The sequence below is a fragment of the Panicum hallii genome, chromosome 8 (genome assembly GCF_002211085.1).
Source record: "Panicum hallii strain FIL2 chromosome 8, PHallii_v3.1, whole genome shotgun sequence".
Taxonomy (NCBI): Eukaryota; Viridiplantae; Streptophyta; class Magnoliopsida; order Poales; family Poaceae; genus Panicum; species Panicum hallii.
Genome location: NC_038049.1, coordinates 30,239,651 through 30,383,829, shown reverse-complemented (window position 1 = coordinate 30,383,829; position 144,179 = coordinate 30,239,651). Strand labels below are relative to the sequence as shown.

Here is a 144,179-nt window from a genome sequence, read left to right as displayed (position 1 = left end):
AAGGGCAAGCGCTTCCAGATCTTATTGTAGAAAGGATCAATACTAACATAGCAGCACTCTCCGTGCGCGCATGTGCCATGTACTTTGACGGATCAGCACAATCTAGCAGAATATGAAGCAGTACGTAAGGGTATGGAGTTGCTTCTTGAGACCGGAGCTGAAGCAGTGGAAATTTTTAGGGATTCAAAGCTGGTGATCTCTCAGCTCACAGAAGAATATAGGTGCGAGAGTGTCACCTTTCCCTTTTTGGGTACAATGTCAGGAGCAGATGTCCCAATTTAGGTATATAAATTTCTATTGGATACAAAGGATACAAAATTCAGAGGCCAATGATCTTGCGCAGATGGCTTCGGGATACAAGGCTGTGGCAGATAGAGCCGATCTTTAGATACACCTGCTGGAACAAGGAGATTGGAGAGCTGATATCTTCAATTACTTGAAGGATCCGGCTCGGGGGGCACCTAAGAGGATACATTATAAGGCCATGAAGTACATCCTGATAGGGGACGACATGTTCTACAAGACTTTGGAAGGGTTGTTGCTCAAATGCTTGGAGCCGATTGAATCTAATCGGCTCTTACATGAGGTCCACGAAGGCACTTGTGGGACTCACCAATCGGCTCATGGCCTATTGTCAAACCATGGCCGTTCAGAGGCCGGGGCATGGACATGATCGGCAAAATTAATCCTCCATCCAGCAAAGGCCACCAGTTCATTTTGGCTATCACAGACTATTTTACCAAGTGGATGGAGGCCGTCCCTATGAAGTCAGTAGCATCTAAGGATGTCATTAATTTCATTAAAGAACATGTTATTCATAGGTTCGGGATTCCTCATACCATCACAACAAATGGAGGGTTAGTCTTCATATCAGAGGAATCCAGAAAGTTCGCTACTGACACGGGCATCAAGCTGATCAGGTTATCTCCATACTATGCTCAAGCAAATGGACAAGCTGAGGCGTCCAATCAGAGCATTATCAAGGTGATCAAAAGAAAGATCGATGAGCATCCTAGGCATTGGCATGAAGTCTTATCAGAGGCATTGTGGGCATACCGTGTTTCGTGCCACGGGGCAACAAAAACTTCACCCTATCACCTAGTGTATGGGCAGGAGGCCATGTTACCGTGCGAGATTACGGCCGGCTCGAGACGTATAGAGTTCCAAAATGACCTAACAGCTGAAGAGTATGCCGCTCTGATGAACGACAACACTGAAGACCTTACGAGCTCAGACTTTGGTCACTTGAGAAGATCAAAGAAAACAAGGCCAAGGTAGCCCGCGTGTACAACAAGAAAGTCAAGCCGAAAGAATTCCAAGTTGGAGATCTGGTTTGGGAAGCGGTGTTACCATTGGGGACTAAGGATGCAACGTATGGCAAGTGGTCTCCAATTTGGCATGGGCCTTATAAAGTTGACCAAGTTCTACCTGGGAACGCATACATGCTTGAGGAGTTAGATGGCATCAAGTTTCCGGTGGCTGTCAATGGTCAACATCTCAAGAAATACTTCCCAAGTATGTGGGATGATGGGCAATAAAGCCGATGCTACGCATCAGGCTTTAAGCCGATACGTACAGATTGGTCCGTACAAGTGAAAGCCGATGCTACGCATCAGACTGTGAGCCGATACGTTCAGTTGGCCTGTACAAGTGAAAGCCGATGCTATGCATCAGGCTGTGAGCCGATACGTTCAGTTAGCCCGTACGAGTGAAAACCGATGTTACGCATCAGGCTGTACACAAGAAAAGAAGCTGACATGCTCAGTCGGCTTGTAAAAAAAAAAGAAGAGAATTCGTACCCAACACACTGAGTTAGTCAAACAGCCGATGTATCACCATCGACTTTAGAATGGTAATTTGAGTACATGCAGCTTTTTGAATGGCAATGGACCACAAGAAGTGATTACAACGTAGTCTACTGAAGGAACTCATCGATGGCTGCGATAGCCTCAAGACAGACGCGGTCAGCTTCAGCAATCACTACTTCATCATCCTTGTCCTCACCTGACACTATCTGCCAACTTAAAGCGCTCAGCTCTGTGAGTTCGGTCTTCAGCTAGACAGTCAGGTCCTTTGCTTCTTGTTTGGAGTGGGCTATGAGGTTCTTCTCTTCTTGGATGCGCTGCTCGGTTGCCCGGACCTTCGCCTTGAGGTCTTCTAACTCCTTCTCCAGAAGTTGAAGCCTTTGAGAATGTGCAGAAGTGTCAGTTTTGGCGTCCAGAACTACCTTCTTCTCGTTGAGCAGTCGGAACCTCTCGGCAATTTTGGCTTTTAAGGGGGCTTGTGAGCGACGAGCTTCAATCCTTTGCCAAGCCTGTTCTACCTTTGCCCGAAAGAAAGGAAGGTGTCCGGTTGGCCAGAGCTTGATCTGAAGGACTTCCGGGAGTTGGGGCTTGATCTCCTCAATAATTTGCCTCACTGCGTCGGAGTCCCGGACCAAAGCATCAATTGAAGCTGACAGCAGGCCCTTTATACGGAGAAGTTGGCTGGTGACACCAGTCGGCTGTGGCTGATGATCATCCACTTCGAGTATGGCCGAGCCGACAGATGCAGGGTCAAATGAGAGCAATTCCGAGAGGTTTAGACCTTGAGAGAAGAAAGAAAATTAGTAAGATGCAGGGAAAGGAAGATGCAAACAGCTCAGAGATATAACGCACCTTTTCTGGAGAAGGATTGATAGCCGATGAGGTGACAATCGGCTCTTGCAGACGTACCCTTTCTGGAGATAGATTGATAGCTGATGAGGTGACAGTCGGCTCCTGCATCTCCTGAAGGTTGACCAGAGTATCGATTGTTGTTGCAAGGTTCTCTGGAGTCTTCAGGATCGGTTCCTGGAGGTTGACCAAGAGGTTGACTGCTGTCACAGGGTTCTCTGGAGCCTCTAGGGTTGGGTCTTCTTGGCGCGCTTGCTCTTCCCCGCTGGAAATATCCACGATATCAGCCTGCAAGCAAGGAAGGAGCAATTGAGTCGAAATATACCTGTTCAGAGGACCAATTCTAAAGGGACCATCCAAACCTGGTTGACGTTCGGAGCTTCTTGTTCCATAGAAGATGCTCCGGCCTCCTTCCGAATCTTCCTAACAGTCATCTTCTTCGCCTTCATCTGGGCTCAGGGGGCAGCAACGTCGAAGACTCGCTTTCACTTGGAAGCCGATTTTACAGAACCAGGCTGGATCCGCATTATGACCTTTCACGGGGAGGTGCGTTCTTGCCATAGAGGACCACGGGGGCAACCGGTAAGAACTTGAAAGTGGAGCCATCATCGTTCTTGGGCTCCGGACCATCCTCCTGCTGCAGAGAAAACAAAGGGATTGAAGAAGAGGATAAGCAGAATCATGAGGAAGTACTAAACTGATGGTAATACCTCTTCCTCAGGGGCTTCATACTCATCGTTAATCTGCTGCAACATTGGCCCCAAGGCTTTCCGAAAGACATGAATCCTCGAAGCCGATGGCCGAAGAAGTGAATGATAAGTCGACGCGGATTGGGAGGTGAAGATCATTGAACAGGCTATAACATTTCTGGCTGGTGAGAATATCGGGCAGATCAGCTCTACTTTTTGTCAGATGGTGAAGGAAGAAGTGGGGAGGAACTTGCCCAAGGCCAAATTGCCAGGCTGCTATGATCGGCTGGTAGAATTCATAACTTGGCTTGATGATTCTGTTAGAGGTGCTCATGCCGACTGGAAGGAAGCAAGGATGAATCATGATAGAGTATAAATACCGAGTGCTATCATCATCGGCAAAATCAGCCAATCTGAAGTTGATTGGGTTCTCGAAGATTTCGGAATCTGTGTAAGGAAGGAAGATGGGGTTGTCCGGACCTCTATAGAATATCCTAAACCAGCTTGAGGCATTTGTGGGGTTCAATGTCACACCCGATTTATAGGAACATAAACCGAGCAATCATATATACGCCAGGATCAAGTCACGCATATATACAACAGAATCATCAAGATATCACAGCACGTATCTCAAAATAAAAGCGTATAAATCATAAATGAATATCTTTACTACAACTGAATCAAGAATCAGTTCAAGGAATGCGGAAGCGTAAAATAAACACATGAAGAACAGGGCGCCACAGGGACGTTGGCTGGGAGACAATGCCTAGAAATCGTCAAGTCCGCTGATGTCGTCCTCCACGTTGCCTGGTACTGAGCAGCAGTCAAAGATATCCCAAAGAGAACAGAAGAGTAGAGAAGGCAAGTGTGAGTGCACAACTTGTACTCAACAAGTATAACACGAATTATGAGGCTCTAAGGTTAGCTGACTCAACTGCATTAGCTTTTAATCTTGGCAAATTTTATTAAAGCTATTTACTACAAGTGGATGAACTACCATAACCCAAGTTGCATAATAATTAATCAAGATTGATCATGAGTCTACTGAAAACCAAGCCGAAACCACCAAAGGTAAACCCCACTAATCAGACGGAGGATCTGGGCCGCTCATGACCATGAGCACGGCTAGTATACCAGTTTTACACTCTCGAGAGGTTGCACAACTTTACCCACAAGTCGTGAGCTACGCTAGTTGTTCATCACACTTCCTTAGGTGAGATGACTAGCAAGCACACTACGAGACCGTTACAAAGGACCACGTTAGTAAGGTGTAACCGCTAAGGTTTTTGGATCATCAACGATAGGGCCCACCTCACAGGGGTACAAGCACAAAGCACAGACCAAGCCGGAGGAGCAGGGACCATTGAAGCTTACCACCCCTCTTGCCCCGCCGGTAAGTTACTCCCAAAGCAAAATAACCTAATTAGTAAGTCAAGACCGTCCCATTCCAGTCTTGTGGTTGCGCGGTTGTCCCAGGTTGTCACTCTATGAACCGGTCCTTATGGAGAGTGGCCAACCAAGCACTAAGCACTGTGCTGGCCCCCTGAACCATGTTTCTAATAAAACATATTTTAACGAGACATGAGCCGCTCAAGCACACAGAACAGAGGGCCACTCTCAAAATCAAGTTGCATATACCATTAATCAAATTTAATTAAAAAGGACCGTAAGGTGTGAGAGCACAGCACCTAGCACAACTAACCAAAATGCAACCCAAGGTATTAATATACAGGATAAAAGTGGCTAGGAAATCCTTATAGGCATACAGTATTAAAATACGGTATGAAATTATATTTAAAAGTGATAGGATGTCCATGTTATACTTGCCTTCCTCAAAGTTCACTGCTGCTGCTCAAAGGGCTCTGAAGAAGGTAGCTCCTGGTACTCTTCCGGTGGCCCAACGTCTACTCACGAACGAAACGTCCAAGCATGGTCCACACAGGCACATACATGCAAACAAGGGCAAAAGATAAGAAACAGTACAACAATACAGTAAAACAGCACACAAAACTAAACTAAAACTATTCTATGTGTTACAACGATCGCGTGAGTGCAAAAACCACCTAAAACGAAGTTAGGATGCAAAATCTAGAGTTAAAACAAGGTTCAGGGACTTAACTATAAGAAAACAGGAGGTTCTAAGGGGTTCTGCGCTAAAACCGAGGGCTTAAACCTATTTAAACCCTAGACGCTGGGGCTATCACGCAAAACTACCAGATCCGGACTGCGGGTTCTATTTCTAAAGAATTCAGGGGTCTAAACGCTAAAAACTGGGCTGATCTGAAATTACTTTCGAACTGCGCTGGACCGCGGGTTGTTTTCAAATAAACGCAGGGAGTCTTTAACAGAAACGCCATGGCTGAAAGGGTACCTTATAATCTGGGCCACTGGATCTAAATCCAACGGCTCGGACCCAACCTAATCGCGCGAACCGGTATCTAGGAGTGTCAGCTGTCGGATCGTGATCGGACGATCCGGACCCCATCTAAACTGGATCTAATCCTGGGCGTTTTCTATAGATCGGGTGGCTAGGGTTGAAAGGGAGTGCGGGCGGCGGCGGAAGAACGCCAGCGACCATCTTCCGCGGCGGCGCGGCTCGGGGTTCGCCGGACCTCGCCGTAAATGGTGCTCCGGGGGTCCAATTGACTAGATTCTGGGTCTGGCGTGACCAGCGCGTCATGCGGGATCCACCTGGGGCTAAGGCGGGGCTCGGGGAGGGCTCAGGCGGCGCGCACGACGATGGGGACAGGTCGGCACGGCGGCGCATCGCCGGCGCGCGCGTTCCGGCCACAAGAGCGAGCTTTGGTCTACGACATCTAGCGCAAGACGACCAGGGGGACGATGTGGTGCTCACCAAGGGCCTGAACGGGCCGGAGGAGCGGCGCAAGCTGGCCGGCGATGAGGGCCGAGTGGCGGGGATGGGCGGCCCTCATGGAGGAAGACGATGCAGGGCACCTCCGGGCGTCGGGGAGTTGCCTGGCGTCGGGGGAAAGCTGCCGTGGGGCTTGGCCGGAGCTGGGTGCGGCGGAGCGGCCAGTCCATGGCGAGGCCACGGGCTCTGCGCGTCGGGGTGAGCGGTCGGTGGTGCTAGGGTTCGGTGGCAGCCGTAGCTCCTAGGGTTAGGGTCCCAGGGGGTTGGGGATTCTATTTGTAGGGCGGCGAGGCATCCTTGGCGTGCGGGCCTGGCGGGGTGAGCTCGCCGGAGATCTCGGGAGCTCAGGTGCGGCCGGTGATGCGAGGGGAGAAGAAGGAAGAGGGGGAAGGGGCACTGCCAGGTGGGGTCGTCCGGTCAGAGAGAGGGAGAGGGAAACGAGCGCTGAAGGACTGGGCCGAGCGAGCTGGGCCGAGCTGGCTGTGCGCGAGGGAGAGGAAAAGGAGAGAGTGGGCCGCAGGGAGAGGGGGCCGGGTGAGCGGGGAAAGAAAGAGAGAGGGAGATAGTGGGCCTGCGCGGGAGGAAGCGCCGGCCCAAGGGGGAAGGGGAGGTAGGTTGGGCTGCCTTCCCTAATTTTCTTTCCCTTTTCCTTTTCTAATCCCTTTTGAAACCCAAATCCATTTGAATTCAAATGAACTTTTGAATTCAAACCCTGTGCACTCATTCCAATAAAACATATGCACCAGCATGAATTGCACAACCATGTTGTCCCTAAAACAAATTTTAATTACTTGTATACTTTAATTAAATTAAATGCAAGCTAGGCACAATTAAATCCTTAGAAAATTAATAGAGCCAAATTAAATCCATTATAAATCTTGAAATTTTACATTAGGGTGTTACATTCAACTTGCTACCAGGAAGACTGTACAGAGCTTGGCCGAAGCTGGTACACCTGATTCATCTGCCACTCTGATCTGGAAAGGAGTTATTGGCCAGAACTGGAAAGTTTGGGATGTGGTTCTGAAAATATAGGTGAGCCCATAACTGGATGAACCACCAGGGACCACCAGTTCTGAGCTTCTTTTGGGTAAGCAGGCTCGAAGACATCAGGTGAAGATATCTATAGACTTCCCCAAGGAATAATTTACCAAGGCCAACAGTATTACCTTTGGCCAGTTCATATGCTAGGAAAAGGTAGTTTTTGGTTGGGGCAAGGGAAGGACAGCAGAATATGAAGTGTTCCAACCAGAGATTCAGAAAGGCTGTTTGTTCTTTCTCAGTTATAGGGCCTTTGGGTTTGATGTGCTAGTTTAGGTAGGCACCCCAGTTTGTGCACTCTATTTTGGAGGACAATGTAAAGGGGACCTCAGGCAGTTTGAAGGCAGAGGGGCTGGGAGATGCAATCTCCAAGCCAGTGATCATCATGACATCCATGAGGGTTGGAGTCATCGGCCCATGGTCAAATAAAAAGCAGTTCAGGGCATCAGATCAAAAATAGCCGATGGTCTTCAGAAGGTTCTCATTCTTCTCAAGGGGGGACAATGACAGAGAAAGAGCATCGGCTATTCCTATGGTTTCCTATGTGGATTGGTAGGTTTTTGCTACTCTGTTGTACCAGGATACCAAGCCCTCAGGAGGATTTGGCTAGGCACGCAGGCTGTCGGCCCAGGAATCTAAATCTATGTTTTGGCTTACAAATGGGATCCTGTTAGCCTCACAAGAGATCAGATCTACTGGACTCTCATAAGAACGAGGCCCAAGATAGAAGGAATTGGGGGGAGAAGGATGCGGCAAAAGAATGTCTGAAACCTGAAGAATCAATAAGAGCCAAACAGCAGGAAAGAATCATTTAATGCTTCAAGGGTTCGAAGAATTACTTCATTAAATTAGAAAAGGGTTGGAGTTTTACCTTCAGACCAAGGACGCCCACATCGGCACTCGAGGGTTCCGCCATCTGAAGCTCTAATGGTAATCGAAGGCTTAAGATTGGATCTAGGGTTTGCTTCGCGAGTTTTGAGCTCACGCTCTGAGGCTTCGACCTGGGGTTTTGCGATTGAGTTTATGTGCAAGGGTTTTCAAAGCGCAACTCGGATTTGGGGAACCTGTGTAGATTTGTTTCGGGAAAGTTCCAGATTTAAGCAGAAAATGGAATTGATTTGAGAATCGACTCAGACTTAGATCACCATTTTGAGGAAAGGAACTGATGCGTTGCCATCGGCTCCCTGTGAATCGGCTTCTCAACATTTGTTGACTAAACATAAGATTTCCTTCATAGGAAAGATCATTGCAAAAGGGGAGCCAGTTGCTCCTGAAGCCGATCTATCAGCTCTGTACATAGCAATTGTTGCTAATCCTACGAACTACCACAAGTAAGTGCTTGAGACCTTGCGGCGCTTGATCGGAGGGGCTGCGCTGGCGTCGCTGCCGTCGTCTCCGCCACTATCACTGCTGTAGCCGATAACGTCATCGGTTTCTTCGTCGTCCCCTGACGACCCGCCACGAAGGAAGCCTCCTGCTGTCGAGTCTTCCTCGATCGATGTGCCATCGATTCCTACTTCCGAGGAGGAGAAATTCGCCTCCCAAGATGTGTCGTTGTCGTCATCTTCATTCAGTTCCCCTCCAAGGAGGAGCTGGAGATCTTTGCCATCGGTCAGGGATTCATCATCCTCTAACAAGGCCCAGAAATCTCCAGTCTTCCGCATCCCAATGCAGAGGAGCGCAGGCCTCGTACGCGGCTATGGGTTCAAACTCCGGGGTCGCCTCTCGAGTGGTCTTAGATTCGATGGAGATGACGGAGGATGCAGAGGATGAAGAGGCCATTTGCGGGAGGAGGAGAGGAGCAAACTACTACAGTTGCTATCGGCTCAAAGAAGGAGATGAATGAACAGGTTGCCAGGTCAAGTATATGAAGGCAGGAATGGGATACGGATTGGCACCATAGCGATTTCCATGAAGTTAAATGCGAGTGGTCACATCCCATGGAAGTGGAAGAGGCATAAAGAGGATTTTCGACAGGCTCCACAAGAACATTCGTTCCTAGGTGCATGACTGTTGTGTTCGGGGAGCTCCTTCTTGCTAAGAGTGCTAGTGGATTCTCCTCCTATTCCTCGACTCTTTATTAAGGAGACAGACCGGTAATCTTCTACTGATAAAAGAGCGGCTATCGCGTGTACGGATCTTGGAAGTCGAAGAGGCAAGGCAATGGAAAGAAATAGTTTCGGAATTATTATTGCCGAAACCAGGGGGGCATATGTTATTGCCATAATTTGGTTGGGCCAGAAGGTGGGCTGCGAGCAAGATGGGCTCAGAGGATAATTACAATGGGCTTGTGAATCGGCTCCTGCGTGGGCGGTTTAAGGCCAGATTGGCCATGTATCTAGTTTAAGTTAGTTTAGATATAGTTAGTTAAAATTCGTGTTGCAGTCAGTTAGGATTGGTTTGGAGACATTGGTTCGGAGAGGCAAGTCTCCAGACTATAAATATGTACCCTAGGCCATGAATGAGAATATAAGAAACAACAACCATTTGCAAACAACTCTCGGCGCATCGCCACCCTTGTTTTAGGGTTTTCCCTCAGGTAAGTGCTACGCAGCCCCGATCACACTTCGCGTGATCGGGGCAGCATTGCTCCTACCTATTTATCTTTGTGTTTCTTGTACTGAAGTGTTGTTGATGATGAGTAACACTAGTTACCTTAACATTTATAGGGGTGCATCGGCTTTTCATACTGTATTCGTGCATTGTTCATCACTTGTAAACGTTTAGCTGTCCTCGCGCCCGATCCCGGGTGCGAGGGCAGTGCCTTGCTCTGTTTCGATTAGTAGATCTAATCTGTTATGGTTAATCTTTGTTCATCAAACATTTGGCTTAATATCCGCATGGTTAGGCCCTTCAAACGAGTTAAATGATCCGGCAATACGTTTGGTGCTTATATTAATCTAAAGAGGTTTCGGGAATTGGCTTTTTGCTGGATTTTAGACCTCTGTTTAGGTTGCTATTCTGTTATCTTTTGTATTAGTTGGACTTAACCATGGGTAGGATGCTCCGGCTATGTGGTGAAAGCTTTAACCGTCATAGATTGAATTAGCTTATTGATTACAGAGCAAGCTCATATTAGTATCAGATATATGCATTTCGTTTAGATATATAGATCCAATCTGATACTGGGAGACAACTGCTCTTTACAGCTGATACCGGGGACCACCCGAAGAGCCGATCACGGCTCGGACTAACGTTTGAACGTGTCTGTGCATGCAGGAAACTAACTGAAATCACATCTACACCTTTCTGATCAAGTATAGATCAGGTATAGGACAAGTTCCATTTGACCAAGGAGGCAGAGCAGGCGTTGGAAGACCTCAAGCATCATCTGCAGTCGCCCCGCATCCTCACAACTCCACAACCAGGCAAGAACCTAGTACTCTACATCACCATGACTACTCACGTCATCAACACGGCAATTGTGGTGGAACGCGAGGAGGAAGGCCATGCCTTTGGTGTGCAGCAGCTAGTCTACTTCATCAGTGAAGTCCTTTCTGAACCCAAGGTTCATAACTCATCAATTCAGATACTACTCTATGCTATACTCATTACCTCCAGGAAGCTTCACCACTACTTTGACGAATACAAGATCTCAATTGTCACTGATTTTCCATTGGCGGATATACTCAACAATCGGGATGCCATTAGACGTATCTCCAAGTGGGCAATGGAACTGGGGGCTCTTACTCTCGACTTCAAGCCTCGCACCGCCATCAAGTCGCAAGCACTAGTCAATTTCATGGTAGAATGGCGAGAAAACCAAGTGGAAGCTCCAACCAACCTGCTAGAGCATTGGGTGATGTACTTCGACGGTTCACTCAAGCTTAGAGGCGGGGGCGCCGGAGTACTCTTCATCAGTCCAACAGGAGAACTGAAATATGTATTTTTAGATACTATTTGAGGTCTCAAATAATGAAGCCGAGTACGAGGCACTACTGCACCAGCTAATCCTAGCAGTCTCTCTGGGCATTAAGTGGCTACTTGTCTATGATGACTCCTTGTTGGTGGTCCAATAAGTCAACAAGGAGCGGGATATCAACAAGGACACCATGGATGCGTACGTCGCAGAGATACGCAAGCTCGAGAATAAGTTCTCAGGCCTAGAAATTCATCATGTGATTAGCGACAACAACTTGGGGGCAGATGTGCTCTCAAAGCTGGGCTCTGATCGAGCAAATGTCCCACCAAGAGTTTTTGTCCATGAGCTACATCACCCATCCATCAAGATACCAGATCAAAGCACCATCATTCAGGGTCCAACAGAACCAGACCGAGAGGTGATGATTCAGGTTGATTGGCGGATGACTTTTATCGACTTCATCCAGGAGCACAAACTACCCTCCGGTGTCGACAAGAAGAGCGCCGAGACTGCACGCATATTAAGGCGGAGCAAAGGGTATGTCCTAGTCGGAGACAACCTATACAAGTGTGGATCAGCATTAGGCAACTCATGAAGTGTGTCCATGCAAAAGAAGGCAAAGAAATACTCTAGGAGATCCACGAAGGCACGTGTGGGAACCATGTTTCTTCTCGCACGCTGGTCGGGAAGACTTTCAAATCTGGGTTCTATTGGTCGACGGCTTTGGCAGACGCCGAAGAACTCGTCTGCTGGTGTATGAATTGCAAGTTTTTCAGCAGTCACCCCCACGTCTAGGCTCACAATCTCATCACCATACCACCTTCATGGCCGTTTGCATGCTGGGGCCTGGACATGAAAGGGCCCTTAACAACTATGCCAGGAGGTTTTCCTCACGTGTTGGTGGCCATCGACAAGTTTACGAAGTGGATTGAGCACAAACCAATTACAAAGCTCTCCGCAGATCGAGTGGTCCGCTTCATCTGCGATATCCTGCACCGATTTGGCTTCCCCAACACTAGCATTACGGATCTAGAATCTAACTTTCACTCACATGAATTCAGGGAATTCTGAGAGTGCAGCGCCATTGAGGTCAAGTATATCTTAGTAGCTCACCCGCGGGCCAACGGCCAGGTTGAGCGCGCCAACAGCATGATCCTTGATGGACTGAAGAAAAGACTCTATGATGAGAACAACAAAAAGGGTAGCAAGTGGATCCATGAGATCTTGTTAGTAGTCTGGGGGCTTCACACACAACCAAGCAAAGCCATAGGATAGTCACATTTCTTCCTCGTCTATGGGTCCGAAGCCATACTACTGGTTGATGTCATGTGGCAACCTCCATGACTGGAGATGTACGAACAAGGCGAGGCCAATGATGCAAGACATCTTGAACTTGACTCAGCTGAAGAAGTCAGATGCAATGTCCTCCTCTAGTCGGTCTGCTACTTACAAGGCGTTCGTCGTACCACGAACGGAACATTCAAGAAAGATCCTTCAACATTAGAGATTTGGTCCTTCACCACATCCAGGATGAAACTGGGCTGCACAAGCTCAACTCGCGATGGGAGGGTCGTATCACTTACAATACCCTAATAGCCAGGAAGTCCCAAACTCCTGGAATATTGAGCACCTACACCATTTCTACCCTTAGATATCTTGTATCCAAAGTTATCAGCTGTAGCGCAGCATCTTGTCATCAATAAAGAATTGATTCAATCTCAAAATGACTACTTTTTCTTTAGCAACATTGAAAGAATTCGGGAGCTGCAGCCACGAGTACTAACAATACGCTAACTACGTTAAGTCTTCTATTATACTCGGGGGCTATGCCATGAGTACCTTTTGACATGACTACTTCGCAATGGCCCTACGGGTCGCCAGGCACTAAGTACTTGCGAACACTACCGACTACTTCGAGTACTACCCTACACAGTTCACCAGAACTAATGGCTCTAGTTACTATGATACAGTTGGGGAGGCTTCTACGCCTACAAAACAATCTAGGACATCACACAATGCCATTTCACCCTGGTTTGTCTACATCCTTGTTTGGGTTTAACTTTTGAATGCACAACCATTGACTACCTTCAGAGGCGTTGCCTTCTGGGTAGCTCTATATGGGCGTCTCTATTATTTCTAAGTCCTATGATTTTTTGGTCCTACTCTACGAGTCAGCACACCGAACACATCAACAGGCAAGCATCTAGTACATATGTTTACAGTTGTACATAGCTATGATAGAGTTCTCAATGTTTTCACATCTGAAGCTACTCCTGTTCTAAGCTATCGACTAGCTTCTGGGCTACCGGCTTCACCTCTTCAACAAGTTCCTTAAACTTGTCATCAGTGCAGTCTATAGACATCCCAATCGCTAGCAGCTCCAGGTTGATCTTGGGCCAATAGGGCTTAAAGAGTCCTAGGATGTGCTCCACGTAGGTCCTGGTGGTCTCTGATACATAACTAGAAATTACTTGGGGAGTTTCGTGAAGTCGCTCCAACAGCGTCTTGTTGCTCACCACCCCTTCTTCTAGTGGATCCACCATGTCCACCACAACCTGGGCAGCACCTTAGCTCTTCAAGTTCCTTCTTGTTTTGCTCTTTTGCAGCGGTCAACTCCTTGATCTGTGTCATACAATTTACAAGTTGTACATCTGCACCTTAGAGGGCTTGAATCAACTTCTCCATGTCATCTGAACAATGGTACACAAGATTCTTCAAGTCAATGATCTCATCATCCTTATTTCTTATGATATTATTAAGTTCTTCAAGCAAAAGGAGATGGAGATGCACTTGTACTAAGTTCAGATACTACTCACCACTTGTGACAAGCAAGGATAAAGCAGTCGATAGAGTATTACTTCGGTAAGATTTGTCCTGTAGTATGTTTCTATCCTTCAGATTTTCAATCTCTTCCCGCAACAGACAAACCTCCTGGGTGTGCTCGAGCTTCAAGGTATCCAGTTCGCACTGCACTTTGGCATTTTCTGTTGCTTGTGCTTTGATCTCTTGCTCCCTGGTCTACAACTGTTGGAATTTGAGCTCCACGGCTTGCAATTTGTCTGACTTGATGCGGGATCGGTTTGCCATGGTTTGTTTGACATTGAGAAGAAGTTTGAGAAGCTTTACTACTCGACAACATTAATATGGATAGTTCAGAGCACTAACTGTGGAGAACTAGAAGAAATCCCAGAATGAATCATTGAACTCTTTCATCCGTTCATTTACGAGCATTGGGTCATCAATGTCCAACGGGATGCCGCTCTCAAAAATTGATGGTTGCGTCAGAGCTACAACTGTTGAACTACTTGCAGCGCCTTGATTGATAGGGTCATGCTGCTGCGGCTGCAGGCTCCCTGTCACATGGTTACTCCATAAGCAAACATGCAAGCAACAAAGAACTTGGGTCAAATGCAGATCAACACAACCTACATATAGGATTCTCTTGAGGCTCCTCTATGATCGCCGGCTCTGGTTCAGCGACTGGTACCTCCCTTTCACTGGCACATTAAGTTCTTGTGGGTGAGGGGACATGGGCACCTGGCTGCTGCAACGGTTCAACAACTTTCGTGGCTGCCGGTGTTGCATCGACTACCTTCTCTAGCTCGGGAGCTTGGCCATCCGCAGCATTGCCAGGCTGCATAGGGAAACATCATTATGAGTTGTTATCAGAAAGATAAGAACCTACAATACACAAAGGAAAGCACTCAGATACATACAGTGCAGACTTCTTTATTGACAATACTTTTTTCTTAAGTACTCGGGGCACTACTCTAGCACCTAGAGCACTCATCGCTGCAGGTTTGCCAGTCGAGGGCGGCGTCTGCCCTGGCGGGGCAACCGCGACGGTCACCATCAAACTGCGGTCAGCCGGGGGCGGGAATCGTTCTGGCGTGGCCTGAGCAGTACCACTTGACGGGTCCACTGCAACGGTGGGCACGCCCTGTCTCCTTGCAATATCATCCCCGACCTCCTCTTCAACTCTACCCCTGGTACGTTCGGGGTTCGGGTAGCTACCGTTAAAAATCAAGAACCAGGGGGAAATTCAATCAGAAAACGCCCAAGCAAAAGTAGAAAAAGTACTCGGGATGCAATGACAAGCACTCACCTGGACGCTCCGACATCATCCCCAGTTGGTGAGGCGTTCGCTTTGCGCTTCTGAGCAGTGGCTCTTGGTCCACACGGATGGCTGGGCAAAAGATCACCACCAGTAGAGCTTCCGCTCTCCTAGGCAGTCTTCTTGCCCTGGCCTTTTATCACTTCAGCCAAGGTGCAACCATCGTCGCGGTCCTGATCGTCATCTGTACTAATTGGATCATAGGAAGGATGAAAGACCAGCTTCTAGTACGTCGATGGCACCAGATAACGCGGACATGTGCTGTCCAGCATTGGCTGCATACTTCTATATACATCCACATCCTGCTGCAACACAATGTATAGATGAGTTAGTTTCACTCAAGACAAGAATGCAGTACAGAAGGATACAGATACTTACATGCTTTGGAGGGTCCTTAGCAGAGTACATCTTCGGGACATAGGGCACTATCTCAGTGCCCATGAGTACCCGGCTCACTCGGACTATGACATCTAATTGCTGAATCGGCTCTGCAGAAAATCGAGAAGGGTCTAAGATTCCAAGATAGTCAAAGCCAAACCTTGCCCACTTCTGCAGTGGCTGGATCCGCGTGCCGATCCATGTGAATATCACCACTAAGCCAGTAATGCCCGTATCCCTATGTTTATTGACCATACCAAGCAATTCTGGGATCTGGCTTTCATCCCTGCAGGGTTTGGACCACTCGCATGTGATCTTTAGTGCTCCTGTGGTCCTCTCTAGCAAGGAAGGCATGTGGTTTCCAATGTAGAACCATTTCTCTCTCCACCCTAACAAACTACTCAGGAATTTGTACGAGATCTATTTTTTCTCCATCCCTTGCCTTAGCTGCAGCCCAGAACCTTCAACCTCGTATGAGACCTTATCGTTGGGTTGGGACTTGAGGTGGAGAAGAGAGGTGAAGAGATCGAAATGCGGCTCTATTCCTAAGAATACTTCACAGAACTAAACAAAGATGGAAATGTGAAGGGTGGAGTTGGGATTAGGATGATGCAACTAGATTCCATAGTAAAAGAGGAGACCACAAAAAAAGTAAGAAGTTAGGAGGGCTAATCCTCGCTCAATGAAGTATTGGAAAAGAACAATCTCATCAACTCCTTCAAATGGCCTTTTGTCCCTAGTGGCAGGGCGCCTAGACGACTTCTTGGCTCTGGAGAAGACCCCCATTAACGAGGGCCTGGAGATCAGCTTCGGAGCACTTAATTGGTTTCCACCCGTCTCCAGCAGTGGTGGTGGCCTTACACTCCTTTTCTTTCCCCTTGGAGGCACCACGCTTGTTGTCAGCCATCTTTGTAGTCATAAGATGCTTCACTCGCATGCGCCCGGAGGCTATGATTAGAGAGGCGGTGGAGCAGGGCTTTTTGGCAGAAGGATGAACTAGGCGACTACTTCTTGCAATGCAAATGACCTAGATCTAACTCTGGAAGTGGCGGCGGTTGCGAGATAGAGGAAGACGAAAGGCTCGAGCAGTAAAAAGCACAAGTGAAAGGGTGAGTAAAGCCTAGGTCACCGCACGGTTAAATAACCATCGGCAGGCCCAAGTTTATTGTGCAGAATATGAAGAGTTTTTATGGGATAAGATTTGTTTTGAGCAGTAATCTCGGGTTACTTTGGGAAAGTTGTTTGTTTAACAATTTTATTAGGGATCTCATTCTGAAAAAAGAGGTTTTTGAATTTCTGAACCAATTTTCCCAAACCATCAATTCAAACTCTTACTTTTTTACACAACCCATGGCACAACCTTTTGGATCCTTTTTTCCAAACCTAGGAATTTGGATTAAAGGCTTGGGGGCTCCGGGACACGTGTCATCGATGACTTATTTTTCACATTTTTTGGAAGATAAGGACAGAAGATTCAAGATTAATTTGACCCTCAGCCTGATTCTTCGATTCAACCTAAGGCTCGGGGGCTACTCCATATGGAGTGCGAGTTCAATCGCACCCCATATAAAATAAGACTTCAAAACTACTCAGGGCATGAGCACCTCACAACCTCGATGCTGCCAAGGAAGTACTCAGGAGACACCTTCAAGACGGTGTTCGGAAGAACTCAAAGATGCCTTCAGAAGTACTCGGAAGCTTGCAGTACTCGACTACGAAGTGCTTGGGCACTTGTCAGACCCGAGGCCACGGGATTGCGCACATGGCGTATATATTCTAGAAGAAAGGATGGGACATGGCTCACACCCTACATCAATTGTAACTACGCATATCGTAGTAGGACTAGTCAGAATAGAAGAAAAGTACCCGAGAAGTACTCGGGTAGGACTCCTAAGCTCGTATCTAGCTAGGATTTACATGTAACCCTGTCCCCCAGACTATATAAGGGCAGGCAGAGACCCCCTCGAAACACATCAACACCCAAGGCAATACAAACCACCACACAGGACATAAGGTATTACGCTCTCGGCGGCCTGAACCTATCTAAATCTTGTGTTCCTTGCACCTTCGAGTTTCTGATCTCGACAACACCCCACCTACAATCTACCACCTCGGGGATATCCCTCGGTGGGCTTGGAGGTTAAACACCAACAGCAGCCATGCCTTCTGCCAGTGGCTCCAAATTGGCTTTTGGCCAGAAGGACTTGACGAGTCCAAGCACGTCCGCCATGTAGGTCTTGGAGGTTTTGTTGACGTACCCGGCAATCTTTTGTGGGGCTTCATGAAGACGCTCCAGCAAAGTCCTGTTGTCAACTACTCCTTCCTCCGGAGGGTCCACCATGTTGATGGCTACATGAGCAACTTCTTGGAGTTCTTCAAGTTGCTTCTGCCGCAATTCTTTTTCTTCGAACATGGACTTGATCTGCTGCATGCATTGCACAAGCTTATGGTCTACATCTTTGAGTTTTTTGGCCACGAGCTCCACATCATCTGAATGACGGTATCAAAGATTCTTCATGTCAATCAGCAGTTCTTCATTATACTTTAACATATTTTTGAGTTCTGCGGGCGCAACATAAGAAGAAGTACCCATGCAAGTTCAGAGACTACTATTCGACAACATTCAACTAGGCAAGAGTACACGGCAGGGAATTTCCTTGATGGACTTTCCTTTGGGCCTTGTTCTTCTCTTCAAGTTTTTTATTTCCTGCTTGAGAAGCCAGACTTCACGTGTGCACTCCAGCTTTATTTAATCTTATTGACGTTGCACTTCAACCCTCTTCTGGATCTGCTCTTCAATCTGCCTATCTTTGGCTTGCAATTGGTGTAGTCCATCTTCCACGGCCCTCAACTTGTCTCACTTCAGTCGAGATTGGTTGGCCATCCTCTACTCAAGCAAAGAAGTAAGCAAGTCAATAGATGACAACATTATGCAACAAAAACAAGTTATGATATCAAGAAGAAGCCATACCATGGAAAACATCTATAAATTCTTGAAGGTATCCTGGAAATGCTTCAGGTTTTTGTTGGTCAGCATTGGATCGTCGATAAGTTCTGCTGGCACAACATGTTGCCACTCATGTGGTGTCACCAGGATGGGGCCTAAAGAAGTACCCGCAGTTTCCGCATCTTCAACATTTAGTTGCTGCTACTAGGTACCTGCCACCTCACCCGTGGTAATCAGTCGAGCTTCTGGTAGATTAGTACTCGAGGGTGGGGGCAGCATGATCGGCTCACCTGTCAACATCTCGGGGGCTGGCTCATCTATCCCGGACTTGTTTTCCTTCGCTAGCTCAGCACCTAAAACATCCCTTTGAGCCTCAGCACTTCATAGCGCAGGAGTTTCCTCGGGTACTGATGATTTGAGCCTCAGCACTTCATAGGCTCATCTAAGCTTAGAGCAGAGGATTTCCTACGCACAACAGAGAAGCTGTCAAATACATTATTGCTTATGAGCTTACAAAATCTGCAAGAGAAAAGTACTCGAGTACTTACAATGAAGATTTTTTCACATTCAGTTTCTTTATTTTGAGAACTTTAGGTGCTGCAGTGGCACCCGAAGTACACGTGGTGGCAAGTTTGCCAGTCGAGTCAGAAGTCTTCCTCGGTGGGGCACCTGCCGCGTCTCTAGCAACATTCAATGACGGCTCCACTACAACAAAGGGCATGATTTGCCTTGTTGTAGTATCATCGCCGGCAGCTTTGTCTTCTGCCCCGTGCTTTGAGCGCTTGGGGTCAGAAGCATCAGCACTAGAAGAAAAGAAAAATGGGGAGAGTGTTCCACAACCAGCTCAAGAAGAATTTGAAGCGTCCCCTCATCAGAGGTGACTAAATATGATACAAATATCAGTCCTAGGAGGCTGATAACACATTTATTACATCAGATGGTTCATTACCGTACAAACCGTCAAGGTAGTGGGCACTGAAACACCACTATCATGAGGGATAACATAAGGACTAAAAGCCAAACTAAAGTGCCAACGAAATCTAAGATAACATCAGAGTCTTGCACCATGGTAAGCTTCCTGTGGAGACCTTGAACCACATGCAAGGTTGGGTGCAGGACGGCGACCTACTCAACGTATTCAGGAATGAAGTTCAGATCCTTCTCTGTAAAAACTAAGCAAAAGTGAGTACATGCTTACTCAACAAGTCCAACCACACCCACGGAGGGGGATAATAAAGATCATGCACAGGATATATCAAGGATAAGGCTAGGGTTCGTTTGCGATAAAGCAAGGTTTTCACATGCAAGGGCTCATTTAATAAAAGAGTTTGCTCAAAACATTTCTGTAGTAATCGAATAATAAGTGGGGTTGATCGTACATAAAGGATCCAAGTTTTAATGCTACCGGACTCCACATCCATAGTAGCTCACGGCACAACTGCCGGACACTTTCAAAACGACTCATGCCACAAGACCAACCATCCCAAAATGTCTATTGAAGTGACCAAGCCGTAACTCGTCCAATACCGTGGACACGGCTATTCGAATAGATTTTACACTCTACAGAGGTTGTACACTTTACCCACAAGTAGGGTACTGCACTATGAACACCTTAGTGTCGCTGCGGATCCTAATAAAGCCATTACCCACCTTAGCTGAATCTAACTAGCCAACACGGAAGCAACCATGGGATTAATGACCTATCAACAAAGTCATAACCGGGACATAACTCACACAGATCGTATTCCTTCTCCATGATCTCCCGTCGCTCACCAGCTCTCCTTTTGGCTAGCAGAACAACTAGTGGGGTTTATGCTAAGCCGTTGCCCACACAACGGTCGAGTGGTTGTACGAGAAGTGGGTTAGGCAAGATGACATCTCAGCTCATCCTTACATTGACAAGACGGACATCTCCCAACCATGCTTAACCACAAAGCTACAAGTTCATCGGTGGCATTTCACACAGGAAACACCGTCCATCACATCAGGTTATATCTTTCTTTTATTTTCCCGAAATCCCGTTTTATCTTTTAAAACACTCACACCTTTATAATAAGCGTGTTGTGGTCATGATTAAGATATAATAAAAGAAAATAAAAGGTCCTAAGCATCTCTAGCAGTAGTTAATGTCCAACAGAGCAAATCCTATATAGACATTAACCTAGGTCATCAAGGAATAGTCATAGCAATCAACGGGTGGCTATCCAACCATGTCTTGCAATAATACAATGCATTTTATAAAATAGGACAACAGGTTGTGCTTATAAACTGGGATAAATATGCATCAAAGGATGGGATTGGACTTGCCGTCCTCAAAGCCTTCCGGAAGCTCCTCCTCGAGGTACGGGTCTTCGGGCTCCGGCTCGCGGTACTGCTCCTCCTCGGTCACACCGTCGGCTAGGACACACAAACAATCACACAATAAAAATAGAGTACGCCGACGAGCTAAAAAAAGAGAGGGAAATAGGGAGCTTCGATTAGAAAAAGTAGAGAAGACTATTATATTTGTCGGATGTGGATCCTGAGATTTGGAGAAAATATTTGGAGATGATGCGTGGTGGAGTTTGGAATCGATTCGGAACAAAATGTCGCATGAACTAATGAGTTAAAGGTCATTTAGGGAGTAGTTTAAAGGACGATGACCTATTTGTAATGAAATAAAGAGATAGAAGGAGCTCTGATTAAATATTTGAGAGAGGGAGGTGGAGGGCTGCGGACTGCATAAGAAGAAAAAGTGGAGAGGGTTATGCACAAGTCTACCTTTCTTCTTCCTCGAGACAGAACAGGAGGGGGAGGGGAACCGTAGGATGGGGGGGCCAGGCCATGGGCGCCGGCCCCCTGGTGCATGGTGACGCCCGGGGAGGAGGGGAAAATGGAGAGGAGGCTGAGGGGGTCCGATTCCGGCCCTCACCTCGTGCGGAGACTGTCTACAGAGGGCTGTCCATGGAGATGGGTGGTCCATTCACCGAGTTGGAGAAGGCTGATGCTGCCGGCTTGTTGTTGGCATATGGACAGTTGGCAATGAAGTGCCCTGTCTCATGGCAGTTGAAGCATGCTCTGGCATTGTTGCTGGCAGTAAGTTGACTTGCATTGCTCTGTAGGGCCTTCATGGTGTTCTGGCTTTGAACTGCCTGAACTAGGTGTTGGGGGCCTGAGAGCCAGTAGCTTGTGACTGGGTCCTGTACTGCATAGGGGCTTAGGACCTAGGCACTGGAGGGCCAAAGTGCCTCGGCTTCTGGAAACGGTCCTACTAGCGAGCCTTGGATTCCAGGAACTTACGCTTATTGTCTCTCTTTTCCTCTGCCATGGCTCTCTCGGTGATGATAGCCATGTTCATCAGTGTGTTGAAGTGTGGGTAGATGCATGGGGAATGCAGCTTCTTAAGTTCTGCATCCAAACCCTTTTTGAACATATCCTGCTTTTTTCATCCTTGTTTACTTCCTCCGGTGCATAGCGAGCTAGTTCTATGAACTGATATGTGCACTCCTCAACGGACTTGTTGCCTTGTTGCAGCTCACGAAACTCATCTGCCTTGCGCTTCATGGTGGCTGCTGGGATGTGATAGCGACGGAACTCATCCACAAATTCCTTCCAAGTGATAGTGGAGGCATCCTGAGCAGCTGCACAGTAGTTCTCCCACCAAGCCAAAGCAGTTCCAGTGAGCTGGTGAGCAGCCAAATGGACCTTGTCACGGTCTCCATGCTCAAATGGCTCGAGTTTTCTCTTGATAACACGCAGCCAGTCATCTGCCTCCAAAGGGTTGTTGGATCCTGCAAAGGTGGGTGGCTTGGTCCTCAGAAAAGTTATCAGTTTGTCATTTGTACTCTGCTCATGGGGTCTTGGGTTGGTGATAACATTGGTCAAAGCTTCCACTAGGAGGTTCTGGTTGTTCAACACTTACACCAGGTCAATGGCCGGTCGGGGGGGCCTGACGTGCTCCCACTTGGCTTTCTACTCTCTGCTGGCTTACTTCCTGATCTTCCTGATCTTCATGGCCGGGGGCTTGTCCTTGCACACCCTGCTGCTTCTCCGCACTTGGAGTGGTACGTGCCTGACTTTGGGAGGTCCTGGCATTACGCCTGAGGGCCATCTGTGGATTGGGTAAAACTTTTATGAAACTTAGATTTGGAATTAAGTGATGTTTAAGTTATTTACTTTCGTATTTTCGAAAAGGCAGAATCTACCTCCTGCTGACAAGCACACAGACTAACAAGTATCAAGCACAAAACACGCACTACACGGTCGGGTACAAAGGGCACAACAGATGGGAGGGGCACAACTCTAAGCTTGAGGCCGGGACGGCTTCATTCCTGGGGGCATCTCTGAGGCATGCTACTTGCAGGGCGAGCCGTCTTCCGGGGCGGAGTGCACTTCCAGTGGGATGAGTAGCTCTTCCTCGTCATCCTCGAGGATCCCATTTTCTCAGGGCTGTTCGATAGCTCCTTCTTCTGCGGCTATAGCTGACCTTTCAGCACCTTCGGGTGGAGCTTGCGGGGTTCCAAAAGGTCTTCCCCATCCTATGATAGGTGTTCCAATTAGGACTTGGGTCTCCCCGATTGCCGGGACGGGCATTCCACTGCTGGTCCATTCTTGCATACGCCGATCCTGGATCTGCCTGAGGTTCTCATGAGCGACGGCTTCGCTACTTATAGCGGCCGCGGTTCTTGCTTCGGCTTGAGCCACCTGGATTTGGTGCATCCTCACTGCAAGCTCTGCTTGCTCGGCCCGGTGGGTTTGCTCCCTTAGGAATCGGGCTTGCTCGTCGAAGAGCTTGTCCAAGGAGACGAGGTAGGCGACCACATGGTACAAAAGGTCTTCTTGATGGCGGCGCCATTCCAAGTTCCTCATGCGGGCCTGCCAGACTTGTGTCCTGATGGCCGAGAGAAAAAGCCTCATCGGTGTGGGAATGAGGTGTTCCTCGAAGATCCGGCACAGGTAGCGGAGAGCCTTTCTGATGGCCAAGGGATAGGCATCCCAATGTTGGAATCCTATGGCAGTCACTCGCTACGGCTCGATGTCGGGGTAGCGGGTGCTTCTGTTGATTGAAAGAACCACCCTTAGCGAAGAGTGCCGAGGTGTTCATACTCTCTACTACAGTACCTTGGGTGCTCAGTAACACCGAGGCGCTCCAGGGAGTTGATCAAAAGGTGGGGGAAACCAGGCTCTTCTTGGCAAATGCCCTGGGTCTAACCATTCTCAGCCATCTGAAAACAAAGGTAGAGTGAACAAGCCTTGCACACATGGTAGGGTACAAAAAGGATAGACGGTCTTTATTTTTCAACAGGGTCGGGTACATCTCCCAAGGATACATTATTACTAGGATGATAGCTCTAGCTTAGGTACTCTACTCTTTCCAAGGGGATTCTTCCTCGATCCGGTTAGGGCACTTCTTTGGTGGAAGACATTGCTCCAATACCTCATCTTCGGTCCGAGTGCCCTTATCCCAATGGGTTTCTTCGGGTTCTCCTTCCAGTAATCCAGCTTCTCTTCTGCGTGCCTCGATACGTTCCCTTTCTCGAGCGTCGCTTTGCCATATGTCTTGGAGAGAGGCTAGGGAACTCTCAGCTTGTGCCTCAGCTTCTATTGTTCTCCTCCATTGTATTTCCAACTCTTGTTCTGCCTTTTCTGCCCTGCGGATTTGGTGTTTCAGTTGTTTTGCCTGTTCGCGGTAAAGTTGGTCTAGGCCGGTGAGGTAAATGGACAGGTGGGAAACCGTATCTTCTAGTTCTTCTTCCCTTCCCAATCCTCTCATCCGGGCAATCCATGAGCATCCTCTTCCTCCAGTAGGTGGGAAAAATCCCATAGGAGTTCGCTGAAGATGATGCTTATAGACCACGTGTAGGCGTCCAGGGCTTTTCGGGCAGCCTTTCGGTAGGTGTCTGGGAACCCAAAGCCGGTGGTGGAGATGAACCAGGGATCCACATCGGGGTAGAGTGTGCTTGTTCCCACGAAGATCATCAGGTCACACCGAAGGGTGCCTCTGAAGTTGTACTCTCGGTAGGTGTACTCCGGTGGGTCCACAACTCCAACGCGTTCCAGGCTGAGTAGGAATAACTTAGGGAGGCCAGGCTCTGCGGGGCAGATTCCATCACTCCATCCATTGTCAGCCATCTGGAACCAGACAAGGGCCAAAGGTAAGTGCCATGTGGAAAGGTGAGTTAAGTGGAAAAGATCTAGTGGGAAACAGCTTAGAAAATATCCTCGGTCCTAAGGGTCGCGTCCTACGGCCAACCTACAGCTCTGATACCACTTGAAGCATCCCCTCATCAGAGGTGACTAAATGTGATACAAATATCAGTCGCAGGAGGCTGATAACATATTTATTACATCAGATATTTCATTACCGTACAAAACGTCGAGGTAGCGGGCACTGAAGCACCACTATCATGAGGGACAATATAAGGACTAAAAGCCAAACTAAAGTGCCAACGAAATCTAAGATTACATCAGAGTCTTGCGCCATGGTAAGCTTCCTATGGAGACCCTGAACAACAGGCAAGGTTGGGTGCAGGACGGCGACCTACTCGATGTCTTCAGGAACGAAGTTTGGATCCTCCTCTGTAAAAACATGCGTACTCAACAAGTCCAACCACACCCACGGAGGGGGATAATAAAGATCATGCACAGGATATATCAAGGATAAGGCTAGGGTTCGTTTGCGATAAAGCAAGGTTTTACACATGCAAGAGCTCATTTAATAAAAGAGTTTTCTCAAAACATTTATGTAGTAATCGAATAATAAGTGGGGTTGATCCTACACAAAGGATCCAAGTTTTAATGCTACCGGACTACACATCCACAGTAGCTCACGGCACAACTGCCGGACACTTTTAAAATGACTCACGCCACAAGACCAACCATCCCAAAATGTCTATTGAAGTGACCAAGCCGTAACTCGTCCAATACCGTGGACATGGCTATTCGAATAGATTTTACACTCTGCAGAGGTTGTACACTTTACCCACAAGTAGGGTACCGCACTACGAACACCTTAGTGTTGCTGCGGATCCTAACAAAGCCATTACCCACCTTAGCTGAATCTAACTAGCCAATACGGAAGCAACCATGGGGTTAATGACCTATCAACAAAGTCATAACCGGGACATAACTCACACAGATCGTATTCCTTCTCCATGATCTCCCGTCGCTCACCAGCTCTCCTTTTGGCTAGCAGAACAACTAGTTGGGTTTATGCTAAGCCGTTGCCCACACAACGGTCGAGTGGTTGTACGAGAAGTGGGTTAGGCAAGATGACATCTCAGCTCATCCTTACATTGACAAGACGGACATCTCCCAACCATGCTTAACCACAAAGGTATAAGCTCACCGGTGGCATTTCACACAGGAAACACCGTCTATCTCATCAGGTTATATCTTTCTTTTATTTTCCCAAAATCCTATTTTATCTTTTAAAACACTCACACCTTTATTCTCGATAAAGCGCATTGTGGTCATGATTAAGATATAATAAAAGGAAATAAAAGGTCCTAAGCATCTCTAGCTATAGTTAACGTCCAACAGAGCAAATCCTATATAGATATTAACCTAGGTCATCAAGGAATAGTCGTAGCAATCAAGGGGTGGCTATCCAACCATGTCTTGCAATAATACAATGCATTTTATAAAACAGGACAATAGGTTCTGCTTATAAAACTGGGATAAATATGCATCAAAGGATGGGATTGGACTTGCCATCCTCAAAGCCTTCTGGAAGTTCCTCCTCGAGGTACGGGTCTTCGGGCTCCGGCTTGCAGTACTGCTTCTCCTCAGTCACACCGTCGGCTTGGACACACAAACAATCACACAATAAAAATAGAGTACGCCGACAAGCTAAAAAAAAGAGAGGGAAATAGGGAGCTTCGATTAAAAAAAGTAGAGAAGACTATTATATTTGTCGGATGTGGATCCTAAGATTTGGAGAAAATATTTGGAGATGATGCGTGGTGGAGTTTGGAATCGATTCGGAACAAAATGTCGCATGAACTGATGAGTTAAAGGTCATTTAGGGAGTAGTTTAAAGGATGACGACCTATTTGTAATGAAATAAAGAGATAGAAGGAGCTCTGATTAAATATTTGAGAGAGGGAGGTGGAGGGCTGCGGACTGCATAAGAAGAAAAAGTGGAGGGGGTTATGCACAAGTCTGCCTTTCTTCTTCCTCGAGACAGAACAGGAGGGGGAGGGGAACGGTAGGATGGGGGGGGGGGGCTGGCCATGGAGGAGGGGAAAACGGAGATGAGGCCGAGGGGGTCCGATTCTGGCCCTCACCTCGTGCGGAGACGGTCTACGGAGGGCTATCCACGGAGATGGGTGGTGGCCAGCAATGGTGAGCGGCAGCGGCAAGCTGCTGCGCGAGGTAGAGGAGGGGAGGTGCTGAGGCAGCGCGGGCAGAGTGAAGGGCGGCTTGGGGGCTGATTTATAGGCCGAGAGGAAGAGGGGAGATGGCCGGCATGGGAGGGTCACGGGCAGTACAGGAACCTCACCATTAATGGCGGTCGGGATGCTCGGGGACAAGGCGCAAGCTGCGAGGGCGATGGGACAGGACGGAGATGGGCCGGCGCAACAGCGGGTGGCACGCCGGCTTGGCGTGCACGGGCAGCAAACACGCAGTGGCACAGCGAGCAGCAGCGGCCGCGGCGGCCGTGGCGTGACGTGGGCGGCGCGATGCGAGCGCGCGTGCGCAGCCAGCAACGGGGGCAGCAGCGAGTCATGCGCTGGCCCACGCGTGCGTTCAAGGAGCGGGCTACAGCTCGAGCAGGCAGCACAGGGAAGAAAAAGAAAGAGGAAGCCAGCGCCGGGAGAAAAAGAGAAAGGAGAAGAGAAAGAAAAGGAAGGAAAAAATAGAGTATGGGAAAAAATGGATTTGAACAAAATGAATTAGAAGAGAGAAATAAAATGGATTTGAACAAAATATGAGAAAAGAAAAGTGGGGACACACGCGCGGCACCGACGATCGCGGCCGGGCAGGCACACGCGGCTGACCGTGACACGATGGTGATGCGACGGGACGGCGGGGCTGGTGGAAAAGGAAAAGGGACGGGCGGCTCCGCAGAAAAAGAGGAAGAGACTGCGCGATGTCGGGACGGCGGAAAATTGGGAGGTGGGCTTCGGGAGCTCGAGCGGTGGAAAAGGTTTAAAAGATTTTTAAGCGAGTGATTGGTAATGCAATTTAAATAAGATAAAAATGCGGGCGTTACAGAATTTGAGAAAGGTACTTGCAATGGTCTGGAAACACTTACCTAGATGGTTCATCATCATCGACTGAGATAACAGCTGCCTTGCGCTTTCGGGCGACGACCCTTGGTCCCTTGGATTGGATCGGCAGGAGATCACCACCAGTCAAGTTCATGCTTTTCTAGGGGGTACTCATGTTTGACTTCTTCTAGAGGTCTGCCAGAGGAATATCATCATCAGTATCATCACCTTCTTCATCGGTCAGTGGGTCGAGGGAAGGACGGTTGATTCAGAGTTGCTGATACACACTTGGCTTTATGTGATCAGGGAGGTCAATCTCTAGAAGTGGAGGCAAACTCCTATACAAGTCTGTGTGTCCCTACAAGGTCAAAAATAAACATCAGATACAACATATGTAAATGTCAAAAGTACTCGGCCGGATGAGTAGCATACCGGTTTTGGCTCGTTCGAAGCACTGAACAATGATAGGACATAAGGCACAGCGTGTACATCCATCAGTACACGTTTGACCCGCTTTAGTGCTTCTCCTGGTGGCAGTTCCTCTACAGACATCCGGGAGGGATCTTCAGGTCCGAGGTAGTTTGAATTGACACCTCTTTTGTGAAGGCTGAACCCGGCGCTCAAAAAATGTACTTGAGTACATCACTGAAGCACCAGTGACCCCCATCAATTTCAATGCTTGGATAACATCGAGTAGTTTGTTGACTTGTTTGAATTCAGAAGCAGGGGGATTCTGGTTCCATTTCGACTGTGGTTTTATCACTCCTCCAGTTCTATGAGCTAGCGATGGTTTATGATTTCCGATATAAAACAATAAGTCCTTCCAACCCAAGTGACTAGTGGGGAACTTGTACTTGACGTATTTTTCAACCAACTTTTGCTTCAGCTGGAACCCAGCCCCTCCGACTACATTCTAGTGCTCGAGACTAGATTGGGGTTTCAAGTGGAAAAGAAATCGGAACAGAGCAAAATAAGGTTTGATCCCTAGAAAAGCTTCGCATAGATGAATGAAAATAGCTACATGAGCTATTGAGTTTGGATTGAGATGATGAAGTTGGATTTCATAAAAATAAAGAAGGCCACGAAGAAAATCGGAGGCAGGAGGGCCAATCCCATTTCGATGAAATGCAGAAAAAGAATGATCTCATCAACATTTTCTTGAGGAAAGGGTTGACAGAAAGAAGGTCACCATTGAACAACATCTTGACCCTGAAGAAGACCCTCGGCAACAAGGTTTAAGAAGTCATTCCTAAAACACTTACTGTAATTCTAATCACTAGTCGCAAACTTGGCTTCTACCTCATTCTTCTTATTTCCCTTGCTGGCGGTATTCTTATTTCCCATCCTTGATGTCATGAGTGTCTTCATGCGCATACGCTCAGGGGCTCAAGAGAAGGGTGTGGGATGCGCGCAACAAGAGTGGAAGTGAAGAGAAGATGGAAATTGCGAGGAGAAGACGGAAATTGCGTAGACCTAGATCTAAATCTAGATGTGGTGGCGGCTAAGAGAGAGGGGAAGACGAAGGGCTCACTTAGTGTAGATGTGACTTAAAGGGTAAGTCAACCCTAAGGTACCACGTGGTTAAATAACCAGCGGTAGACCTGGTTTCACTGTGCGGAAGTTGAGAAGTTTTTCTCAGGATATGATTTGTCTTGAGAGGTAATTTAGGATAATTTTGGAAAAGTTATTTGATTAACCTTTTTTTAAGGATATTATCCCGAAAAAGGGGTTTTTCAAATTTTAAACCAAAATTTCCCTATTTTTACGATCAAGTCAAATCTATAAGACACACTGCAAAGTATGCCACGCTCATTTGGATCCTTTTTCCAAATCTTTGGGATTTGGATTCAAGGCTCGGGGGCTGCAGGACACGTGTCATCGATGGCTTATTTTTCAAAAGTATTAGTAAGATAAGAAAGGAAGATTCAAGACTAATTTGACCCTCAGCCTGATTCTTCGATTCAACATTAGGCTCAGGGGCTACTCCATATGAAGTGCGATTTTCATCGCACACCATATAAAAGAAAACTTAAAACTACTCAGAGCATGACCACCTCACAGCCTTGAAGCAGCCAAAGAAGTACTTGACAGATGCCTTCAAGATGGAGTTTTAGAGGAAACTGAACATGACTTCAGAAGTACTCGGAAGCCTGCAGTACTCGGCTATGAAGAGCTCGGGGGCTCGTCAGACCCAGGGCCACGGGACTGAGCACATGGCATAGAATATTCTAGAATAAGGGATGGGGCATGTCCCATACCTTATATTTGTTGTAAAGTACTCCGATACGAGTAGGACTAGACGGTACAGAAGGGAACTACCCGAGTAGTGCTTGAGTAGGACTCCTAAGCTAGTATCAGTCTAGGATTCCATGTAACCCTGTTCCCCCAAAGTATATAAGGGCGGGCGGGGACCCCCTTTGAAGCATAACCAATCTAAGGCAATACAAGCCACCATACAGGTCATAGGGTATTACGCACATCGCGGTCTGAACCTGTCTAAACCTTATGTTGCTTGAACCTTAGAGTTCCTGATCTCGGCGATACCTTACCTACAAATCTACTACCTCAGGGTATCCCTCGGTAGACTTGGGGGCTAAACACTGACAGGAGGTGTGCAAGAATTATGAGAAGCTCAAGCTCGACATTCCTAGAGGTGACGAGAAGACGACACTAAAAGAGACCATTCATGGTTGGATAATGTGGGAGAAGCACCACATCATCCTCAAGCCTGCTGATCAGGCATCAAGGCCAGCATCTCCCGGAAGCCTGCTGATCAGGCATCAAGACCAGCATCTCCCGGCAATATGAGTCCACCATCTCCACTAGCTGCACCACAACATTCTCCATCACCATCATCTCCTAGGTAGCCGTCATCTCCTACTTCACCTCCTCCTAGGCAATTGTCTCCTCCTTCACCTTATCCGCCACCGGCAAATAAGCAAAAGCAACCACCTAAGAAGCAATCATCAATTAAAGAGCCTCCAAAGAAGAAGGAGCAGCCGAAGAAGAAAGCTAAGGAGGCTCCTACGAAACCGTGGGACCATTCTTATGAAGAATGCAAAAGGCAGAGTCAGATCGAGGTTAAAGAGCACATCAAACCAAAAGAGCCAGAGAAGAAGGAACCAACAGATCCAAGCAAGTCGGCCTTTTCTATTGGAATGGCCGAAGTAAATAGGAATAAATTTATTCCGCCTTCAGACTATGACCGCTCGATTACCAAGTCATTCGAGAAGAAATAATTTGCTGGGTTGTCGTCTAATGTTCCACAGCTTGGAGCCCAAAAGAAGCAATCAAAAACACCGCTCGTGGTGCTACCAGCAGATCAACAAGGGCTACTTGATTTTATGAAAAGCTCGGATCTCTCGGCGGCTAAGGTTGCAGGGCGTAGAGAAGTTGCAATACACCCTGGAGTTGCTGGAAGGAAATATGAGTTTGGCAAGAGCCTTATTCCCAATGAACTCGTGCCTGAGCTTCCAACGCAAATGCCAAGGTTGCATGATTACTGCATGCTTGCGTCATCCAATGGCGTGTTCATGATGGGTGTAAGGGTTAAAGATGAAGATTGCTTTCGGGCGAGGATGCGATATGGTTGCATTTCGAAGAATTATACCAACTAAACCATCAAGACGCTCTTGACATCTCTTTCATCAGTACTTGGCTTCTGTAAGTGGTGTTCTTTAGTTTTCATTTACATAGTTAGTGAATCTTATTACATGCCCTCAATCTATTCGTTGCTTCTTTTGTATCATGTAGAATAAAGATCAAAGTTGAAGGAAGAAAAGGTACTCTCACTTGGGCTTCGTTGACCTAGTGGTTGTGAATTGCGGTACTCTAAAGGACAACCCTCAAGAAACATTTAATAACTTATAAAAGTTCTTATCCATTCAGCATTACATGTATAATATAATATTTCCTTACAACTTTCAGTGAGTGTTTTCTGCCGTGTAACCCTTTTACTTTTGTATAATTGAATTTTTTAACCCTAACAAGAAGTGACTCTGTATAATCTTACAGAAATCACTGGATACTAATGATGATAATTCCTGATATGAGCTTAGCAATAGTTATGGACTCATTAAGGAAAGATCTAGAAGATTACAGAAGTATGACCAACATGTTGAAAAGGTAATTCTGATCACATCGCCTCAATCACCATTACCTTGAAATCATACGATAAATATATTTATTCGTTCTTGATTATGCACAGGGTTTGGAAAAAGTTACGTGAAAACATCCAGGTAATTTTAGAACCAACGAACTTAAATTGAAGACAGACTTTCCGGTACGTACTGTATGCTGCTTTGCACGTTTCACTGTTTTGTTATATATTCATATGGATACCTGATGACTTTTTTTCTCTTAAAGTGTTTGAGGTAGGCACAGGACAATAATTTATAGGCATACTACGTTTGCGAGTTCATTCACGGTCTAGTAGGTCCTTACAAGACATATACTTCTTGGCAAGCGGAAGTAAGTAATAAACAACATTTCGCAATGTTTTAACTAATTTTAAAAATTGCCATAATTAGTACTTTCACTTTTCTATATATCGATAGGATGCGGGATCAGGAAAGAGTTTTGGCGATTCAAGAAGTTCTGGCAGGATTTATTTATGAGCAGGTTGTCAACAAAGATGGTGAATTCCACTATGATGGTCACAATCTTGATACAAGCAGTAAATGTAGCATAGATGTTAATAAAACTTTGTTGCACTTTATATGTATGTATATGTATATATCTACGTTGCACTTTAGTGGTGAATCTCACTAAATGAATTTATATATACGTGTGTGTATATATATATATATGTAGAAACATACAGCGGTACTATAGAAGAATACGTAATTTTGAATATAAAAATATAAAGAAATGAATATAAAGGAACATAGAAAAAATAAGAAAAAAAATCTTTAGTCCCGGTTGGTAATAGGGGGACCTGCCTTGTCTAAGCAGGGAGTCCATTTAGTTCGGATTGGTATTACCAGCGGCTCCTTTAATTCGGGTTGCCTGACCTAGGATTAAAGGTTCCGGATTGGCGGTTCCGATGAGAAAATCAGGACTACAGAGGTTTTTGGACCAGGACTATAAAGCTTTTCTGTACAAGTGGAACAAAATGATCGAGTAGGGGCCATATTGCGGCAAGCTGATCGATGGCCCTGTCACCGTATGCCTCACGCGCTGCCTAATGTGCTTGCCAGTAGCACACATACCAGAACTGGACGGACAGACCAGATACTTACTGTATATATAAACCTTGCCGGGCTCTACAGCTCCATAACCATTGGCCAGCTCCAAATACACCGCAAGCCAATCAGCATCCATCTATGGCCACGTCCAAGAACATGGCTCGAGAACTCACCATCTTCTTCTTCTTGTGCTGCACCGTCTTCCTCCCGTCCTTGGCCGGCTCCGACGACTTCCTCCAATGCCTCTCGCAGACGATACCAAGCGACCTCGTGTACCAGCAGAGCTCGAGCAGCTTCGAGTCCGTGCTGCGGTCCTCGGTCCAGAACCCCAGGTACGCGACCAACACCACGGTGCGGCCGCTGTGCATCGTCGTGGCGTCCGGCGTTCCCCACGTCCAGGCCGCCGTGCGCTGCGGCCGCGCCCACGGCGTGCGCCTCCGCGTGCGCAGCGGCGGGCACGACTACGAAGGCCTGTCCTACCGCTCCGTCCGGCCCGAGGTGTTCGCGGTGCTCGACCTGTCGAGGCTCCGCGCGGTGGACGTCCGCCCGGCTGAGGCCGCCGCATGGGTGGACGCCGGCGCAACGCTCGGCGAGCTCTACCACGCCGTCGGCACGGCCGACCGCCGCCTCGCGTTCCCCGGCGGCGCGTGCCCGACGGTCGGCGTCAGCGGGTACCTCAGCGGCGGCGGCATCGGGCTGATGATGCGCAAGTACGGCATCGGCGCGGACAGCGTCGTCGACGCCAGGGTCGTGAACGCCGACGGGGACCTCATCGGCAGCGTCGCGTCCACGGACCAGGACCTGTTCTGGGCGATCAGGGGCGGCGGCGGCGAGAGCTTCGGCGTCGTCGTGGCGTGGCGGCTGCGGCTCTCGATGGTGGAGGAGACGGTGACGGTGGTCAACATCGAACGCACCCTCGACGAGGGCGCCGCCGCCCTCGTCGCCAAGTGGGAGACGCTCATCCTCCAGCCGTACCTCCCGGACCTCACCATCCGGGTCGTCGTCCAGGACCACCACGCCTTCTTCCAGACCCTCTTCCTCGGGCGCTGCTCGCGCCTCCTCCGGGCGATGCGCGCCTTCTTCCCAGAGCTCGGCATGGCGCCGGCCGACTGCCGCGAGATGACCTGGCTGCGCGCCATGGCGTTCATCGGGCTCGGCGCCGCCGACGCGCCCGCGGAGGGTCTCCTCAACCGGACCAACAACCTCGGCACCTACGTCAAGAACAAGTCCGACTACGTGCGCCGCGCCATCGGCCGGGCCGGCTGGGAGGGCATCTTCCAGCAGCACCTCTCCCGGTACGGCGCCGGGCTGATGATCCTGGAGCCCCACGGCGGCGCGGTCAGCGCCGGCGTGCTGGACTTCGCCACGCCGTACCCGCACCGGCAGGGCGTGCTGTACAACGTCCAGTACGTGGTGTTCTGGTTGGATGAGGCCGACGGCCCCGCGGCGGCGGCGGCCGCCGGGTGGCTCGGCGGCCTGTACGGGCACATGGAGCAGTTCGTGACCAGCAACCCTAGGGAGGCGTTCGCCAACTACCGGGACCTGGAGATCGGCGAGAACGTGGTCGGCGGCGACGGTGTGACGACGTACGAGAGCGGGCGGGTATGGGGCGAGAAGTACTTCATGGGGAACTTCCGGCGGCTCGCTGCGGTGAAGGGGAGGGTGGATCCCGGTGACTACTTCAGGAACGAGCAGAGCATACCCCCGCTGCTACAAAGATTCTAGTTTGTCATGGGGTTTCCATGGATCTCGAATTAATCCAAGATTTCTTTATTTGCTAAGTACTTCGTGCTGTAGTGTTTTTTCATTATTCTAATAAGTAGTATTTGTTCTAGGCAAGAATAAATGGACTGGAAAAAAGTCAAAAGAATCCATGAAGTCAACCACATCTAAACTCACTCCCCTCTATGTCTTGATTTGGTTTGTGAAGCCCTGAGCAGTGAATTTTCTTGTATTTTGTCCCCCCACCAGCCACCCCCTTCATGTATATTTTTTATTTGAGGGCAGACCCCCTTCATGTATATGTTTTTCTTTGAATTGAAGTGCTACATACTACTAGTTTTGTTTTGTAGGTACGACGCGACCCTACAGCCCTCCGATCCATCCTAAAGCCGAAGCAATCACTACTAGAAACCTGAATATGCTTGTGGATCATGAACCTTTTTATGGTTCATTGCGACTTCCGAACAGTTACCACAGAAGAACCGAGTGCATTCTCTTATGAAAGGGTTTTTTTGCATACATATTCTAGTAAACACCTGAATCGTCAGCATTCACGTAAAGTTGATGTACTACACCAAGAATACTCTCGTACTTGCTTTTGCATACCCGTAGTGTATAACCAAAAAATCTGCAGCATATGACAAATAAAAGAATAGTCAGCATCAATGAACGTCTACAGCATAACAACGAAATCTACAGCATAACGAATAATTTCTAATGTAGCTGGTGTTTAACAATGACAACAACTTGCATACCAATAGATCCTATGTTTCAGATTTGGGCCCTATAGAATAAATCAACTTACCTTGTCAGAAACAAAATATGCGCCTTGTCAAAAATTGCTATCCTTCAAACTCAGTGAAATCTGAAATAAAAAAGCAAGTTACATAAGTTTGTTTTACACATTATTGAAGGCAAACTCATATTTAGCAAAAAGCTAACAAGCTGCTATCCAGCTCAGTTCACTGATAGAACAAGGGTGTAAGGATCTCGGTGATGCTTAGAGGGGGGTGAATAAGCGTATTTGAAAAATCTGAAAATTTCTTTGCAGCAATTAAATCTGTCGGAACTTCTGAAACTGTGTAAGAAGTTCCGGTGGACCGGAACTTCCAACACTGGACCGGAACTTCCGATAAAAGGAAAGTTCTTATACGAAATTCAAAAATAAACTTGAAACTGCAGAACCTGGTTGAATCAAAGGTTGAGCAATGATACTAGGAGATTTCTGCAAGTGAACATTGCAAACACAACAACTTATACGTAGATCGGCACAAAACAAACTCTAGGTCAACAAGAGCTAAATAAATGCAATAAACACAAGACACAAGAGATTTATTTCCGAAGTTCACTCCCACTAAGGAAGCTACGTCTCCGTTGAGGAGCTCACAAAGAGCCGGGTCTTCCACTAACCCTTTACCTCACTCAATCAACCACAAAAGAGGATTGAGTCACTTACTATGAAATCAACAAAGGATGGGTAATACAAACTTCCCGGGGCGCACACATACTAGAGGACGCTCAACCAGGTGACACGAAACCGTCTAGAAACAAGCTTCAAGAGTAACAAACGCGAATTAATGGATGAGGATGCTTCAAGTGCTCTTGAGATGATCGTGGCTACCTTCTCACTCAAAAGCTCAGCCTCACACCTCACTCTAGCTCTCACCCAAGCTCTAGCTCAAATCAACTAAAGGATTAGCTCATGGAAAGATTGGGGAGGAGTAGTAAATGCTCTTGGAGGTGTTTGTCTCGGGTTAGGTCAGCAACAAATGAAGAAGGGCTGAGGGGGTATAAATACCCGAGCCCCAAAAATTAGCCGTAATAAGTGATTGTCGGAACTTCCGACACAGGATCGGAACTCCCGGCTCGCCTAAAAACACCTGGCCGAGAACCCACTGTCCGAAGTAACTAGGAACTTCCGACAGGTGTCGTAACTTCTGACACACACTGAATCAGTCAGAGAACTAGGTGCACAAGTGTGTGATTCTATGTCTCTGTTTGATGGTTAGCATCTCAAATAAGCACTTTGGCACCTTCATGCTATCCATTCGCATCCCTCTTAATAGTACGGTGTTTCCTATACTCAAATTCAAAATAGAAAATATTAAAAGATCTTCTTTTGAGCTTAACACCGTCCTTTAAGCAAATTTGGCATATTTTCTTACTCTTTTTCATTTCATTAAATTGTAACCTATCCATAACCTGGGGTCAGAACTTCCAACAGAGCCCGAGCCAGCACAATCTTCCATGGATCGAGAGATTTGGCCCACCAAACTTGACAAGATTCTAGGCAAAAGTTCTATGATGCATTTAGAAACTATCCCCAAAAGGAAATCATCAACTTCCTTCTACATTGAGAGACCAGGCGATGCGGATTTTGAATGAAATACCTTGAAGATTTCCCACGCGAATCAAAGAAGAAGTAATGAGGATTGGATGTTCCGAAGAGTGGAGAATCCAAAGAAATCCAAAGCAACAAAATCCCACAATTGAAACTTGATTTCCTCGTGAGAGATTGAGAGGAGAGAGGTGGAGGCATCGGTGGTGTTTGAAAGAGTAAGTTAGGGTTTTGAGATGCTGTCCAATGGGTATATATAGATCAAGTGATTGTCGGAAGTTCCGACGATAAAAGAATGCGACTCCTGAGGACCCTCGGTCGGAAGAATGCTGAAACTTCCAAGGGTCGCCGGAAGTTCCGACCTCGTGTCGAAAGTTCCGATGAAACAAAATCCAGCCTCCCGAGGACCCTCTGTCGGGACAACCTTGATACTTTCGATGGGTGTTGGAAGTTCAGACCTAGGGTCAGAAGTTCCCACATATACTTTTAAGCTCCATAAAGATAAATTTTGAGATTGAATGAATTTGGAGTTTCGAAGAGATATGGCTTGTAGACATATGAGACAACTGACACTTAGAGATCAGCCACAATCAACAATACACAACAATGATCCCAAGAGTCAAGTTTTGATCTAAAGATCAAAATCCAGGTATTTCAAAACAACTCAACACAAGTAAATTTAATTTTCTTATCTAAGCAACAATCAAGTATGTGCAACAAATCAAGCCAAGTTACGAGAATCCAAAATATTTAGTTCACTCCTCAAAGCACAAAACGTTTGCTCATCTGGAGGCTTAGTGAAGATATCGGCAAGTTGCCGTTCGGTGCTCACATGACGTAAAGCAATATCTCCCGTAGCCTCATGATCACCGGATTGTTTGCTAGCTTGATAGCACTCTCGTTATTACATAAGAGCGGAATCTTGATAAACTCACAACCAAAGTCACTCAATGTTTGCTTCATCCACAAGAGTTGGGCACAACAAGCATCCTCTGCAGCACATTTAGCTTCAGCGGTGGATAAAGCAACCGAATTTTGTTTCTTAGAGCTCCAAGACACTAGGGACCTTCCAAGAAATTGGCAAGTCCCCGTGGTACTCTTTCTATCTACCTTGCAACGGGCATAATCTGAATCGAAATAGCCAAGTAGATCAAAAGTGAAGCCTTTGGGATACCATAAGCCAAGGTTATGAGTGTGTACCAAATATCACAAAATTCTGTTAACAACTATTCAGTGACATTCCTTGGGATTGGCTTGAAATCTTGCACACATGCACACACTAAGCACAAAGGTAAAGAAGAGAGCCGATCATGGAGTGATATACCTTTTGATCAACCGACTTCCCTACTTCATTGAGATCAAGATGACCATTTAATGCCATGGGTGTCTTGATGGGCTTGGCATCGGCCATGTGAAACTTCTTAAGCATATCCTTCACATACTTGGTTTGACATATGAAAGTTCCTTCCTTCATTTGCTTGACTTGAAATCCAAGGAAGAACCTCAATTCACCCATCATGGACATCTCAAATCTCTTGGTCATGATCCTACTGAACTTCTCACAAAATTTCTTATCAGTAGAACCAAATATAATATCATCGATATATATTTGGCAAACAAAAATATTCTTATCAACTTTGTGAGTAAAGAGAGTAGAATCGGCTTTGCCCATTATAAAGTTGTTCTTAAAAAGAAAATCGTTAAGGCATTCATACCATGCTCTAGGAGCTTGCTTAAGCCCATAGAGCGCCTTATGGAGCTTGTACACATGATTTGGAAATTTTGGATCTTCAAAGCCCGGCGGTTGTTCTACATACACCAACTCGAATAGGGGGCCATTCAAGAAAGCACTTTTCACGTCCATTTGATAAAGCTTGAAATCATGGTGAGTAGCATAGGCTAATAGTATACGAATTGACTCAAGCCTAGCTACGGGTGCATAGGTTTCACCAAAATCCAAACCTTCAATTTGGGAGAAACCTTGTGCAACTAACCTTGCCTTGTTTCTTGTGATGACACCATGTTCATCTTGTTTGTTTTGGAAAACCCACTTGGTGTCAATCACATTTTACTTTGGTCTTTCAACCAACTCCCATACCTCATTTCTTGTGAAGTTGTTCAACTCTTCTTGCATAGCAATTACCCAATCCAGATCATCAAATGCTTCATCTACCTTGAGAGGTTCCAAAGAGGAAACAAACGAGTAATGTCCACAAAAAGTTGCTAAACGTGAACGAGTAGTTACCCCTCTTTGAATACTTCCAAGAATATTGTCAACAGGATGATCCTGTTGAATGCTTTGATGAACTCTTGGATGAGGCACTTGTGATTAAGGTTGAATGGGTCCATCATCATCATCTTCAACTTGTGGAGCATCTTCTTGAGCTTCCCCACCTTGTTCTCCCCCTTGATCAATGCCATGAACTTGATCGTCACCATGAACTTGACTTTGATCTTGAGTTTGTTGAGAACTTGGTGGTTCAACTCTTGTGGATGATGATGGATCATTATTTCTTTCTTCAACCGGAGTTTGAGCTTGAACTTCACGAGGCCTCACTTCTCCCAAGCCCATCCTCATGATTGATATACTTGAGGGTTCCTCCTTATCTACAAGATTTTTATCAACTTGCTCTACTTGAGAGCTGTTGGATTCATCAAAAGTTATGTCCACCATGACCTCAACACAACAGTGGTTTTGCTGAAAACACGATAGGCGTGTTCGTTAGTACCATAACCAAGTAGAAAGGCTTCATCAACCTTTGGTGCAAACTTTGAGTTTTAGGTTTTCTTGTTAAGTATGAAACACTTACTCCCAAAAACTCTAAAGTAGTGCACCTTGCATTTGTTACCGGTGATTATCTTGTAGGGCGTCTTGCCCAAGTATTTGTGGAGGTAGAGGCGGTTGATGGCATGACACGCCGTATTGATTGCTTTGGCCCAAAAGATATCCGGAGTCTTGGACTCATCAAGCATTGTTCTTGCGGCTTCAATCAACGTCCTATTCTTCCTCTCTACAATACCATTTTGTTGAGGTGTGTATGGTGCGGAGAATTCATGCTTGATTCCTTCTTCATCAAGAAATTCTTCAACATTGGTGTTCCGGAATTCCAAACCATTGTCACTTCTTATATTCTTGATCTTCAACTCATATTCATTTTGAGCTCTTCTAATGAATTTCTTGATAATTCCTTGAGCTTCACTTTTATCTTGCAAAAATAATACCCAAGTGAAATGAGAAAAATCATCAACAATGACAAGACCATATTTGTTACCGCCAATGCTAATGTAGGTAATGGGTCCAAACAAATTCATGTGTAGAAGCTTCAATGGTCTTAATGTAATCATGATGTTCTTGGTGGGGTGTGAAGCACCAACTTGCTTCCTCGCTTGGCATGCGCTACACAACCTATCTTTCTCAAAGACAACATTTGTTAGTCCTAGGATGTGCTCACCTTTTTGAAGTTTGGCTAAGTTCCTTATCCCAACATGGGCTAGTCAACGATGCCAAAGCCAACCCAAATCAAATTTTACCACTAAACAAGTCTTGGGCTCAACTTTCTCCTTTGAGAAATCAACAAAATACACTTTGCCCTTCAAGCGACCCGTAAAAGCAATAGAGGAATCCTCCCTTCTAAAAACGGTCACACCCTCATTAGTAAAGAGACAATTGTAGCCCATCTCATAAAGTTGCGAGACCGACAACAAATTGTACACCAAAGTTTCAACCAAATAAACATTTGAAATAGAGTTGTCATTTGAGAGAGCAATTTTACCCAAACCAATCACATCTCCTTTGCTATTGTCTGTCAAACCCAGGCCTACGGGACTGTGCACATAGCCTACATCTTACAGGATAAGGGGTGAGGCATGGCCAACGCCCTACACCTATTGTAACTACTCGTAATATAGTAGAACTATTCATACCATAGTAGAACTAGTTGAAAAAGAAGGGGACTACCTGAAAAGTACTCGGGTAGGATTCCTGGGCTCGTATCCGACTAGACCTCCATGTAACCCTGTCCCCCGCTCCCAAACTATATAAGGGCAGGCAGGTACCCTCTCCAAATAATAGATCACCCCCGATCAACACCTAAGGCAATACAAACCACATATGACGTAGGGTATTACGCTCTCGGCATTCCGAACCTGTCTAAACTTTGTGATACTTGCACCTTTGAGTTCCTCATCTCGGCGACACCTACCTACAAACTCACCACCTCGGGGCTATCCCTCGGTGGGCGTGGCGGTAAAACACCAACATTGTCTCCAAAGATAATAGTTTCTTTAGGTATGTCATGAAGCTCTAGGGATGTGAACAAGTCCTTCTCCCCGGTCATATGATTTGAGCATCCACTATCAAGCAACCATACGGTGCCACCCAAGGAGTAGGCCTACGAAACAAGTTAAGCTTTGAATTTTGGTACCCAAAAAGATTTGGATCCTAAAGGGTTAGATGGATACACTTTTGGAAGCCACACACTTATATGAATTGCCCTTTTAGTGTAAGCTCCAACATACTTGACCACTATTTTACTATTGTGGACCATTGTCACCATGTAGTCGGTAGTGTAGCTTGATGATGGCTCATGAGTGACAACCTTAGTCTTGATGGGAGCCTCAACCTTCTTTTTGACTTGAGAAGGAGTTGTGGTGGTCACACCGTGTGCCATATTCTTCAAGTCCTCAAGATTTGCTCCTTTTGTGAACATGACACATTCCTTACCTTTGACCAACTTCAGGTTATTTACCTTTTCTCCCTTGTAATGTCTAAGTCCTTCCTTTTTATTTGGATATCTTCCATCCTTGTAGTTTACCTTCGGCTTGGGCTTAGCATTACCTTCATATCCATTCTTTACTAACATGTTCAATCTCTCAAGTTGAGCATCCTTTGCTTGGAACAACTTTTCTAGCTTAGTAACACAAGCTTGTACATAACTTTATAACATTTTGAGCAATCTTCACTTGTGAAGAAATTGGAGTCAAGAGTTGCTTTAGAATTGGTTTTGGTACCTTCCCAAAGGGCATTATAGCTAACTTCAAGACCTTTGTACTTGGTCGTTAAGCACGAGAAGCTTTCTTGAAGTTCACTATGAATGGCCTTTAGAGAAGCTAGAGATTCATTTATCAAAGTGGTCTCCTTTAGCATCCTCTCTTTTGAATCATTAGCTAGAGATAAATCAATAGCTAATTTTTTAACCTTCACCTTTTCTTTAGCAAGAGCCTTCTCTAAGGCAAGGTTTCTCTCCTTCTCAAGAATGAGCAAATCCTCTTGCCTATCGAGACACTCCTTTTTTTCTCCAATTTCTCCATAAGCTTTTTAATTTCTTTAAAACCTTTCTTTCCGAATTCTTTTATCATGAACGCTTTATGTTGCTCTTCCTCATCATCAAAATCATTTTGTGTACTACTAGATATGGTGAAAGGATGAGAAGAAGAGGTGGATGATTCTTGTACCTTAGTCCCTCTTGCCATGAGACAAAAAGGAGTGTCATCTTCATCATCGGAGATGTTGTTGAAGAGTTTCCTTGAAGACTTGGGCATCGCTAGAGTTGCCATACCTTCATGATCGGAGTCTTCATGACTAGACTCCCACTCTTGACCAACATGAGCATAACCTTGATATTTCTTCTTGTAGTCCTTGCTCTTCTCCTTGTACCTCTTCTCATCCTTTTCTTTTTTCTTCAATTGTGGGCAATCGTCAATGTAGTGGCCCACTTCTTTGCACTCATAACATCTTCTTCGTGATGGCTTCTTATCATCACCACCTTTCTTGTAGTACTTCTTCTTCATGAGCTTCTTGAAGTTTCTCAACACCAAGGCCATCTCTTCATCGATGGAGCCTTCGTCACTTGAATCTTCCTTCCTTGACCTTAGTACCTTGGTTCTTGATTCAACTTTATCACTTGAGCTAGCATTGAGTGCTACGTTCTTGTTCACTTTGCGGCTAAGTGACTTGGCAACATTCCTCTCAACCAACTCTTGATGAAGAATTTCACCAAGAAGTTGATTACGTGTCTTGATCTTGAATTTGGGATCTCTTCTAATCATTGTTGCAAGAGTAGGGTTCCTTGGTGTGAAAGCCCTAAGCAACTTCTTTGTCACCTTGTGATCTTCCCACTCCGTGCGACCAAGAGATCTAATGTCCGACACAAGGACTATTAGTCTATCATACATTTGCCTCACAGTTTCTTCATCATGCCTGACAAAGTGCTCTAGCTCTCCTTGCAACAAATTCATCTTGCCTTCTCTAACTTCATCGGTCCCCTCATGAGCCTCAATGTGTCCCAAATTGTCTTGGCTACTTCAACATTGCGAACCTTGTATAATTATTGGGCACAAAGGGAACTTGTGATGACCCTCATGGCTTGCGCATTGCGGAAGTAGTCTTGAGCTTGTTCGGCTATGGGTACACTGTTCGTAGGAGGAGTCACACCTACAACCACAACCTCCCAAATAGAGGGGTGAAGCCGTACATATGCATTTTCATGTCATAAGACCAATTGGGATAATCCATCCCATCAAACAAAGAAGGTTTTCTCAAGTGGACCGATTGAAATTGAGAAGTAGGATATTGAGATGAAGCATAGTTATGAGGAACTTGATGTAACCTGAAGAAAGAATGCTTCTCGCTTTCTTCCTTGATTCGCTTCATCATCAACTTCTCAGCCTACTTCTCAATTTTAGCCTTCATCTTCTCTTTGGCCTTCATCAACCTGATGTGTCACCCTCACTTTCATCACTTGAACTTGAGTCAGCATCATGAATGGAGGGTGAACAGCGTGTTTGCCCAAAGCGATTTCCGGCACCATCTAACTCGGTACCGGCATCGACTTGAGCAGCGATGGTTGCAGCGGCGTTGGCACCATCCCGAACTATAGACATCTTGATATCCCTTAGTGGCTAAGCCTTAAACAAGAAATTAGGCTCTAATACCAATTGAAAGGATCTTGGTGATGCCTAGAGGGGGGTGAATAGGCGTATTTGAAAAACCTGAAAAATTCTTCGTAGCAATCAAATCTGTCGCAACTTCCGACACTGTGTAGGAAGTCTTCATGGACCGGAACTTCCGACAAAAGGAAAGTTCTTATACAACATTCAAAAATAAACTTGAAACTGCAGAACCTAGCGGAATCAAAGGTTGAGCAATGATACTAGAAGACTTCTGCAAGTGAACTTTGCAAGAACAACAACTTGAGTACGTAGATCGACACAAAACAATCTCTAGGACAACAAGAGCTAAATAAATACAATAAGCACAAGATACAAGAGATTTGTTTTTGAAGTTCACTCCCAATAAGGAAGCTACGTCTCCGTTGAGGAGCTCACAAATCGCCGGGTCTTCCACTAACCCTTTACCTCACTCAATCAACCACAAAGGAGGATTGAGTCACTTACTATAAAATCCACAAAGGATGGGTAATACAAACTTCCCGGGGCGCGCACACATGAGAGGACACTCAACCGGGCGACACGAAACCGTCTAAAAGCAAGCTTCAAGAGTAACAAACGTGAATCGATGGATGAGGATGCTTCAAGTGCTCTTGAGATGAACGTGGCTGCCTTCTCACTCAAAAGCTCAAGCCTCACACCTCGCTCTAGCTCTCACCCAAGCCCTAGCTCAAATCAATTAAAGGATTAGCTCATGGAAGGATTGAGGAGGAGTAGTAAATACTCTTGGAGGTGTTTGTCTCGAGTTAGGTCAGCAACAAATGAAGGAGGGGCTAAGTGGGTATAAATACCCGAGCCCCAAAAATTAGCCGTAAGTGTGCAGAATAAGTGATTGTCAGAACTTCTGACATAGGGTCGGAACTTCCGACCCACCTAAAAATAGCTGGCCGAGAAGCCCCTATCAGAAGTTACTAGGAACTTCCAACAGGTGTCGTAACTTTCGACCCCTGGTCGGAACTTCCGACACACACTAAATCAGTCAGACTAGGTTCAAAATGTGTGATTCTATGTCTCTCTTTAATGGTTAGCATCTCAAATAAGCTTTTTGACACCTTCATGCTATCCATTCGCATCCATCTTAATAGTACGGTGTTTCCTATACTCAAATTCAAAATAGAAAATATTAAAAGATCTTCTTTTGAACCCAACACCGTCCTTTAAGAAAATTTGGCGTCTTTTCTTGCTCTTTTTTAGTTAATTGAATTTTTACGTGTCCATAACTCGATAAACTCATTAGCTACTTAATTTTGAATGTCATCGACACCAAAACTCACTTTGGGGGCCAAATGCACTCTCAAAGGGACCTACCAATCTGTTGTTGGTTATCTACGCAGTCCTTCGAAAGAAATTCTGAATAAAAAAGAAAAGAATACTATTAGCAATTGTGACACACATAAGGTAGCAATTCTACTCAATTATGAAAACTATACCTTCTCTAGTCTCCTCATAGGTTTGAATTTATAACGATGACACTTCCACATACGAGTTACAATTTTAATTTATAACAATGATGCTGATGGAGATTTCTTGTGAGCTGCAAGCCTAATTGTTAGCACTCAACTCTCAGGAACATAGAAAACACATAGTGGTTTGGCGCTGCTGAAGCAGCCTTTTCAGATTGCATTGCCTCCTTATTTGTAGAAGTGATTACATGGCCTCAATGGCCAAAACTACTGGCCATAGTGGCCATAACAACCTGGACACATCCAGTGGAGAGCAATTGATTCTAATCCCTAAACACCAGGACATCCTAACAACCTTGACTGACTCGGCCGTCTAACTAAACCTGACTGAGCTAGAAGACTAACAGATGACCTGACTGAACTGAAATAAACAGGACTCCAAATGAACTGAATAAACAAAAACACGACGTGACTCAAATAGATAACTGAACACAAGGACATGAATTATTTCAACCACTAATAACATCCAATCATGAAGTCAGAGGGTGATAATAAGTTTACAAGGTAGTTGTGCTCAATCATTCAAGCAGTTTATATCAGAGATGACCTGCTGGTGGACTTTGCCATTTGGGCAGTGACCAGAAATTGCAACAGAAGGGAAAGGTGATTTCCTATGGATTGAATCTTAGACTCATCCCTCTCTTTGCAAACTAAACTTAATTTTGATCTGAGCTAGGGTTCATCGCTGAAGACAATCCACAAACTAGAAGCGGACATGGAAGAAAAAGGAAGCCATCGACAGAAGAAGGATAGAAGGCAAACCTTATCAGCGGAGGTTGACCCATTGTGTTGACACTCACATTTGGCACGGGCAAGTTTGAGCATGAAGATATAAAGATTAGCCTTAACCGAATGGAAGATGGAATAAAATGCAGAAAGAAGATCACCAATAGATAGCCCTCATCAAAACGATCGAAATGGACATGTGGATGACCCAAATTGGACTTCGGATGAGGGAGTTATGGCTAATGGAAGACAAAGTGCTACAATTGGCAGATTGATTCGGTCAAAAGCATTGACCAAAGCAAAGGATGAATCGGTCATTCTAGAGCTGAAACTGAGCCGATAACGAGCTAAGCCGATGAGCACCGGTTGACTCGGTGAAAAGCATTGGTCAAAGCAGAGGATGAATCGGTCATCCCAGAGCCGAATCTGAGCTGAAGTTGAGCCGAGCCGAGGAGCACGAATTGATTCGGTCATTGGTTATGGGCATCACCAAATGAGTAGGTCAGTGTCCAAATTTGCGGATTTCAACGAGTTTTCAACATATACTCGGATTTAGGCTTTCCTTAGCTCATGTTTTGTTGGTTTGGGACTCTTTGGTGCGCCCCTTAGTTGTTGGACAAGTCCATGCCGTCCCATATATAGTTGAGGGGTGTAGGTCGATTGAAAAAACCACAATCGAATCTATCAAACACAATTACTCCTTTTTCTCTTTGCCCTTACTTTTCCAACCATAGTTTCTATTTGTTCTTCGTCTCAACAGTGATCTACAACGCCCTAGCTGGCCTGCCGAACCTAGGGCACTCCATTGACCGCCACGCCTTGACGGGATCCCTTCCGGGCACGGCGTTCTTCGGATTCAAGACCTTTGACGGAGTGCCTTGCGCATCGCACTCGCCGTTCAGGGCACACGGTGCATGTTCAGTGTAGGACACATCTTCGTGTCAACACACTTTTTGGCGACTATGCCGGGGACAAAGCAAACACTATCATCAGCTATGGCCGGTGAGGATCATGACAAGACGAAGGTCGACCCCAAGAACATCATCAATGCTGAGTACGATGATTTGCCCGAAGATAAGCTCCAAGCTCTTGAGGCCTACATCAAGCAGTATGAAGCGGATTGCAAGAGAAGAATGGCCTCATGCTTCGGGAAGACTCAGCATGGTCTCGTTGAGAAGGAAAAATTCATCATGCCAACACTCCCACCTAAGGTACAAAACAATGTGAGTACAAACGCTATTCCTGAACATTCTAATATTGAGAGTGTGATTAAAAATATTTTTGATGCTAGGGTAGAATCTTTGGTAGATCTTCGTATGCAAAGTAATATGAATTTTGATAGGGATGAGTTTGAATTACAGAATAAAATACCTAAAAATCCTAGCGCTTCCAATACTAAAGTAGATTCGGGTAAAGGTATTTCTGGCGAAAGGGAAGATGAAGGCCGAACTGATTCGGCCAATAACATTAATACTATGCCGATTTCTACGAGTATTGGAACAAGATAAACAACTCCTGCAACCAATGCTTTGGTATTCAATGGCCGGAACAGTAATGCTAACAATTTTCAACGATCGTATTATGAAACTATGGCTTATGGTGATTCCGTGCCTCATAAAGAATCGAGAATCCTACATGGGCCGATTCCTGATGCTTATTTTCCTAATCCTATACCAATGCCACCAGTTACACAACAACCAATTTTAACCTCTATCCAAACATCTAATGGTGGATTAATGGAGGACAAGATACGTAGAAAATTGGTTAATATAATGAGGAAGATGGGGCTAGATACCAGTTCTAGTGTGAAAATTTACAAGAAGCCCTATCCGGAACATTATGATAACATTCCCTACCCTCGTGGGTATAAAGTTCCTAATTTTCATAAATTTACAGGGGATGATAGTAGGACGACATGGGAGCATGTCGGCCAATTTCTTTCTCAATTAGGGGAAGCTGGTTTTCTTGATGCTTTTGAGACTAGGATGTTTCCTTTATCATTATTCGTAACTGCTTTCTCATGGTTTTCTGCTTTAGCTCCTAATTCTGTTTCTACATGGTCCCAATAGGAGCATAAATTTCATGAGCATTTTTATACTGGAGATAATGATTTAAGGCTCTCACACTTGACATCGGTTAGGCAAAAACATGATGAATCTGTTGCTGATTATATTAGGAGGTTTAAGGATACTAAGAATTGATGTTATAGGGTTACTATATCTGAAAAACACCTTGCTGTTTTGGCTCTTAATGGTTTGCATTTTCATCTAAAAGATAAATTAGAAGGTCATGAATTTTCTAATGTTACTCAAGTATTGCAGAAAGCTTTGGCGCAAGAGAGCCGTGCCAAAGATAGTACAGAACATTACAAAAGCAAAGTTGATCATCTTCACATTCATAACGTGTCACGATTCGGGTAGCTCAGACGATAAGTCTAGAGATATATGTGCTGCTGAATTTGTATGGCCGTCTAAAGCTAAATCACATGCTTGTGCACCTCTTAAGCTGGTTCATAAGAATCGACAGGAAGATTTGAAGCTTACTTTTGATGTATCTAAATGTGATAAAACATTTGATGCTTTGCTGCGTGATAATATGATTAAGTCTTCACATGTCATATGCCGCTTGATGAGTTGAAGCCGAGAGCTTATTGCAAATGGCACAATTATTTGTCTCATGCAACTGAAGATTGTAATGTCTTCCGTCGACAAGTGAAATTGGCCATCAATCATGGATGATTGGCATTTAGTGAAATGCAAGTTGATACACAACCATTCCCTGTCAATGTCCATACCATTGATCTTGAAGGCAAGGAAGTGTTGCTTCGGCCTGATCAAGCTAAATCCGCCGAAGGAAAAGAGGTGATCATTGGTGAACCACGGGTTGTGAATGTAGACAACAATATCTTGGGTAGAGAAGTGACAATAGAAAAGGCTCCCGATGGCAAAGAAAGGTTGTTGATTACTTTGAAGACTCCTATGCCTAGGGGCCAAGTGAAATCAAGTGGATAGGATAAACTGAAGACATTCAAGCCCAAGAATCCCGAAGTTGGCAAGTGGAAGGTGAATGAGTCAAGCAGATCACGTTCAACATTCAAGCCTAAGCCATCATTTGATCATCTTTTGTCCAATAATGTGAATGAAAAGGCCAATCAAAAGTGTAAGGATTGGCCAAGAGACTTGAAACATCAGAGATCACCTCCAAAAATGCCTCCACATTCTCCACCAAAGGGGCCTCAAAAGCAAGAGATGCAGCAACAACAGTCAAATGGAGGGAATGTGACTACTTTGTACCCACCGCAAGGCCCATGTGCACCTACACAATGGGCGCAATATCCTTATATGCCATATCTGTCAGACCCAGGGCCACGAGATAGCGCACATGGTGTACATATTTTAGGATAAGGGATGGGACAGGGCTCATGCCCTACATCAGTCATAACTACTCGTACTGTAGTAGAACTACTCGTACTGTAGTAGAACTAGTTGGAACAGAAGGAAAATACCTGAATAGTACTCGGGTAGGACTCCTGAGCTCGTATCTGGCTAAGATTTCCATGTAATTCTATCCCCCCAAACTATATAAGGGCGGGTAGGGACCCCCTCCAAACAAGATCACCACGATCAACACCTAAGGCAATACAAATTACCACATAGGACGTAGGGTATTACGCTCTCGGTGGCCCGAACCTGTCTAAACTTTATGTCCCTTGCACCTTTGAGTTCCTGATCTCGGCGACACCCTACATACAAACTCACCACCTCGGGGGTATCCCTTAGTGGGCGTGGAGGTAAAACATAGATAGCTGGCGCGCCAGGTAGGCATGTTCATCGAGCATCCATCATAGAACTCGATGGCATCTTTCAGCTTCACCAGCACCATGCTCGATGAGCACACAACATTCATTTTTGGCTCCTGGATCTGCATCACCAACGGCTCGGGTGGTTTCAACGGCCACCTAGCTGACTCCAGGAAGCCGGAGGCCTTTGCAGCGTTTTGACTAGTTTGTCAACAACCTTGACGAGTTGCTGCTCCTCGGTCTTGCCGGGGAGACTGAGAGGATGTCCGTTTTCGACGCAACTTCAACTCATGCTGCACGAGGACTTCTCGAATCATACTCACGCAATCCCGCTTTGGTCAAGAAGGAGGCCGAACGGTCTGAGTCCCTCTCTGACTTGGAGGAGGACTTAGACCGTCTGCTCAAGCTTGGAGATGAGGGAGCCACCGCCAATCGGGAGGCCCCTATTTTCGACAACCACTCGGACTCAGATGATAACCCCAAGTCCTTTTCGGATAGTCATCTGGGTTTGACCATAACTTCTATGCTGCAAGGCCTCTGAGCTACTCGAATACAACTCCCGCCTTGTGGCCTTCACGTAGGAACTGCCTTTTCAGGAAGCCAAACCCCTCTCTCGCATCTCTGAAGAGGGAGAGGGCAGCACAAAGCTAGTCGAGTACAGCCATATGGCTGAGAGCTCGCCGGATCGTCAAGTCTACATGGCTTCCCTTCGCAATGTGGATGACGACGAGTCGGGTCCTGAGTATGATGAAGACTACTTGCGGACGTATCTGCCAATGAACGTACGGCAAACGCCACTCAGGATGAGAACGAGGAGTATTGAAGGACCCGGCGGTTGAAGAATGCCAAGCGTGCCAAGCACACGCGGAACACGGAAAACCACGCACGCAACCCACTATACTAGAGGAACCTCAACAACGCTTTCACAGCAGCTGAAGATCGGGAGTATCGCACCCCGATCGGCGCTATTACAGAAGTAGCGCTCCTAGCTCAACAACTACCACCAAACCCCCAGATACAAAGGTTGCAATACCTAACACAGTGCACACTCGTATAACACGATGGGCAACACCCAATGTCCTCACCTCGGAACATGCTCCTGAGATCTGAGCGCCATGGTGACTCTCCACAAGTTAGTCGCACCCCTGGAGGAGGTTTCAGACATCGGGGGAACGACAATTGCCAGCGCAACCAGGACAATCCAGTCGGCCATGGCAACCCTCACGACCAGCAGTCCACACGTGGCAACATTGAACAAGAGGTGCAACAACCAAAGCGCCCACCTCGCAGCCGGCACGACCCAAGGCCTTAGGGCGAAATTCCACCTCAGGCCAGCCTTTAGAATGCTCCTACGACTGATCTAAGGCAGAAGATAAATGACGGTCATGACGCGCGGTGCATTATCAAGGTAAGGAGAAGAGACTGACCCAATAGATATCAAGATACCAACGATAGTTACCGCTTTCCCGCTTTCGCCTCCAACATCACCGAGAAATCCTACCCCAAGGATTTTAAACCAGTAGGCATCCCCAAGTACGATGGCAAGCAAGACCCGTGCCAGTGGATTCGTTGATACTCCGTTGCCATTGAGGTCTTAGGGGGATCCAACTCCACCAAGGCACTCTACTTTCCGATAGTCTCGGAATCCATGCCCCTCACTTGGCTCGAAAGCCTTAAACCAAACTCCATCAACTCCTGGGAGCACCTGAACAGGGCCTTTATTGATAACTTCCAGGGATCCATGATCCGAGCAGGTACTCATCATGATTTGTCCAAGGTTAAGCAGGAGTTGAATGAGACCTTGAGGTCCTACACCCAGCGATTCTTCGAGATACAAGCCACCATCGCCAACATCACCGACGAGGACATCATCCGCTACTTTAGAATGGCCTCTTCTCGAAGCACACCTACCACGACTTCGAACGCAACTGCCCGACTACTGCCGTGGAGCTGTGCAACATGATGGCACAGTGGGCTAACCAGAAGGACGAGGAGAATGATTGTTTCCCTAAGCGCAACAATGACAAGCAGGGCAACAGCAACAACCACTTCGACAAGGGCCAACGGAACAACTCGGGGAATCCCTGAAACCGCAAGCCAAACCAAGAAGGCGTGGTTGTTGAGCGCAATCGATGGGGAAAGAAGTCGAGGAGCAATCAAGCATAGTCTGAGAAAGTCCTGCACAAATGATGCCCGATGCACCCGAAGTCACAGCATACCCTCTTCGAGTGTGTTAGCCTCCGCAAGTCACTCAACGCTCCACTCCTTCCTCAAGTCAGAAAGCGGAAGGATCAAGAGGACGATGACGAGGATGACAAGTCAGGGGCTCAAGATTTCCAAGACTCGAAGAATGTCGTCAATGTCGAGGACCGCCATACAAAAACCTCTGAGATACAGCAAGGTCCCGATCTCCTTCTCTAGGGACGATCAATGGATCAGCTTCTCCGAGTCGGGAAAATTCCCGCTCATCCTAGATCCTGTCATGGCGGGCTCACAGTTGGCTCGAGTACTCACCAACGGCAGGAGCGGCCTCAACTTGCTCTTTGCGAGTACATTGAAGAAGATGGGGTTGCGCATCTCCAAGATGCTTACCCCTAGCAGAGCTCCATTCTATGGCATTGTCCCAGGTTCAATGGTCCTACCAGTCACCTTCGGGATGAAAGACAACTACCACACAGAGTAAATCAAGTTCAAGAGGCGATCGATTACGCCGCGACATCATGCGTGCCAGAATCTTCCACAGAAGTCTAGCTCATCAACACAAAGATGGAGATCTCCAATCAGAGGTCTAGCCAGTCTAGGGTAAAACCCAACCCCAGTGACATCGGCATCAAAACCATCCAGCTGTACGAAGGCGACTCGTCCAAGACTGCTTTGATTGGAGGCGGCTTGAACGACAATTAGGAAAACATGCTCATCAGCTTCCTTCGGGGCCAACCGTGATATATTCGCATGGAAACCAGCGGATATGCCGGGCGTGCCCAAGGATTTGATTGACCATTGCTTAAAAGTTGACCACAAAGCTGCTCCGTAGAAGCAGCAACTATGGTGCTTCACCCCAGACAAGAGGGAGGCCATCAAGAAGGAGTTAGCAAAACTACTCGTGGCTGGTTTCATTAAAGAAGTCTACCACCGCGAGTAGTTAGCCAACCCTGTACTAGTTTTGAAAAAAAAATAATGAATGGAGGATGTGTGTGGATTACATTGATCACAACAAACACTGCCCGAAGGATTCCTTCGCTATCCCACGCCTCGACCAAGTGATTAACTCTACGGCTGGCTGCATCTTGCTTTCTTTCCTTGATTGCTTTCGGGTTACCATCAAATTTCTCTCAAGGAAGAAGATCAGATCAAGACTGCATTCATCACCCCTTTTGGAGCATATGCCTACACAATTATATCCTTCGGGTTGAAGATCGCAGGAGCCACCTATCAGCGGGCTATCAAATTATGCCTTGCTGATCAGCTACATCGCAATGTTTTGAAGCCTACGTGGATGACATGGTCATCAAGACCAGATCCCACGACCAGTTCATCCCTGATCTCGAGGAAACCTTCAAGAGCTTACGCAAGTTCTGATGGAAGCTCAACCCAACCAAGTGTCTCTTCGGTGTACCACAAGGGAAACTACTCGGGTTCATCGTTAGTCACCGAAGAATTGAAGCCAACCTGGAGAAAATCATCACCATTACAGACATGGATGCCCCATGGACGATCAAGGATGTCCAGAAGCTCACAAGCTGTATGGCGGCCTGAAATAGATTTGTCTCGCAACTTGGAGAACGGGGCTTAACCTTTTTCAAATTGCTCAAACGACACGACAAGTTTCAGTGGACTGAGTAGGCGAAGCAAGTGCTGGAAAATCTCAAGCATCATCTGCAGTCACCCCCCATCTCGACGGCTCCACAACCATGCAAGATCATGTTACTCTACATCACCGCAACTAGTCATGTCATCAGCACGGCAATCGTGGTGGAACGCCAGGAGGAAGGCCATGCCTTCGGTGTGCAGTGGCTAGTTTACTTTGTCAGCAAAGTTCTTTCTGCATCCAAGGTTCGTTACCTGACAATTGGCCGATATTCTCCACAGTCGGGATGCCACTAGGCACATCTCCAAGTGGGCAGTGGATCTAGGGGCTCTTACTCACGACTTTAAGCCCCGAACGGCCATCAAGTCGCAGGCACTAGTTGACTTTATGGCAGAATGGCGAGAAAACCAAGTGGAAGCCCCAGCCAACCTGCTAAAGCATTGGGTGATGTACTTCAATGGCTCACTCAAGCTCAGAGGCGGTGGCACGGGAGTACTCTTCATCAGTCCAAAAGGATAACAACTCAAATATGTATTCCAAATACTATTTGAGGTCTTGAACAACGAGGCCGAGTACGAGGCCATGTTATTGTACGCTTGGTAGTCTCTCTAGGCATCAAGCGACTACTTGTTTACGGCAACTCCCTACTGGTGATACAACAAGTCAATAAAGAGTGGGATATCAACAAGGACACCATGGACGCGTGCGTCATGGAAATACACAAGCTCGAGAACAAGTTCTTGGGTCTGGAAATTCATCATGTGATTCGCGACAATAACATGGGAGCGGATGTGCTCTCGAAGCTGGGTTCCGATCGAGCAAATGTCCCACCGGGAGTTTTCGTCCACGAGTTGCATCACTCATCCATCAAGACACCAGATCAAAGCACCATCGCTTAGGGTCCAATAGAACCCAACTGAGAGTTCTTGATAAAGAGGTCGACTGGCGGGTTTCTTTTCTCGACTTCATCAAGGAGCACAAACTACCTCCCGGCATTGACCCAAAAGGCGTTGAGGCCGCATGCATCCTAAGGGGTAGCAAAGGGTATGTTCTAGTCAAGGACAACTTATACAAGCGTGGATCAGATAGGCATACTCATGAAGTGTGTCTGCACGGAGGAAGGCAGAGAAATACTCCAGGAGATTCACAAAGGCGTGTGCCGAAACCATGCTGCATCTCGCACACTAGTCGGGAAAGCTTTCAGATCTGGGTTCCCCTAGCCGACTGCTTTGGTAGACGCCAAAGCACTTGTTTGCCAGCGCACAAACTGCCTGTTCTTCAGCAAGCAGTCCCACGTCCTGGCCCAAAACCTTATTACCATACAACCTTCATGGCTGTTCGCATGCTGGGGCTTGGACATGATAGGGCCCTTGACAACTGCTCCAAGAGGTTTTACTCATGTGTTGTTATCCATCCCCAAGTTCACAAAGTGGATCGAGTACAAGCCAATTACAAAGCACTCTGCAGATCGAGTGGTTAGCTTCATCTGCGACATCTTGCACCGATTTAGCTTTCCCAACACTATCATCATGGATCTGGGATCCAATTTGCACTCGCATCAGTTTTGGGATTTCTGTGAACGCAGCGCCATTGAGTTCAAATATGTTTCAGTGGCTCATCCGAGGGCCAACGACTAGGTTGAGCGCGCCAACGGCTTGATCCTTGATGGCTTGAAGAAAAGACTCAATGACGAGAACAGCAAAAACGGTGGCAAGTGGATCAATGAGATCTCGTAAGCAATCTTGGGGCTTCGCACACAACCAAGACAGCGACATGTAACACCCTAATTATCAAATTAGAAACCTAAATAAATTTTGCTAGAATTCTTTAGGATCCATAAGTTTTTTATTCCATCATTTTGATTTTAGAGCATTTCCAGTGAATTAATAGCAATTTACTTAACCATAAAAAGAAATATAAGGAACTATAAGTTTTGTGCATTTCAGGCCGCATTGCATTGTTTTATTGTTTGTCTTCCATTTGAATTTAAATTTCAAATTCAAATTCGAATGCATTTGAATGCAATTCTTTTTCTCTCTCTTTTTCTAATTGGGCCTGACCCACTCTCTCTTTTCTTTTTCCCTCTCTCTTTTCTTCCTTGCAGCACGGCCTAGTTCTTCCTTTCCTTCTCCTCCCGCACGATCCAATTGGCCCAGCCTCTTCTTCTTTCCTTCTCCTCCGCGTGGCCCAACTCCTTCTTCCCCCAGCCCAGTCCACCGTGCAACCCTTCCTCTCCTCTTCCCCCTTCTCTCGCTGATAGGCGGGGCCCACCCGTCAGGGTCGTCCCCGACCTCTGGCACGAGTCCGGCTCGGACTCGCACCCAAGTCTGGCACGGACACCCGCCGCACGGAGCCCCGGGCCCGCACGCCAAGGCCGCAGCCGCCCTATTTAATGTGCCGCCCCCGTGCCCTAGAGCCGTCAAACCCGCAGCCGCCGCCTCTGGCTCATGAAGCCCTAGCCGGCGCCGCCGCCATTGCCATCGTGCTTCAGCCACCCGACGCGCCGCTGCTCCCTGCCGTTGAGAAAGTGCTCCAGAAGCTCCACGTTGTGGTGAGGATTCTCGCCAGCCGCTTTTCCCCCTTCCCCATGCCTTCCCGCACGCCCAATTCCACGCCAGAGCCCCGTAGCCGTGCGCCGCCGCCATGCGCCCTTCTCCGGCCCCCGACTCGCCAACCCAAACCCTTAGATGAATTCCCCGTAGCACCCGCGATCTTCTTGTGCAACCCGCATTCAAAACCGAGGCTGAAAATGCGTTTATGCATTTGTCCAGCAAGTCGCCGCTGCCCGCCGCCGCTCCCCCCTCGCCGCCGGCGCTCAACGCCACCGCCCCGTGCAGTCATTCGCCCCACAGTCGTTAGATCCCGATCCAACTGGTTAGATTAGATCTAACCGAGTCAAGTGAACCAGATACTGGTCAACCTGAGGCAATTTTGCACTTTAGCCCCTGAGTTTCATAGAAATCAACACGCAATCCACGTTAGTTCAAAAGTATTCATGAATAGATCCTTATTTTTATGTTTAGGCCCCTATCTTTTCCAAAAATAGAACCCGTCGTCCTTAGCTCTTCTGTTTTGCAATCTAAACCCTAGATCTAAGGTTTAATTATGTTCTAGCCCTCGGTTTCTTTGGTCAGAGCCCTTCTAGTTTCAAATTTTCTACAAATAAGCCCCTAGAATCATGTTTTAGCCATAACTTCTCCGTTTTAACTCCGTTTTTATTGATTCTAGCGCTCACGCGACCCTTGCAACGTATACAGTAGCTTTATAATGATGTTTTGATCTATTTATATTGTTTGGTGCATTATTTCTTATTTATTGTATTTGTTTGTTTGTATGTACTTGTGTGTTATGATAGACGGTGCGCAGTTCGAGGGTCCGCGAGAGCCTTTGAAGACGTTCCCGAGCAGCAGGAGTTCTTTGACGAAGGCAAGTGGTTCTTGATCATACTTCAGTCCCAATAACTTTATAAATACACACATTTACTTTATAAGCATGCACATGTCTAGAATATGATGGATCCCAAGCTAAGGATGTGCCTAGTTTCTTTTGAACTTCCTTGATTAAACCTGGGTTGTTATATTTATGTTGTAGCTACGCTAGTTGCTTTTACTTAGTCTTTGGTTGGATAACCTAAAAATCATGATACACTGGTTTACTCATGTCCTAGAATACTTTATTGATGATAATTAAGATGCTTGCATTAATTGGAACATGGAGAACCACCTAGGAAAATAGTGTAATCATAATACTATATGGCTCTGGTCTTGGCTAATTAATTAGAAACTTAGCTTGTAATGGTCTTACCGAAAGGGCAAGAGGGGAGTGCGTTGATGGGGTATAGCTCGGTCCTCTTGAGGCGTAGATATGATCCTGGGTAAGGCGTCTTCCTCATTAGGGAGGGTTACGACCACTGCGGCCTGAAACCTTAGCGGACCGTTGCAAGTTAGGGAATCTTTGTAAAGGCCTCGTAGTGAATCCCTGTCACTCACCTTGAAAGTGTTTAAGGATCTTGCAAACCCGGGCATCAAGGGAAACAGGAATTTTGGGTAAAGTGTACAACCTCTGCAGAGTGAAAACTGATATATCAGTCGTGCTCACGGTTAGGAGCGGCTTGGACACTCACATGATAATTGAACTTAAAGATGGTCTAAATTGATGTTCTTTATTCATGATGTTGTTACTTATCTCTTTTATTTATTTAAGGGTTGGTATATACTTACATTTAGTTAATGCTTGCTAAATAAAATTTGATCAACTAAAAATGCTTATCGCAGTCAAACCATGTAAGCTTTTCCTTGATTTTGGCCTTGCATGTCATATAATTTACTCCACTTGCTGAGTACCAACCATCAGCGTACTCACGCTTACTTTATTAAATCCAATGCTACTCAGAACAAGATAATTGTTCGGAGTTCCCTGAAGATTTTGAAGAGTACTAGGCGTATGTCTCCCAGTCATCTGCCTGTGAAGTTGAAGTCCGCTGCTAGTTATAAATATTTATTTATTCGCTTAAGATTAAGACTTTCGGTCATATAATAAAGTACTATGTTACTCTATTTCGTTATTGCATTGTTTCGGGTATACACTTGTGACGTCTATCATATATGTGGAACTTGATCCTGGCGCACATATGAGATGCATTCGGTTCCCTTTTCAAGTTCAATTATCATGTAAGGGTCCAAGCCGCTCTTAACCGTGAGCACGGCTGATATATTAGTTTTCACTCTGCAGAGGTTGTACACTTTACCCACAATTCGTGTCTCCCAATTTTCCCAAGGTAGCTAGCCTCTTAAACACTTCCGAGGTGAGTGGCAAGGGATTCACTACGAGGCCTTTACAAAGATTCCCTAACTTATGACAATCCGCTAAGATTTCAAGTCAAAGCGGTCATAACTCTCCCTACTGAGGTAGTGCCTTAGCCAAGGACCACATATTATAAAGCCTCAAGAGGACCGAGCTATACCCCGCTGATGCAACCCCTCTTGCCCTTTCGGTAAGATCATCATAAGCTAGTGTTTCTAATTAATCAGCCAAGACCAGAGCCATATAGTATTGTGGTTGCACTGTTTTCCTGGGTGGTTCTCCATGTTCCGATTAAAACATATTATCTTGTGATTAACAACACAAAGATCATGAACATGGATAAAATAGATGTAACATCATCATTGTTGTCATCATGGTTATATATTATTCCCAAACCAGAACCAGTTATAGCAACAAAGCAATAGCTACCCAACATTAAGGTAAAATTCAGGTTGACAAGGAATGATCATAAAGACTAGGCATATCCTTATTTAGGATCCATCAAAATTAGGACACATGCATGCATATAGAAAAAGTTATATTTATTGTGATTATTAGGACAAAAGAATGATTAAGGAAACACTTACCTTTCTTTTAGAGAATAGCTGCTCAGAGTCTTCAACTTTTATTCTTAAAACTCTAAATCTTCAAAGCTCTTGGATCACGCTCCTTCTAACGTTGCACAAGCATCGGACCCAAGCATACAAGCAAGCAAACAAACAAGAACAACTAAGAACAGATACACCAAACAAAATGAAGGCTTTAAAAGAGTGTACTAAAGAATAGGGCTTGCTGCTACGGTCACGAGAGCGCAAGAAACACGGATAACGGATAAAATATCTAGATTATTATTAGCCCATATTATATTTACATTTATAAAAATAAAGTAGAACTTAGTCCAATTTTATTTATAATTGTCTGTGTATAAATTACACTAATTAAATAAATAATTAGCAAAGAAGACTTGTGAGAACATCTAAACGTCGAACTTTATGATTCGAGTTGAACTAAAGAAATTAAATTACAAACACATTTTAGTTGATATTAATCAAGTTACATTAATTAAGAAAACCGGAGTATAAATCTAATTGGAGTATAAACTAGATGAGAGGATATTAATCAAATTAATTCTATATTTAATTTTAAAAATAGGAACTATGATACGACAATGCTAAAAAATAATAGCTTAGGGTTTAGAGACTAACGCAAAAAAAATGGATCGAAACGGATCTAAAACGCGGAAACTACGCATGAAAAAAGGTTGTAGGGACCTATACATAATTAACTATAGATTTCACGGGCTAGCAGCAAAGAATTGCAAGACACAGAAAATAGTGCTCACAAATAAAGAAAAGTTTAGGGTTAGATCTGAAAAAGATCACGGTGGGGCTGGATTGAAAAGATGTAATAGATCCAGGGGGTTTTCTGCAAATTTCACAAGACACAGAAAAATACATGATAATTACAGATTTCTCTGGGGACTAATCTGTAAAAGCTCCACAGCACAGCCATGGTGGCCGGTGCCTGCTGTTTTTCAAATCCCCGTCGTTCTAGGGCACGGGAGATCGCGAGGAGCTGGGCAAAAGAAAGAGGACGTCGAGGGGATTCGGTTCCATACCTTACTTACCGCGGGGATGCATCGTGGTGCCCGAATTTCACCGGAGAAGTTGCAGCGGCGGCTCTGTTCCGTGCGGCAGCGCTTCTGTTAATGGCGGCAGTGCTGAGCAGGGGCGGCACAGGAGGAGGCGGCAGGGGGAAGGGCGCGGCGCAGGGGAAGGGCAGGGCCATGGCGCGCAGGGGCGAGACGGCGCCCTGGTGGCGCAAGGACTCGGGCTAGCAGCGGTTCTGCTCATCCTGTTCTGGGTGGCGGCGGCAAGGCAGGGGCACTGGTGGTGTCGCATAGGCATAGCGGCGGCGCGGCGGCAGGAGAAGGCGCGGCTACAGTAGGGCAAGGGCGCAGCTAAGGGGCGCAGGGCGTGGAGGAGCGCTGCAGGGGTGCGAGACGAGGGCTTAGGGGCGGGCGGCGCTTGGGAGAAGGGTAGGGCCCATAGGGGCAGGAGCGGCACGGCAGCAAGAGGAAGAGCTGGTGCGACTCAGGCAGCAGGGCGCAGGGGAAGGGCAATGGCAGCTCTCTAGGGCAACAGGGGCGCAGGGGCTAGGGCACAGGGAGAAAGGGAGGTCGCAAGGGGCTGAGGGTTTATCAAGCAGGGATGAGGTGGCGCATCGGGCTGGGACTCGTCCTTGAGTCCGGATTGCCCACAAGAGAAACGAGATTGGGCTGACCAGCGGGCTCCACAAGTTAGCGAGCAAAGAGAGGAAGGAAGAGGTAATGGAAAGAGGAAACGAGAATAGCGAGTTCGGCTATGGGCCGAAACAAGTTTGGGTGAGGGCTGAACATGAAAATGGGTTGATAGCGCTGGTTGAACATAAACGGATTATTTGAGAGTGCAAAAAAGAGAAGGAAGGGATCAGGCCGAGTCATTGGTAGTTACGACAGCAGAGCACATTCGAAAAGGAACGCTGAAATCAAGCTATGGTTCCGTTTCGAGTAAGGTTTGATCAAGAAGAAAGATTAGAGAATGGGAAACTCGAATGGAAATTAAAGGGTGTTAGATATGATAGAGTAAAAAGGGAGAATAGTGATATAACGGATCGATCCGACTATGATGAGAATTTGATATCAAAATAGAAATATTTTCCAAAACATATTTTTAAGCTTAAAATAAATCTAGAAAAAGTCTAGATAAATTTTTAAACCACGAAAAATATATCCAGAAGAATCCCAAAACTTCAAAAGAAAACTCTAGAGGTAATTTGGGACACGAGAAATCCAAATAAAATATTTGGGACATAAAAAGATTTTAGAGCCTTCCAAAAAAAGGATCTAGCTCTAGGATAAATGAGTATAATTGCCAAAAAATCCGAAAATTCTCGAAAAACCCTATTGATAGATGAACACATTCTAAAAGATACTCACATCCTAAAATTAAATATTTTAGGGTGTGACATTCAATCAAATTCAGCCTATGTGATCCCCAAAGAAAGTGTGGAAGCCTAAACAAGTGGAAGTTCCAGCAGCTCCTACACCTTCTACGGAGGTGTCAATATCAACTTCCACATCATTAGAGGTGCCTACTATTTCTTCTTCACCAGCTATAGCAACACCATCAGCGCCTACACCAAATGAGGGTGAAGACATGGTGGATTATGAGTCCACACCAAGTCATGAAGGCATATACATGAATATAGTTTATTGCTTACCTTCATATTAGCTTGACCATATAAGGCTGATATTTTGTTATCGCCCTTAGACATTTTATATTCATGGCCGATGAGGGTTTCCATCGTTCTTAGACTTATACTATAATGCATGTATTTTTTTGGCACGCAAGCTTTGCCAAAAAAAATAGGGGGGCATGTGTTGACACTCACATTTGGCACGGGCAAGTTTGAGCATGAAGATATAAAGATTAGCCTTAACCGAATGGAAGATGGAATCAAAATGCAAAAAGATTTGCTTTTGTCGAAATGATCAAAATGGACACGTGGATGATCCAAATCGGTCTTCGGATGAGGAAGTTATGGCTAATGGAAGACGGAGTGCTACAATTGACGGATTGATTCGGTCAAAAGCATTGGTCAAAGCAGAGGATGAATCGGTTATTCCAGAGCTGAAACTGAGCCGACAACGAGCCGAGCTGATGAGCACCGGTTGATTCGGTCAAAAGCATCGGTCAAAGCAGAGGATGAATCGGTCATTACAGAGCCGAATCTGAGCCGAAGTTGAGCCGAGCTAAGGAGAACAAATTGATTCGGTCATTGGTTATTGGCATCACCGAATGAGGTGGTCAGTGTCCGAATTTGCAGATTTCGACGAGTTCTCGAGAGATACTCGGATTTAGGCTTTCCTTAGCCCGTGTTTTGTTGGTTTGGGACTCTTTGGTGCGCCCTTAGTTGTTGAACAAATCAATGCCGCCCCATATATAGTTGAGGGGTGTAGGCCTATCGAAAAAACCACAATCGAATCTATCGAACAAAATTACTCCTTTTTTCTCTTTGCCCTTACTTTTCCAACCATAGTTTCTGTTCGTTCTTCATCTCGACGGCGATCTACGACACCCTAACTGGTCTGCTGAGCCTAGGGCACTCCATTGACCGCCACGCCTTGACGGGATCCCTCCTGGGCACGGCGTTCTTCGGATTCAAGACCTTTGGCGACATGCCTTGCGCATCGCGCTCGACGTTGAGGGCACACAGTGCGTGTTCTGTGTAAGACATATCTTCATGTCAACACATTGCCACCAAGCTCTGTGGGGGAGATGCAGCGGCGAGTCCACATCCATGTTGAAGGACCCATCCATGGAGGCAACAGCCTCCTTCAGTCCCCACGCTCCTTGGCTGCGAGCGCAGCCTCTACCTCGAGGCCTCGAGCAAGGCCATCGCGCGGCATCTTCATCACAGCCGCCGGCCGCCGCCCCATCTCTGCAGCCGGCCCTTTTTTTCTTTCGATGCCTAGCGTTTGGCTTCGGCGGCCTCGGTGGTTTTCACGGGTTGAAACAGCAAACCAGCAGACCACCGCTTCATGCATGTGGGTCCACATTGGTCCGGCTCCAACCCGCGCTAGAGACCGGGACGACGGGTCCATCTAGGTTCGGTACGGGCCGGTTTTGCTGAAACGGTGAACAGGGCGACATCTAAGGCCCAATATGGTCGGGCTCTAGATACTAATTATCCATTGAAGTTATTTTAATTCACCTTGAAAACGATTTCTTTGTCAATCATAGTCAGTTATTATGAAGTTGTTTGGCTAGCTGGGTGATAATTAAATTTACTAGTGCCTTTGGTAATATCCTTGGAACAGGTCGTCTCGTATCTACATAGTCAACTCTGGTGTCCGACTAGAAAATTGTGTACTTGCACCAACTCGTGTAAAAGATAAGAGGAGAGAATAAATAATAGATAAAGGGGGCAGACGAAAAAAAGACAAAAACATAGTAGCTCAATAAAGCAAATAAATTTGTATATCTGTACCAAATCCTCAGAAACCTTGGACTTCCTACTATGTAGGCAAAATAAACATGATGCTCAATTATTCACTAACTGAAGAGTGATATAAACATGATGCAGGTTTGTTCAGAGGAACATATTATGCAAGGTTTTGGGAGCTCTTGCTATGAAGGGCAGACTAGAACGTGTATGCATGGTGTGCCACACTTTGGAGCTAGAGAGCAACAACTAGAGATTGTGCTGGAGGAGCATCGGTTTGCCAAAGATCAATACAAGCAAGCAGTAGCTTGAAGCTACGATCCAGAAGGTCGAACATAAACACCAATTGCATCAAGATATGCCCCAGAGCGCCCAAAGAAGCCAACAATGCTGCCGGTTTTGTCCACTCGAGTATGAAAGGGGGTTCCTGATGGTTGTCCGAAAGGTCCATAACTGTATAAATTGGTCACCAGGGTAAGTGACGTAATAACATTATTCTTGGGAAGATCAGAGAATGGACCGTACGTTCCGGAGACCTCCTTCACAAACTCCGAAGGATCAAGATTAATCTGCAAATGGGGAGAAAACAGAATAATCAAGCGTCTTTTTGTGTTCCAGAGATGAGCATTTCTATTGGTCAAAAAGTCATAGACCATGATGATCAACCACAAGGTCCTTGTTGGGACACCGGAATTTCTAGGGGTTCTTGTGGATTTTTTGTTTTCTAAACAGTGCCTGGATTGCGTTCTACTTTGAACTATGATGATTCAATCAAGAAAGATGTACGCATGCTGCACACTTGCCTTGGTTAATAGTGCAAAGTAATACTCTAGAGAAAAAGGGAAAATTCAAGGACTATGCCCTCACCGTGCGGATACTTCCACCAACACCACCCCAAAGTGGTGTGTTGTGTTCCCTCCCATTTCTGTCAAGGTAAGAAAAACCAAGTGCATCCACCACAACAGCACTACAAACTTTCACACTCTTTAGACTTTGGGGTGCCACAGTGATGTCGTGAGTTCTCCCTCCATCTCCACCCCATGGCCCCCTCCTTTGAACAACCTGAATTATATAGAAGGTGCCAAAATTAGTGGAATAAAAAACCTAAGTTTTTCACATATATTGGTGTTATTAAAAAAGACATTGTGCTCTCCCTATACATGTAACCATCGGATGGAACCATTTAACCTTCCACAATATGGAACTGGCTGAAAATTTTCATGGGAGTTGCAAATTATCTTTGTGCTTTTGGCCGGGAGGCTGCAGTTTAAACTCTAAATATGCATGATCATGACTTTAGCACAAGGACCGAATATGTATTAGGGGCCGTTTGAGAAAGCTTCTCCCAAAATGACCTGTGAAACTAAAACACTGGTTTCACCTGCCTTCTAGTTCATTTTAGCCTTAGTTACAAAACGGGTTTATACTAGGTACCTTGATTTGAGAGAAAAAAAAGGTGCAACCAAAGCCAATGTAAGCCCCCCAGACAGGTCCTCGCAGATCACATTTGCGGGACTTAGGATACAAGTAATTTGTTTTTGTTCCAGAACTTCATTAGAATTAACAATCAAGTTTTGACAGTAACATATATTTATTTCAGAACTACCCCAAATATCTTACAACTGGGTATGATTTTGGAAATTACAATCATTTTACAATGATTTTGGCATACTGAATTCTAGGCATTTAATCTGGGCAAGAATTTCGAAGTTAATATGCTTAGCAACAATAGTAACTTCTCGTCACCTTATTAGTGCAAAATAATAACGTATTAGGTATGAAAAGAAAAATACTAAGCTAAAACTCTCTAACAGATATTAACTGTACCAGTCGTAGAAAAGAGGTTATAGAAATGGATGAAAATCAAAGAGGTTATAGAAATGGATGAAAATCAAATAGTTTTGAGACGGAAGTATTAATTAAGCATTACCTCATCATCATCATCCTTCAATATTTTCTTATTGCATTGGAGTTCGTCTTCTACCATTTCATCTTCATAATACCTTATCACCTCAAGCTTAGGATGGTTGAGATTCAAACCAGCTGCCTTCCTCATGGCAGAATCAGCATCATACACCTCATAAACGGTCGAATCTGTACAGCTAATCCTAATGATGACCAGCTTAATGGAAGAGAGATTCTCCAAGCCAAGATCAAAATCACCATATGCATCCTTTCTCTCCTGCACTTTGAATGTGACCTCAAGGATTTCAAGCTTTGGCATAGCTCCCTGTGCGAAAAATAGCCCCATGCTATCATTGTGAAAGTGAAATTCAGATAGAGACTGGAACTTTGCTCCATGAGTGCTAACAATGGTCTTTTCTTCAGCAGAATAAGTTGTTAACACAGTAACACAAAGGAATTGCAGAAATGGTAAGCCTCCAAGATTTTGGATATCTTCCTGTCGTAGTATTTTCAGTGTCATGGTCATAGTTGTCAGATCTGATAGCATGGGGTTCATCCACCTTGGCAATCTAGGCATACTTCCTGAGAAATTTTTGAGATACTGAGGAACCCATGCTAAATCCACAATGATCTCAGTGGACATTCCTGTAGAATCAATGTGCAGTTCCTGGATTTGCTTCAGGTTGCATAAAGAATCAACGAAACAATGCTTGTGGCTCTCATGCCATGTGTTAATAAATGAAATGTGGAGCGTTCTCAATTCCGATAGCCTGCCTAGTTCTTTTGCAAAGTTTGCAGATCTGTTGACACAAACGGATGACAGAAATTGTAGAGACACCATGTTCCCTATCCCATCTGGCAGAATCACTGATGGTTCAATATATAGGCGCATCAGTTGTTTCAGCCCAACAACTGTTGATGGCAGATAACTTATGCTTGTTTGCTTCATGTCTAGGGTGTGCAAATAATTTAGATTCCCTATTTCTTTTGGGAGGCTGGTAATATTTGTATCCCTCAGTCCTAGATATCTTAAATGAAATAAACTCCCAACATTACTAATGTGATGGTTTTGCAGGTCACGACAACCTTCTAAGTCCAATACTCGCAAAACTTGAAAGCTTGAAAGAGAAGGCATCAAGTTAGTAGCTCCAGGGAAGACAATAAGTGATCTCACATGGGACAAACTCAAGGCCACCTCTCCTCTGGCGTTCTCTTCATCACTACTATTGAGGGAAAATCTGCGAATCGTCTTTGGAAGATGTGTATGTTGGTGATGATGTGATGTAATGGCGAAATTTTCTTTGATTGATAATGATATGATGAGATCAAGCACCATGTCATGCACACGGCAAGCTCCAACCATGCCACGACCATCAACATGCTCAGGTTGAATCATGCTTCTGTTTATGAGCTCATTGAAGTAATGGTGCCCGAGATTATTTGAAGTTTCAACATCATTGCCACGGATAAAGCCTTCAGCTATCCATCTTCGTATCAACTGATCCCTCAAAATAGTGTGATCCTCTGGATAAACACTTAGATACAGCAAACAAGGTTTTAGATGGGAAGGTAAATCATAATAACTGATAGATAATATTTGGCGCATGTTCTTCATACCAGGGAACTTTTCAGTTCCAGAACCGATAGAACTATGCACACTATTCCACTGATTTATGTTCTTTGGTTTATTGGCCAGAAGACTAGCTATAGTGATGATGGCTAATGGCACTCCATAACATTTTCTCAAAATTTTCTCTGATATTTCTTTCAGTTCTGGATGGCAACTATCTTTGTCGCCAAATATTCTTTTGTAGAACAACTTCTTCGAGTCAATATGAGAAAGAGGTTTTAGCTTATAGATTGTACCACCAGTAAAACAGCAGCATGCTGCAGCAACCCCAGCTATACGAGTTGTTGTGATCACTCTGCTACCACAGTTGCTATCAATGAGCGCATCTTTGATCAAATTCCAAGCTGATTCATCCCAGATATCATCAATTATAATGAAGTACCTGTGCTTTTATGTAAGATGTTAGCAATATGAGTAGATCCAATTTTTCTTTAGAAAGAATAGGTTGTAACATGGAATGAACATTCCAGCCTTGCAAAAGCAACTAATGAAGTAATATGCTTGCAATTTCCTTTTTTGTGAAATCTGAAGTACTTTTGCAAAATTTATTATTCCAAGTTCAAATTACAAAAAAAATCAATCTGGAATAATATGAAGAGACAGAATGCAAGTCTAAAGTGAGCATATATGAGTTACCTCTTATTCTCAAGAACTTGTCTGATTTTGTTGATGAGTTCAACAACATCCCATGTTTCAATGCTCATATAACTTTGCTCGCTAACTTGACGGAGTACGCTGCCTAGAATTCTCTTCATATCAGGTTTGAGGGACACTGGCACAAAAGCATTGCATTCGAATTGTCCCTTCAACTGTTGGTACATCACATTAGCAAGAGTTGTCTTACCCAAACCACCAACTCCGACAATGGATACCACTTTCAGTTGCTTGGATGTGCCCTCTTGCACGAGCAACTCAGCTAGTTCCTCTCTTGGGCCACTGATCGCAACGAGTTTTGCTGATTCTTCATAGATACCATGCAAACGAGGGTCGATGTTTGTTGCTAAAGAAGGTGGGATGACAACAGTGTCAACCTTGTACCTATTGCGGCGCTCAGCCACCTCCTTGACAAGGGTCTTCATATCTCCAATTTCCATTGCAATCTGATGCTGAGTCCTGGCAGCTGTCAACAATCTCAAGCTCCTACTAATGAACCCTTTGAATCCCTGTGGTGTGGCTGATGGATGGGTGTCAATGCGCACCATGAATTTATCAATACTATCCTCGATGTCATAGGACAGCTCTCTCACCTCATTTGCCCATATATTAACCTGGTTTTCAATTACAGGAGCCTCTGACACCCTCTCGAGGGCAGCTTCCATGCTCTCAAGCTCGGCTTTCAGAAACATGATCTCACCCCTTAGGCTTGTCTGCAACTTGTATTCATCAGTTAGCAGTTCAGCCAGCTTGACGAGGAGGGAACTCATCGCACCCGTCGCTATCTCCATCTTCCCTGGTGTTAACAAATAAACTTAGCTTACATTTTCACCACCGGAAGTCTCCAATACATTTTGCTCTTGCCACTTTTAGACTTGCGAAATAATTGATGTCACCAAATGCCCTTATCTAATTATTGGGTCACCCATATTTCTCTTCGTTTTGTTATACCCTACCTCCTCTTATGGATGGTGTCCAGACTCCAGAGCAACAAGATGAGGAGGAAGCACGCTATAAGTTTGAATAAGTGGTATTTTTGCCTGGCTTAAAACCGAAGCCAAACAATGGTCAAAACATCAAGCAACACTCCTCAGCGGACATAGAGGATGAAAATGGAAAGAAAAATGGGAACAAACGCAAGGTGTAACACAAAGTTTTAGTGGCAAAATCAAGAGACAATCTTTTTGATATGATGGCAAACACCCATATTAAGAGTGAAAAAAGAAAACAATCCACAGTTTCAGGTTGCCACTTTCCATGGAGTATTCGTACCTGGAGTATTAATTAGTTATTGGTGGCCTTGCTATTCCTCCTTGCCTGCCTCAAGCAGAAGATCAACAGCAGCCTGCCGGTGAGTTGTTGTCGTTGCAGTCTTGGAACTCTTGATTGGAAAAGTTTTGGTGCTTCTGCTCTTTGTTATCTTTCTCCTGTCCTTCATTTTCATTTATTGCTGCGTTTGATTTCTTGATGCTCAAGGATTGGTGGGGTTGGTATTGACCTCGAAGGATTGGTCACCATCCAAATCAAAGTTTATTTGAGGTTGCTCAAAAGGCCAGGAGAATATATGCAATGAATGATGCATGCAACTGACCTGGTCATATATTCCTAGATGTAGTCGCCATAGTGTGAGCGCAAATATGATAAGGAATGTGAATATCCTTGAATGCGAGAATGATGTTTTATGAGTACAAAATTAGAATCAAGTGCCTCGCACCTACTTGAGCGGAGTAGCTAGGATATCGGCTCCAGATTTATTTAATGGTATAAGAGAATTATTTCTTTGACCCCGAGAGATTTTTTTCGGTCCATCAATTGTTTAACGGTAAGACAATTCTTTTCGCTTTTAATAGATGGGGTTTTTTATGCTGCGTGAAAAGGTACAGAGAAGTACCAAAATTATAGCTTCATATATCGATTATCGAGATCTTGTGTACAAAAATTTGATACCAAATTACCATTTTGCGGTACCTTCTAAATTGGCATATTGAAACGAACCTACACCTTCATTTGAACCAAGATACGGATCCGGATAGGTGGATAGCTTGGCAAATTGTTATCTCACATGTGGTTAAACTATGAACTACTGTACTTTGGATTAGTGCGCTAGGTTTTGACATTATAAGGATTGTTGGAGTTGGTCTTCATCTTCCAATTGACTATGGATTTGTTTACTAGCACCAAACATGGAGAACATCGTGTCGTCTAATCGGTTGAATCAGTCAACCAGGTGATGTGTACATTATTTTTTTGGATGTATATATCCTTGCCGTCCAAGTTGATGGAGTAGTTGTTGAAATGATCTGGTGCTTTACCAGTCAAATCGGACGCAAAAAAAAAAAGATGTGGTGGCATGCATGCATCATGCCTGTTTCTAGAAATAAACAAGATTGTGACTTCTGAATTCGTGCTCTAAGTTTGGTTGAATTGGTCTTAAAGTTGCTTCAGGATAAAATGCACTTGAATTTGTCCACGTTTCGAATTTCTTTTCAATTCACGCTCAAGACTTTCGAATTTGTCCACGCGTGTTAGGCAGTCGATGCTACAGCCTAACGACGATCTCAAGACAGGAGCAAATTAAAACTTGATCACGTGGTATCATATTACTACCTATCCAGATCTTCGGAGATACGCCATCACGCCGATCCCGGTGACGAGGGCAGCCCCGGCAGCCACACCGCTGTACGCCGCCGCCCACGCGTCCCGGCTCGACATGCCCACCGCCATGGCGCCACCGGAGGCCACAGCTTTCCTACGCCCGGTGGTGCCGGAGTAGTCCAGGAACAGCCTCAGGCCCTGCAAAATTCAGGACAGACCGTCGTCAGAGACCCAACAGACGCATCGGCTGAGAAGGCGCTGCGCGTGCGTGCCTTCCATCCGGCCAGCCTCGCGTGGTCCACCGCGGCGGCGAGGTCGTCGTCCGACGCGAGCACCACCTTGTCCCCGTCCTCGTCTTCGTACTGCATCCACAGCAGCAATTGCATGTTTTTTTGGGAACTTATGGATCACTTGCTTCTATACATAGCATCGATCAACAAGACTGTATGTTGTGTTTCTTTGCCGGCCGGGACGATGATGTACCAGAATTTGTGGCAGGCGGTCAGGGTCGATGTCGGCGCCGAGCCGCCGGAGGATGCAGGTCACCAGCGGCGTCAAGCTCTGGACCTCTGAAGGAGAGAAGATTCACTTTGTCGGAAATGCTACAGTGCTCAAAGTTTGCCGAACAGAAGCTGCGTTACTGTACTGAAAACGGCAAGTTCAGTATGCTAGCGTACCACAGCTGAACCGGTGCATCCGGCCTCGCCTGTCCTGGAGCTTGAACGAGAACACAGAGGGGTACACCGCCTCGCTGCCGGCAACGGACTCGTGGTGGGCTTCAGACATCATCTGGGACCTCGTCGCCTCACTGATTAGGCCAACAAAGATGGAGAGAAAAGAAGCATGTGGAAACTGCATGACACGGTGATCGCTCGATTCAGAAAGTTCAGGACTACTTGTCCATGCAAACCTCATCTGGGACTGGGTGTCTGTCTCGTCGTCCAGGGGCCCTAGGGCCATGGCGGAGTCCCAGAACCGCTGGATCATTGATGCCGCCGCGTCGTCGCTCCCTTCGCCACTGCTCTCAACCTGTCGCACCTTGGACAATCAATTGGAGATCTCGCACAACCCGAGCATGCCATCAATTGGGGATCTGAACAGAGCTTACGATGGAGATTGCCGCATGTGTGATATCGATCACATCAAGAATGGAAATGATGGAGCCGTCTGACACGGAAAGAAAAATCTTTTGAGACTCTGGTCACAACCTACATGTTGTTTTTCTGAGATGGTGTACCTCTATCCATCACAGGCAGATGCAAGAATTTGCGCTCCTGCATTGTCCGTAGCGCGTCGAGTATAGGCATGTCAACCGTGGCGCATTCAGGATCAGGAGTCATCACCTAGAGTTATTGCATCAAGTAAATTCCTTGACCTTTTAAGCTCAATCAGTATTTTGGGCCTTCTTTTTAGGCGAAATTAGTTGGTTTATGAAATTCAATTGCACTTACCTTCTCAACCGGAGTCGAGTCCGGAGAGAGATTCTTGGCGATAACGCGCATCAAGATATCCCTTGAACTGGCAAGCATGATTAGAAACCAGAAAGTGTACGAAATTAAAAGGAAGAAAATTCAGACAAGTTCCATGGACACAAGAGAGCAATGCAGGCACTCACGTCAGGATGCCTTGAGCCTTGTTCCCCACAGCCACCACAGCTGAGCTCGCATGCGCTTCGACCATCTTCTTGGTCGCTGCGAGAACCGAATCACCAGGCGATACCATGACGACTCTGTCCCGAGATCCACAAGTTCAATTCACAAATGTGAGATGATGTCTTTAGATTGACTAATAATCTGCAGAAAATGATGAACAGTATATTGTCCATGGAAGGGGTGTTCGAACCAACGTTGAGTCTGTACTGGCGATTGCGGACAGGCACGGTCTGAACATTTGCTCCTTGAAAGCCTCGACAATGGAAAACTTGTCGTCGCCATCGGGCACGTTGGCGATGGCCGCCTTCCCCTTCTCGGTCACCCTCTCCATCCTGGCGATGGCGTCGTAGAGGCACTTGGCGATGTCGAGCATGGCGACCACCTCGCCGTTGTCCACCACCGGCAGGTGCCTGAACTTGCCCTGGACCATCTTCTGCAGCGCCTCGACGGCGAGCGTGTCGGAGAGGACGAAGATCGGGTGCCGCGTCATCACCTTCCACACCGGCGTGTCGTCGATCTTGAGCTCCCGTGCGATCACCCTCGTTGCAATGTCCTACACGCATGGGTAGCCGTATTGGCACGTTTGATCCGATCACTCCATGGTTGGTTACAAAGCAAATTAGCTAGGAAGTTAATAAAGAGCACGAAGAACAGGGGGGAGACCTTGTCGGTGAGGATGCCGCAGAGCAGCGCGTTGGAGTCGGTAAGGAGCGCGGCGTCGGCCCTGCGCGCGGCCATCCGCCGGCACACCTCCAGCACGGTGGTGCTCTCCGGCACCGTCAGCGCCCGGGACAGTCGCAGCCGCTTCACCGTGCGCTCGCCGCCCATGGTCCTGCATGCGTCCATCCATTCATGGCAGAGATCTCAATCGATCAGGTTGTTCCATCGCACAAGAGAAAGAAAAATGTGTCGTCGTGGAAGAACGATGAGTACATGGACCGGGAGAGCCCGGGCCTGGGGCTGTCGGTGGCGGTGGCGGCGGCCGCGCGCCGCGCCATGGCGCCACTCCCCATGGACAGCGTCCGCCGGGGCGGTGACAGGCCGCCGACCATTGCTGCGGACGGGCGGCCACCAGGTTTGGGGAACGGGACGTGATAGAGGTGCCTAATTGAGGATGCCGGGAGGTGGGCCTGGCTCCCGCGCTTTTTTCTCTAGGTGAATCGCCGTTTAAACTTGCACGGGGCATTCAGGGCGCTCCTGAGTTGCCCAATTATAACCTGCGGTGGGGAGTGATCCCTAGTCAACTCACCAAGATCTGATTTCAGAAATTTAGCTACAATAATTTCAAGTCTGTTTGATACAAATTTAAAGGTTCTAAAATTTCCGGCGGTCCTTCTTTTCCCCAATAATATGCTGAAACAGTGTCTCAATACATATTCCTTTCCCTAATAATAATTTATTTGTCCTAATATTTCATCCCAATTCTCCTCAAATAAATGGAGAGAAGAATCTCACCCAATACGGTAGTTGTATTGAGGTAAGATTATTGGAGAAATGTAAAACTATCTTTCACAATAATCTATGAAAGTGGTATTGGGGCATTCCAATAACATTGTACTTGAAAATATTTATTGGGAGACTGCTGAAGATACTCGTGTATATTCTTATCAAATTTGAGATCAGCCTTAGTCTTAACACTGTGGAACACATTACCGGAAGATAGGAAGGATAGTTATCGAAATTTCATTGATTGTACAAAAGTTTGAGTATGGAAATTTTGGATACGCCACACAACTATATTTCTAGCAATTTATTTTGATAATATTGGATACGCTACACAACTATATTTCTAACGCATGTTAGCTTTTCCCTTTTTGTGTCAACAGGACACTCAAGTGTCTTAGATAGGGGAGGATAGCACTCGATTTCTGGGCCATCTGATGAAGGTCCAACGGCCATCCTGCTTCTTCTACCTTGAGCAGCAACATACAGTCACACAAACGCTGATCTTCTTCACGGAATCCCAAGCCCCACCGCCGCCCCACGTGCCACCATGGCTGGGAAGGTTCTCGCCGGAGCTCGATGTTGGCGGATGCCGCAAGTGTCAAACTCCGGCGAGACCCTATATCCCGTGGCAACCTCTCCCTTACTCCTTCCGCCGCTACTTGCCCCATCGTCGTTCACCACTGCCCCGCCCCGATACGGATCACCAGTTGTCCACCATTGCCCGGCCGGCGGTGCCACCGTCATGTGCCAACTAGCCACCACAACCATCACAGCCACCGGACAAACCTGCCATCCATGACCTCCCTCTGTAGCCGTTGCTCTTGGACAAACCTCACCCGCCCCCCCCCCCCCCCCCCCAAATACTAACCAGGTCGCCGGAGACGTGCCTGTGGTCGAAGAAGATGAATGGAGGCTCCAATCACATGGCGTACCGGCAGCAGCAAAAATCGGGTGCTGGACATACTGTAAAACACCCGAGCACATATTACTCTTCCCTTTTAGATTACCCATTTTACTTTGTTCCTTTTAGCAGAAGGTCCATTTTACTGCCCTCGAAAGTTCATTTTAACTGTCAAACCGAACAAACTTAGGCTCGATTTACCCCTCGAACTATTTCGGTTAGTCTAATTTACCCCCTATGAGATTTATCTTTATTCTCCATGTGTATATTTAATTTTAAGTTCAAATTTTAGAAAATTATATTAAGAATTTTGCATAGTTATTTCATAGGTTAGGAATATTTAAGAAAAAATATATCCTAGAGATACAAAATTGTATGAAAAGTACTTGTGAAAATTTCTAAAATATTTTTCTAACAATGGGTACCATGTTACAAATAAGTTCGCAAAATTTGAAGTTAGAACTCAACTTGTATGCGAAGAAAAAAAAAGAGAAATCTCATTAGTGGTAGATTGGAGCAACCAAAATAGTTCAAGAGAGTATTCTAAATTTTGTTCGAGGGTTAAGCGAACAAAGTAAATTATTTGGTGAAGGTAGTAGAATGGAATTTCTTCTTTACATGTAATAATTTGTTAAAATTTATGAAGCTTACTTCCCTCTTGCAATTACTAATTGGAGGATTTCTTCTGAGCCTCCACATTAATGTCAGGAGACATGTTGAGACAAAAAAGATATTAAAAATTCCTAAAACTAAAAGCATCCAGCCATTTATTCGGTAGACTTGAATCATTATGGATAATTATAGTCATTATATCTATTCTGTTTTTTTAAAAGGTCATACAAATCTGTAATTATATGTCTAAATCTAGTACTACCTCCATCCCAAATTATAATAACTCTTAGACTTGATCAAAGTCCAACATTTTCATCTATAACTAATAGTATATCAAAAAATAATTACTCATAAATAGAAAAAGTTACATGTTATAATAGTTTATTTTATCTATAACCTCTGCACCGATGTTACCGGCGCTTGGTTCGGCACTGCCCTTGCTTTATAATAGCATAATATATACACTGCATTTGGTGTCAACTAATATCATGATTCGGCTATTAATGAGTGCATATATTATTGTTACTTGGTATTTTCCAAGATCTCTTATAAGGTAAATGGTAAACACCACCTCCTCCCAAATTACAATTCATTTTGACTTTTCTATATACATATATTTTATTATACATCTAGCTATATATTATATCCAGATACATAGTAAAAACTATGTATCTAAAAAACCCAAAATAAATTATAGTCGGAGACGGAGGGAGTACATATGGTCGTTTTGTTACCGTACATGCTGATGATGCTAACGTGTTTTCATTTCTCTTATTTTTTTCACCTATATTCAGCTGTACCTAGAGTTCAGTTAACGAAAGCAAGAATTAAGACTGAATTAACGGGGAACAATTGTTGCTATTTTGCAGCTGAATATTTTTTAACAAGAAATTTCTTTTGCCGGTAAATCAAGCTATGGACTCTGCAAAATTTTCCCAAGTTGGGAAGTCAAGATACCTTTTCAACAAGAGAATCTAAATCCAGTTATCATTCGATACTAACTCTCCATCTCAGTTTACTTTTTTTAATATATAACCAGTAGGGGAGCTCTCCCCTCCTGTTTCATCAAAAAAAACTTGGATAACTTATTTTCTAAAAAAAGTTTGTAAACTCTTAAAACTGTAATAACGCTGTTCGTTAGCTGCCCGACCTGACAAACACGACTCGGCCCACCCGAACAGTGCCCACTGCCCAGTCCAAAACCTGACTTGACCAACCGGGTGAATTCGAGAACTTTTTTAAAAAAAGTTAAAAAAATAAATTTGGAAAGGGGTGCCGATTTGGAGAATTTCGAAAAATGGGTACCTCCCGCTCCCGCCCGACTAACGGGTGAGAGGCGTGGGGCCGATCACCTCCCGCCCATCCAACGGGCGGGAGGTGCCAAATATTTTTCTAGACCCCTCCCGAGGGCCTCTTCGCGAATAATTTCTTATTCGTGAAGAGGCCCCTGATGCGCCGCGGGGGCATCCAGCCCGCCCAACGGGCGGGAGGTCCCCCGAGGGGCATCCCGCCCGCCCAACGGATGGGAGGTTCTCTACCACTATATAAGCCCCCACCTGCCCCCAAATTCCCATTTTATTCAGCAAAAATTAGGAAAAAAAGAAAGGGAGAGAGGAAGAGAGGAGAGGAAGCGGCGAAGCCCTGTTCACACGTCGGTTTGGAGGTATATTCTCGTTCTAGTCGTATAATTACTTGAAAATAACTATAAACTAGGAAATATTTCTTAGGCTAGTTATATTTTGAATAGTTTTTAGTATTTTCAATTATTTTTAGAAATATTTCTTAGGGTAGTTATATTTTGAATAGTTTTTAGTATTTTCAATAGTTTTTAGAAATATTTCTTAGGTTAGTTATATTTTGAATAGATTTTAGTATTTTGAATATTTTTTGAAATATTTGTTAGGGTAGTTATATTTTGAATAGTTTTTAGTATTTTGAATAGTTTTTAGAAATATTTCTTAGCGTAGTTATATTTTGAATAGTTTTTAGTATTTTTAATAGTTTTTAGAAATATGTCTTCCGAGAAGGATACTTTTAGTATATATTACGGAGAAGGGTAATTTTAGTATGCAACTAGATTTAATGTATCGTACTTAATTTTTCATGCAGACATGGCGCAGACACCGGAGCTCCTTGACACGAACACCGACGAACGGCACAGGTCGTACCTGGCGGCGGTGGAGGGGCAGCAGCTTCACGAGTTCTGCCCTCGTGTAGCAAAGGAGTTGTTGCACCTAGACGACCGCTGGCTTGACAGGTGATAATTTGTATTTTTATACGGAATGAATGTATTGCTTGTACGATAATTGTAACCATAATGCAAAATATATAGGTTACGTGAGGCTGGTTTGCTGCCACTCGCACGTATGCTTCAGGCCGGCGACGGACGAGATGGTGGCGCCAAGAAGCGGATGCAGCTCGACCGCTCTCTACTTGCGGCATTGGCGGACAGGTGGCGTCTGGAGACACACACATTCCACTTGCCGTGCGGGGAGATGGTCCCCACGTTGCAGGACGTGTCATACCTGCTCGGGCTTCCTATTGCAAGTGAAGCTATTGGCCCGGTTGCCGTGCCACATACCTGGACGGCGGAGCTTCAGGAGTGGTTTGCTCAAGTGAACCCGCCATATTTTTTGGACGTACCTGACGTGCCCGGCCCCGCCAAGGGTTGGGTAATACAATATAGGGTACGTATAATTATTTTTAATTAATTTAACTGAATCATATATGACTACCTCTAAGCATTGAACAAATATATTTCAGGCTCAGGATCTTCACCCTCTGGCTGGGCAGTACGAGGTGTCGCGCTGCCCTGGAGGCATATCTGTTGTGGTTGTTCGGCTGGGCTCTTTTCTGCAACTCTAGCGGCAACTATGTGGACAAGGTTCTCATCCAGTACGCGCGCGCGATTGCGGATGCGGAGTTGGGCGAGGTACCTGGGTGGAGCTGGGGATTGGCAGTGCTTGCTGCCACGTACCGAGGCCTTTGCCAGGCTTGTTTCAAGACGGAGAGGACCGCCATCATCACAGGCTGTCCACTTCTGCTGCAGCTATGGTCGTACGAGCGATTCGCCATAGCACGCCCCCTAATCAGCGAGGAGCCTTATCCGCCCGAGATGTATGGGCTGTGGCACGAGAATAGCCCCACGATGGGTTCGCTTCGGACTGATCAACGGGTAAGCTCTTTAATTTACTGTTGGACATTTCTGTATATGCAAAGTACCGACGCAGTTGTGTAATTTTGTAGATGAGCTGGGCACATCGGCAGGTCCAAAAAGCATACCCGCAGTTCATGTACGAATTTGATCGGTTGTGGCCACAGGATGTCATCTGGACCCCATACACCGCTGCAGCTGTCCACACATGTGCGCCGCACGGGTTGTCCTCCCTGTGCACGCGGGACGAGGCATACTGGCTCACAAAGGCGAACCTAGTGTTCGATATTGTCATGGAGCCGTACTGTGTCGAGCGAGTGATAAGTCAGTTCGGGTGACGACAGCACTTCCCTCTCCTACCCCGAGCGTTCCAGGCCGTGCCGCGCAGTGTACACGAGTAAGTTTGTGATAACTCGTTTTCTATTAATTATATAACCGTTATCATGAAACAATGTTGTCCTCCAAATATTTGCAACAGATATTCGAGCAGGGGATATCATGCCAACGAAGTCAACTGGTTGTCAAGCTGCAGGAGTACGTAGGAGGGTGGCTAGACGCACCTGACGATGTGTGGGACGAGCCGCAGCCACACACAGAGGCGTCTTATGGCGCATACCTCCGCTGGTACCTCACTCGCACACGTCCGTACGTCACTCTTTCACGTATTGATGATGCGGAGCATCACCATCCGCCTACCATCTCGGACACGTATCCCTTGTACCGTGATCAGGCGCAGCGTGGCACGGTACGTCTTTCGCAACTTCAATTATTAAATCTTTTTTTAAAAAAATCAATAACAATATTACTCTACTTCCCATTACTCATGCAGATCGATCTGATCAACTACGCGGAGGTCAAAGCTGCATCTCAGATCACGTTGTTTGAACGTGGAGTACGTGTACCGGACGCACGGTACGAAGAGAGCTTTCGTCGGATTCATGACAACTTGACGTGAGCGTTACCTGCACTGACGTGTTGCAGCATAGACGACGTGGGGGCCTCCAGTTCATCTCATGCGTCCGCCCACATGTACATAGCTGGCCTGTCAACCTCTGCAGCACCGCACGCAGCGTCCAGTGGTACTGCCGCCAGTTCGAGCTGTAAGTCCTTTATAATTGCCATTTCGATCAACTTTGATTTACACGACTAATGGCGTTTGTTTTTATAGTCATGCACTGGACGGCAATGGGGCCTCCTCCTGCAAAAATGAAGCCTCAGACATTTGGCGCCTATGCTCCAGGAACGTCTCTCCCGTCGGGTTCGATGCCAGCTGCTCCGTATTCTCAGGGCTATACTCAGCATGCGTGGTCGATAGGAGCTCCTGCACACGGTGGTCTGTTCGGTGTGCGGGACTGGGACGGCTGGGACGGCGGCTCTGTCAGTTTGTTGGAGTTGGAAGGCGGCGGCGCCGGGCCAGACATCATTGGCCCCTCCCAGACGTATGACGCTCCACCTCCACAGTCCTAGGATGACCCGTTCACGCCGGCGCCTCCTCCGCCTCATCCTCATCGTGCTCCAGATGCACTCACGTACTCGGAGGGACACATACGCCGACGGCCTAGGACTAGGGGGGAGGACCAAAAGAGCGCGAGGACCGGAACAGGCGGAGTAGACACTCCTGATTCGGTGGACTCTGTATATTTAAACTGTTTTTTATATGATACTATTTTATTTTTAATGGCTTGATGTATCGTACTATCGTAATATTTGGATTCTATGTTGCAAAACGTTATCGCTTAACCATCTTCATACGAGTTTTAGATACCATAATCTTCTTCGTAAAATTGAACTAAAATTTTATATGTATACAAAAGAATATGGTGAATAAATCTTGTATTTGAAAAAGTATGAATTTTAAATAGTTTGTAAAATATAAATTCGAACAAAAAATAAGAATGTGGCCACCTCCTGCCCGTTGGGCGGGCGGAATGCCTTAGGAGCCTCTTCGCGAATAGAAACTTTTCTTATTCGCGAAGAGACCCTCGGGAGGGGCCTGAGAAAAGTTTTGGAACCTCCCGCCCGTTGGATGGGCGGGAGGTCTCTGGCCCCACGCCTTCCGCCCGTTGATCGGGCGGGAGGTACCCATTTTTCGAAAATTTCCAAAACGGCACTCTTTTTTAAATTTAATTTTTTATCTTTTTCAAAAAAATTGGTGAATTCAACATCCTACTACACCATGGAGCCGGGTGCGGGCTCCAACATTTGATCTGAAACACGGCCAACTCAAAAAAAGCCCACCATATACATGCACCAGGCCAGCATGGGCCGTAGATATTTGGCCCGGTATCATGCTCAGGTCGGGCTCACAAATTTTTGGTAGGTTTTTTAACTTGGTCTCGCCTGCTGTTTTTTCCTGGGCGCGTGAACCATCCCCTGAAGCGCGTGGTAGTCTCCGGATATTTTTTGGGCCGGCCCATTATTGGTTGACTGCTGTGCATATTCCCAGACAAAAGTGCTGACGTCACACACATGTGTATAAATTCGAAACTAAAAAAAATTATAACTATTAAACCGAGCATCCAGATTAAATTTGGATTACACTATTATCTTTCTTATGATAAGATCTTTAAAATAAGACCCGACTTGCCTATGTTTGCATAATTTTTTTAAATGTATGTTTTAATACTAAATACTTATTTCAGAAACTGGAAACAAATATTTTAAGAACACGAACAAATAATTATTTTTTACGAATAAAAAATTAAACATGACGAACAAATAATAATGTACCACGAACAAAATATTACATATCGCGAGCATTTAATTGTATAGGATAAATAATAAAAAATAAATATCGCGAACAAATGGGTCAACCTTATGGAATAATTTAATCTACAAAGCGAACAAATAATTTGAGTTGCGAATGAATTAGTTACATGTAGATAAATAATTTTATATGAAGAACAAATGCAGCTACATCGTGAAAAAATATTGAATTGAGCATATATACACGTGCTAAACAAGTTAGTATATAAAAAATAAATTATTCTGCACACCAAATTATAAGTCTACAGTATAAATAGATTAGAATACATTGAGTATGGCTCGCTCTTAAAATTTGAACAAATAATTTTATACTACTATAATAAAAGATAAGTATAGATCTGTTAATATTTAATTATATAAGAAATAAATATGGTTGATATCAATTATAAAAAATAAATTATAAATTTAAATAAATATTATGTACATCAGGTTCATAATCAGAAAATAAAGGAAGAGAGAATAAATAAATAAGCATATACAAAAGATGAGGAAAAAGAAATGAAAATAAAAATGAATGGAAGGAACTGGGAAAGAGAAAAAAGAACAAGAGAAGAAAATAAAAAATATGGAACAAGCAGAGAGAAAAAAACAAAGCGATAGGCAGCGCATAGCAAAGTATGCAAGCTGCGCTCGTCGTAAAACATAATCATATGACAGAACTTGTCAGGATGTATTTGCCAGCGGCACGTCGAAGTTAGTGTTGTTGGCCGCGTAGCATGCAACCTCAATTGACTCAGCTAACCAAGCAAGCACGTGACATGAGAAAATATAGCAGGTGCTCTTGCGTCTACGTTGGAAATAATAAACTAAAGTATCCAACTAATCCGAACAACAAAGCGGACCGTAACAATAGCTATTGGGCTGAATATATTAACGAAACAGCCCAACAGTGGGAGGCCTCCTTTAGATGATGGATGTGAAATTTATAGCCTTCCTGATTTTACCAGGTCTAAGGTGTTGTACAGTATAAATAATATTTCATGATAAATCTAGATAATGACTATACAGCATTCGAGTGACTTTTAACTTTTGTCTTACTCGGTTCCAGGGCAAATTAAAACACGCCACATATCAGCTTTTCAGATGAAAAAAGATTGAGTGAACAAGACAACAAAATCGACCAATTTGTAAACCAACACGCAACAGAAAAATTTGAGTGAAAGGGCAAATGTAATCAACCAGAAAATAACGATACACACCCAACCGAAACAAAAGGAAATTGAAATAACCGAAAATTTAGAAAACAACGAAACAATCGTACGGAAACAACATAAGTACTGATTGTGTGGTGTACTGGTGTTCAAATGTAAGGTAGTTAGTATGTCACTCGAGGACCGTTCATGATCGTAGAGGAGGCGAGAAGCCACTCATATCAGCAGCGGCACAGCAGGTGCCTGGCCGAGCCATCGAGCCTGCATGCGCCCATCCCGGCGACAATTCCACGCAGGGCGCCGCTACACGTCACTTCAGTCTTCAGGCGATAAACAAAACAGGCATCGACTGAGGGAGCCCGCGCGGGCATTTGGGCCGACTCGTCGTTCCCGTCTGTTTCAGCCCAGCACGTTCGGCTGTTTATGCCCGTATGCTTAAATCCAGTAGCCGTATATTTCCACAGCACGTTCGACTGTTTACGCAAATACTGGGCTGCTGCTTGTTTTCTTTTCTCTTTAGGACCAGGTCCAGTGTTTCTAGCACTTCGTGCTTCCCATCGTCACTTGTGTCGCAATCGGTATAGTCCGGACCAATAAACAAGCAAGCGGGATAGCAGAACATGTACACATTTTTATTACAATGGTGAAAGACTTTTTTTTTTCTAAACACACACGGACACTGGCACTTCGCAATTCTATCTCATTGAGCATTTCCGATAGACTAGGCTAGCATATCTTGAGATAAATAAAATCATTATTGGCGCATTGTTGTCGACGAGTGAGTTGCCTATCACTAAAAATTATAGCACCGTTAATTTTTAGAATAAATCTAGAAAAATAAAAGCACCAGTACCAAACCAAGGACTCAAACTTTAATGAGCAAGTTCCACCATAAGAATCTATGAGCATGTTAATTGTATCACTCTTTTTAAGGAACTAGTAGAGACGCACATGCCACAGGCACGTGTATTAAAAACCTATTAAATAGAAATTTAATATTTTAAGAGAAACTTCGTAAACAAGAATATAGTAATTGAAAATTTAGTATCACATAGATTAAAATTATTCGATAATAAAAAAACTTAACCCATACTATAATTATTTATATTCAACAATTTAGCACATATTTTTAAAAGATCTAGTAAAAAACTTTATATTCATATATTAAAATACTTAATACAATGAACAGTAACAAAGAAACTTTGTAGCATTGAATTGAAATAAATAAAAACATTCATGATCCATGTATATCTCCCATATATACCAACATATACATTAGCAAATTTTATTAATGATTACATAATAATTATTCAAGCATTAATTATAGTGTTAATTAAGTTCCCGTAGTTGTTGATGTATTCATAGACATCGATCATCCCCACTGTAAGAGTAATCAGCAATCAAAGAACAAATATTTCAAATATGGCCAGAACAAGCAAATCCAATGGAATGCAACATTAATTTTGTATCCCTACCATTACAGGGGTTCTTCTCTTTATAGCAAGGAGAAGAATCCAATTTATTGCATACATGCTATTGTAACCCTCTCTCAAAAAGAAACATTTAAAGGAAAGCTAAATGCCCGTACGTTGGTACAGGAAAAACAAATTTGTTACATAATGCTATTGCAATTTAGATTTATTTTACATGGTTACATGAATTTAATTAACTTGTTACAATCTATCTCATAAAATATATTTATCATCTATTCTCGCGCTATAATTTCTATTCACGATCTTGCCCCCAATCTGATCATCAACATTTACATCTTTTATTGGCTTGGAATGTTGCCTTATCATTGAGCTAATCAAGCATTAAAACATAAAAAAAGGAGAGTTAACAATATCAATCCATACGGCAAATTTGCACATGAAAGGCTAACTATCAACAAAACTGTTTCAATATAAGAGGTCATTCTTGTTATCATGAAAATAAAATCATGATCATAAAGCAAGAGTAGGCTATCAATTCCCTTAATTGAATTCTATTATGCACGCATAATGGAATGTGGACCATGGAAGCAGGCATTTTGCCTTCCCTGACCAGCCCAATTAGATCCAGCAAGATTGCTAGTAAAAATAACTCCGGTGTAAATCCAAATGTCCATATGGAAAAAGTAATACTAATATCTCTTGGACGGGATAAAAGGCCAATCATATCTTACATATTTATGATTTAACTGCATCAAACTATAATAAACAAGAAACCTTAATATAAACAAGACAAATGCACCAACCAAAAAATAATGCTAGAACCAAGCTTCCAAGCAAAGATAAAATGTCTAGAATCTGCTTGAAAATCTGTAAAATCATCTTATACTCACAAAGACTTAGGATATCAACGGAAAAGCACCTTTTGAAAAGAATGAGTCAGTTTGCCGTAAACACTAAGTAATCCATTGAGGGCCCAAGGAGGAAAAGAAAGGATCCTCCTGCTTCATGAGGGCGTGGATCACCATCACCGCATCTGCCTTCTTTGCCAACGATGCGGCCTCATCCACCTGGGATGGGGTGGGCAGGTGGCGGCCATCGGCTCGCCCAGGATTGGGATGTGGGTGGATGTAAAATCTCAACATGAAATCTACTACGAGAAGGAAGAGGAAGGAGACTGCACCTGACTGGTAGAGTGGTAGCAGGGAGGGGGTAATTCATTGCGGCGGTCCCTCCGTGCAGTGCTAGGCATCTCCTCCACTCGGGATGGAGCCACCACCATGTCTCCTCCGTTCGGAATGGGGCTGCCGTCGTTGCGTCTGCTTAGCGGAGAGGGCGGGGCGAACGGGGCAGGGAGGGGCAAGGAGAACGGGGAACGCCGGCGATGATGACTAGGGAAACGCGAACGATGTGGGACGCCGGTGACCTAAGACATGATTTCAACGCCATCAGCACCTCCTGCCTAACCAACAACATAAAACTGCTATCACAACAAACGTTACAACATGGGCAGGAGGCAGACCTTAGTGTTGGATGCGACGTCCTATTGCTCTTGTGAAAGCAGATGCTTGGCGCAACTTTAGCGCCCTTTAGATCGGTGGAGAGGTGCTGTCTTGGAATAAGAAATCAGATGATAGCATCTTTTTGGCGCGGCAACAACAGCAATGGGGTGAATGATTAACCCTAGGGGTGTATGGATTTATAAGTGCGGTGAGACATCATGCTTTTGGAAAAGGCTTCCTACGGCAATCAGGCCATCTGCAATTAGCCCCTTGATTGATTGATAGGGATATCTTGATTTAGTATGGAAAAAATTTATACTAGCGCCTCTATTTATACTACTCTATTTCTATTTGTCCATATGAGTGATTCATAAGTAAGGAAATAAATATTAATAAGTTGAATTTGTGCATAAGGAAAGAAATATATGGGGTCAATTTTCTCCCTTAATTGTGTGCGTCTTGATGTTGCAATTAGCACCTTGATTGATTGACAGGGATATCTATGTTTATTTAGTATGGAAAGAATTTATACTGCTTAATTTATGCCTCTCTATTTATCCTACTCTATTTCCTATTTGTGCATAAGAAAAGAAATATGTGGGATCAATTTTCTCCCTTAATTGTGCGTGTGAGGGTGCTCCATGCGGTGGGTACACTGGCTGGGTATGTAGAAGAATTTGGTGAAAATTTTTTTAGCTTTTAGGTGAAATCATTTTCCTTCTATCAAAAAATGGATCTCTACTCCCTTTCGTCAAACCTCTAGAGCTGGCAAATGGGATCTCCGTGAGGAGTACAGTAGGTCTAATCTTGATGACAAAGGGTTTCAATTGTTTAATTTTTATTTTAAAGAATAACCGATAAATTGGGGTATTTATCGGTGACCTGCTCAAATAATTTAATCTACAAAAGTGCACAAGTAATTTAACATTATGAACAAAAGTCTACAGAGTGAACAAAATACCTTCATATGCAAACAAAAGTATTCTACATGGAGAACAAACACATTACGAACAAATTATTCTTATAAGTGAACATTTTAATCTAAAAAGTGAATAAATAATCTAACACATTGAACAAATTTATCTACAAATTGAATAAAATAGCTCCACACGCGAACAAATTATTCTATATGAAGAATAAATACGTTCACATCACGAACAAATTATGTTCACATGAAGAATAAGTTAGTATTCAAACTGGATAAATATGTTCACATTAAAAATAAGCTAGTATTCAAATTGAATAAATCATTTACATCACCTGCTAGTCAGTGTACACTTGGAATAAATCAATATACATCAACACGAATCAATGCCGACAAATAATCCAAGTGTAGAAACTAATTTGATTATATAATAAATAAAGAGAGATGATATTGAATTATGGAAAATATAGATTAAAATTTCTACATGAGATTCGGAAACAAAAATCAAAAGATAAAGAAAGAGAAAAGAAAAATAAATAGAAAAGGAGAAGAAAAGAAAAGAAGAAACTAAAGATGAAAAAAAAAGAGCTTCGGCCAGGTCAGAAGCAAATACTATACGTGTAATTAGTTAAGAGGAGTAAAAAGATACTTTGGCCAGGTCGCTTGCTTGAAGCCTCAGCCCCAGACAAGAAAAACTAGGCAGGGTGACGCGTTTCGCCGCGTCCATCCCCAGGGACGCGCCCATGCACATGCGACGAATTACAATAGGTGTTCCATGCATTTTAAGGAAAGATATGGAATACGCTGATACCTCATGCTAAATTAACTCCAGGTTAACTTGTTACGCCAACTAGTCCAAATAAAAAGATTACGGCATCTCATGAGGTAATAAATAGCTATGGCACACAACTATACATGATCTGCCACGCCAGCACGACGACACCTTCATAAATTATACTCACAGAGTATCAAATATCAGATAAAGAAAAAAGAAAGTATTTACACACCACATCTGATATTAGCAGCGCCAATTTTTATGGAAACCACTTATTTGCAGAAACTAATCAAACTAAATTGAACCCCTGAAACACACTATATGCAAGTTAAGGATTTTAGAAACCCGGCCATAATAGGGAATAGGCATACTAATCAAATTAGTCAAATCCCACGTCACATTGGTGGACATTTCAAAACTTCCTTGGTGGTCCTGTGGACTCAACTTTTCTCGTCCCACTATTGTCAAGGATATATTATTCTGTATCGATTGAAAATGGAATTAGCTTCCCAAAATGAAGCAGTAAACTGAATGTAAGAAACACCATCTCAATTCTTTAGAAGAACATCTCCGAGCAATGACTTGAGCACATAGTTCAGCTATGCATGGAAATAAAGACCCGTTTCTAATAAGCAGGATACAGACATAATATACACGGTGATCATTGAGAATTGAATGCCAAATCAAGGCAGAATGGAATAGCAAAAGAAAGAGTAGAACATTCAAGGGGTGTTTGGCTTCCCTATGGTTTACTTTAAGCTCCGTCACATCGGATGTTTGATGCTAATTAGAAGTATTAAACATAAACTAATGACAAAACAAATTTCAGAACTCTAGGCTTATTCACGAGATAAATATACTAATCCTAATTAGTTCGTGATTAGTCCATATGATGCTACAGTAATTATATGCTAATCATGGATTAATTAGACTTAATAGATTTGTTTCGTGAATAAGCTTAGGCTTATGTAATTAGTTTTATAATTAGCTTATATTTAGTCTTCTAACTGGCATCGAAATATTCGATGTGACATAGTTTAAAATAAGCCTCAGGGAACCAAACATCCCCTCAGTCTAAATGAATCCTAACATACGGTTAGCTAAATTTATTGCTTCAATGCACCCCTTACTAATGGAATTTTGGCAGGAGATCAATCCAAATCTGTTGTAGCGTTGCTTGCATATTTATGTTATGCATTCATATTAATTTTTGCACATGACATACAGATGCCAAATGATGAAAAAACAGCAGACATCTTTTTTCTAAATAATTAGTTTCTTAGAACAACAAATAAATGTGGAGGGTTGTGTTAGATCTGGCGACATCTTTCATAGAAAGACAAATAAATGATGAAAAAACAGCATACATCTTTTTTCTAATAAACACTGCCTTTGCCGGTTCCAAGCCCGCGATGAGAAAATATGGAGGGTTGTGTTAGATCTGGCGAACCAGCGTAAAAAAATCAGCCACTCAAATGGAAATGAAACCCATAAGAAATTCGTTGGGGCGTAACCCTCTTAGCGACGCGCTACATCGGAACCCGGGTGTGGTGTTAAATGGGCAAGGGCCGGGTCGTCATCCCCTCAGGGGCACGTCGTATCATGATCCGGGTACGATGATAAGTGAGCAAGGGTTAGGTCGTCGCAGCCTCTGTGGCGCGCTACATCTGCGCCCGGATGTAGTGAAAAATGAGTAAGGGTCTTCGCATTTCTCTCGACGGGTGCGAAGGGTAAGGAAGCTAGCCGAGCCAACTAGGATTCGTCTAGGTAGTTGGAACGTAGGGTCTCTAGCAGGTAAGTTAAGAGAATTAGTCGATGTAGCAATTAGGAGGCGTGTAAATATTCTATACGTGCAGGAGACTAAATGGAAGGGCCAGAAGACGAAGGAGGTGGAGGGTTCTGGCTTCAAGCTCTGGTACACGGGAACAACTTCGGGTAGGAATGGTGTAGGTATCTTGATCGATAAGAGCCTTAAGGATGGAGTTGTAGATGTTAGGAGGCAAGGCGATCGGATTATCCTAGTGCGGTTGGTCATTGGAGATTTGGTTCTGAATGTGATCAGTGTCTATGCCTCTCAGGTAGGTCTTAGTGAGAGCTCCAAGAGTCAATTTTGGGAAGATCTTGATAGCATGGTTAGTACCGTGCCTATTAGTGAGAAGCTCTTCATAGGAGGAGACCTCAATAGCCATATGGGAGCGACTAATGTAGGATATGAGCGAGTACACGGAGGTTTCGGGTATAGTAGTAGGAACGAGGGGGGGAGGATGTTTTGAATTTTGCGGTGGCCTACGACCTGCTGTTAGCAAATACCCTCTTTAGAAAGAGGGAGTCCCATCTAATGACTTTCCATAGTGGACAATACTCGAGCCAAATCGACTTTATCCTTGCTAGGAGAGAGGATAGACGTGCATGCTTAGATTGTAAGGTGATACCTGGTGAGTGTGTTGTCCCCAACACAAGCTTGTGGTGGCGGATTTTCATTTTCGGGTACGTGCCCACCGGGACAAACGTGCCAAGATTGCGAGAACGAAGTGGTGGAAGCTTAGAGGGGAAGAGGCACAAACGTTTAAGGAGAGGATGCTAGGCGAGGGGCCTTGGGAAGAAGGAACAGGTGTAGATGATATGTGGCTAAAGATGGCGACATGTGTTCGGAAGGTGGCCTCAGAAGTGTTTGGTGTGAGTAGGGGAGGCAAGCAGGAAGTGAAAGAGACTTGGTGGTAGAATGACGAGGTGCAAAGGGCTATTAAGGAGAAGAAGGAGTGTTTCAAACGCCTTCACTTCGACAAGAGCGCAACCAACATCGAGGGCTATAGATTAGCGAAGAGGTCTGCAAAGCGAGCTGTAAGTGTAGTGAAAGGTCAAGCTTTTGATGACCTTTATCAACGGCTAGGTACGAAGGAAGGAGAGAGGGACATTTATAGGATCGCTAGGACCCGTGAGAGGAAGACAAGGGATATAAACCAAATCAAATGCATCAAGGATAGGACAGATCGACTTCTGGTGAAGGATGAGGAGATCAAGGACAGATGGCGAGAATACTTCGACAAGTTGTTTAATGGGGAAAATGAGGGTCGTACCTTCGAGTTGGACGACTCATCAGATGATATCAACAGACGCTTTGTGAGGAGGATTCAGGAGGCAGAGATCGGGGAGGCTTTGAAGAGGATGAAGGGAGGTAAAGCGATAGGTCCTGATGGCATCCCCATTGAGGTGTGGAGATGCCTGGGCGAGAGGGCGGTAGTATGGTTAACTAAGCTTTTTAACCTAATTTTCTGGTCAAACAAGATGCCGGAGGAATGGAGGAGAAGTATATTAGTACCGATCTTCAAGAACAAGGGAGATGTTCAAAATTGTACTAACTACGGGGGGATTAAGCTGATGAGCCATACGATGAAACTTTAGGAGAGGGTTATCGAGCATCGCCTAAGAAGATTCACAAGGGTGACCTAAAACCAGTTTGGGTTCATGCCTGGGAGGTCGACCATGGAGGCGATTTTCTTAGTACGACAGTTGATGGGGAGATATAGAGAGGAGAAGAAGGACTTACACATGGTCTTTATTGACCTAGAGAAGGCGTATGATAAAGTACCGAGAGACGTCATGTGGTGGGCCTTGGAAAAACACAAAGTCCCAACTAACTATATTACCCTCATCAAGGATATGTACAAGGATGCGATGACTTGTGTTCGAACATGTGATGGCGATACCAGTGACTTTCCAATTAAAATAGGACTACATCAGGGATTAGCATTGAGCCCTTATCTATTTGCTTTGGTGATGGATGAGGTCACAAGGGACATAGAGGGTGATATCCCTTGGTGTATGCTCTTTGCTGATGATATGGTGCTAGTTGACGAGAGTAGGGCAGGGGTTAATATGAAGTTGGAGCTGTGGAGACACACGTTAGAGTCGAGGAGGTTCAGACTGAGTAGGACCAAGACCGAGTATATGATGTGCGACTTTAGCCCGACTAGGCATGAGGATGGGGACGTTAGCCTCGAAGGTCAAGTGGTGGCCAAGAAGGATACTTTTCGGTATCTAGGATCAATGCTTCAGAAAGATGGAGACATTGATGAAGATGTTAGGCATAGAATTTCAGCCGGTTGGTTGAAGTGGCGGCAGGCTTCTGGCGTCCTCTGTGAGGAGAAGGTGCCACAGAGGCTAAAAGGTAAATTCTATAGGACGGCGATTCGCTCGGCGATGCTATACGGTGCTGAATGTTGGCCTACAAAAAGACGACATGTTCAGCAACTGAGTGTAGCAGAGATGCGTATGCTGCGTTGGTTCTGTGGGCATACAAGAAGGGATAGAGTCCGGAACGAAGAGATTCGAGATAGGGTCGGGGTGGCACCTATCGAGGAGAAGTTGATTCAACATCAGTTGAGATGGTTTGGACATGTACAACGGAGGCCCCCCGAGGCGCCGGTGCGTAGTGGAGTTTTAAAGCGAGGCGATAATGTAAGGAGAGGTAGAGGTAGACCTAGACTAACTTGGGACGAGACGGTCAAGAGAGACCTTAAGGAGTGGAATATCGCTAAGGAATTAATTATGGATAGGAGAGCTTGGAGATTAGCAATTAACGTACCTGATCCGTGACCTTTGTTACTTTTTGTTTAACCCCTAACTCTTCCTTTGGCTTGTGCCCTTTTTGTGTTTCTTATTCTTGTTTTCTGTGGGTTTCATCTCTAGCCTACCCCAACTTGCTTGGGATAAAAGGCTAAGTTGTTGTTGTTGTTAGAATAACAAATAACACAGAAACCACTGTCCCCTGCAAACAAAAAGTGAGGAAAATAAATTAAAGGAACAGCTACATTATTCCTTGGCAATAATTAGTAGTCTATTTGAAAATGGAATTAGCTTGGCAGAAGTAAGAAGCAAACTGGAACACCTTCTCAATTCTTTTCAAGACACATCTTTGTGCATTGGACTAGAGCAAAGAGAGTATAGTTATGCATGAAAATAAAATGGAGGCAGTCCTAATGAACAGGATACGGATATAGTATATATAGTGGTGACTTCATCTTTGCAGTAATAAAGTATGAAATATTCATATGCAAGATTAAACACAACAGGATGAAAGGTGCATTCATTGGGTCTTGTTCAAGCAGCAAAACATGCAGGGGAAGAACAAATGCAAGGTATGCACTAAAATTTGGACCCGCATCAGCATATAATAATTGTTCTAAAAAGTCAGACAGCAAGTTAGCATCTGCTCAACATATGAGTTGTGTAATGATATGAATTCACGGGAGCCCCACATATGAACCTATATAAGCTGGTATACTAATCTAATTACAAAATGATGTTAAAAGTTAAGAACTTGCACCAGTAATCTTTTGAAAAGCGACAGTTCAATAATTTGACGAACCTTAGAAAATATCATACTTCATTTCGAATGGACTGAGCAGTGAACTCCTTGTAACAAATATATCAGGGAGATGAATAATCAACCTAGGCAATAGTGTGGAGGTTGAACAGATCAGATAAAGCACTCAAACTGGTGAACATCAAACATTCTCCAATTTGAAGTATCTTACCACTGTGAAAAGGAGAAAAATGAAAGAATACAAAGAACCTGATGATTCTCGGTTCTGCAGCATACATAAGAATGACAAATCGTATCAATGAAGAGTAAAACCAATGCTCAGATAGACAATTCTCCAAAGAGAATATAATCTGAAGAGACCTTCAAATGATCTGAAATCACTAAAAGGGCCTTCCTACAACTAAATTAAAAGTTTCTAAATGCAAATAACCATCTCATAATGACATAACTTGAAATGACCTAGTCATAGGGTTTTTTATTTTTTTTCTTCTTTTTTGGCAATGCAAAGGAGAAATATGGCATTACAATTGTAAGTTCCATATATATGGTCAGAAATTTCATAGTATACCTTGCTACTTTTGGAAAAGATACATAGATGGGTTCGAATTGGAAACACATAGAGCCACCAATATTCCCAATCAATATTTTGGCGCATGAGAGCTGACTAATCCAATGCAAAATTAAAACATGGCACATTAGTTTTTGTACAAAGATGTCACATGCAAAATCCAAAAGCAAAGATGCCCTCAAACTATATAGGCAGATATGTTGTATTTATGAAAGAGATATATCATCAAACATGTAGGATACAAAGAGTAGACCAACCTATGAACTTAGATTATACCTGCTCCAATGCTCTATGGTGTTTGCAGAGCTCTGGAGCTGCCGTCTGTTGATGACAACGGGCACTTCGCCTTTGAGGTTGATCAGCCCCGACGGCTACGATCTCAGCTGGTGTGCAGCAGCATCGGATGTGCAATGGGGAGACCGGGAGGCTCGCGACAGTCCGGATTTGAGTTGGGAAAGTAGGAACTGAGGAAGGGAAAATGGTGAGGGACTTAGGGGAGAAGAAGACCGTCGCCGCATGCTGACGACATGCCTGCCTCGCTCCACGCAAGCGACTGCACCGCCGCCTGACTGAATGGGGCACGCCGCACGCGTGGTAGGGAGGCTCGCCGCAGCGGCTCTAGGAAGGAGAAGCGAGGGAGGTGGAAATCGCAGCGGCGTCGGGCGGCAACAGAGCAGAAGGGTGAAGGGAGCAGGAACGGACCAGCGCGGAGCAGGCGGCTGACGACGACGCAAATTAGCAGACAGGACAGCCCTCAATATTAGCAAATTTTTGCGAGTCAAGGATGACTCGTTCGGTCGGTGGTGGCCGTTTCGCGTGAGGCAGACGCACACGCAACGCAGGAATGACACGTCCACGGTGATAACACGTGTTGATTTTCTATTTACACCGCAACAAACGGTAACATGATACCTCCGAAGATAGAGAGTTCTTCGGGCACAAGAGTTTACGTGTAATAGAGAACAAAAAATAAAGAACAGATCCTTTTACCGATGACCTCACGTGCACGCCTTCCTATTGGTCCTACCTGACTCGTCCCTCGCGCACCTCAACACCCGTATGCTGTGCAGACTGCAGTGAACTCAGCTAAATTGGGCCACATTCTCCCCGGCCCATGCATGCGGAGTAAATACTTCAGGTGACAAAAAAAAATTTATCACGCGTGCGATGTATAGTTATCACGTGTTTGGTTCCGATTAAAATCGGATTCTCGATGGAGAACCGCGAGAATCCCGCCAAACGCTTCCAACGGAAGCTTGATTTTTTCCACCGTCGCTTCTCCGACAATCCAAAATACAAGTAGCGCTCGATTTTTCTGGTCCGCGTCCTTCCCCTCGCTTCGCAGGAAAGCCGTCGCCCCCGCTCCCCGCTCCCCGCTGCCCGCTGCCGCCCCCGCTCCCCACGCGCCGCCGCCGCCCCCGCTCCCCGCTCCCCGCTGGCGCCCCCGCGCGTCGCTGCGGCCCCGCCCCCGCTCGCTGCCGCCGGCCCCGCGCCCCCACGCGCCGCCGCCGGCCCCACGCCCCGCTGCCGCCCTGCGCGTCGCTGCGGCCCCGCCCCCGCTCGCTGCCGCCGGCCCCGCGCCCCACGCGCCCCCACGCGCCGCCGCCGGCCCCGCGCCCCGCTGCCGCGCCCTGCGCCCCGGGCCCCCGCGCCGCCGCCCCAGTGCGCCGCCTCCCCCTTGCGCCGCCGCCGCCCCCGCTCCCCGTTGCCGCCCCCGCGCGTGACAGCTCGTAACAGCTCTTGTTGTTACTGCTAAGTCAAATTGGTAAGTGAGAATAGCTGCCGGTTAGTGATTTTTATTACGTATCACCAGCTAGTCATGAAGAAAATAAAGTTGTGTGATGGCACCTGTCCAATAATCATTTTTTTGCACTCTTGTTGAAATGAATTAGTACATGTGGCTCGAGTTATTATTAAGACTGTTGTTTGTCTCCCAGCATCAACACCTTATACCAGTCATTCTTTGGGACTCGTCTCCCTGTAGCGATAGGTGGATCCTACACTGCCATCGTGCCGACCATTTCCCCAACCCTGAAGTAGCAGCACAGTCAAAACAGGTGCGCTCGGCTACCTTTTCTCTGATGATGATGAATCGATAAATGGACTGCTGAGCTAGTGAATCAGTTTTGATCAAAACAGGGCAAGAAAAAGACTGGTGTGTGTTGGCAATGGTTTGCTAGGCATTTTCTGTCTTGTGCTAATGTGGGTAAAAATTTATTTAGACTGTGCATCAGGATTGAAGCAGAAAAATATAGATACACACTGGTAGTGATTAGCTATCAAGTTATAGTGTGCGTATTAGTTAGCTATCTAATAAAGTCATCAGATTGATTGGTTATCTAGTATAGTTTTCTTATCCTTCTTGTGTGCAATAGAAAATATGAACAAGCTAAGTTCCTGTCATGGAAAGTCTGCATTTAATTTCGTATGCAATTCAGTGAAGGAATTGAATGCAGATTTTGACATGATGCAGGGACCTCACTGGAGATTGAATATCAAAGTGACTAAATTGGAGTGGCTGTACTCTAATTTATTGCAGACCTTAATATAATGTATTTGTAGTGTTTAGTAAAAGATGACCTGATTGCATATTCTACCACAGTATGCATCTTTGGATACTCTTTTGTTCGATGATCTTTTGTTTATGTTTTTTAAAGTTTACTTGATTTATGGTCTGTTGCGTGGCTACTGAAGTATGCTTTTGCCCTCAGCTCTTAGACTGTGCTCTTGGGCACAATGAGTCTGCACTTTTTAGGCGAGCTCAGTTGAAAGCTCTAGTTTCAATCCATAGCAAAGAGGTAACATTATCGTATCACTCTGCTTCTTGAGAAGTTTTCATGCTCAACCAGGGGTATATGACAGTGTAGCCTCTACCATAACAGTGTTGCCTCCTTGGATGTGTCTAAACTTTGGGCTCATTTTGATTCCATTCTCTGATTTTTAATATGGATTGCTAGTTTATGTTCCCTTTGTTGATTGCATGCATCTGCGTACTTTGTTTTTGGAGTTAGTTGATGCTTGGTCATGTAATGTGAACTTTTATTGTTGTGTAGCTTGATGACCTCATATTATCTGTACTATGTAAACTGAAGTTGTACTACTGATATGTGATAATGTTAGTCCTATATTTTGAATAGATGGAAAAAGGAGTGAAGGTTGCGGCGAAATGGGATTCATTTGCTGCCAAAACTTTTAATGATATTTGTGTGGAAGAAGTTCTCGCTCACAATAGGCCCCAAAATTGTTTGAACAGCACTGGGTATGCGAATCTTGTACGTAAGTTTTTTGAACGTACCAGGAGACCTTACAATGAGGGGCAAATGAAGAATAGGTGGGATGCACTTAAAAAAAGGTATACCCAATGGAAGACATTGAACAACAGAGCTACCGGCTTGGGTAGGGATTCTATGACAGGGTGTATTGTGGCTGATGACAACTGGTGGAAAGAACAGAATGATGTAAGTATACATTGCAGATTTTTCAGTTTTTGATATACAAAAGTTACATGTTTCAATTTACAACGTTATTACCTTTCCTTTTCAGGCTATGGTCGGTTGTATATCCTTTAAGGATGCACCACTTGAGCATGAGGACCAAATGCGGATTATGTTTGAAGCTATTAGTGTTACAAACGAGACAACGTTTGTTCCTTCAAATGGAGAAGGTGGTGGCCAAGAAGATGATGGTGGTCAGAATAGCTGTGAGTTAGGGAGGGAAGGGCAGGTCCCTACTCCCCCAAATGGCACTCCAACTTTAGGCAAGAGAACAGCTCCATTATCCCCCAAGGGAAAGAAGAAGAAGACCTTTAGAGATCAGTGTATAAAACGTTTAGTGGAAGCATATGAGAAGAAAGCTGAAAGTAGCAATAATTCAGCCACCTCAAATGTGGTTGACAGTGTAAGGGAGGAAATTGGTAACATGTTGGATCAAGTGATTAAGGATGGGGCTGAAGAAGGCAATGATGAACATTACTACGCCACACAACTTCTTATAAAGAAAGAGTACCGTGATGTGTTCATTACTTTAAAGACATCAAATGGGAGGTTAAATTGGCTAAGGAGGGCATGGGAGGATAATAAGAAGCACTAGTGTGTTTGTTTGAGACAATTAATTTCTATTTGTTGTTTGCTTGAGACATTTTATTTCTACTTGTTGTTTGCTTCAGACATAATAGCTTGCCTGTGTTGCATGTTTGAGACATAATAACTTGTTGTTTGAGACAATTAATTTCTATTTGTTGTTTGCTTCAGACATATTGTATGTGTACTGTATGATTCATGTATCTATTTTTTTAATAGATGAGTGACTCAGATGATGATTTTCTGGTAGCGTATTTGGCTTTGGAGTGCATGGGATCTGGATCAACCGGTAGAAGCGCACCAATTCCTGATAATATTCCAGTTATGACTGGGATCCAATGGGTTGAGCTAACTCTAGCGAATGCAGTTGACTGCTATGATATGTTCAGAATGTCAAGGTCAGTTTTTCTACATCTCCATGACACATTGGTACAGAATTATGGGTTGAAATCAAGTTGAAAAATGTGTACGAAGGAAGCAGTAGCCATGTTTTTGTGGATGTGTGGTGGTCCTCAATCATTTAGGCAAGCTAGGAATAGGTTCAAACACTCATTGGAAACAATTAGTAGAAAGGTTGATGAAGTTCTAGATGCTATTATGGGACTGGCTTTTCACAATATTAGGCCACAGGATCCACAGTTCGGAACAATTCACCCTAAGTTGCAAGAAGCAAGGTTTTGGCCTCATTTCAAAGATTGTATTGGTGCCATCTATGGCACGCATATAGAAGTCACAGTTCCGGCATCTGAACAACCAAAATATATTGGTAGGCATGGGTATACTTCACAAAATGTCATGGCTGTTTGTGACTTTGATATGAGATTTACATTTGTTGTCACTGGCTGGCCTGGGTCCGTACATGACACTCGCGTATTTTTGGATACTCTACTCACGTACCAGAACCAATTCCCAAAGCCTCCCAATGGAAAGTATTATCTTGTAGACTCCGGATATCCTAATAGAAAAGGGTATCTTGCACCTTATAGGGGACAAAGGTATCATGTTTCGGAATGGCAACATCACCAACCAGTGGGAAAAAAAGAAATGTTCAATCAAGCACATTCATCACTTAGAAATGTGATTGAACGTTCATTTGGAGTGTTGAAGATGAAGTGGCGTATCTTGTTGCACTTGCCTAGCTATCCTGTCACACCCGATTTATAAGAACATAAATCGAGCAATAATATATGCGCCAAGATCAAGTCACGCATATATACAACAGATTATCAAGATATCACAACACATGTCACGAATAAAAGCGTATAAATTATAAAATGAATATCTTTATTACAACTGAATCAAGAATCAGTTCAAGGAATGCGGAAGCGTAAATGAATACATGAAGAGCTGGGCGCCACAGGGACGTCGACTGGGAGACAAACGCCTAGAAGTCGTCGAAGCCGCTGACGTAGTCCTCCACGTTGCCGGGCACTGAGCAGCAGTCGAAGATATCCGAAATAGAACAGAAGAGTAGAGAGGCAAGTGTGAGTACAAACTAGTACTCAACAAGTATAACACAGACTATGAGGCTCTAGGCTAGCTGACTCAACTGCATTAGCTTTTAGTCTTGGCAAATTTTATTAAAGCTAATTATTACAAGTGGATGAATTACCATAACCCAATTGCATAAGAAATTAATCGATATTAATTAAGAACTACTGAGAACCATCCAAACCAAAACCACCCCGGGGAATCTCCCTAATCAAAGGTTGATAACCCCACTAATCAGACGGAGGATCTGGGCCGCTCATGACTGTGAGCACAGCTGATATATCAGTTTTACACTCTCGAGAGTTTGCACAACTTTACCCACAAGTCGTGAGCTACGCTAGTTGTTCATCACACTTCCTTAGGTGAGACGGCTAGCAAGCACACTACGAGACCGTTACAAAGGATCACGTTGGTAAGGTGTAACCGCTAAGGATTCTGGATCAGCAACGATGGGGCCCACCTCCGGGGGTACAAGACACACAGCACAGACCAAGCCGGAGGAGCAGGGACCATTGAAGCTTACCACCCCTCTTGCCCACGCAGGTAAGTTACTCCCGAACCAACACGACCTAATTAGTAAGTCAAGACCATCCCATTCCAGTCTTGTGGTTGCGCGGTTGTCCCAGGTTGTCGCTCTATGAACCGGTCCTTAGGGAGAGTGGCCAACCAAGCACTAAGCACCGTGCTGGCCCCCTAAACTATGTTTCTACAAAAAACATATTTTTAAGGACGCACAAACCACTCAAGCACACAGCACAGAGGGTCGGCTCCAGAATTAAGTTGCATAAGATCATTAGCAAATTAATTAAAAAGGACCAATTGTGTTATAGCGCAGCAACCTAGCACAACTAACCAAAATGCAACCCAAGGATATTTATATAGGACATAAAGTGGCTAGGAAAGTCCTTATAGGCATACAGTATTAAAATGCAGTATGAAATTGTATTTAAAAGTGATAGGAGGTTCATGTTATACTTGCCTTCCTCGTACTCTCCCGGCTGCTGCTCGAACTGCTCGGAAGATGGCTGCTCCTGGTACTGCTCCGGTGGCTCGGCGTCTACTCACGATCGTAACAGCAATACATGGGCCACACATGCACACACATGCAAACAATAGCAAAATATAAGAAACAGTACACCAATACAATAGAACAGCACATTATACTGGCCTAGAACTATTCTACGCGTTACAACGATCGCGTGGATATAAAGAACACCTAAAACGGAGCTAAAACGCGAAAACTACGCTTAAAACAAGATCCAGGGACCTATTTGCGAGAAAAACAGAACTTCCAGGGGTTCTGTGCGCAAACTGAGGACCTAAACGTAATTAAAGCATAGACTCGGGGTCTAACGCGTGAGAACACCGGACATGGACTGCGGCCGCCAAATCCAGGGAGCTCAGGGGGGTCCGCGCAAGATTCTGGGTCTTTCTAGAATTATTTCTCAACTAGCTAGGACCGCGGGTTGTTTTCTCTAAAAGACAGGGGCTCTTTAGCAAGAACGCCAGACTGAAGCGGTACTTTCTTTTCTGGGCCCTCAGATCTTGATCGGGCGGCTGAGATTAGATTCACTAAACGAAAGGGTACGCGCTCACTATGGCCACCCGATCTAAATCGGACGGTCCGGACCTCTACTTAAACGAATCTAATCCAGATCGCAGATCTTGAATCGGACGGCTCTGATTCACTCCTACCCCGAACCGGTACGCGCGATTTACATCCCTCGGATCTCGATCTCACGGCTCAGACTCACCTCGAGCTCGATCTAATCTCACCCGTGGATACAGATCGAACGGCCAGGAGAAAAGGGGGCGCGGCTGGCGGTGCTGCTCGCCTCTCCCGCGGCGGCGCCCAGGGGGAACACGCCGGACTTGGCCTATCTTGGTCGTCCGGGCTCGGTTTTGAACGACATCAAGCCCTGGACGTCGAGCACGACATGGGGAACTCATCTAGGTGCTCAAGAAGGTGAATTAGGGCTCGGGTGGTTGCTCCCCACGGCGAGGGGCGGCTCGGCGCGACGGTGCAACGGCGGCGCGCGTGTTCCGGGCACTATGGGTGGCTAAGGGCTACGACATTCGGTGCAAAAAGGACCAGGGAAGAGTGGCGAAGCTCACCGAGAGCTGTGGAGACCGGAGTTGCGGCGGAAAGTGGCCGGCGGCGAGGTCCCGCGGCGGTGATGGTTCGGTGCTCGCGGGAAGGAGTGTTGCCGGGGCTCTTCGGGCTCCTGGTCACCTAGGATCGGTGCGTGGAGGTCCTGTGAAGGGAATGAGGGGGTCAGCACGGCACAAGGGGTACGGGTGGCCGGCAATTGCACAGATGAGGCTCACCGGCGGCGACGGCTCGGGTGCAAGCAGAGGCAAAGCGGCGGCCGTGATTAGGGCTTTGGGGCGGCGCTGTTGGGATGAGAGGGTCCAAGGGATGGCGCAGGGGGATAAGAAGGGCAGGGCCGGGGGTCTCGGGGAACGGTTGTGGCAGAGGAGATCCGGAGCTCACGGCCGTTGCGGCGGCGCGGCCGTTGAGGGAGGAGGGGGATGACGGGTGGGGCCGGCCTGGCAGCGGGAGAAGGAGATCGCGGGGGAAGGGCGAGCGCACGCGGCAGCTGCGCGCGTGAGAGGGAAACGCTGGCTCGGGCTGGGCCGCGGAGGAAAAGAGAGAGGGGGAGAGAGGCGCGGGCTGGGGAAACGGGGTGGGGCGCGGCCCACGCGAGGAGGGGAGGGAAGGAAGGGTGCTGGGCCTCGGGTGGCCCATGCGGGAGAGAGGAGGGGAGAGAGAGAGCTGGGCTGGGCCAAGGCTTTGGGTTGCTTTCTCCCCTCCTTCTTTTCCTTTTCTTTTCTATACTTAACTAATTCAAGCAAATCTAGTTGAATTCAAAATACAATTTGAATTCAAAACTATAAACTCAACACAAATAAAGAAATGCTGCAGCATGAATGCACAAACAATTTAATCCTATGATATATTTTATTCCCTTGTGTTATAAATTGCTTTAAATGCCACAAAAATTTAAAGAAAGCCTGGAAATTTCATTTGAGCCAAAATAAATTTATTAAAATTTAAAGAAATTACATTAGGGTGTTACATATCCTATTACCAAACAAGCAAAAATTATAGTCGCATGTATGGCTCTTCACAATTTTGTTAGAGAAAATACCAATGAAGATCCAGATTTTAACTCCGATGTGCAAGATAATGCTACCGGTGGCAGCCAACCTACCATGATCGATGCTAGTGCTCCAGGAGATGACATTGATATGGGTGCCTTTCGTGACGCTATTACTGCCTCTACGATGTCTTGAATATCATTGTAAAATTGTATTATTTATTAATCTATAATCATCATGACTATTATTTATTAGTTTATTTTATCATTATTGTGTGTTTTATGACTATAATTATACTATAACAAAGTTCTGGTACTAATAATATACTTAGATTTGAAAATGGTAGAGAAATCCGATCAAATTGAGCTATTACAGGACTCAGGGGCAAATAGGTCATTTTACAGTCAGAACAGACAATCCAGTAGAAATAATCAGGATTGCCAAACACCCCAAATTCTTCAGACAGCGAATTATCAGAAAATATTGATTCTCAGATAAGCGATTCTCAGGTAAGCGAAACCAAACAGGGCCTATGCCCTTGCGACGGCCACGTGCACGCTGATGGGCCGGGCTGTAAAAAGTCCTATCGAAAGCAAACTCAACGCGTTAAGAAATCGATTGATAGAGCAAAACAATAATCACTCGAGTAAAATAGTTGGGAACTACGTGAATCTATTATAATGAAGTTTCAAGCACATGCAATTCTTTTGCAGAAAAAAACTAGTAAAAATGCTACATTGCCTTGTCAGTTAATAAAAGTGTTTGGGACAGAGTTTAGTGTATATTTATTCTTCTTTTCATTTTTTTGAGCACATAATTCTTATGTGGCTTTGAGAAGATACTTTAGCTCTCGCTTTTCCCATGAACGAACCAGTGAACCCTGTAGTTCTGTTGGACAAGGCCTTATTTGCAGCACTGACCAATGGGCCGAGTATTGCCATGTACTATATGGCTTCAACACGGACACTATGTTGTGGTCCACGAACAAGTACTATTTGAAGCAATCACATGCCTTCCTGACTGAAGTTTCACCGGTCAAGTATAAAGCTAGGTTGCTTAAAAAAAAGGTACAGAGGTAGGAATCTATCTAGGGCCCCAATCAGCTTGCAACAGATCACTCTGTCCATCTAGCAAGCAACAATGGGAAGGGAGCAACGATCATTTGTCACAAACACAATCCACTGTCATTATTCCTCTTCTCCATCCCTTTGCCCACAACTCTACACATATGTGCAACTGTGCGCATGATTCCAAAGTCCAAAGATAAACCCAAGCACCAAATCATTCATTCATGTCCTCATCCAAACACAGCCACACACCTAGTGTGTGACCCATGATGCAAAATGACAAGGGCCACAGTTGCTGATGCAGCCCATGCACCTAACCCAGCCGGCCCACACAGGAAGCTTCCCTGTACTGCTGGTCCCCCCCCCCCCCCCCCCCCCCCCCCCCCCCTCCATGTGTTTAGCAGGAAATAAAGGAATTGCTGTGCAATTTCTCTTGCACTTTTGTGTGTCATCATGTTTGGTGATGAGATGGCGAGTTTGAAACACAAACCATTTTTAGAGAGACCAGAGGGCACACAGTGTCAATTTAAATTATTGTCGAGATCAACCGACCGTGATTTTGTCTGTGTGCCACCATGATTTAGGGGCAATTTGGCCCCGCATCAGGAAAACGTGTGCATCATGAGTTCAGCTGTGCATATAAAGACCAATGGTGCGTTGATTTAGTCTGCCCCCTTTGGCTACATTTGCATCCTGTTCAGATTGAGAGGTGCCTTGTGACTGTCATATATGCTGATGCATAACCTAGCTTGATTTCTGGAGTAGTAAGATATTTTCAGAAAGAAATTATAGGCTGCTAATTTACTCCAGAACGCATTATAACGATTTAATACCATAAGAGTTGTGTAGAAAATGACACATATAGTTCTTTGTTTTTGCGCAAACATTTGCGTATGTCCTAATAGTGCAGTGGCAAATTACCAAATGAGTTCAAAATATTTTAGTATCGGTTTCATGGTGCCGGCCCGATCACCGGCACGGATGAGATGCTCTGTACTAGTGAATTAAGTAAACAGCTTAAGCTTAAGTTCCTTCAAGGATAAGTAAACATTTTAGGATCTGGAGATCCAGAATATCAAAAAGCTCGAGGAAATCTGAGAAGTAAAAACTGCTGCTAAAAAATGGATGCTACGCTTCCCTCAAGTTCAAGTCTTAGCAAATAATAGAAAACTTAAAGATATCTTAAGCCCATCCTGAGTTACAAAAGTATACTACTAAACCCCCTTTGCTAATCAAGGTCTCTAAAAAGTTGGATGAAACCTGTGGAACATATACTAATCCAAACCGAGTTATGGGAGGTGCAATATTCTTTCTCCCACGCACGAGTGTTGCCGAGGATCAGAGAAGCTACTTTTTCACATCTACAAGATACACATTATGTTGCCTTTTAGTGAGAGAAATGGCTTGCAATCATCCACTGTTGGCTATATGCATTTTCCAAAAATAACACAAAAAGTTAATGTTAACTCCATGTGAATTCCTAGTAGCCAATGCATCCCTCTGCTAGTCCATTTTTTCCACCCTAAACATGCCCCTAGGGCAACCACACACACCTTGCCCCATGTTTGGCCAAACACTCTATCAAGGTCCTCTCCCGACAAACCGTACGTTGCTGGCAATAAAGCTCCACAGTGCCCCCTCCTCTTGGCGCCGTCTGCCCAGATCGACCTTCCAGCAGCCCCACGGCTGAAACGGACATGGCAACCACCCCCACCAGCAGGCCACCATGACCATACCATGCAGTCATGCAAGCCACCATGGGAGTTCTCTTTGTGAGGCCTTTATTCCACGCCCAACCCGACGAGCAAGAGAACAACGTGTGAGGACGAGGACGCCAGTCACAAGCGAGTGAAAAAAAATAAAAGATTTGCATGGAGGGGATGGTGTGGTGAGTGGTGACCACTGACCTGATGCACGGGTTTGGGATCTCTCTGTCTCTCTTGCCCCTCAACTGCCTTTGATTCCATCTGGACTCACTTTCACTTTCTATCTAGCTCCACCACCTCACCTGCTTCTGATCTTCTACAACTTGGTTGCTGAAGTGCATAGCACATTGGGGTTGTGGTTCATGTCATTCAAATGGACTAATTAATGAGCAAAGAAAAGTAGGAGTATCGCAGATACTAAGTTTAAAGGTACAAAAATTAAAGAACATGTTAACTCAGCTTCCTTGTACCACAGAGTACAATTGCGAGGTCATTGGATGAAACGCTAAAAACCCATATCCTAGAAGAGAAATTATTATTCTGTTTAGGAAAAAGTCCGGTTTACACCTTGAACTATCGCGAAAGTCCGATTTTCAACCGTAAACTACAAAACCAGATAAGAAAGGTCATCCAACTGTCGAAACCGGGTAAATTTGGCCCTTAGGGTGGTTTCGAAGGGGTTTTCCATTTTATGAAAATTAAAAATATTCAAATTTAAACTAAAAAATTCATAAGTAATTCATTTCAAATCCAAAAAATACGAAATGAGTATCAAAATTTTTCTTAAAATGTAACTTATCTATTGGCACTATACTTTGTTAATTATTCGGTTCCAATTTTTTGATGTTCATAGTATTTGGTTGCTTGTAGTTATGCCTATTATTTTTGAATAAATAAGATTAATAAAAGAGAGCAATGATAGATAGGGTACATTTTTAGAAAAATTTTGGTACTAGTTTCAAATTTTTCTTATTTAAAATGAAATAGTTTTGATTTCTTATATCTAATTAGAATTGTTTATTTTTTTAGAAAGAATACAAAACTACCCTAAGGGCCAAATTTGCCCCGTTTCAACAGTTGGATGGCCTCTCTTATCTGGTTTTATAATTTAAGGTTGAAAATCGGACTTTTTCTATAGTTCAAAGGTGTAAACTGGATTTTTCCCTTCTTTTTATTCCGATGTGTGTAGTGTAGCATCCTTGGCACATATGTGAAAGCCATGGAAAATAATATGTCGCAATCTAGTACACAATGGCTTTTGAACTGTGAAATGTTTAAAAGCATTGCAAGCACAACACATTAGTAAGACTCAAAAAGTAAGATGACTTCTGTTAAATTGTGATACCCGTTGCAAAAGCAGGAAAGATCAATGAGCTACAAGAACTAAACCAGGAAAGATACCAACATCCACACGTCAAAAATACACAAAGAAGCCTGTCCACATGATTATACAGAGATAATAACCTTGATATCATATCACATGATTATCTTCTATATAGCTACACTAATATAGTAATAATATGCCAGAAACACCACACGCCATGCAGATCCTCCTAGCAACCACAGAGGATCACGCACTCCCCCCATCACACATTTATAGCTCTTTTTTCTCCACCTCATCTGGATCTTTTTTTCCTTTTTTGCAGGTCCACCTACAGTTTTATGGATGCACACTATTCATTTGTTGAAATTGAAGCCTCCTTGTACCATAAGGTAAACAAAGTATTACTTAGGTTGGGCACTAGGAGTAGATCAGTTCATATCTGACAAAGTCAACATCAAGTTAGATATTAGGTTAATAAATAGTAAGAACTAAATGGTCGATAATTGCATATGTATATATTAGGTTGATGAGATTCTATGATGTTCAACAAGAATCAAAAGAAGGGCCTTTCGATTGCTACCTTGAAGGGGATTGATAGGACAACCAAACTAACATGCTCATCACCTGAAAGGTGATCCCCTTGAAAAAGAGCCAACAAGCAAACGATGTAACAGCTTGCCACGACATCCGTAAAAAGCCATGCAACTTCAAAGTGACATTCTCTTAGAAAGAAAGCGATACATTACTATGAAAACTTGGAAAAAAGTACAGACAGATACATGTCAATAAAGTACAAAAATGAGCACTACTTGTATAACCAACTTTGATTTATTGCCATACATAATTTACAGCTATCTACGTCAATGTTTCAATTTCCACAAGTCGCTTTTCTCACAACCGATATCAATTCATTCAGCGGTGTTCTAAAACCACACAACACGGCTCCTTAGAAAGAAGAATAAGAAACCGCACCATGGCCAACCCTCCCTACGGACACAGAGGATCACCCTCCCACTCACACATGCACCCACCATCCTATTTGCCCTCCCATTTAGTTAAGTTATTCCCTGACCAAAAGGCCACTATATATTACCCTCCCACGCTCCTCCTGCCACTCTCCCCCACTGGTCCTACGCCACACCAAACCAATCAGAATTCAGAAGGAGCAGGAGCTGAGAGCACACGCGGTGGAGGCCGGGCAAGCCTGCAGCCGCGAGGAGGCCGTCGTCGTCGCTCGGAGATTATGGCGGACTGGGCGCCGGTGTTCATCGGGCTGGTCCTGTTCATCCTCCTCTCCCCGGGGCTGCTGTTCCAGATCCCCGGCAAGGGCCGGATCATCGAGTTCGGCAACTTCCAGACCAGCGGCCTCTCCATCCTCATCCACGCCATCATCTACTTCACCCTCATCGCCATCTTGCTCCTCGCCATCGGCGTCCACGTGTACCTCGGCTAGCCACCAGTCCACCATAGCGGCGGCGGCCTCCTCGATCTCTGACCGGCCAGATTAGGTACAGTGGTAGAGGCATGTTCAGCTCCATTGGTGGTTGGCTTGGTATACTAGTATAGTGGGGTGGGTCTATGTGATATGGTGGTGGTGTTCTTTGGGCATTTGTCAGGTTAAAGGCTCACTTCTGTTCTGCAAAATGTAGTCTTATCTCTTATGTGCAGTACTACTGCTTCTCATGATGACAGTCATCGTCTTTCAGCATGTCTCTCCTTTTAGCATGAGTTGTTAGTACTGGATAACTGAGCTTGGATTTGCTCGAGATGTTAGTAGTCATGAGGGTCGATTTGTTGCCACACTTTGTTCTGAACTTTTTTGCTGCTCTTCTTTCTCATCTGAACATTGTTTTGGTGCCTGTTCCTGGCCAGCTAGTAGGCTAGTTCAGGAAACGTTTTCATTGGTCTCGATTTCCATATCAAATCAAATTCTTGTGGACATCGTTGAAAGTCCTTGGACTTAGTGTTGTGTACACACTCCGGCCTGCATAAACACGCGTCCCCAAAGTTTGCAGGCATGGAGTATTTGATTTTTAGAAACAGTAGAGAAGATAAATGTGCAAGGTACCAATGCTAGCTGACCTAATGTACCGGAACCGTGGGCTAGTCGACCAAAGATCTAGAGAGAACAAACTCTTTGGTCGCACATGGGTTGTGCTGAAAGAGTTGTTGGCGTGCCCATAGTCTACACATACCGATCTCCGACAGTTGTTGCTGAGCTACACACGTTACTGCTATGATAAGTTCATTCATTTTCCATGGGGGCTGTATCACTCTCTATTTGCACAGTTTCCTGAGTGACTAACCACCACCGGTGTTTTTTTTAGAAAAGTCCACTTTACAACCTCGAATTATTGCAAGAATTTTATTTTCAACCTTCAGCTACAAAACCGGGTAATAAGGAACAGCCAATTATCGAAACCGGACAAGTTTAGCCCTTTAGATGGTTTGGTTTTATATCTTTAAAAAAATAAAAAATTCTAGTTAGATATAAAAAATCAAAATTAATCCATTTTAAATCAGAAATATATGAAACCAGTACCAAAATGTTTATAAAAATGTAACATATCCGTTGTTGCTCTACTTGTATCTTATTTATCTAAAAATAATAGCCATAACTACAAGCAAACAAATACTATGAACATGAAAAAATTGGATCTGAAAGTAGAGTGCCAATAGATAGGTCACACTTTGAGAAAATACTAGCACCCATTTCCCTTTTTTATTAAAATAAATTACTTATAAACTTTTTAGTTTAAACTTGAATATTTTTATTTTTTTACAAAATGGAATACCACCTTTGAAACCAACCAAAGGGCTAAATTTGTCCGATTTCGACAATTGGATGACCTTTGTTATCCAGTTTTATTTATAGTTAACGGTTGAAAATCAAACTTTTATAATAGTTCTACGGTGTAAACTGGATTTTTTCTTTTTTTTTTGTTTGGGGGGGGGGGGGGGAGGGAGTGGGGTCATGCAAAATAGCATAATGCCGCACATGTATCCATCGATCAAAGGCCTATAGGTAGGTGATTACATCCACAGGATTTACATGAGCGGTGTCACTTAAAACGCGCTAGTCAAACTCTATGTCCGGGGAGATCCGGCGCATGCGTACATGCTATTTAGAGGCCGGTGGACGCGCCTTGTGACATGGTCGTGGCGAGAGAGTTTGGTTAGAGCGTGTACGTCACACGACTCATGCAAACCTTGTGGATATACATTGCCTATTTGTAAGCCCGGCCTTGGTTGATGAATACAGCCATACAGGTGCAAGCTTTCTGCTATTCTGCATTCTAATCAGAGCCAACGATTATGAACCTCCCTTCTAATCCAGTTTCTTTTTTCTGCATGACATCATGAGCGACACCGCTGCTGTCGTTGCCAATTCCACCACGGCCATGTTCAACATTGCCTACATCGCTACTCTCGGCGGCCTGGTCCACTACTAGAAATTGGCATTTTGCAACGGTGAAATATCATTATTGTAGGTGGCAATATCTACCAACTGCCACGCTATCACATTTGTTGGCAGGCATGGGAAGTACATGCATGGTTAAAAAATTAACCCATGGTTTTTTTTTCTTACAATAGCTATGCTAATTGCCACGAAATAAAATATTGCATTAGATATTAGTTACAATGACTAATGTTGTGGCTATAGTATGTTAATATTGTGATAAAAGTTTGTAACAATTACAATAAATATGATCGTGCCACTAAAAATGTTATAACTATTGTTTTAGTAAATAGTGGTAATAAACTATTTTTTTCGATGATATGTTTTTGTGGGAAAAAATAAATATAAGAAAAAAAATAAAAGCTGGTTCTAGTTGGATTTTAACCTAGAACCTGTTAGGAATATAATTCTTTACCACTACACTAGAGCTAATTTTATTGTATATTTTTGCTAATAATCTAGAATGAACATGCACCAAAATTATGGTAATAATATTCATATATTGCAACATTACTTCATGTGTGACAACAATAAGTTTTGTGTTACCCCTATTTTTTGGACTATTGCCGCACTAGTCTAGCTACACAAAACAATCAATGGAACAACATATATTTATACTGCAATAGATGCTAACATCTTGCAATGTAAGTTGAACATATGGTAATACTATAACTTCGTGGCAATACAACATATATATTGCCACAAAATATTAAATTATGGTAATATCATCTATTATTGCCACTATTTATATGTTGTTGCACTATTTTTTGTAGCAAAAATCCATTTTCTAGTAGTGGCCACCAACGCTGCCACATCTACTGTTGCGGCTTCTTCCTCCCTCTCTAGCTCAACTCACGACGTCAACATCAAAAGCCCATTCCATATCACCCTCGACATGCAGTCACACTGCTACTGGCGCTCGAGAAATCTCTTTCTTGTCATGCTCGAGTGGTTTGATCTGCACTTCCATGTTGACGCTGACACTCCGTGACCTAATGACCCCTCCTAGGTACAGGTCGACTCAAATGCCTCATGTCGCTGCAGGTGAAACTCGCCGATGATCTCATGGACATGGTCTTGGTGGCAACAAGCACGACATCCAGGTGGGCGCCCTGCAAGTTTTCTTCCATGATCAAGTCGCCTCGCGCTTGCATGAGCGTCGGGAATTGGTGCAGCAGTACTAGGAGCATATTCAAGGTGGAGAATGGAGGATTGAGGCCTCGGATCAGTTGGTGGATAGAGGGCATGGTCGCCAAATGGCTGGTTGCAATCGATGAGGGCATCCGAAAGGGGCTTCCTACCAATAGGCAAAGGCACACATGTTACCTTGTTGAAGGCTGTGGAGTTCACCGAACAAATCATGAATCTTCTTGTAGACCGTGCAGGCTGTTGGGTTGTCCGTCATGACACTGTCCACGAGATCATCGGTGACGGGTGCATTTAACCACATGAGGAGCGTGAGGTCCGCCTTTCACCTAAAAGGGTTCGTAGAGTCGCGAAGTGTAGCCATCAACATGGGAACGGAGATTGAACCGACCGAGCATGATTTAGAAGAGATTTCTTGAGTGCCGGTAGCAGTGCGACTGCGTATTCAAGGTGATGGGGACTAGGCTTTTGATGTTGACACTGTGAGACTGTGAGTGGAGCTGGCACTGTGAGTGGAGCTAGAGGGGGATGAATAGGCAGCACTAGAGGCATCGTTGAGCACGGCCGCGGTGGAGTTGACAATGGCGGCAGCGGTGTCTTTCATGATGTCACGCAGCTACAAAAGAAATTGGATTAGAAGGGAAGGCTTAGAATCGCGGGCTCCGATCACGATGCAGAATAGCAGAATATTGCACTTGTATTGATCAATGGATGGCCAATAGATAGGCAATGTACTTCCCGCAAGATTTACATGAGCGGTGTGCCTTGGCATGCGCTAATCAAACCTGTGCATGCATGAATATACCTTACCTATTTATAAGCCCTTCTTAATTTATAAATACAGGTGCACAGCCTTCTGTTATTCTGCATGGTAATCAGAGCCTCCGTTACGAACATTCCTTCTAATCCAGTTTCCTTTTACACGCACGACATCATGAGCGACACCATTGATGTCATAGCCGATTCCACCACGGCCCGGCCACGTTCAAGAATGCCTACATCGCTACTCTCGGTGGTGGGCCCACTACTAGAAATTGGCATTTTGCAACTTCATTAATGTAGGGTTAAAATCGTGGCAATATCTACCAATTGCCACAATATCACATTTGTTGCTAGGCATGGGAAGTATTTGCGTGGTTAAAAGATTGTTGCTAGGCATGGTTTTCATTTTGTTGCAATAGCTATGCTAATTGTCACGCAATAAAGTGGTAACGCAGTGTCAATTAGCTATGCTATTTTGTTACAATGACTAATATCGTGGCAATAGTATGTTAATATTGCGATAAAAATTTGTAACAAGTACAACAAATATGATCGTGCCAACAAAAGTGTTATAGCTACTATTTTAGTAAATACTAGTGATAAACTATTTAAAGCTAGAGCTTGTTAAGGAATATAGTTCTTTACCACAACACTAGAGCTACTTTTGTTATGTATTGTGCTAATAATCTGGAATGAACATGTACCAAAAATATGGTAATAATATTCATATATTGCCACATTACTTCATGCAGGGCAACAATAAGTTTTGTATTACAGCTATTTTTTGGACTATTGCCACATTAGTCCAAAACAATCAATGCAACAATATATTTATATATTGCAATAGATGCTGACCTCTTGTAAGTTGAACATATGGCAATGCTATAACTTCGTGGCAATACAACACATATATTATCACAAAATTTTAAATTATGGTAATATGGCCTTTCACCTAAAAGGGTTGTAAAGTCGCGAAGTGTAGGTACCAACATGAGAATGGAGATCGAACTTACCGAGCATGATTTAGAAGAGATTTCTTGAGTGCCGGTAGCAGTGCCACTGTGTATTCGAGGTGATAGGGATAAAGCTTTTGATGTTGACGCTGTGTGTGGAGCTAGAGAGGGATGAATAGGCAACAAAAGAGGCATCCTTGAGCATGGCCGCGGTGGAGTTGACGATGGCGGTAGCGGTGTCTCTCATGATGTCGCGCATCTAGAAAAGAAATTGGATTATTAGGAAGGCTTAGAATCGCGGTCTCTGATCACGATGCAGAAGAGCAGAATGCTGCGCTTGTATTCATCAATGAATGGCCAATGGATAGGCAATGTACATCCCGCAAAATTTACATGAGCGGTGTGGTGTGCCTTGGCATGCGCTAGTCAAGCCTATGCAGGCATGCCGCATGCGTCATGCGTGCGGTGCATGTAGCGGCCGGTGGACGAGCCTCGTGACGTAGTCATGGGCTGAGAATTAGTCCAAGCCGTTGCTCGGTCAATAGGATCCAAATTAAAATGACAGAAATTATCCGTCAATGACTTCTGCATCGCATCAGCTTCTTCACGGCGTAAATAATCTGCCATTTTCACATGAACATAAGCATGTCGTTGAGCATCAGTCGCAGAGCCGGGACAGTTTCAGTTTTTAAAAATGTTAAGAGCCATCCAGATGTAGAAACTTACGCTAACAAACAATATGCCAGTACAAAATTTTACGGTACATATCTGAACAATTACATGTATGTATAACATTCTAATAGTATTTGCAATAAAAACCTATCAGTGATATATACTTCCAAACTATTGCTTAACTGAATAATCTTAAAATTATTATTGATCAAACAATAAGAATCCTGAATAATTTAAAAATATGTATTATTAGCCAAATCTTGAAAACGAGATCATATAAGAAGATGGACGTAATATTGTCTTGCTCATGAAGAGAGTCTGGAAAGTCAGCCATCTGACGGCCCACAAGGCCCATACTGCCCATCAAAGGGGAGACTGTGCAGCCCAATGCAATGGAGCATGCTGTTATTTTACTCGTTACGCTTATGACACTCGAGTAAAAATGGCAGTCGAGTAAAAACTCGTTGTCGTCCTCGGTCGATTTTTAGGTGTGGACTTTGGTTTTTGTTTAGCGTTTTTTCACCGCACGAAATTTTGGACCAACGGCCGCTGCATTCCAAGCAAACGGGTCTATTTGTTTTGTTGGATCCGATAGTGCAACTATTTTCAAATTGTTTTGTATTTTCCCTGTACCACGCGCCGTTTATTCACACCAACCATTTAATTTTCCTGTCTCCTTTTTTCCTCCGCTTCCTTGAAGTGTTCTTTCTTGTCAGCATCAGTCGGAGCCCGTAGATGTAAGTTTGCTGTGGATGATGTTGGGGCTCACCTTGAAGGCCCATATTATCTCTAGGGAGCAGTTTTATTTTTCAAGCATAAGAGAAAAATCCGGTTTACACCTCTGAACTATCACAAAAGTTCTATTTTCAACTTTCAACTATAGAACTGTATGGCAGAGGCCATCCAACTGTCAAAACCGGGCAAATTTGGCCCTTTGGGTGGTTTCAAATATGTTTTTTATTTTATAAAAATTAAAAATATTCAAGCTTAAACTAAAAAATTCAGTAGTTTATTTTAAATCAAAAAATACAAAATAGGTATCAAAAGTTTTCTAAAAATATAACATATCTATTGGCATTCTACTTGTCAGTTATTCGGATCCAATTTTTTCATGTTCATAGTACTTGTTGCCTGTAGTTATGCCTACTATTTTTGAATAAATAAGATTCAAATAGAGCAATAATAGATAGGTTACATTTTTCAAAAAAATTTGATCCTAGTTTCATTTTTTTTTGATTTAAAATGAATCAGTTTTGATTTTTTAGATCTAATTAAAATTTTTTAATTTTATTAAAAAATACAAAACAACCTTTTAAACCACCTAAAGGACCCAACTTGTTCGGTTTCAAGAATTGGATGGCCTCGTTATCCGGTTTTGTAGTTAAAGGTTGAAAACTATACTTTTGCGATAGTTTAAGAGTGTAAACTGGACTTTTCCCGAAGCGTAATGAAACGGTGTCCCTGGTATTCTGTTTATTTGTTTTGTTAGGTTTCTCATTTTGAAATTAAATCACGGTGGGGGTTAGAATAATTTCTATTTGTCACGCAAATTCTGTGTTGGCCATCCTAGCTAAGAGTGAGGGAACATGTATGTTTGTTTTGCTTTTGGATTATATCTACATAGCTGAGCCAATAAGAACCGATCATATGTTTCTGTGCAATGTGAATTATCGATTAGTGTATAACTCTCAATACATACTTGTTTAATGCCATTTTCAACTATAATGCTTATCTAGATTTCACATTCTGTCTATTTTATCCGTTGAATCCAGTGATGCTGAGCTGTGAGTACTTTTCTAGCTTTCTTAATCAGGGAGGGAATTTTGCTATAATGCTTATCTAGATTTCACTTTCTGTAATGTTTTGTTCTATTTTTTGTTTTGCAGGGAGTGCTTTCTTTGGGTCAGATAAAATTAATGGAAGAATTTGTGTTCTGTTTTGTAAGCAAGGCATGTGTCTTTATTTGTGCCATGAGTATGTAATCCCTATCTTGTATCTTCAGATTTTCATCGCCCATCCTCTGCTGCCATAATTTCTTTTCCAGCAGAACAGACACCAGTTAGCTGCTATCAATGTAAATCGTGCAGATAGACATGTGGCTACATCCGAATCTCTTTTTTGTTGTAGTTTGTAGAGGGCACATAGAGAGAAACTAAGGAATCAGAAACAAAGTCAAGATCACGCTTATCCTGATCTGAAGAACAAACTTGCTGATTCATTTGGACAAAAGAATAAAAATAGGAGAGAACAAATAGGTCATGTGTTCACAATTCATCCACTATTCATACACATACATATATACATGCAAAAGTTGCACCAGGCAAGCAGTCAAGTAATACAATTTATCCTCCATTCATACATACATATGCACATGCTAAAGTTGCACCACGCAAGCAGTCAAGCAAAGAGGATGGTCTGCATTCTGGTCCATCTGAAGCGTTGCCTCTGGGTTACTCTGCTTCGTATCTCCAGAATGGATGCATGAAAGCTCAGTCTCTTTTCAGATATCGTACTGCAGCAACATAAGAATTCACGATGAATCAATGGACTTAGTTGTTCAGTAGAAATATACTAATTTTTTTTTAAAAAGAACTAACTTAACTGTGGACTGCCCTATCTATCATGAAGTGTTAGCCAACTAAACTAGCAGCAAGCTCAAAAGATGAATCAGCTGCTTAATCATGAGAGCATACAGATAGACATGCCAGTTTTTCACATCCAGCAAGCAATTACAAAATCATGTGAAGAGTTCTCTTCGAAACAGAAATGCTACTGCTAGAGACCAGGATCAGTTTAATTAGTAGCTCATTTCATATCTCATCAATTTTGGACCAGTAACACATATGATGGGTAAAATAATAACAAAGGAGCATTTATCAAGATCAGTGTGCAACTTTAGATAGTAGTTTTACAGTATATAAGATCAAATGATTTACTCTAAAGAAGCTTCAATACACCACAATTTATTTGCAACCGCTCTTTTCAGTGAACTACCATTTACTGAACAACAAGAGCAGGACAGCGACAGGAGTGTTGAACTACAAGAGCAGGCCAGCGATAGTAGTTTTGGAGCACTTATCTGTGATCCTGAGACCAGCAATTTGTGTTGGGGATTGACAGTGCAGCCCGCAGACAAGGAGCCAGCGGCCCCATGACCCAAACCCCATATCCAGGATACCCTGCAGCAGGAAGGAGAAGCCAACTTTAATGGAACGGCTCCATTCCAATTTCTGAGAATGAAACCACTCCGTTCTACGTTCGGTAAACAGAACGGAGCCGCTTCATTTTTTGTTTGATTGGAGAGTGCGCTAGAGTAGAACCATTCCATTCTATATTTAGTTCCATTCTATGTTTGGTTGGAGAGGCAGATGAGCGTGGCTACCTCCTCCTTTGTTGGGTGAACTTACCACCATATTTCAGTTAAAATGCACCATAATTAACTGAATTTCAAAATGACATAATATGCAATATAATTAACTGAGTTTCAACATAACATAATATGTAGAATTGATCCCAAGTGCATTGTTCAAGGACACATGCAAAAATACACGCATACATGAGTTCAAGTCAACCGAAACAACTAGACTAACCAACATAAGGGCAGCAGCCACCCTGACACTAACCACGACCCAGAAGCTAGAAGTTCTCACTAACAAAACTCGAAAACCACGATAGCTTCCAATCGGATGGTAGATTCACGAAAGCATGGGCATCATTAGGATGCCTAACCAAGTGATGATAGTATCGAGTCTTGTGGTGAAGCTCAAAACCTGGGAGACTATCCACGGCTTCAAACAAACCATCTGGTAAAGCATTGCTTGCTTTCTCTATTGCCTTTGCTAGCCTTTGGCTGCCACGATAAAATGCTTCAACCAAGCAATCAGTCTTTCTCCCGGTATCATCAGTAGTCTTGGCTCTCTTAGCTGGTCTAGATGATGAAGATATATCATCATTGATGACACTTTTACCAATACCATGGTTCAGCCCATCACTTTCTGCAATGGCATCATCCCCATTGCTCATACCTTCACTTTTATCAGTTCCAATTGGTTCGCGGCGTTTTCTTCTTCTAGATTGAATAACCATGGCCATCATTGAAAGTAACATATGCGCTGCAGCTGCAGCTGTGTAAAGTAAAAGTTGCTGCTTCTTATCCATCTAAATCATACAGAAAAAAGATAAAATCAAAAAAATTAACACATAACAAATAATCACACAAGGCATATAGTCAGTAGTTGTAACCTTCTGAGGCGTACACGTTGCCTTTGTTCCTCCAGCCAAACTTCTTCCTGCGAACTGCCAAGATCAAAACAAAATCTCACTGACCGAACAGATCAAGAAATCATAGATGGGGCGGTGTCCCGCGCGGGGGGGGGGGGGGGGGTCGCCTGGAATCCGCCGGGGGGGGGGAGGGGCGGTCACCTGCAGGCGGGTGGCGTCAGGAGGTGAGGGGCACGGTACTCTTGCGCGTGTGGGAGACGAGCGCTCGCGTCCGGTCGGTTTGGGCGAGCGGTCTCGTTCCGCATATTGGGGGTATATTCCCTTGCTGGAGCCGCTCCGTCCCACCGTTCCTGAACCAAACACCAGTAAAAATGGAGCCGCTCCATTCCATCTCCATCCATCCCACCAACCAAACACACCATAAGAGAAGCACCCCACAGGCAATAGGTGCTAACATAACTCTAAATGCTTTAGAGCTACAGCGTACAGGGTACAGATCAGTTGTGCACCAGCCACTAGGTTAAACCACTGAGTACATAGCAGAGGCAATCTAGGCAATACGTGACAGTATCTATCATGTCTTGAGCTGTATAAATGTTTAAATTATTTAGGAAACACATGTATTAGAGAAGCTGTATTGAAAACTATAATTACGGAGATGTGCGATCAACTTAAATAGCTTACCTGCTGAGTAGGCTGGAAGTAGGATGCATAATTACTATCTGCTAGACTTGCTATGGGACTATGATGTGAAGTCAAACTTGTAAGGTATTGAATAACATACTAAATGCAACAAGACTGCCTGGAATATCAACTTTGATAAATTTAATATGCTAAAAAACAGATTAAATGGACCTGCACCTACCTCACAGTCAAAAAAACCTGTGAACTTTTCAGCCATACACTTAACTGAATGAACTATTATGCATTTGATGCAGGTAGAAGATGCTACCTGCAGTTTTGGTCGAAGTGCGAAATGAACCAAGCAAATTACATTCAGAAATGCACTTAGCCGGAGTTAGTTTTGAACATTGATGCCTGCCTCGTTGCATAATCATTGCAAATGCTTATAGGACATGATATCGTTTCTTCTGGATGCCTCATCTTTGAATGACAAAACAGGAGCAGAGATGACCTCACCTCTCACTGCCTTCTCGTCACCACTGGCCCTGCGTTAATGTTGTTCGATACATCTCTAGGAAGGCCACAGACCACATGATTATTAGTTTTTTTTACTTTGTGGAACAAACGGAATCAGTTTGACTCACTACTCAACATGAACAAAGAAATCCAAAGGTCCAAATCCAGATGATAATCCGTGCAGTACCACAAGCTTATAAAGATGCTGTCATTTTCGACGAGCTACCCACTGAGCACCGCTAAGAAATCCAGCCGAACAGGTTTAAATCCATTTATGCTTGGCACACAACATCAGCACCTAATCCCCATCGCCCACCAAAACCCAGCCTAATCAACCAAGAAAAATCCATGACTCCCCAACCCCCTTCTTTCCATGTGGAAAGGCACGAACAAAAAAGCGTTTCCCTGCAGCTCTGGGCTCAATCTGACTCGAAATCGAGCAACCAGGTATACGAAGCGTTCGGGTCCATTGATTCTGCGCCCAATCTAGCAGTACAATTGAGAAATTGGCCACACTTTTCGGCGGGGAGGGAGGGGGGGGGGGGGGGGACAAACCGGACATAGCGTCCAGACGAGCTCCATCACTGCCATCCATCACGGGCCCAGGAGCACCAACCCCCAGCAGATCCCGCACCTCCCGCTGCTCCTGCGCAGGCCCGAACCGCAGGCGCAGGTCGCCGGCTCGATCTACAGGAGATGGCCCCGTCCCGGCCGCCTCGTGCCCGGACCAGCGGAATCTCTTGGGGGAATGCCCTACATCTACCCTAATAGTGACTAAGCGGGCTTCTCCTGGTGCCCTTCGGCGGCGGCGAGGCTAGAGAAGGCGCCGGTAGGCTACCGCCGCCGGCGGCGGCTAGGGTTTTGGAGCTGCCTGTTTGCAGCGGCGCGAGAGCGAGAGTGGTTTGGAGGAGAAAAGGAGCACGAGCGTGGGAAGAGGAAAAGGGTTGCAGAAATTTTGCCTCGCGCGCCCTTTTTTGGCCGTTCTCACCGACACATGGCCAGGTAACCGCTAGGGAAAAAAATAGAAGGAAAAAATTATGGTTGTGGGACATGTACTAAGTGGTGAACCAATATTAATGATGAATTTGTGACATTTGTTAGTTGGCTCTTGAGACAAATTAAATTTCACCACAATATGGTATTCGTCTCATTTATGACAATTTCTACTTGGTTTTAGAGACGGACATTGTATTTTTGTCATTAAGTTATACTGCCTTCAACAAAATGTCGTAAAACGAAATGGTCTAATGACGTTTTGATCAACTGTTATGTGTTGTAGTGATGCATGAGGAGGTTTGTTCCATTTCTAAGGGTGCGTTCGGCACAGGCCTCTAAAGGCCCGAGGCGGTAAAATTTAGAGGGAATCGGCCCGAACGGCCCTCTAAAAATCGGCAACGAATGCCTTTAGAGGCCTCTAAACGGTAGAGGGGGGAGAGGCTCTAAAAGCCTCTAATATTGGCTTCCGACGGCACTGCCCTCGCTCTCGACCCTATCCACTCGCGCGCGTCGCCTAGGGGTTCGTTCGCCGCCTCCGCCGCCGACCTGGCTTCCAGGCGCCGCCGCCGCGTCCCTACGTCACCTCCGTTAGTCCCACGCCCTGTGCGCCTCCGCCTGCCCGCCCCGCAGCCGTCCCTTTCGAAGCCCGCCAGCAAAAGTCGCCGTCGCCGCCGGATCTTGAGGCGACGCCCCCTTGCGTCGACGCCGGCAGAAGTCGTCGGCAGCAGCTCGTCCTCCAACATGGACGGGTACGAGGACGACGGCTACGAGGATCCGGGATACGGGGACGACGGTACCCGGGAGTTCTTCCCCACCGCGGATCCGTACTCCCCTCCCCATTCGTCTGCCCCCCCCCCCCCGACGGTAGCCGCCGCCCTCCATCCACCACCACTGGGTCCCGCCTCAACTTCAACAGCCTGGACCTGAACTCTGAAGGCTTCCCCCACCTTGGTGCCTACCAAGGTTTCCTCCAAGGCACCGGTGATTTCGGCGGCTCGGGTGGATTCGTGACCGGTGGCAGAGGCCGATCAGGTACACGCGGTGCCTTTCCTCCCCATCCTTGCCACAGTGACGGTCCACCGCGCGGAGTTCGCGCAGGGCGAGGAGGTGGACGGGGGCCCAGGCGCGGTCAACGTCGGCCCGGTCCTGGAGGTACTGGCACTGCCCGTGCGGGTGCTGGGTTCAGCCGATCTGCCAAAGGCAAAGATGTCGCCGGGGCAGATGATAATGACGCTGCCGATGATAAGGTATCATTCACAGTTCGCAGTGCTTTTGTATGCTGTAATTGCTTTGGTCCGTTAATACATTTGCGCATTGCACATTGTAGAATACTGATAGGGGTAATTGGACAACGCAAAATACTCATACCTTGTGTGAAATTATTGCGGAGCAAAAGTTGAGTGGTAACTATGTCAACGGAAGCATGACCCCTCGGGGTTATCCTATTGTAGCTGCCAACTATCGTGCTAGAACAGGCTTGAGGCATAGTCGGGAACAGCTGCGCAATAGGCTGAGCCAATTGAAAAGCATGTATTCCTTCATAAAAGCCTTACACAAGAAGACTGGTGTCGGTAGGCGTCCTGATGGGTGGCCTGCTGCCTCTCCAGACTGGTGGTCTCAGCAAACAGAGGTAATTACCGGCACTGTCGTTAGTTGTTCCACACTGTTGCACACAAGTCGCCCTTCACACTACGCTAACCATTTTGTGTTAACAATTCCAGGGCATGCCGTCTGAGTTCAAGAAGTTGCAGAACGGACCTCCCCCATACTTGGACCTGCTGCATACTATATTTGATGATGTTGCCGTTGATGGCTCCACAGCCTATGTGCCTGGCCAAGTGGACTTGGAAGAACAAGAAGAAGAAGATGAAGACGACGACCGCTTCGATTTGGATCACAGTCCTGTTTCGTCCGGCAGCCGTAAGCGGGCCAGCAGCAGTAGCACCAGTGCAACAAGCCCCGCAAAGAAGTCCAAGAGCCCTATGGTCAGAATATTCCGCAACTTGCTTGCCCAGCAAAAGGAGCAACAAGATCTTAAGTTGTCATTCATGGCAAGACAAGCTGAGGAGAGGAGGAAATTTATTCAAGAGAAGGAGCAGCAGCAAGCCTCGGATTTGGAGCGTATTCGGCAACTTGCACTTGAAGCTGGAGTTCAATGTGGCAGTCCCGAGTACCTGTCTATAGGATTCCTCGCCGACGATCGTAACATGAAGGGGTTGTTCTTGGCCTGCAACACTCCTTAATCACGCCTTCAGTTCATCAAGGGATACATGAAGATCATGAATATGGACTGATTTTATGTATGCTGTTGTTGACAAATGTTGTGCTGTTGGACAAGGGTTTGTAATAATTAGGACAAGGATTAATTATGTTGTTGACTAATGAGTTTGCTGATGCAATGTGTTTCTATTTCCTATGTTGCTATGCGTTGCTATTTTCTGTCTTGCTATCGCTTTATATTTTCTGTGTACTATTGATTCAGTTGATGCTATTTCATATGCTGCTATGTTCCAATGGGTTCGTATTTGCTATGTTGCTATGCTGTTCACATGTTACAATCCTTAATCACTATGTACTGTTCCTGCTTTACTTAATGCTCATGTGGCTTACTATGTTGTGGTTGCAGGATGAGGGCGAAGAAGATTTCGATGCTGAATTCTTGTTTGATGAAGACGCAGAAGACTTGGATGCACAGCTTCCCTTCCTCTTATATGGTATGTTGTACGACATGCAACATTTCTCCAAATCAATAAGAGTTAGGGGTCAGGAGAGTGGACATGACCTTGTCATTAGGTTCCTTTCGGATCCACATTACTGTCACATCATGTTTAGAATGAGTCCAGACTTCTTTCATCATCTTCATGATACATTAGTTAATGGTTACGGTTTGAAGTCCACGAGCAAGAGTTCTAGTATTGAGGCATTAGGGATGTTTTTGTGGATGGTTGGGGCACCTGAACCATTTAGACAGGCTGAGACCATATTTGGGAGGTCCCTAGATACTGTGCACCGTAATTTTACCAAGGTTTTGACCTCTGTTGAGAAGCTAGCAGCAGATAATATTAAGCCACTGGACCCACAATTCAGCACTATACACCCACGGCTACAAGAGGCTAGGTTCAAGGGCCTGTTCAACAATTGCATTGGTGCTATAGATGGAACTCATATAGAGGTCACAGTTCCAACAAACAAGGTTGTGCAGTACCTTAACCGGAAGGGACGGACATCACAAAATGTAATGGCCGTAGTGGATATGGACTTGAGATTCACTTTTGTCCTAGCTGGTTGGCCAGGATCAGTTCATGATATGAGGGTTTTCAATGATGCCGTGAGCAAGTTTGGGGCAACATTTCCTCATCCACCTCCGGGTAAGCAATCAGATCCACATTGTTCTTTCCTTCCTTTGTTAATTAATACCAAAGGTACTCTTGAGACAATGTGATTAAGGTTTGCCACACTATGAAACTGAATGCTCTTGGCTGAAAGGATCGATGGACCAAGAGGGGGGGTGAATTGGGCCTTTTTCAATTTCTAAAACAAGGTAAAGCAACCTTAACCTATGCAAAGCTAGAAAGGCACCAATTCACCAACCGGGTAACTAAACTACCTACGCGAGCTAGGATAGAAAAAAAAGGTAAAGCCAAGCACGGTAGAGCTAACTAGTGATCCCTAAATCAAGCACATGAGTGAATTGCATGAAAGATAATGCTTGAATAAGTAAAAAGGGACACGAGACAACCGGATTTTTTCCCGTGGTATCGATGTGTTGGCACACACACCCCTAATCCACGTTGTGACACTCACAAAGAGTATTGTCACCTCCCAAGTCACCAAGACGAGGGCGCTCACTAAGAGTCTCCGTTCACCATCCCGGTGTGGTGGAGATCAAGCCACGTACAATCTTCTTCTCCGGGCTCCCACAATCCTTGGCAAGCTCCGCGAGAATCACCTCGATCACCAAGATCGCCTAGGTGATGCCAATCACCAAGAGTAACAAGCTAAGGCCTTCACTAGAGCAAGGACCGATCACCAAGAACGGATGCACACAAGCTTCTCTCTACTCAAGTCCTTAATCTTGCTTCTTGAATGATTGAATGAACAAGTGTGTGAAAAGATGAAGCTCAAGATGGCTCTTGACTATAGTATGAGTGTTTGGATGTTGCCTGGTATCAAGAGTAGTAAAATGACCCATTGGAGGGGTATATATAGGCAGCTCACACGAATAGAGCCGTTGGAGAAAAAGCTGCCAGAAAACTGCGTAGCGCCGGTTAATCCGACGTCCCTCCAATAGTCATCGTCGGTTTAACCGGTGAATGTAAACTACCCCTTCTGAAAACTAGCCGTTACAGCTTGGGCAGATTAACCGTCGTATCATCGGTTTAACCGGTGAGTGTAGTCATCCATTGATCAACTGAAACACCAAGTCTCTGGACAACTTCACCGACGTCCAATTTCAAATATCGTCGGTTTAACCGGTGAGTGTAGTTGTCCACTGATCAACTGAAAACCAAGTCTCTGGACAACTGTACCGACGTCCAATTTCAAATATCGTCGGTTTAACCGGTGTATTGACTTGTCCAGACCTGGTGACCTCGTTTAACCGATGTATAGAAAACTTGAGGCGTCGGTTAAACCGGTGTTAAGGATTTTTTCTGATTTTGCCTTTTCTGACTTGAGTCTTGAATGAAATCCAAATATTCTTGAGATATAAGTTGAGAACCACTTATTTGAGCTTCTAGAAACCTGAGTGACCATTGTGTGCATCCATTTTTAAATGACCATGTCCATGCTCAAGTTACTAAGCCTAAACCCCTCTTAATAGTGCGATCACTACAAAACTATAAAACCTATACTAACCTAAGTGTCCTTCTCATCCTTATGACACTTAGGACTAGAAAGATCCTTAGTCTTGACATATTATTGAGTTAAATACCGAGATCGCCTTTTTGAATAATGAAAGTTAGGGGCCTCTTTTGACATATAACCAAATGAGCGATAATGATCTATAAAGCTGCACAAACTCATTAGTCACAATAATGGTTGTCATTAATCACCGAAACATACCTTGAGGGCCTAGATGCTTACAATCTCCCCCTTTTTGGTGATTGATGACAACATAAACATAAATAACGAGAGAGCGAGAAAGATAAGGCACGAATAAACACAAGCAAACTCGAAAAGAGAGGATCAAAGAACTCAATGGCTCAAACGAAATCCATAGATATGTCTCAAAAGCTCAGCATGCTCAAATGACAAATGTACATATCCATGAACTAACACCAAATATAATACAATAAGAAACATCAAGGTCCTGATCACGAGCTCTCTCTAATGCTACCCTCCCCCTGACTCTCACTCCCTCTCCCCCTTTGGCATCAAAGCACAAAAAAGGAGAGCTACTGATCCGGCTGATGAGGGACGGCGAGGAAGCGATCCGGGTCATCATCATCGTCGTCGTTAGACGGTGGATCCTCAGAGACTGACGGTAGCTGCTGATCTGAAATGCCTGCTGGGGCTGAGCTGACCGGAGGTGTAGCTGTCGTCGAGGCTCTGGTGCTAGCACTGCCGGGGAGAGGATCCGTGGAAGTAGTAGCCGGCTCAGCAGAAGATGTGTCAACATCTGAAGTAGTGAGTGCTGATGCTGCCGGCTGTGACGACTGCTGAACCAAAGAGACCTCTCCTCCTCCCCCTGAAGGTAGTGTTTGTGGAATGACGGGGAGGCCGGCAGACTGCATTGCTGAGGGTGACTCCTGGAAGAGTGAGGTCGTAGGCAGTGGAGAGAAGAGTGGACGACTCGCAGACCCAAGTAGTGCTGACAATGAGAACATAATCTCCGGGGTCGCTGAAGAAGCTGGAGCAGTGGAGGCTGGAGCTGGTGTAACTGCAAGTGGTGGTGCTCCAGCGCCCTGAAGGCCTGACGGTCCTGGCTGCTGTGGGGCGAGTCCGGTGTGAGAATATAGCTGAGAAATCATCCCGAACATCGCCATCATGCCCTGCTGCATCTGCTGAAACTGAGCGTCTGTCCTCTGAGATACTCTGTCAATGAGGCCGACAAAACGCTCCTCTGTAGCAGCTCGCTCTCGGGCGGCCTCTCTCTGTATCTCTGCAAGCTGGGCCTCATGGGCTCTCCTGGCCTCCTCCTGAGCACGGCGGTCCTCCCTCTGCTGTGTAACCAGCTGCTGCAGAAGTGCGGTGAGCTCAGACGGCTGAGACACCTGAGACTCTGAAACTGTGGTAGCAGCAGCAGCTGACACTGGAGCTGGCTCTCCGGAACCTCCTGCCTCGTGATCGTGACTCGCTGGAGCAGGTGCAGGGAAGTACTCCTCATCCTCGGAGGAGTCTGACTCTAGGTCTGACCAATGTATCTCATCATCTCCTCCGGGAAGCTGTGCCTCTGCGGCTAGCAGTGCCTCATCCTCCTGGGCAACACGGGCCTGTACCTCAGGTGACAGCCGTGCCATGGCAGCTCGATCTGCCTGTCGGCCTCTCCTCCTGTCTGAGGGTGCGGTCGGACGGTAGACTGGAAACCAGGGGACCTCCTCCTGCCTGTAAACTGCACTGACGGGTGACTCAGCTGGCACAATCATAGAACAGATGAAGCTGATCCAGTGAGCATAAGGAAACTGTCGTACAACGCCCATCCCATCAGTGATGACATCCTCAATCTCAGCCAGAATAAAGTCAACAATATCGAACGGCTCGTGAGTGAGAATGTGAAGAAGCAGTAGCTGCTGCAGACCTGTGAACCCCTCTGGGTAGCCACTCCTCGGAAGCAACGTCCTCCGGAGTGCCATGTGAACTGCGTAAGCCTCTGGGGTCAGCAGGCTGGGGACTCTGGCGTAGGAGGCTGGAAAGGGCTGGCGGAAGCACTGTGAGATCGCCTCGTGAGAAGGTGCAATCCCGCCAATCATGGCCCTGTGAGGTGGATCTGCATCACCGTAGACCATCTCGTGCAGAGAGACGTCAACTAGGTCAACTCCAAGGATCCCTGCAAGTGTCGCTCTGGACAAACCAAACACCTGGCCACCAAACATGAAATGTACTGCTCTGCGCTCTGGGGCAATCCATGCTGTGGCATAAAAGACTCTGACCCAGTCCTCAATACATCTGTTCCGCTCAATAGAAAGTAGCCTGGGCAGACCCCTGAAGTGAGCAAAGTGCTCCCTGACATCTGCTCCCCCTGCAGCTGTCCTCAAAGAAACCCAGTCAAGAACTCTGTGAGGAAAGATCCTGTGGCCCCGCCTCTGATAGGTCTTGTAGAAACTGGCCTGAAGGAGTGTCCAGAATCTGCGATCGACCCTGCTGTCACGTGTCACCGGGAACCACTCCTCCTCCTGTACACTCCACCTGAGCCTCTTGACCTTCGCTGCATTGGCCTTGGTCAAGTTCTGGAGCAGCACACCTGGCTCCAGACGCACGACAGTGTCCATGCGGAACACTGCGCGCTCGGCCGCTAGGGCCTCGGCTGGACGAGCTGCTGCTGCTGCTGCGGTGGACCTGCGAGGCTCCTGTGGCTGGTGGCCTCCTCGCGTCCTCGGTCCGGTGCGACGCTCGGTCGCTGGTGAAGTGTCACCTGCGGGAGACGTCTGCCGGGTGCGGCTAGAACGTCGTAGAACTGGTGACTGAGTGTCCTGCCCCTGAGACTGCTCGGACTGCACTGTATCTGAATCTGAATCGGACTCTACCGCTGAAAGTGACTGCTCTGACTCTGCTGCTGCTGCTGCGGCTCTGGTGGCCCTGGCACCTCGGACTCTGCCCATCCCTCTACCTCTGCCTCTGCCCCTAGCTGGCGTATCTCTGATCGCGAACGGACGAGCACGGCCTGACGCCTGCTCCTCGGCGGCCTTAGCCACCATCTCGGCCCTCTCGGCCTCTCTCGCTGCGCGAGTCCGCTTGCGAGCGGGCTCCTCGACCACTATCTCCTTTCCCTTCCTCTTGTCACGACCCATTTCGATCACTGACAGGAACAAAGAATGCGGCGCTGCAAACTAGGGCTAGCGAAAAGGGAGCGCGGCGTGAATGCGGTGCAATGGCACGTGGGCAGCGGCTCAGTAGAGGTGTAGGATGTGCAGGCAACGGCGTGGAGCGGCAGTGGTGGTGGCACAGTGCGTGGGCGGCGCTCGGGCGCAGGCGTGAGGGCGGTGGTGCGCGTGCGCGCGGGCGGCGGTGCGACGGCGCGGTGGCACGGTGACGGTGCAGGGCTGTGCGGTGGCGGACGGCGGCGGCGCTGTTGCAGTGCTGGCAGCGCACGGGCGCGGCTGGGCGCGCGGTGTAAGGCGGCGGCGTCGCGGCTACGGCTACGCGCGAGCGGTCAGGCGGTGCGGGCGGCGGACGGTGGTTGATGGCGGCGCACGAACGGCGGCGGAGGAGACGGCGGTGAGAGCGAAGGCGAACAGGCGGCTGAGAAACAAGAGTGAGCAAAGGGTCGTGAGCCGGCAAGAGAGAAATATGACATGTGGACCCCGCAGTTTTTCTTATCGCCGGTTGATCCGACGCTTAGGTCTTGAACACCGGTTGATTGCGTCGGTGTAGTTTACCAGAAACCCTGCCAAATCTGTATCTGTACGCCGGTTGAACCGATGCAAATAACAATTGATTTTCAGGTCAAATTTGTGATCTGTTCACCGGTTGATCCGATGCTGCAAACTTTGTATACACCGGTTGAACGCCTGAAATGACTGAGCTGAAGCTGACACATAGTAACGCCGGTTAAAACGATGGTTATAGATCCATTGAACGTCGGTTTAACCGGTGAACCCAAAAACCTTCTCTCAGCTCACTTTTCTATGCTAAGTCCAATGAACTTATAAGATTCAACTAAACTCAAGTTAATGGACTTGCATAGGCGACTTTACCCCTCAAAGTAAATAGGATAGCTTAATAACTTAAATAGTTTTTCTTTTCAAAATCAAGAAAAAGTCGCAAGAGAGACAAAGCGCCAAATTAAAATGTATGAGCTATGTCATACATAGCTTAATAACTTAAATAGTTATTAAAATGGACTTGCATAGGCGACTTTACCCCTCAAAGTAAATAGGATAGCTTAATAACTTAAATAGTTTTTCTTTTCAAAATCAAGAAAAAGTCGCAAGAGAGACAAAGCGCCAAATTAAAATGTATGAGCTATGTCATAGGAATATTGAAGGAGGAAAGCTTCAAACTCACCACGACATTGCTCACTAGGCAATAACGCACCTAACACTTTACTCTTTTCACTTCTCATGAGTTGAGATCTTGTACGTAAAACAAGTCTCATTTTCATCAAGTGATCTCCTTTGTGACCCTTACGCATGCAATGATAATGCAAGCTACAACCACATGCGAAAGAGAGGTAAATATGAAGTGCACAACTATATGACAAGAAATGCATAGCGAGAATTTTAAAATCTACTTGTCAAGTTTGATCCCATGGAAAGCTTCATCATGATGAGCCTTTCTACAAGCCTAGAGGAAAACAAGTGGACCACCACCTCTAGCTAAACCCTTGATCATTACTATCTTACCATGGTTAGACAAGTGTCCTATATGTATGCATTTTTCTATATGACATGGCAACTTACATGACGTTTGCCGCATCTAATACATTAAGTTCATTTCTTAGCCTAACAAAGGTACTCTCGTCTAAAGGTTTTGTGAAAATGTCTGCCAATTGCTCCTCGGATCTCACACCTTGAAGGGAAATGTCCCCCTTGGCTTCGTGATCACGCAAGAAGTGATGGCGAATATCAATGTGCTTTGTGCGAGAGTGTTGAACCGGATTCTTGGCAACTTTTACGGCACTTTCATTGTCACAAAGGAGTGGTATTCTTTCTAGCTTCACACCAAAGTCCAAAAGGGTTTGCTTCATATATAGAATTTGGGCACAACATGCACCGGCTGCTATATATTCCGCTTCCGCGGTGGACAATGCCACAGAATTTTGCTTCTTACTCGACCAAGAAACTAGAGAACGCCCAAGCAAGTGGCAACCCCTGGAGTTACTCTTGCGATCCACACGGCTTCCGGCAAAATCCGAATCCGAGTATCCCAAGAGATCTAAGCTAGCGCCTTTGGGGTACCACAAGTCTATGCTAGGAGTGTGTTTGAGATACCGAAGGATCCTATTCACAGCAGTAAGGTGTGATTCCTTAGGGTTAGCTTGAAAACGGGCATACAAGCACACACTAAACATTATATCAGGCCTAGATGCGGTAAGGTAAAGCAAAGACCCTATCATAGAACGATAGAGGGATTGATCAACAGGTTTACCGTCCACATCCAAGTCGAGATGCCCATTTGTAGCCATAGGAGTCTTAATTGGCTTGCATTCATCCATCTTGAATTTCTTCAAGATATCTTTAGTATATTTTTCTTGATAGATGAATGTCCCTTCTTTCATTTGTTTGACTTGAAAACCAAGGAAGAAAGTTAATTTGCCAATCATGGACATCTCGAATTCTCTAGACATCATGGTAGCAAACTCATGGCTTAGTAAATCATTAGTTGAGCCAAAGATAATGTCGTCAACATAAATTTGACAAATGAAAAGATCCCCGTTGACGTCTTTTGTGAACAAAGTGGTGTCCACCCTCCCGATTTTGAAGCCTTGCATGATTAGGAAGTCACGAAGCCTCTCATACCAAGCCCTTGGAGCTTGTTTGAGCCCGTAGAGTGCCTTGTGCAACCTATAAACATGGTTAGGGTTCCTCGGATCTTCAAACCCGGGAGGTTGCTCAACATAAACAAATTCGTTAATAAAGCCATTTAAGAAAGCACTTTTCACATCCATTTGATATAACTTAATATTATGATGTGAAGAGTAAGCAAGAAGAATGCGGATAGCTTCAAGTCTTGCGACCGGAGCAAAAGTTTCACCAAAATCCAAACCTTCGACTTGAGAAAACCCTTTTGCCACAAGTCTTGCTTTGTTGCGTACCACCACCCCATGTTCATCTTGCTTGTTTCGAAAGACCCACTTTGTGCCGATGATGTTCTTGTCTTTCGGAGGAGCTTCGAGGACCCATACTTCATTGCGGGTGAAATTGTTCAATTCTTCTTGCATGGCCATCACCCAATCCGAGTCCTCAAGTGCTTCCTCTATGCTAGTGGGTTCAATACAAGAAACAAAAGAGTGATGTTCGCAAAATGAAGCATACTTAGAGCGAGTTCTTACTCCTTTGGAAGGACTACCAATGATTTGACCAATTGGATGATCCTTGGAGATGCGAACATGCTTCACTAGCGGTATTTGCGTGGATGCCTGTTGGGGTGGATCATGAGTGACTTGTGCTTGTGGTGGAACATTTTGCTCTTCTTGTTCTTGGGCTTGGGGTGTTGGCGTTGACACATTTTCTTGAGGTAGTGGATCAACTTTATCTTGATCTTCATCCACTTGGGGTGCCGTGGAGGTATTTGGCAAAGATGAGGAAGTTCCTCCCCCTTGATCATTGTCTTCATGCACCTCCTCCGGCTTGATATCCCCAATGGGCATCTTCTTTAAGGCTTCTTCAATCTCTTCATCCCCTACATTTTCATAGCCAACAACCTCCTCTTGGGAGCCATTAGATTCATCAAACTCCACATCACATGTTTCTTCAACTAACCCGGAGGTTTGATTGAATACTCTATATGCTTTGGAGTTTGATGCATAACCAAGAAAGAAACCTTCATCACATCTACTTTCAAACTTATCGAGCCTTTTCTTCTTATAAATGAAGCATTTGCAACCAAAGACTCGAAAGTATGATATATTTGGTTTCCTCCCGGTGATGAGCTCATATGGAGTTTTCTTGAGGAGTCGGTGAGGATACACTCGGTTGGATGCATGACACGCCGTGTTGATTGCTTCCGCCCAAAACTTCTCGGACGTGCCATAATCATCCAACATTGCTCTTGCTAGGGTGATGAGTGTCTTGTTCTTTCTTTCCACCACTCCATTTTGTTGAGGCGTGTAGGTGGCGGAAAACTCATGTTTGACTCCTTCTTCATCGCACCATTCTTCAATCTTCATATTTTTGAACTCGGTGCCGTTGTCACTCCGGATCTTCACGATTGGGGAATTGTATTCCCTTTGAGCTTTTCTTGCAAATGACTTGAAGATTTCCGGAGTTTCACCCTTATCGCCTAGAAACATGACCCAAGTGTAACGTGAAAAATCATCAACAATTACTAGGCAATAGAGGTTACCACCAATGCTCTTGTATGAAGTTGGACCAAAGAGATCCATGTGTAGTAGCTCGAGCGGCTTGGAGGTAGACAACATCGTCTTGATAGGATGATGAGTTGCAACTTGCTTCCCGGCTTGACATGCTTTGCATAGCTTGTTCTTGTCAAATGTGACGTCTTTTATGCCGGTGATCATCCCTCTCTTGTGGGCTTTCTTGAGGTTGCTCATGCCAATATGAGCAATTCTTCTATGCCAAAGCCACCCAAGAGACGACTTGGTGAAGAGGCAAGTCATGGTGCTTGTTTGCTTTGAAGAGAAATCCACCAAATAGATATTGCCATGCCTAAACCCCGTGAATACCAATGACTTGTCTTTTTCATGAGTCACTACAACACCATTCTTGTCAAATGCACACGTTAGTCCAAGATCACATAATTGTGCAATAGAAATAAGATTAAAACTAAGTGCTTCTACAAACAAAACATTTGAAATGGATAAATCTTTTGAAATTGCAATTCTACCCAAACCTAAGACTTTCCCCTTTGAGTTATCACCATAGGTGACATGTTCATGATCGCCGGGGTCTTCAAGTGAGGTGAACATGCTATCATTGCCGGTCATGTGTTGAGAGCAACCGCTATCAAGTACCCAATGTTTTCCACCGGCTTTGTAGTTCACCTACACACATGAGAATTTATTTTTGAGTTTTCGGAACCCAAACAAGCTTTGGGCCTTGCACATGTGTGACAAGAGCTTTTGGGACCCAAAGTTGCTTGGGGAGCTTCTTCTTCGACTCCTTAGCAATTTTGCCAATGAACTTGGCCTTCACCTTGCCCTTCACTTTACTCAAGAGAAAATGGTTATTTTGGAACATTGATGAATAATTCTTGGGTAATTTAGGAAGAGGACGTGATGGCAAAGTGCACTCCCTAGTGTGGTGCCCGGTGACTTGGCAATGTTGGCAATATGAGCCCACTTCCTTGATGAAGCTTGTCTTGATCTCCGGAGAAAGAGTTGTAGCCATGTTTGGCTCCGGAAATGAACCAAGACCTCTCTTGCCATAGTCACGGGCATTGTTGAAGAGAATCTCCTTGTGGATGTATTCTCCTCTTGAGAGTTTCTCCACACTACTCTTGAGGCTTGCCACTTGATCCATCAATTCCTTTTCCCTGAAAGAGTCAAGCTTGGGCACAACATTGGTGGCATATGCATCAATGAATAGGTCATCACATGAAGTAGAAGCATTGACCTTTTCATGAGCAAATTTCTTAAGACTTGGGTCAATAACTTCATAGGCAAATTCAAGTTCTTGATACTTGTGAGCCAACTCCCTATGCTCTTGTTTGAGCTTTTTGTGGCTCTCTTCAACTTGCTTAGCAAGTACAAGTGACTCATTGTGCTTTTTGAGCAAGTCATTGTACTTACCAAGTAAGTCGGAGTGGGCAAGCTCTAACTTGGCATGAGTGCTCTCAAGAATTTTGACTTTGCCCTTTTCCCTCTTGATGACGGATGTATACTCATTGATAAGGTTAGTGAATTCATTAGGATCAAGCTCTTCATCACTATCATCTTCACTATCTACCTCACATACCTTGGTGTTACCTTTTGCCATGAGGCACATAGGAGGCGGAGGTAGAGATGGTTCTTCATTGGTGAGGGCGATGGTGACGATGTCTTCTTCATCACTTGAGTTTTCGCTTGATGAGACATCGGTCACCCACTCTTGTTTTTCCACCAAGAAACTTTTCTTGGTGTGCCCTTTCTTCTTTGGGAAGAGCTTGGTCTTCTTGTCATGGGTCTTTTTCTTCCCAAATCTCTTGTTTTTGTTCTTTCTTTCCTCTTCTTCATCATCGCTTGAATCATGGCGATGCTTGCTCTTGTTGTCCTTGTTTCTTTTATCCGGCTTGGGGCAATTTGGACGGATGTGCCCTTTTTCGCCACAATTGTAGCAAATCTTGTTCTTGACATCCATTGGCCGGAACATTCCCTTCTTGGAGTCAAAGTTGAAACCCTTCTTATTGATCTTCTCATTTAAGCGTGTGAACTTTCTCATCATGAGAGCAAGTTCTCCATCATCTTCAACATCGGATGAGCTCTCATGATGATCATCTTCTTCATTGCTTGAGCTTGAGTCTTGTTTGACCATCTTGAGCTTGCGGGATTTGTTTGTCTTGGTCTTTAGAGCAATTGATTTGCTTGATGTTGGCTCTTCGGACATACCAAGAATGCTCATTTCATGAGCGCGAATTTCGCCCACACGTTCTCCTACTTCCATTGTGGCGAGATCCTCCTTTTGAAGCATAGCATTGATAATGTTATACTTGGGCTTCGGGAGGAGCATGAGGATCTTGCGATTGATGGATGCACTGTCAATTTTGGATATTTCAAGTGCATTAATGTCCTTGACAATGACATTCAAGCGAGAATACATATCATTGCAATTTTCATGAGCTAGCATTTTAAAGGAATCATACTTAGCTCTAAACAAGTGATATTTTTGCTCACGAACTTTGGTGGAACCTTCATGAATTTCAATGAGTTCCTTCCAAATATCACTTGCTAGGTCCATGCCATTTACTCTAGCAAAGACCTCCTCACTGATAGCTTCGAAAATTGCATTTCTAGCTTTAGCATTCCATTTTAATTGTTCGGGGTGGGAGTTCCGGTGAACCCGACTTTAGTTGCCGACCACACTTCGGGGGCAATCGCATCAAGGTATGCGGCCATGCGAACTTTCCAGTAGGCAAAGTTCTTGCCCTCGAAGTGAGGCGGCGAACCACCCATCTTGGCCATAGCTCTAGGCGGTGAAGCCTAATGATCCAAATGAGCAACGAGGCTCTGATACCAATTGAAAGGATCGATGGACCAAGAGGGGGGGTGAATTGGGCCTTTTTCAATTTTCTAAAAACAAGGTAAAGCAACCTTAACCTATGCAAAGCTAGAAAGGCACCAATTCACCAACCGGGTAACTAAACTATCTACGCGAGCTAGGATAGAAAAAAAAAGGTAAAGCCAAGCAAGGTAGAGCTAACTAGTGATCCCTAAATCAAGCACATGAGTGAATTGCATGAAAGATAATGCTTGAATAAGTAAAAAGGGACACGAGACAACCGGATTTTTCCCATGGTATCGATGTGTGGCACACACCCCTAATCCACGTTGTGACACTCACAAAAAGTATTGTCACCTCCCAAGTCACCAAGACGAGGGCGCTCACTAAGAGTCTCCGTTCACCATCCCGGTGTGGTGGAGATCAAGCCACGTACAATCTTCTTCTCGGGCTCCCACAATCCTTGGCAAGCTCCGCGAGAATCACCTCGATCACCAAGATCGCCTAGGTGATGCCAATCACCAAGAGTAACAAGCTAAGGCCTTCACTAGAGCAAGGACCGATCACCAAGAACGGATGCACACAAGCTTCTCTCTACTCAAGTCCTTAATCTTGCTTCTTGAATGATTGAATGAACAAGTGTGTGAAAAGATGAAGCTCAAGATGGCTCTTGACTATAGTATGAGTGTTTGGATGTTGCCTGGTATCAAGAGTAGTAAAATGACCCATTGGAGGGGTATATATAGGCAGCTCACACGAATAGAGCCATTGGAGAAAAAGCTGCCAGAAAACTGCGTAGCGCCGGTTAATCCGACGTCCCTCCAATAGTCATCGTCGGTTTAACCGGTGAATGTAAACTACCCCTTCTGAAAACTAGCCGTTACAGCTTGGGCAGATTAACCGTCGTATCATCGGTTTAACCGGTGAGTGTAGTCATCCATTGATCAACTGAAACACCAAGTCTCTGGACAACTTCACTGACGTCCAATTTCAAATATCGTCGGTTTAACCGGTGAGTGTAGTTGTCCACTGATCAACTGAAAACCAAGTCTCTGGACAACTGTACCGACGTCCAATTTCAAATATCGTCGGTTTAACCGGTGTATTGACTTGTCCAGACCTGGTGACCTCGTTTAACCGATGTATAGAAAACTTGAGGCGTCGGTTAAACCGGTGTTAAGGATTTTTTCTGATTTTGCCTTTTCTGACTTGAGTCTTGAATGAAATCCAAATATTCTTGAGATATAAGTTGAGAACCACTTATTTGAGCTTCTAGAAACCTGAGTGACCATTGTGTGCATCCATTTTCAAATGACCATGTCCATGCTCAAGTTACTAAGCCTAAACCCCTCTTAATAGTGCGATCACTACAAAACTATAAAACCTATACTAACCTAAGTGTCCTTCTCATTCTTATGACACTTAGGACTAGAAAGATCCTTAGTCTTGACATATTATTGAGTTAAATACCGAGATCGCCTTTTTGAATAATGAAAGTTAGGGGCCTCTTTTGACATATAACCAAATGAGCGATAATGATCTATAAAGCTGCACAAACTCATTAGTCACAATAATGGTTGTCATTAATCACCGAAACATACCTTGAGGGCCTAGATGCTTACATTGGCTCAATTCTATATTTAAGAACAAAGTGTTGCCGTGGTAGCGAACTAGTGACCAGGGAGATGTACGGGCTCCTAAATGAATACGATGTTTTGTTGCAGGTAAGTACTACCTAGTGGACTCAGGATACCCTAACAGACGGGGATATTTGGCACCATACAAGGGGACAAAGTACCATCTTCAAGAGTATCGGTTAGGGACACTGCCTAGAGATATGAAAGAGACTTTCAACTATGCACATTCTTCAATTAGAAATGCAGTAGAGAGGTCATTTGGAGTCCTAAAGCAGAAGTGGAGGATCATGTATGGCATTCCTAGTTTTCCCCTTGCAAAACAAAGCAAATTATTGTTGCATGCATGGGACTTCACAATTTTCTTAGAGAAAACGGTGATACCGATGATGACCTGGACATGGAAGAACAAGATGATCTCTATACAGGGGGGAGTAGCAGCGACCATTCTCAAGGTTATGATGAAGATGAAGCAGGTGACGCCGACATGAATGCATTCCGTGAGCAGATTGCACATGCTCTGTACAATAACCGGTAAATGTGGTTCGGTGTCCTGACTTTTTTTTTGTCATTGATTGATGAATTCTGTTTGTTTCGGAGGATGTACAATAACCTGGACATTCTGAAGGTTTCAATGCATTCCGTGAGTATAACATGTATGCTCTGTACAATTTTCGGTTGTCATTAATTGATGAATTCTGTTTGTTTCGGACAAATGCTGCTTCTGAACAATATCTAATCAGTTATATTGATTGTTATGTTGGTGTAATTGTGATGGATTGTTATTTGCATGAATTCTGCATGGAAAGAGGGGCAGAACTGTCCTTTTTCATGGTTTAGATGTTTGAAACGAACGGGCCTCTAAATTTTAGAGGGGTGACAGTTTTTAGACCTCTAATTGTACACCCTAATATTTTTTAGCTTTTAGAGGGATCCGAACGCACACTAAATTTTCTTAACATTTTAATTCAAGCACATTACACAATATGTCACTGTATCTTTTCCCACCTTTTTCCTTATTTATTATATATGAACTATAAAACGCAGACAATCGATGCAATATGTGAATTGTTCATCGGGACAAGCAAACAAAGTGCATTTCTTGCAAAGCCACATCTGATGTCCCAGTGATGAGCGTGCTCAAACTATTACCTAATTCTTGACTCGCAAGAAAAGCCTTAAGGCCCATTTGGAATCTTGGAATTGAATTTTATTTTAATAATTATAATTTAGACATAAATCTATTAAGCTAATATGATTGTATACGGAATATATTTGTATAATATTATTAGCCATATGAGAGAGATACTTATGTGCTATATTTCTACTATAAAGAAATGAGCCAAAGAGTATATTATAAGTTACGGAATATAAACATAGCTTGGTGGTGTATAGAATCAATTTTCATCTCCCATCCTATGAATTTAGGATAGGCTTATACCATTTGGATCTCTTATTTTGGAGGAATTGAAATCTACCTAATAAAAAACTAGGCTATTTGGCTTAGAATTTGACATCCCGCCACTTTCAAAAGTTATACAAGACTATCCTAGATTCATAGGGTGTGAGACAGAAATTGATTCTATACACCATCAAGTTATGTTTCTATTCTGTAACTTATAGCATAGCATGCTCTTTGCCTCACTCCTCTATAGTAGAAATATAGCACATAAGTATCTTCCTTATATGGCTATAATCATATTAGTTTAATAAATTTATATCTAAATTATAATTATTAGGATGAAATTCAATTCCAAGATTCCAAACGAGGCTTAATAGTTTTCCTTTCCTTTACCAGGTCTGCCTTTTTCTGGTTCCTTTTTACCGGATGGTTATGTTACTTTTTTGGGTGACGCGTGCACATTTTATTAGTCGATTCCACCTCTGATTGTTTCATTAAATAATCGATTGAATTTTGGCTTGTCCTCGAATTTTTCAGATGACTATTGTCTACATGGCACCATGTTATGGTTTGGAAAATCGAGTGATACACTAATCAATATTTACATAGTGTTTGGTTCATCATTTTGTGATGTAATCAGATTACGGCGGGAAGCAATCACGTTACTTACGTTTGGTTGGAGGTGGCGTGTAATCCATTGCCATATAATCGGTTACCAACATATTCAATCTTGTTACCGTCCACCGTGGTCTGTTAACGCATTGCTCCATAGTAGTACCTACGTAGCACGCTTCCAGTGGGCACAGGCCCCCGATAACGTTGCATTTTTAAAACCAAACAAAGAGTGCGATCACCCATCCCACCTCCGATTACGTTGGGAACTGATTTCGTTTACGTCTGCGTTACCGCTCCTTCTACCAAACACTACCTTACTCGAGTGTTGTGGAGTCACTCCCTTCTATTTTTGTCCTTGTAATGATTTGTTTCTCCACTTATTATTTTTTGATTTTTATGTACATGAAAAGATAAATTCAATTATGTGATAGAATTGATAGGAATGGTAATTTAATTAACTGTTGTTCAGAAAGCCTGAAAGAGAAGAGAGGTAGGTAGTAAGGAGAAGATCATGGCGGACTAGGGGCCGGTGTTCATCGGGCTGGTGCTGTTCATTATCCTGCTCTCCCCGGGGCTGCTGGCCTGCTGTTCCAGATCCCCGGCATGGGCCCGATCATCGAGTTCGGCAACTTTCAGACCAGCGGCCTCTCCATCCTCATCCACACCGTCATCAACTTCACCCTCACACTGCACCAAAACACCAAAACAGGTCAATTTCGTCGGCCAGATTTGTTTTCGTCGGCTTGAGCTAAGCCGATGAAAATACGTAAATTATTTCATCGGTTTGTGAAAGCTGACGAAATTGCCTTATTTTCGTCGGCCTGAAAAAGGCCGATGAAACAAATATTTTATTTTCGTCGGCTTAACCTAGGTCCTATTTTCGTCGGCCCACTCAGGCCCACGAAATTAAGCTCTTTATTTTCGTCGGCCCTCTCAGGCCATCGAAATTAAGCTCTTTATTTTCGTCGGCCCATTAGACCGATGAAAGAATGTGTGCCCTAAGTCGCCACGCAAGCCAGCCGCCAGCCGCCACACTTATAACTCCCGCCCGCCCCCAGCCCCCCTAGCCCTGGCCGCCCGCCGCCCCCACCGCTCCCGCACGCCGCCGCCGCCGCCGCCCGTGCGCGCTGCCACCCGCCCCCGGCCCCCCTCGCCCCGGCCGCCCGCCGCCCCCGCCGCTCCCGCACGCCGCCGCCGCCGCTGCCGCCCGTGCGCCTTGCCGCCCGCCGTCCCCGCGCCCCGGCTGCCCCCGCCGCCCCCGCCACGCGGTGCGCCCCCCTGTGCCCCGGCTGGCCCCGCGCCCCGGCTGCCCCCGCCGCGCCGCCGCCCCCCCTACGGCCCCCGTGCGCCGGCTGCCCCTGCCGCCCGCGCGGCCAGCCGCCGCCGCCGCCGCCGCCCCTGCGCGCCCCGGGATGAGCAGGATTCGCGGGGAAGAAGGAGCAGCAAGCAACAAGGTACCCTTCCTAGTTCCTACAATCCTATCTCATCTCTCGTTTATGCAAGCTGCAGGGGGAGCCGTCAATTCAAGAGGATCATCAAGAACAAGAACAAGAAGATGGGCAGCACGCAGCAGCAGCAGTAGCTGCTCCTGCTCTTCTTATTTGTGTTTTATATTTTTTTTCATGCAGGCTGCAATATGCTTTTACTTCTTAAATCCATGGAAATACATACATAGCTAAGAAAGGATTGACATGCAGTAATTAGTGTGATTCAAACTTCTGCATGGCTTACTTGATATGGGAAGTATACGGATATATTTGTATATAGTGCATCTATAATGTATATATGGATATTAAACCTCCTGCATTGGTTACTTCTAAATAGTTTGGCATCTTGCACCAGAGCAGTGTATTATGTATGGTATGATCGCATCATGCATTACAAATATTTTCGGCATCACTTATGATTTATAAATTCTTATTCCTTTGCACTTTCTCCAGTTTATTATCAACAGGGATTTAGAATTATTTTGCCCTATGTTTGGCAAGTTAAAGACATTGTTACTCAGTGAGTTCTGTCCTGGTGTTGCTGTTGATCTCAATATATTAACTTGCTTCTTCAGCCATTCGCCTATTATTGAGAAGCTTATATTCCAGCTTTCTAAGGTATGGTATTTTTTTAGACATGTGGCATGTGTTATTGAATATCTGTTACCATCCTTTATTGACAAATTACATGTAAAATAAATCTTTAGGTACCTAAAGATCGAGTGGAAATAGAAAGAAGTTATTTGCCATTGGAACAACCATTGGTTTGCAGGCATCTTAAGGTAGTTGAGATCAAATGCAAAGAAGTTGACAGGAGAATTCAACAGCTTTTAGACATCTTGAGTACTTATGGCATGCCACTCGAGCAAGTAAATATCCAACGAACAAATAGAGCTTCTGGACCTTGATGTGAGTTAAACTACTGAAACTTATGCTTCTCCTATTTCTGCAATATGCCAATATGTGTAAAAACTATACAAATTGGTTACACAAAAGTAATCATGCCATATTTGCATTTGTGTATTTATCTGGAGACAAAGACTGCCCATACTTGATGAATTAAATAAGTGAATGAGCAAAGTGTGCATCATTTTTCTTAGTAATATTTATGAAGTTTGGAAATATTTATATAGATTACATATTGGTTCAAGTGAAAGTATTGTTCATTGATGGAAATTATCCATATTTGAGGCTTCCTTTACAATTTGTTATTGTGTTAAGGACTCCTAAGATTTGATTATGTTTGCATTTTCATTTTGTACAGGTACCTTTAAATCTTCAAGTACAGAATAAGGAGACCTGGGTTATTGATGGATCAACTAGTGTCCTTAACCATAACATTGGGGCAACCTTGTAATGGGATGTTTCTATCTTCCTTCTAGAGACATCTTCTGTCACTTCCACTCAAACAACCAAACGACCGACTCGCTAGTATGACTTGTATAGATTCAATTGGACAAATTATATAGTTTCTATTCCAGTTTTTTTGATGGATTAGCAAGATGATTTATCAGATAAGTCATGTAGACAGCCGTGATTGAACTTTTCTTTCAGGCTGGTCGGTCTGTAAAATTATACTCCAAAACTTTCTGTTGATCTATTGCTTGGTGTTAATTCACGCATTGCTATTTTCTGTGTGAGAGGTTCTTACTGCCTCTGCTCCTGTATTCTCCCTGGTCAGTGTGCAAGTATGTGAAGTCTCGTCCATGATTTTGAGAGCTCTTTCACAACCTGTTTTAAACCAAGATTTTCTACTTTTTGAAAGAAAAATCTTCCCCTCTGATTCACCTGCTTTAATCGTGCGTACTCATGTCACTACACCAAAGCAGCTTAATTTCATCAGCCGGATGTAATTTCGTCGGCCAAGGTCGTAGCCGACGAAAATAGTACAAGTAATTTCGTCGGCCACGGGCCGATGAAAATACGTGGCCTATTTTCGTCGGTCTTGGAAGCCGACGAAAATACTGACAAGTATTTTCGTCGGCCATTCATTGGCCGACGAAAATATCGTTATTTTCGTCGGCTGCTGACGAAAAAGCGCCTATTTTCGTCGACTTTATTCCGTCAGCCTAATTTTGTCGGTGGGCCGACAAAAATAGCTATTTTCGTCGGCATTGTGCCTATTTTCGTCGGCTTCTGGCCAACGAAAATATCCTATTTTCCTGTAGTGTCATCGCCATCTTCCTCTGGCCATCAGCGTCCACATGTACCTCGGCTAGTCACTAGTCGACCAATGGTTGTCGCCATGCGTCGACAGCGGTGGCGATCGGAGGCCGGTGGGCGGTGGCGGTGGCGGTAGCCTACCGTTTGACCAGCTTATTAGATTTAATTCCACATTAGAAATTGATGGTGGGGAAGCACAACATGTAAGGTAGGGCAACCCTTACCCATCAGACTAGTTTTTTAGATTGAGTTAGTCCGAGGTCTTGGTTGGTTGGGCTTCGATGGAACTAGGTATGGTAGGGCGCTGGCTCGAGGGTATAGCAGATCGGGCCAGTTTCCACTGCGCATTCTAACAAGTGGTATTAGAGCTGAAGGTTAGAAAATCTAGAATATCTCCAAGGTCACGTGGTAGCGGAGGAGCCCGCAAACGTCTCTAGGGCCTGAGATAACTGTTCTCCGGAAGATCACATGGGTTGGCCCGAGATCTTGGTTATTCTGATGTGGGACTAAATCTAACACAGCTTGGTTAGGTTTGGTGGTGGAGCTAGGCATGTTCATCTCCGTTGTCAATTATGAGCATACATGGTAATTATGGGAGACTATTTTTGGCATTTGTTAGGTACATGATTTTCTTCTATTTCGTCAAAGTATAGCCCACCTCGTATGTGCAGTGCTGTTTCTCATGATGGTTATGCATGCTGATCTCATAGGTCTTATAGCTTGATCATGTGTGCTAGGGCTAGCTAATTCAGCGCTAATTTATTCGCAAGCAATCCATGTGCTAGGTCAAGAAATCTAGAATATCTCCGAGGTCACATGGTGACGGAGGAGCCTATGAACGTCTCCGGGGTCTGGGATAACCATCTTTTGGGAGATCTTGCAATGGAAGTGTTGGGCCCGATGTGTGACGGGTAGGATAACCGTCTTCCAGGAGATCACATGGATTGCTTGTGATGTAAGAGTTAGGCCCGATGTGTGATGGGGGATATTATTTGATTTAGTCCCACATCCAAAATTGATGGTGGAGGAGCACAACATACAAGGTGGGGCAGCCCTCACCCATCAGGCTAGTTGACTTTGGTTGGTTGGATTCCGATGTGGGACTAAATCTAACACAGTTTGGTTAGATTCCATGGTGGAGCTAGGGATGTTCATCTCTGCAGTCGATTATGAGCATCCATGGTAACTATGGGAGACAATGTTCTTTGGGCATTTGTCAGGTACATGATTTTCTTCTATTTCATCGAAGTATAGGTAAAGATGGCAACGGGTAAAATCCACGCGAATATCAACTTCGTAAATCCGTATCCATGAGCTAAAACCCATGCCTGCACCCGCGCCCACAACCTGCCACAGGTAGGAAACAACGCCCGCACCCGCTATCTGCGACTACCTGCGGGCACACCCGTGTATCCGCAAGTTTTAAGAAATCCAGCACAAAACACAGGGGACGCAGGCGTCGGGCGTTGGCCGGGGGCGAAGGCGTCGGGTCTCGCCACTTCAGCGCCTGGCGTGTGGAGCGTGGCCTCGGTGGGTGGGTGGCTGATGCAAGGAGGAACGGAGGTCCAAGGAGGAGGCGCGCGGCCTCGGCGACGGCCCGTGGCCTCGGCGGGCGGGCAGCTGTTGCAAGGAGGAGCAGAAAAGGGGGGGTGATCGGGAGATGGCGGAAAAGCCGAGGACGCGGGTGGCCACCGGGACCAGCGGGGTGGGGGGGGGGGGCGGCGCACAGGCCGTCGGGCCGGCCCGAGAAGGAGGTGCCGAAGGGGGCCCTGGGTGGCTGGGGTCGGGTGGTGGCCGGGAGTCGGACTGGGAGGTTGGGATGGGTAGAGAAGGGAAACCCCAGAAGTGTTTTATATATAGGTATTTGGACCCACATGTCAGCGGGTTTGACTGGTTTGCGGGTTCGGGTATCAATTTTTTAAACCTGTTAGTAGATATCCGTTGGGTTTAGAGTCGTACCCGCACCCGTACCTGCGGGCACAAATCTAGACCTGTATCCGTGCCTACCGGGTTTGGTATCCGCGGGTACGTGGATATTCTGTACCCGTTGCCATCTTTAATATAGCCCATCTCGTATGTGCAGTGCTGCTTCTCATGATGATTATGCACGCTGATCTCAGAGGTCTTATAGCTTGATCATGTGTGCTAGGGCTGGCTAATTCAGCGCTAATTTATTTGCTTGATGTTTTTTTTTTAACCAAAGACTATTGGCTCTGCTTTTGAATTATATTGAAAGCAAAATGTCACGCTGGGATACCACCTTACAAGGTCCAAGACACATGCAGAGAGCAAGCTTAACCAAGGGCAAGCTAGTTCTGCAACCTCTCTCCAATATTATTTGCTTGAAGTTAATTGACGATCCATTTAAACTTTTTGTATTACTAACCTACCCTGTTCATCGTTCCTCCAGATATTTGGATGGTTATGGATTGGAGATGAGCGAATAGTAGTTGGTGTGTCAATCCTCTACAGATCTACGGTAGTTGCTGCCGACGCCGACCTTCACATGCTCTGCTACGAATTTAGCACGTTGGTTGCTTCCAGGATGAATCAGGTCATTTTCTTTCCTTTAATTTCCATTGTAACACCCTATTAAAAAAACTCTCCCAGCCCACCCCTACTTTTTCTCCCTTCCTCTCCCTTCCTCTCTTCCTAGCCGGCCCGGCCCAACTCTCTCTCTCTCTCCGCCACCGACAGGTGGGGCCCGCTTGTCAACCTCCACCTCCGGCCGTTTCGCCATTCCCACGCCGTGTGCTTCGCCTGGCTGTTGGCCGCCCGTCACCTACCCCTCTTTCACCGCGGCCGCCCTCTTCAATGCTCGTGATGAGCCCCGCCATCGCTCCCCACCTCGCGCCTCCTCCTGTCCCGCCGAAAACCGCCGCCACTATCATGGCCATGATGGCCAGCCACCACCAACGCCATCCCTTTCCCTGCCAGCCGCTCCGCTCCCTCCCTCGGCCTATAAAAGCAGTAGAGCCCCGCCGTGCTTCCACACCTCCCCCCCTCTCGCTTTCTTGCTCTCGCTCGCCCACGCTGTCGTCATTCCGGAGCGCCGCCGCCGCCATCGATCTTCTTCACCGCCGCTCTTCCTCGACAACAAGCCGCCACCGGAGCTTCGCGTGGTGGTGGGCATCGTCGCCAACCCCTCCTCCCTATCTCTCGCGCCGTCCCACCGCCGCGATTGCTCGCCGGAGCAACCAAGCCGCATGTCGACGTGGCGCGCACCTCTCCAGCCACCGCACCGCCGTCCCGAGCCCTCCAT

The 144,179-nt window shown here is 45.1% G+C and overlaps 6 protein-coding genes across 12 annotated transcripts; 3 read left to right on the top strand and 3 right to left on the bottom strand.

Annotated features, from left to right (window-relative positions):
• Window positions 1-11,308: 11,308 nt before the first annotated feature.
• LOC112903720 lies at window positions 11,309-12,189 on the top strand. Its single transcript, XM_025972943.1, has 2 exons — window positions 11,309-11,655; window positions 12,180-12,189. Exons 1-2 carry the CDS (start codon window positions 11,309-11,311, stop codon window positions 12,187-12,189), a joined length of 357 nt encoding a protein of 118 aa, XP_025828728.1.
• Window positions 12,190-33,075: 20,886 nt separating this feature from the next.
• Window positions 33,076-34,898, top strand: LOC112903473 (inactive tetrahydrocannabinolic acid synthase-like). The gene has a single exon (XM_025972743.1). The coding sequence runs from the start codon at window positions 33,076-33,078 to the stop codon at window positions 34,660-34,662; it is 1,587 nt and encodes a 528-aa protein (XP_025828528.1). The 3' UTR covers window positions 34,663-34,898.
• A 28,676-nt stretch (window positions 34,899-63,574) lies between these two features.
• LOC112902989 (putative disease resistance RPP13-like protein 3) lies at window positions 63,575-69,125 on the bottom strand. Of its 2 annotated transcripts, XM_025972194.1 has the most exons (6): window positions 68,992-69,125; window positions 67,702-68,515; window positions 65,461-67,447; window positions 64,398-64,592; window positions 64,056-64,099; window positions 63,575-63,983 (listed from the first exon to the last, which is right to left on the bottom strand). In XM_025972194.1, the coding sequence occupies exons 2-6, from the start codon at window positions 68,508-68,510 to the stop codon at window positions 63,845-63,847; spliced, it is 3,174 nt and encodes a 1,057-aa protein (XP_025827979.1). In that variant the 5' UTR covers window positions 68,511-68,515; window positions 68,992-69,125; the 3' UTR covers window positions 63,575-63,844. The 2 variants fall into 2 exon arrangements, with proteins under 2 accessions (XP_025827979.1, XP_025827978.1); XM_025972193.1 differs by having other exon boundaries at window positions 63,575-64,099.
• Window positions 69,126-70,326: 1,201 nt separating this feature from the next.
• Window positions 70,327-72,790, bottom strand: LOC112903223 (CBS domain-containing protein CBSCBSPB5-like). Its single transcript, XM_025972455.1, has 11 exons — window positions 72,630-72,790; window positions 72,161-72,519; window positions 71,930-72,043; window positions 71,766-71,832; window positions 71,552-71,657; window positions 71,423-71,481; window positions 71,225-71,343; window positions 70,992-71,110; window positions 70,798-70,883; window positions 70,587-70,676; window positions 70,327-70,512 (listed from the first exon to the last, which is right to left on the bottom strand). Exons 1-11 carry the CDS (start codon window positions 72,702-72,704, stop codon window positions 70,327-70,329), a joined length of 1,380 nt encoding a protein of 459 aa, XP_025828240.1. The 5' UTR covers window positions 72,705-72,790.
• A 33,584-nt stretch (window positions 72,791-106,374) lies between these two features.
• LOC112902663 lies at window positions 106,375-107,129 on the top strand. Its single transcript, XM_025971821.1, has one exon. It carries the CDS (start codon window positions 106,535-106,537, stop codon window positions 106,742-106,744), a length of 210 nt encoding a protein of 69 aa, XP_025827606.1. The 5' UTR covers window positions 106,375-106,534; the 3' UTR covers window positions 106,745-107,129.
• Window positions 107,130-115,754: 8,625 nt separating this feature from the next.
• LOC112902662 lies at window positions 115,755-118,597 on the bottom strand. Of its 6 annotated transcripts, XM_025971820.1 has the most exons (5): window positions 118,201-118,597; window positions 117,646-117,700; window positions 116,707-116,855; window positions 116,527-116,573; window positions 115,755-116,408 (listed from the first exon to the last, which is right to left on the bottom strand). In XM_025971820.1, exons 3-5 carry the CDS (start codon window positions 116,808-116,810, stop codon window positions 115,921-115,923), a joined length of 639 nt encoding a protein of 212 aa, XP_025827605.1. In that variant the 5' UTR covers window positions 116,811-116,855; window positions 117,646-117,700; window positions 118,201-118,597; the 3' UTR covers window positions 115,755-115,920. The 6 variants fall into 6 exon arrangements, with proteins under 6 accessions (XP_025827605.1, XP_025827602.1, XP_025827600.1 ...); XM_025971817.1 differs by having other exon boundaries at window positions 116,707-117,700; XM_025971815.1 differs by lacking the exon at window positions 117,646-117,700 and having other exon boundaries at window positions 115,755-116,442; window positions 116,527-116,580.
• Window positions 118,598-144,179: the final 25,582 nt, after the last annotated feature.

Excerpts from the sequence above, each read along its gene's own strand:
- LOC112902662 (XM_025971815.1), bottom strand. The coding sequence starts at position 118,240 with ATGGATGGCAGTGATGGAGCTCGTCTGGACGCTATGTCCG. Across the intron at positions 116,856-118,200 it reads TCGTCTGGACGCTATGTCCG|GAACGGTGGGACGGAGCGGC; the intron begins GTTTGTCCCCCC and ends TGTTTGGTTCAG. Across the intron at positions 116,443-116,526 it reads CAACGTGTACGCCTCAGAAG|ATGGATAAGAAGCAGCAACT; the intron begins GTTACAACTACT and ends TGTATGATTTAG.
- LOC112902663 (XM_025971821.1), top strand. The coding sequence starts at position 106,535 with ATGGCGGACTGGGCGCCGGTGTTCATCGGGCTGGTCCTGTTCATCCTC.
- LOC112903223 (XM_025972455.1), bottom strand. The coding sequence starts at position 72,704 with ATGGCCGCGCGCAGGGCCGACGCCGCGCTCCTTACCGACTCCAACGCG. Across the intron at positions 71,111-71,224 it reads GACACCCAGTCCCAGATGAG|GTCCCAGATGATGTCTGAAG; the intron begins GTTTGCATGGAC and ends TGAGGCGACGAG. Across the intron at positions 70,884-70,991 it reads GATGCACCGGTTCAGCTGTG|AGGTCCAGAGCTTGACGCCG; the intron begins GTACGCTAGCAT and ends TCTCTCCTTCAG.
- LOC112903720 (XM_025972943.1), top strand. The coding sequence starts at position 11,309 with ATGGATGCGTACGTCGCAGAGATACGCAAGCTCGAGAATAAGTTCTCA.
- LOC112902989 (XM_025972193.1), bottom strand. The coding sequence starts at position 68,510 with ATGGAGATAGCGACGGGTGCGATGAGTTCCCTCCTCGTCAAGCTGGCT. Across the intron at positions 67,448-67,701 it reads CAAGTTCTTGAGAATAAGAG|GTACTTCATTATAATTGATG; the intron begins GTAACTCATATA and ends ATAAAAGCACAG. Across the intron at positions 64,593-65,460 it reads TGAAGGATGATGATGATGAG|GTTGTTCAAAGGAGGGGGCC; the intron begins GTAATGCTTAAT and ends TATATAATTCAG.
- LOC112903473 (XM_025972743.1), top strand. The coding sequence starts at position 33,076 with ATGGCCACGTCCAAGAACATGGCTCGAGAACTCACCATCTTCTTCTTC.